This window comes from Pyrgilauda ruficollis, unplaced genomic scaffold, assembly GCF_017590135.1.
Source record: "Pyrgilauda ruficollis isolate IOZ18807 unplaced genomic scaffold, ASM1759013v1 scaffold10, whole genome shotgun sequence".
Classification (NCBI taxonomy): domain Eukaryota; kingdom Metazoa; phylum Chordata; class Aves; order Passeriformes; family Passeridae; genus Pyrgilauda; species Pyrgilauda ruficollis.
Window position 1 is genome coordinate 5,287,380 of NW_024508101.1, and position 144,179 is coordinate 5,431,558.

Consider the following 144,179-nt stretch of genomic DNA (forward strand, 5'->3'; position numbering starts at 1 on the left):
AGCATAAGGAATCCAACTGCCCACTTCGACAACATGCTAACCCAGAAAGTTGAACAGAAGTAATTTCTCCAATTCCACCTGATTGTACAGTTAAGAATTGAAGTAACAGGTCTTTGAATACAGATGTATTTTCTAAATATGTTCTTTTTTTTTTTTCATATAGACTATTTGATTGTTGCTTTCTTGCCATTCAATGACCTGACTAAAAATAAGCTGAAGACATCAAGAAGAAAAAAAAAATGAATGTCAGTATATTGCCATGAATCTTAGATTTTCATTGACAATAAAGGGTGATACGTGTGCCACCCATGGAAAGCTCATAGCTGAAAGAACCAGGAGAATTTACTGTGGACAGCTACACATTATAGACATTATTTCAAGAACAATTAAATAAAGGCTAATTGGTTGAATAATATTAGGAGATTGAACAGCAACTACTTTAAACTCACTGTCTCCAAGTAAAAAGCTCATGTTTGGAATAAACCTTAGAGAAAAGCTCTCAAACGTGGCTCTGGAGTTTTCAGGCTATTTCATCAAACCATTCCAATAGCCAAGATTTCCATCTCTCACAGATCCTCCTCAGCTCTCAGCACAGAGTTAGTCCTTCTGTTACCCTCTCTGTTATCCTGCTGAAGTCAGAGGATACTGGGGGGAAAAGAAAAAGCTTGAGGTTGCTCCCACTGCAGCATGAGCAAAGGCAGATGGGATTTGCATGCAGGCTGAGTTTGGGCAGCCCACAGAGGCTGCAGGTGTGGACACAAAGTGCTTTCTGAGCAGCTGTTGCTCCTGGGGCTGGACACTTCAGTTACCCAGCAGAGATGAACAATGTTTTTTACTGCTGTGCTGAAGCAGAGAGAGGTTTTTTCTTAGCATTCATTTCATTCAATAAAATGAATTCTCCTAATAAATTATTGCATGGGAACTGAAGTCTTACACCTCACAGGTTTAGTTTTGCTTGTTTTATGGTATGTACAAATGTCTGGGTATCATTTCTCTAACAAAATATTTTACAGGTTTCTATTATAGCTATTTTCTGAATACTTGCAAGGGCAACTGACAGGTTACATTTTCATTTCCTGAGCACACAGGAATGCTGGATATGGGAGGAGGAATCTTTGCTAGGTTTGTCTCTTAAAACTGCCACTAACCTATAGCAGTATTTTCTCACCCTCCTCTTCCCTCCCTTTGGGCAAAATGGTACCTCAAAGGCTCCTAGTTTTATGCAATGCTTTCTAAGCCTCCTCTTCCCCAACTCCACACTCCCAAAATAGAGAGCTACAGCTGCCCCTATTTTCGTCTCTTCCTAAAAAGTTTTAATTTTTTTTTTTCTTTACAGTATGTTTCAAAACTGCAGAAGGAATGACAGAAACCAATAAAAACTTTACAGCATTTCCCCTTCTCCCCCACTTTATATTCTATAATCTCTGTAATTAGAAAGAAATTGTATTGCTTTTTGTTTTTCTCAGGCTTTCCAGAATAATTCAACTTTCAGCAAAAACCATATCTGGATATACACTTATGTCCTAAACATAGAAATAAAAATGTTCTAATGAAAGTTAAGTTGCACTCTTACCTACAGCATTCCCTGCTGTGAAGGTTACTGTTTAAAAAGTCTGATTATAATGCACCATCTGCTTGGCTTCTTTACAGTCACTTTATTCTTTATTGTGTGCTGTAATTAATGAGGCTTTCTGTATTATTACCATAATAGCCAATGTTTTTCTTTATAAATGAGAAGCAATAGCTCCCTGATGAAAATTTCAGCTTACTTCAAAAATTGAGAGGAACTGCCTTAAGACTGGATGGTTGTTCAGGTGTCATTGCAGTAGCAGAAGTCTCAGCAGCCACAGTGCTTTGAAACACTGTGGCCATGAAATGATGGATGAGCTGGATGAAGTCAGGATGGTAACCTTGTCTGTAAAGGACAGTTGTCATATGTGACTACTGTACACTTTGGCAGATAAGGAAAGAAATGAGACAAAATAATTGAGTATCAAATCTCTCTGTGAGTTTTTGCTTCATCTTTGTTCCATGGCTATGAAGTATATCACGAAGATAAGGACATGCTGCTGATGCCTTTTGACTAGGAGGACAATTTCTGTGTTCTCCTACTGCCTCCTTTGTGCTTTTTTTCCTCTAAGTTGCACTCCATCTTATTTTCATGGAAAATGATGGAGTTTTTTAGATATACAAACCCAGCATTCTTTACAAAACAAATAAAATCGCATGACAAACAGGACTTCTGGTTTGGTTCCACATAGACAAGGGAGCAAAATGCCACAGAACATAAACAATCCCTGGCTTTCAGTTCCCAGATAAGCCCAATGTCCTTAAAGGTCCTTTTTGTGGCTTTTGACTTTGTCTCTTTTCTTCAGCTTTTTATAAACACCTCTCACTCTGCAGACCTCAGCTGTACATATAAGCCTTATGAACTTGCTATTAGTATTAGCTAAAGCCTAAGAGATAATCAGCTGGGGCTGAAATGACCTCTGATAGTTACCTTTCAAACACTTAACAATCTACCTTCAAAAACACATTTCTCCATCTGCTCATCAAGAAAAACGATTTCTGATGGTCTGTACTCACCGTTCATTCAGGACTGATTTTCTCATTTGGGTGGAATTTTATGGAGCTGATTTTCACTCTCTCAACCTCTCTCAGGTTATTAAGACAGACCTGCTCAGTCTGACAGCACAGATGCAACAGGGCATGACTGGGCTACATTAACAATTCTATGCAATTTGATCTGTGCTATATGCAATTAATCTGTTCATGCTGGTTAGAAATCCCTGGAATACTAGGTATACTGAAACTTCCTCACCATTTTGAATAAACTGGAGGAAGCCTGAGGAATTAGGAAGGAAAGTATTGCAGAATTCCTAATGTCACAGAAACCAGCAGAAAAATATCTTAAATAACATTTAGCATATATTTTAATATAAATCTTCTATCAGTAAAGGTTGCCACTAAATAAATATATTTATATATGCACACGCATATATATATACACACACACACATGTACTGACACAGACATATATATGTACATGTATCTTCTGTGCTTTAAATGGTGCAAGAAATATTTGACTTATCACTTCCACTGGCCTCAAAAGAATGAGACACTTCTGCAGGATATAGTGGTGACAAGTTTGCATTAGGCACAGTGCCACTGCTGAAGCCTGTGCTTCTGATGTAAGACAGCATGAACTGAACTGCTCCTTCCAATGAGAGGTTAAAATAAAAAGTCATTGCTATTCTCCAGGAACTCTGGACAAGAGATTAATCCCTTCCCAAGACTATTCATTGTCTGCTTATTGACTGGCACTCATATTTTTATGCTGTATCACAAGACCATACTTAGCATTAAAGCTAAGTGATTAATTCATAACAATTACTGCCTAATAAAGTCTTCTCTTCTTCACAGAAGACTGATGTATTTTGCAAATTCCTCAGTTATTTGTTGTTCTCAAGTAATGAATTAATTGCAATAATTTTCTGTTTTATAGGGTGGCAACAGTCGTGCTCTCAGTTGAAACATGGCATGTGTCATACCAGGCATACATTATTGTTTTTCTTCCCTTGCAATATTAGATGCAATTATTGAATGAAACATGCACAAACTCTTACATAGATATAAATTTCATTGGAATTTGGGGGAGTATTCACTGGCAATATTAAAATTCTTTTCAATTCTTTCAGTTATAAATAAGACTTCATGACTTGAGTGTTCCCACATTATGCATTCACATTAACGTCTGCAGGATGATTAGTAGTGAAGTTCTCTCCTTTGTAGAGAACTGAAACATGGGCCATAGACTCTCTAATAACTGTGCTCCCAGAAACCAGCAGAGATAAGGAAGGTTATTCTCAGCATTTATCCCTTCAAACTCTCTTATTTGTTATGAATCCTACTCTGAATTCCATCAAGTAAGCCACATGTAGCCTTGAGTAACAAAGGGATTCATTCCACTCTATAGCTCAACACTCATTACATACATTAAAAGTCCAAGGAAGCCAAATCCAAAGTGAATAAATAGTGATTTGCTCAGGATACTACACTAAAGATGCATGTTACCTCAAACATAAAGACATCACAGCCATTAAACGAGCTGTCCATTTAGATTTTCTGTTGTTTCCCTGAATTTTTATTACAGTACACAGGATTTTGATCCTAAATTACTCTCAAAACAAATCACATACCTCGTATGGCACTTGTTAATGAACTGGTCTTCGCTGGTTTTCTAAAGAAAAAATTTGGCATTTTCTGAAGCACAGATTGGTAGCTTAAAAATGCTTCTTGGGGTAGAATTTTGATTGCAAACTTGCTGGTATGCACTAAAACAATCCCAGTGTTCCTAGAGAAACAAAATCATCAAAACACATTTATTAAGGACAAACAATATACAAAGCAGAAGCTGTACCTGACAGTGCTATATTTAACAGCTTGCAAATGCTACTTTACTAAATCAGATGGATACTAGAACTTGTTGCTTAGAGAAATTTTATTCCAATTTCTTTGTGAGGCAGAATGCAAAAGAATTTTTTTAGGCTCTGCTACAGCTAAGCTGATGGCTAAAGCATTCCCATTTTGATCTTTATAACAAATGTATATTAATTAAAAATATGGTAATTCCTACATACTTCTGTAGAGGCTATTAAAGGAATAGGCTATGGGGAAGCTATTTTTGATTCCTCCTAGCTCTACTCATAGAAGAAAGCTTTATATTATGATTTTCCAAACTATGAAAAAAATGTAGTGTATATATGTGCACACACACAAGACTTGAAGGTGAGATAATCTATGTCCATTTCCAAGAGTTTATGAATATAGTTAGCTGTATGTTGTAACATTCTTCATAAGCAAGATATTTTGCAGTTATTCTGCTTACAGGCTAAAGAAAGTTTTACAGAAATGAAGTCAATAAATTATATGGGCTTCTTTTACTGGATAAAATGCATCTATATAGAAGGCAAGCATGAGTCTTTACCCTCCCTACTCATCTGTTCATATAGATACTGTCCCCTGAGGATACAGACTTTGCTCTTTGCCCATTTTCTCTTGGAATTTCCATAAATTTGTAAACACCATTCAAAGAGCAAATACTATTGCAGCTGATTTACAAATCTCTGTGTGGGGAGGTGATGCTTGCAAATGTAGTTGGAATTCTGTTAAAGTATTTAGGCTATATGGTCAGGAAACTACAGTTCACCATGGGTATGATCAGTTGTTAGTCAATTATATTTAATGTTTTCATCAGGCTCCTAAAGGCTCCCTGAATGTAATTTGAAGGGATCTCAGAAAGTCACTGTCTGTTTTTTCTACTCCATGAACTTACATTTTGACTACATATTTGAAGAATTGATACATTAGCTGGTAATTGATACATTAACTAGCAAAAGAGAGCCTGGAAGCACCCCTTGCCAGTCCCTTGTGCAGGAAGATTGCAATTTGCTGGTAGTTTATTCTAAAGGGAACAGATTACAAAACAAATCAGCACAGTCTCATCTGTGTGATTGTATTTCTAGGTTGCATTTCCTTCTTCTCACAGCTGGTCTGGGAGATGACACCATTCAACACAAGAAAAGCAGAAAAAAATTTACAAACTTTGGCACTTTTATATAGATGCACTGAGACCTCTTCAAAGCAGTGGTGATGAAGTCTGCCTGCAGTTGTGACTGGGGACAGCCTGACTCCATCAGCTGTAACTGCTCTTGCCACCAGCTAAGGTAAAAAAAAATCCTCCTTTATTTTACACACTTGTAAATGTCCAAATAAGCTGTCTAGACAACAAAGCAGTGAGCATATGCACCAAATGCCATAGTAACTGTTGTCACCCTGCTTTCTGTTTAGGCAGTTCAGTTTCCTCTGGTGGTGCATTCAGGTTTTGTTACCAGCTTTTTCACACAGTGCTGCATTTCTTTGTTAGGCTCCTCAGAAAGGTTATGGTTTTTATAAACTTCCATGATCACTGAACCACTTGCTGGTGTCCAACCAATTGTAATGAAAGTGAAACCTGCCTCCATGACAAAAGGTTTTATTGAAATAGGAAAACACAGCAAGCAATCTACAAAATCCACAGAAATAGTACCCTATGACCCCAAACTAGGTAGCATAGTAAGCTTCTTTTAGATCAATACTTCATTTGGCAGAAAAATCAATTTCCCTGCCTCTGCAATCCATAAAATTCATCAGAAAAAAATTACCCCTCACATATTAGCAGCCCTTTCACCTTACTGGTTTGGAAACTAATTACAATAGGCAATTTCAAACCCTGTAACAGGTTGAGGCACAAGGTATTTTGCAACCTGTGAATTAAAACATGGATTAGCTGTGATGGGAACACCTATAGCTTTCCTGATTTACCCTGCCTCCCTTTGGTAGGGGCAAACAATGTTTTTTTAGCTACAGCCTTCAACAGTCTCAAGCAGTAACCAGGTTTCATTCCTGGAAAATGCTCTCCTGTTTGCAGATAACTGTGCAGGACACACAGAACAGCATAAAGCACAGTTTTTTCTATCAACATCCAAGCAATTGCTCTTATAGCAGTGCCATCTTGCCTTTATTCTTCCATATGGGAATTGCAGCCCTGCTGGGGAAGAGTTAAAGAGCTTTACTGCATGGCTGACGTGGAATTCACAGATTCCTGTCAGTCAGCATGGTGGATGTGGAAGTTCCACATTTGACTGCCTCAGCAAACTCTGCACGTGGGAACTTTCCTGTACACTCCAGAGAGCTTGCTGATAGGAATGGTTCTAAATATAATGCCTTGCTGCTAAATATGTTTTTAAATACAATGTACAGAAGATTATTGATCTACTCAAGGTTTTGCTTCATATTTAATAAATCTAACCTTTTTTAGAATGTTTCTCTATATAATAAACTGTGTTGCTCAGCAGACACAACAGAGGCTGTCTTTTCATTATGTCACTGTTTTGCTGCTACTCTAACCTCTATTCCTTCCCCCAAGTAAATTTTGCTTTGTTTTTGTGTGGGTTTTTTTTTTTTTTTTTTTTTTTTTTTTTTTTTTTAAAACCTTTTAAAAATTTTTTTTTTTTTTTTAAGACACTGTTAGAAATTTCTTTCCTGAATTTAGGTTCATGGTATTTTTTAGAGAATTCAAAGTTTTTGCAAGGATAAAGTGATAAAGTGACATCTTATCAAAGAGGTCCAGTCTCTGAAAAGATGTTTTCACTGTATCCCACAGCTCAGATCTTTATACTTTTTGTATTCACAGTCCTGTATCGTCTCTGACAGAAGTTCAATAAAATCGTCTTTCTACCCTCAATATCAGGGTCCTCAGCATTGTTGGAACTGAGTGTTATAGACCTACAGTCTATCTCTGCTGAGAAACTGAACTCCCCTCTCTGCCTCGTTATCCAGCAGGCCACTGGCAAGAAGTAGTAGTAGCACTCCTGTAAACTGATGCTTCACTTCAATTGTTTTGTTTTTACACAGTCAGGTGGTTAGATATCAAAAATGCTGGAGCATAATTGTTACTACTGCTATGCCTGGTCTTGTCTCTCTTGCTATAAATCTTTTTAAAGTTGATTATTCCACTACTTTTTCTCTTCATTCCATGTTATTATTTAAATTTTTCCCAGTTTTAGACACTTATTTTCAGTTTTCAAGTCACAGCCATCACACAGTGTTAAAATGCAGCACCCTGGCTTCCCACAGCATTGAGCAGAAGATGCAAAGGCTGTCCTAAGGCTTCACTTGGTTCCTTCATTCTGAGCCACATACAAGTTCCACTAGGTAAAGCAGAGGCACAGACAATCTGAAAATGAAAAGGGCAGACTGATATTTACATACACAGCCTGGTGATGCAGCAGCACACAGAGCTCCTATGCCACTGCAGACAGAGAAACCAGGATGTTTGATCCTACCTAGCCAATTTTTTTTTTTGGTTTTTTTTTTTTTTTTTTTAAGCCACTGTTAGAAATTTCTTTCCTGAATTTAGGTTCATGGTATTTTTTAGAGAATTCAAAGTTTTTGCAAGGATAAAGTGATAAAGTGACATCTTATCAAAGAGGTCCAGTCTCTGAAAAGATGTTTTCACTGTATCCCACAGCTCAGATCTTTATACTTTTTGTATTCACAGTCCTGTATCGTCTCTGACAGAAGTTCAATAAAATCGTCTTTCTACCCTCAATATCAGGGTCCTCAGCATTGTTGGAACTGAGTGTTATAGACCTACAGTCTATCTCTGCTGAGAAACTGAACTCCCCTCTCTGCCTCGTTATCCAGCAGGCCACTGGCAAGAAGTAGTAGTAGCACTCCTGTAAACTGATGCTTCACTTCAATTGTTTTGTTTTTACACAGTCAGGTGGTTAGATATCAAAAATGCTGGAGCATAATTGTTACTACTGCTATGCCTGGTCTTGTCTCTCTTGCTATAAATCTTTTTAAAGTTGATTATTCCACTACTTTTTCTCTTCATTCCATGTTATTATTTAAATTTTTCCCAGTTTTAGACACTTATTTTCAGTTTTCAAGTCACAGCCATCACACAGTGTTAAAATGCAGCACCCTGGCTTCCCACAGCATTGAGCAGAAGATGCAAAGGCTGTCCTAAGGCTTCACTTGGTTCCTTCATTCTGAGCCACATACAAGTTCCACTAGGTAAAGCAGAGGCACAGACAATCTGAAAATGAAAAGGGCAGACTGATATTTACATACACAGCCTGGTGATGCAGCAGCACACAGAGCTCCTATGCCACTGCAGACAGAGAAACCAGGATGTTTGATCCTACCTAGCCAAAACCACACCATCCTGCTTCCTTCCAGGATACCTTCCAGTATATTTCAATAATGTTCTAATGAATGGGAATTTTGTGACTGTGTGCAATGACTGAACTCAGTGACCTAGGAGGCAATTTATAATTCTAATACACTATTTTCCATTCCTTATTTTCATCCTTCATTTTAGACCCAAACATTGTTATTTTAATCCTTTGTTATCCTTCCTCCACCCATTGGTATATTTACCATTTACATTTTTCTTTTTGGTTTAATATTTGAACAGAGAAAGGGAATGAGAAATAGTGAATGACTGGGAGAGCATCATACTCTGAGAGGTGCTTGAGCATCAGGACTCATGCTCTGCAGTGGCACTGTCAGACTTACCCTATGATCTTGTTTCCTGTCCCTCAGCCACCTACAGTGGGACTATTTTAGGGAGTCTGCTGCAGCTTTATTACCCTCACTTGTTATTCTTGAGGAAGCTGTGTGTGGAGTGTCTTTCAAATAAACTTATTTATTATAAACTTATTCCCTATGAAATCCATGTGAATGTGAAGCTCAAGTTCAATTAACATAAGAACAATTACAAGGCAATGTGCAGATGAGGAGATGCCTTTCAGCCCACTGGTTCCAGTACTCTGAAATGAAGCTACAAGCCACCAAAACCCAGCTAGAGCAACACATTATAAAATATAAAAAAACCCAGTGGTTTGGGAGGTAATCTGCACAGATAAGAAAATGAATATACAATGTCATTGCAAAAACACTTTGAATTGTGCTTTACCTGTGATAAGGTGATTTCTTTTGTCTTTAAATGTTTTCACTTGAACACTAACAACCATTTAGCCTTAAGGATAACTTCTAAAGAGGTATAAACTTTACACAATGTTCGTTTTTAAACTTAATTGCAAAACTATTACTGGTTGTTTTGCATTAAATAGACCATTAAGAAAAACTTAGCTACAATCTAGCCTTTTGTGTATCCTGGGGAAGACAGAACAGAAGCACACTCAAAGCTGCATATCCATGACAGATACAGGGAGGGATGGCTGGAACTCTAGAAGGAACGACCTTCGAAACCAGCCTCTCCCTCTATTTTATTTTATTTTGCACTTCACTTCCCTCCCCTCCTTATTTGTGAGGATGGTGTGTTGAGACTACTCCTCAGCTGCTCCCAAATTCCTGCATTTGAAGCGTGTTCCCCAACAATAATTCATAATTTGTCCCTCCTCTCATACACCAACACATCTTGTACTCCTTGATCCAAAAATTCCGGCTCTTGTTTGCTCTAATTGCTTCAGAGACCTGTTTCATCTAAATTTGCTTTGGCTCACACATACATAGAAGGAAACTGGATGTGAAGACAATGAATCTGTCTTTTCCCCTCATACCTTAAAGGTCAGGTATGTTCTGCAACAGAGATACAAAAGAAAAAATGTCTTGGTGACTACTCCACATTGTGCAGTGGTTTTCCCCTAAATCTAAACAATAAAAAAACATAGTAAAGCAGGTTCTGCATTATTTATATTAAGCAGTGAAAATGCTCCTCGTAGCATTAAATGATAGCCTTGCATGCAATTCACAGACATTATCTGAAAGCTTATATACCTGCTATATATATAAACCTAATGCAGACAGCCATAATAGTCTGTATGAATAGGGAACGCTGTGCTTACTGAACCACAGTCATGAAACTAAAAATGAAATTATAGTTCCTCCATCATAATACCTAAGTCAGTATATAATATTCTGAAAGAACAAGCACACAGTAAAACCTGGGTTAATACTGGTACCATATATTATTGCTCAATGCTATCAAAAATAGCATCTCCAGATTCTTTATTGAAACATATTACATTACTTAAATTGTCATGACAAAGACAAAAGTGTTCAATTTCAGACTTTTCTAGCAACTCAGTTTTTATGAAATTGCAGATTTTTTTCTCTATTAGACATATAATTTATTTGCTGATTAAATTCCAATAAAGGAGCTGTTCCGTCCTGATTTTTTTAAAAACATGCTTGGGACTGTAGGTTCTAAGCCCTGACAGGAGCATTTTCCTTTGTTCCCACACACATCCTGAACTGCAAGATGAGGATTTAAGTGTTTATCCAACTATTTCATCATAAACCACTGAATAAATAATGTTCAGCATAAATAATGCCTCCATATAATGCTAACTCTGCATGCTTCAATATAGGTGAATTTAATATGAACTGTTGTAAAATTGCAAGGGTATCTCAGCCACCTCTCAATTTTAGCATTTTTTTTTCAAACCACGATTGTAAATGGACAATTTGTGTGAGCTATTTGCTTAACTCTCTATTACTCATAGGTGGATTATCCAAAGTGTGCACTCAACAGAAACAGACAAGGAAATGCTCAACTGAGGCACATAGAAACTGTATCTGCAAAGACCATCCGACTGTTGGGTTTGCTTCAGACTGCAGACGTGGTACACCTGTGTCCACACCAGCCCCCAAGTCATTCCTGATGGATGGAACAATCTTCACAGATCCGGCTGCTGGGACTCACTTTCATGAAACCTCTGCTCAGACTGTGAACTCATGTCAGATTTTAAGTCCATGTGATGGACATAAAGATTTATGGGCTTTGCTCTTCTGCTCCATCCCCCAAGAGGGCCTGAGTTTGGTGTCTCAGGTTTGGCATTAACTCTCAGGTTTCACAGAATCATTCAGGAACAAACCACTGAGATATTCAAGTCCAACCTGGGATTGATCACCACCTTGTCAAACAGAGCACAGCACCAAGTGCCAAATCAGTCCTTTTTTAAAAACCTCCAGGGATGGTGACTCCACCACTACCCTGATTCTAATACCTGACAACCCTTTGTGTGAAAAAATTCCTCGTAATGTTCAACCTGACACTGACATGTTTTACCTGTGGAATAGGAACAGAGGTATTTTGTAGAGCTCAGATTAAAGTACCTATGAAGAGTCAGCTGAATCCCACGAGGCCTTATTAGGGTTTATTAGATTAGGTTAATTTGATATTTCCTAACAAAAACTGAAAGACCTTTTAGCCATGAAAAAAGAAGTCGGAACAGCCTCCAGCAGTGCAAGGCTGGCACCTCACACTTCCCAGGCACTCCACTCATTGCTGCCTTCTCCACAGAGCCCTTCCTGCTCTGGTCGCCGCACTGGGCCCCAGGCCCAAACCCGGCCATGCTGGCACACTCATCTCAAACACATTTTCACGGGTAGGGCTGGAAGAGACCACAGTGGCTCCTCTGGTGCAGCCTCCCTGCTCAAGCCGAGCCATCGCAGAGCACAGGGCACAGCATCGCGTCCACACGGCTCCGGAGCATCCCCAGCGAGGCAGACTCCACACCCTCCCCAGGCAATCCGTTCCGTGGTCTGCCAGGGCACAGCGAGGAAGTTCTTCATCTTCAGGCAGAACTTCCTGGGCATCAGTTCCTGTCCATTGCCTCTCAGTCCTATCGCTGCGCACCACCGAGCAGAGCCCGGTGAAACCTTTAGACAGTTATACACATTAAGGGAGTCCCCTCTTGGTGGTCTCTTCTCGAGGCTGAACAGGCACAGCCCCCTCGGCCTTTCCTGGTCAGAGAGATAACGCACCGTCCCTCACAGGGCCCTATACCCTCCTCCACCGCCCCGGCCTCCCGCAGCCCCTCACGGCGCTCCCGGGGCCCCGCCCGGCCCCTCTCCGCCTCCGCCGGGGCTTCCGCCCGGGGCGCGGGGCAGGGCGGGGACAGCGGGGAAGATGGCGGCGCCCTTGGCCGGGCAGGCGGGGGCCGTGCTGCGGGACCTGGCCCTGCGATCCGCCCGCCTGCGGCCCGAATTCCCGGTGAGTGAGTGAGCGAGGCCGGCCCCGCGCCCCGCCGGCTCCGCTCGCAGTCTCCCCGCGCCCGTGTGTGGCAGCGGGAGGGACCTTTGTGCTCCGCTGGCTGCGATGCTCGGGCTGGAGGATGCGCCCAGCCTGCGGGGTCGGGGCGAAGCTGTGGCGGCGGCGCTGGCTCAGGGCTGGGCAGACCAAAGCTGGGAGCTGCCGCTCCGAGCGCCCCGCTGCCCCCAGACCTCCCAGAACTGTGAATTATTTCAGTGGCAGAGCTGGGTGACGCTGTGCACGAAGCGATAGCGCCTGTCTGAGCGCGTTTCGGGTGGCAGCACCGCGCTGGTTTGGCTCAGTGCGGCTGGCTGAGGTCACGCTGGGGTGAAGATGCCTGGTTGTGCTCTCCTGGGGAATCGATCCTAGCTCAGGCTTCCCGGTGGTTCTGAGCCTCAGCAGAGCGCTGGGAAAAAGCAGATGAGCGTCCTGGAAGGGCTCGGGGCTCTCTTGAGGTGTAGCAGGAGTTCATTATTCACCTCGACAGCAGCCATGCCGAGGTAAAATGAGATACGCACATTCTAGACAGCCCTCGTGCCTTTGGCAAACAGCTCTGTTATTTTACCTTTTCATCATGAGCAGCTGCATGAGACTCTTACTTCGGTCTACACTTCTGAGCATAAATGTTTTTCCCGAAGCAAAAGCCCCTGGAGCACACAAAATGTCTGTGTCCGGTTGTCGCTGCTGGGAACGCTCCTGGCTGCAGGTGCAGGGCTCTGGGGTAAAGGGTGCTGTTGGTGCTTAGCTGGTGTTGCACAACTGCGGCTCTGTGGTTTATCTTTTAACCTGAAGGAGGTTGTAAATCTGAAACCTTTTGTGCCCAACTTTCCTATTTGAATGCTGGCTACAGTGTTTGAGAACTCAGTGCAATTGATTTGTTGATTTAGCATTCGTCCATTTCATGTATACACACACAGACAGGGAGACTGTTTATGTGTGGATATACACACACAATGATACCTATATACATACATTTATCTGGATATATACAGATTTAATCTCTTTAGTGTAGATGGGCAATACTGTCAGTCACAACAGTGTTTGGGGAATATGCATTGTATGGTTGAAGATGTGTTCCTGCCATCAAGGCTTGGCTGAGTCTGATCCCGCAATAAGGAATTTGGAGGTAACGTCCCTGTTCTTGTAGGGCTTGGAAAGGCTGGAGTATGGATCATTGTCTGAAAAGAGTCATCGTGGTGTGAACTTAGGAGGTGTTTTGGTTGAGGTGCTTTGGTTGGTTTCAAGCCCTGTCTTTATCTGGTGCTGCAGTGAGATATAGGTGGAAATTAGGAGCTCATGGTCTATTCTGTCATCTCTCAAAGCATGGAGGCAGTCTGTAAATTACCCCACTGAAATAATTGGGTATCAGTTCAGACACTCAAAGAGTATTCTTAGGATATCAAGGTGGCCAACTTAAAAAAAAAAGAAAACCCTTTTTTGTGCATTATTTTTGGACTAGAGCTGTTGAGCTTGTATTATAAATAATATTTTGTTATTCTGTTTCTGCACTCTGCCAGATACTGAGAGCATCTCCCAAGATCTGTGTTTTCCAAGTAAGCTATTTTCAAGAACCACCTCAATACTGTATAACAACAAATCAAGTTCTTAACTTTAAAGCAAACCACTTTCCTTTATAAAGGTCTTCAATTTGGCAATGTTGCATAATAGAATTCCCATCTAAACAGTCTCCTAATCTTCCACCGTCTCAGACTTTAAGCTACAAATGAGTTGATCAGCCAGAGTCTGGTTTTCTGTGCTAGAAAATAAGATAAAGGATTTGAGAGTAAGAGCCCTTCCGTTGAAGGTTTTTCTCATTTGTATCATTCATTCTGTTGCTCAGATGAGAAGTTACACTGATACTTTATTTAGCACAAACCACCAAACCTGTCCTCAAAGCCCGTCACAGTGTTTCTTTCACAAATGAGGGTCTTCCATATGGTGCGAATGTGATCAAGAAATATCAGTCTCCAACTTTGTTGTTTTGGTAACCCTGTGTGAGATTTCGAATCTTTCCTCATAGCCCTTATGACTTATTGTTGGAGTGATGTTTCTACACTTTGTTGCAAAATTTCTTATTATTTCAAAACTTTAGCAGTGAAATTTGGTTACATGCTGTCATTGTAATCTGCACACATTTTCCTGTGTAGCTTCATTTTAGGGGTGGAGTAAATGGTAGTCGATCCTATCATATGAAATTATTTTATCATCTTTTTGCTTTCCCTTTACTTTTTTGACTGTTAAACATTTTTTTACTCCTTTTGCTGTTTATATTCTTGGTAGATTTAATTCTTTGTGCTGCTGGAGTTTTAAATCTGACCAAATATTCCAAGAAGATAAAAGATAGGTTTGAGTTGTCTGCAGTGCGTGTGGACAGGAGCATTCAGGCCTGCTCTTGCTGGAGCAATATTTGTGGAGAGCTGTGACAAACGCTCCGGGGACCACTCGGCAGCAGAATTCAATCCTGTTGGCTGGCAACAAATAGGCTCCATTGAAGGCTGTCTATTTGAATGGGAGTTGGATTGGGCCCTTTGGGAGAATGCTGTGTTTTCAAAATAGCTTCAGATGCAGTGAAATTCAGCGATGAATATAAATGAAGGACAATTAAATCAGAATCATAAAAAAAAAAAGTGCTTAAGGTAACTCTCCAGTATTCTAATAGGGTGAGCAGGTTGGTTGGTGCATTGTGAGCCCTATCCCAGCCTTCAAAATGGGCCTCAGTCCTGCCAGAACACATCCAGATTCCACATGCATTGAAAATATAAAAAAAAAAAAAACAAAAGGAAGGAGGGAAAGATGAAATTAAACAAGACTTATGTTATAAAATCTGATGGAATCTATAATCTATAGATGTTACAAATAGGGAACTGCAAGGTTGCTCACTGCAGATGCCTTCAGTTCCTAGACGTGTATATGTGTAAAACCCCATTAATGTTGAAAGAGAAAGTTCTGCCTTTTCCAAGAAACTATCAGCTGTGGTAGCTGATGCTCCATGTGACCCAAAATATTACTGAAAAAAACTTTTTAATTCATGGCTTTAGAAGCTACTTTAATGTTGAATTCTTCTTTTTTATCTTAATTTTCTTTGGTGTTCTTGAAAATTTCTTTGGACTGCTTCCCTATTTGGCTTTTCCTGGTTGGCAGTTTTGCTGTATTTTCAAGGTTTTACATTTAGAGGCAGGAAATACATGAGCCTACAGAATTTCACAAGCAGCTTTTTCTACAGGCACCTCATCTAAATGACAGGAAAGCCCTCTTCAAACTCCAGACAAAACTGAAATGCCAAAGTGGAGCAGATGTTTGGCCCACTCCTCCCCGGCAGTTCCATTAAACACATGGTTATTGAATCCTATTTTGAGATGAAAAAGGAAATGAAAACATAAATATAACCTCAGACTGTGATTTTTTTTAATTTTTTTTCTCCCAGTTAGTTTTCTGCTAGTGGAACTTCTACCCTGGGAGCAATCTGGCACTGACACAGATACTCACAGCTCTGTCTTGAAGCAGAAAAGCTGCACTTTGCTGCATTGATTTACCTTCCTTTTTACCTCATGGAGTTATAATCAGGGGATGGGGCTAATTAGGTAAAGAGAGCCTTCAAGAATATGACATTAGATGGAGAATTAGCCACACCTGTGGTTTTAAACATGGCTCTGAATAAAACCTTCTTCCCGACCCTCCATCTGAACTCCCAACCAGTTTACCTGGAGACTCCTTACAGTCCTTGGGTATGTTTAGGACTGGTTGAAGTTTTTTTATATAAAAGCAAGTGGGTTTTCTTCGTTGATCTGCCTCCTGAGGAACTAGATAAAGTGTCAATAGACAAACTGTGTTTTCTTTACAGTTATCTGAGTGATTGTTTCCTCCTGTTTTTCTCTGGAAATGTCAGTGTATGTGGTAGTTTTCTTTTTTTTTTTTTTTAAAGTCACCTTTCATTTGGTCTATCTGGCTGATGACTGCCAGCAGGGATTTTATCTGAAATGTGTGAAGCTGCTGAGGTTCTTTTGGGAATACAGAGAAGTGAGATGAAGGTTTAGACACAGTTGGTGTATAGTTGTTTCTTAGAAGTAGTTAATTTCTCTGCTATTTTATCCTTTCTCTTGTTGGGAAGGTTAATTTTCACAAAAATATCCTCATTTAATGTATAGAGATGAGGTTGTCTCCCTCTCTGTTTTGGGGACTCACTCATTCCAAAGTCATTTAACTTCAACTGATAATTTTTGTTGGCCACACCTGTAGTCAGTAGCTCAGCTCATTATTGCCTTGGCCAGTCCGATTTTTCCGTGTATATTTGTGGCTGTGACTATCATCTACAGTTTTGATTGCATACTCTGAGATTTTCTCCAGAAAGGTTCCTTCTCTAATACTCTAAAGGCAGTTTCTAACCATCTGTGACTCAGCTTATTTCTTCCACTTTAATGAAACACAGGAGAGAGAAGTCACATTATCTGTCCAACTGCATATGACAGTAGCTTTGGAACTGGTTATTGAACATTGATCCATGATTAGTAGCTATTGATTTTATTTTAACTAGATACCAGCAGGAGTGGGTATGAAGCAAATAGGAGTTAAGATTGACTGTTGTGAAAAATTCCTTAATAGTGGTGTTTTGCTGTGCTGCTGAATTCTTTGTTGTATGAGTGAGACTTAAAACAGATTCTGAAATGCAAGCTGAAGCTATCCTTTAATGTGGTAATGAAAATTAAAACCCTAGATTGGTGTTGTAGTTTGTGCTATTATGCTGATGGTGATGTTTTGTATAATTGGTGGCTAAATATTAACTGTGAAGGAATTTAAAGACTTGCTGTTTTTCCACTTACTTGTTGGAACATCTTTTTTAATTCTTCAGTCAACAATTTATAATGATAGCACAAATATATTCAATACATGCAAGTTTTGTTTTGTTTAGATGATGCTGCTTTGAGCAGATTTACCCATGAGCTTTTTTCTTCCTGTCCTCTCTCTGGTCTCTAATTGTTCATGGGTGTCCCTAAACTATAAGTATTCCAAAATTGAGTTAAATTTTAGTTTGATTCTGTGATGATATGAGCCTTTAGAAACTTTGAGTCCAAAATCATAAAGCTCAAGGCACTCACAGCTCTGTTGGGCTTGAATGTGGGTTGGGATGTTTAGCTCAAAGACTGTTTCATTTAACAAAAGACTTTTAAGCATGTTTAGTGATACATTGTTGTTCATTATGATACATTTGTGTTTCCTTACCTTGCACATGGGTAGTACTTGGTGACAGATCAATTTCTGTCTGCCCTGTTTGTCTTTAATTTGTCTGGGTTGGGGTGGAGTCTGAGCAATGTAAGCTGTGAGAATCAGCCTCAGTTTGTGTCAGGAGGAGAGAGAATCACTCGTACTGTAGTGTACCTTTGATGTCTTAACTCTTGTCCACCTAAATTCTTCATGAGATGCAAAAGTTTTGTAAGAATTGTCAGGAGGAGTGAAAAATTAAGCGAGAGTTTTGATCATGTTTTGTAGGTTTGCCTGCTTGTCTAAGACTTTTGACTGAAAAATATGAAACTGCAAATTAAAAACCAGACACAGATTACTAATGGAACACTTCATCATCTTTTGATATCTTTCTCTGAAAGATCTGTGGACAAAAGGACAGTTTAATTTGACATCTGCTAATTTAATGTCAGCCGAGAAAGCAGTTGCTGCCTTGTGAAAAAAAAAAAAGAGTTGTTCATACAGAGTATTGGTATAAAAATGTCAAGGAAATTCCAATTATTGGAGGAGTTCTATGTGCCAATTGTATATAACACTGATGGGTATAGGTAAAACATAGAGCTATTCATGATAATTAAAGATGAAAGGCCTATTAAAAAGAGCCATATCCTTTTTATTGTCAAGATAGTACTTGCTAAGGTTTGAAGATGGCATAAAAATGTATTTTCCCTTAAATTTGCTATTGTCTTCAATTCTGTCACTCCAAACATGTTGGAAACAGTGAATCTATTTAATTGAATTCTTTCATGAAGAGTTTCAGTCTAGATTTGTTTTTCAGTTAAATGGCTCAGATTAAAATAGTCTAAAGTAACGCCATAAATTTTGGGAGTAGAGGAACAGATATTTAGAGCTTGCTTTAAACATGATGTGAGATGATTAAACATGAGTCCAGAGCAGCTGGAGTGCTGGAGCTCCATCTAGGGAGGGTTGATATCCCAGCTGAGAACCCAGGGGTCAGGATTTGGGGGCACACCAACCTCACTGACGGGGCTGTTGTGCATTTCTGCTGCAGGCACCTGCATCAGCAAGGACCAGATGGAGCTGCAGACCCCTGAGGAAGCCTCAGTCAGCAGGTCCTGTCCTCATGGAGGGCTTCATTCCCCCCAGGTCCTGCTGGAGGGACAGCACAGCTGGGAACGCATATCAGGAGCTGCAGGAGGTTTCTGGAGAGCTCTGATAACTTCCAAATGCAGTTGTGTGAGGAGCTGACAACAGGAGACCCTGCTGGACCTCACATGTGGGAACAAGAACGGGTCAGGGCCCTGGCAGCCCTCTCTGGGGAGAAGCTGAGGGAAGAACAGTGGCTGTTGTTTATTCTAATGTTGTTTATTTCTGGATGCAGCATGGGCTGCAATAAGACACAAGAAACAAGGCTGGGCACAATCCCAGTTTCTTTAACCATTGGAGTAATGCCGTCATCCTTTGCGCTTGGAAGTGCTGTTTCATTGGATTAAAGTTTACCTTTCTCTCCCTCCATACAGTCAGAAATGTAGAAATCTGCTTTAAGGTCAGTCTTTGAGGATGATGAGATGATGTTTCTTGTAGTGTCCTTGCTTGCTTTGAGATTTGAGAATGGCAGCAGAGTGAATTTATATAATTAGGTATAAACAATGGGAAAATATTAATAAAGAAATTACCAGCAAAGGAAGGAAAAATATTCTTAATGTTTGGCTTCATGTCAGTCTAAGTCAAATGGTCTAATTAAAACCAAGACTTATTAAAAATAAAGGGTTTCAATTCAGATGGAAGCAAAAAATGGGTACCAGTCTTTTCTTACTGCTTCCAGGAAAGAAATTGGTATAGACCATTCTGGAGTGGTTCAATAAACCAGATATGGCTCAGGCACTGAAACTGTTTCTGTAGATACTTTTCTGTATTTCTTTATTTTACTACCACGGGTATTTGCATTTTTGTTGCTTGGAAGTGTTATGTTGCTTAGTGCTCAAAGCCATATTCTGTGATGACATAGTCAGGTAGCGTGGAAATTATCATGATTTGACTTCAATATTAAAGAACTGGAACAAAAAAGCTGTGATTATGTTTCATATTTCCTTCTCTGTGATGAAAAATGGAGCTCAAACTGTCTAAATTGGCATTTTATCGGTGTTTTTCTTAAAATATCAGTGACTTCTAACACTTGAAAAAGCATTCTTCCAGGGTATGGTAGGCGTGAAACACTTCTTTGATAGATATGATTACTTGAGATGTGAATGCAGAAACATTTCTGTTAATCTTATTGAATATGCTTTGAGTTTTGTAACAATTTAGAAAGCTGAATTTGCATTTGGGAAAGAAAAAATTGGTAGTGGCTACTTTGTCGCATGTTTGGTGGTACAATAGTTTTAGAATTATTTTTTCCCTGGCTATGTTTACTATTTAGAGCATTTCTTCATAGTTGCATAAAAAAATCATTTTAATCGTGTAAAAAAATTAAGAAATTAAACATTTTAATGATCAGACCAAAAATAAAAAATTCCCTCTCACCTCAAGATACTTAAAAGAATATTTCTGATTTATGTGGAGAAGATGGCTTATTTCACTTTTTGAATGTGTTGTGCATATCACCAACAATCTTCTTTCATTTGCCAAGGCAGGGAATGTGTTACAGTATTTTCTGCAACTGATTATGCAGTTGTGTATGGTAGTGAGTTTATTTTCATCAGATACTTCAAAGCCTTACTTTTTAGGTCAGGAAAGTATGCTTCTCTTAAAGCTTTGAAGTACAAAATAAGCAAAATGAAGATAATTTGACTAAAATTAATTACTAATGCAAAGCAGAACTTCTGATGGTGAGAACTTTGACAGAAGCAGCAATTGTATCTGGGAATTCATGTTCTTCCTTTACCTAAGCAAAGGTTCTGAAAATCGATTCCAGAGGTGTGAAGCTTCTGTAGACATGCTTGCTCTTTGGGCACATGTAGATGTACAATAAGTAATTCTGTTTTATTAGGCTGAAGTTTGGTGTAAAAATGCAAGGAAATAATATTTTGCCAACAATTTCTGCAGTAAGGACAGAGGCATCGTTTGGCTCTTTGGATGGACTGGCAGCTTGGTGTTTGAGCTGCCAGCTTTGTTTTGTGACATTCTCTTTGTGAGGTGTTGCTTGAACCAGAGTTTTTATGTAATCCCACAGAATAAGGAACCTCCCTGTGTCAGGGTTTTTGGAAGCTGCTAATGGTTCACTGTTCAGGTGAAGGTTCAGGGCTAGGGGTGTGCTCAGCCCTGCTCAGGCAGCCTGTCCACACTAACCAAAATGCATCCCAGAATTCTCAGGGTTGCGAGGGTGCTGTCAGTTAATTTGCAGAAATTATATTTTGCTGATTGCATATAAATAGAGTAATGAATAATCCCCTGGGTGGGCAGCAGGATGCAGTTGTCAGGTAATGGTGATGTGCTGCTTTGTTTGGATGTCACTCTGTAGCAGCCTGACTGAAACAGCTGCTGAACAAGGTGTGGGAAATGGAGAAGAGAGGTCAGGGTCTTGTTATTCAAGAGAACACTCTTCCAGTGCACTCTTCACACCCTCTCCTCTTTTACTTTTGAGGACTCAAAAACCCATACATGCAGGCACCCAGAAGAATCATCCAGGTGGTGGCTGCTAGGGTCTGCCTTGTAGAGCAGAGGATGTGGGCTCAGATTCTGGTTTTGTGAGATAAGGAGAATAAGAATGACAGAAGGAGCTCAAGTGTGACCCCGTGCATGTTCCTGGTAGTTTACAATGGAGCTTAGTGGGTAGGAGAGTGTGTTTACAGAATAGCTGTCAAAATCCCTGAGTGTAAGCAAGCTGTAAATAAGTCTATAAAGTGTAATCGTTACTGGAGACTTTAAATCTGCAATGAGTGAAGGACTTGCTTCAAGTTCATTCTTGTGTCTGCTTCCTTGCATGAGAAGTAAACAGAAGGATAAATCAGAGAGCTGAGTTTGTACATATATAGGTACATTGGAAGATATAAAGGCACATTGGAAGAGAATTGTGTAGTTTCTTTTGTGCTTTGTGGAGCTAATGACTGACTGAGCCCTGCAGTGGAAGAACATCCCACCACACTCATCGTGTCCAGGAGAGGGCAGAGGTAAAGCCTGGGATCAATCAGTTTGCAATCAGATTCTAGAAGGACAATGAAGAGCACAAGATCAAGTCAAAAGAACAGAGTAGGGCAGGCATTCAGGAAGCCTTGAGGTAAAAGGGTTTCTTGCAGTAGACAGAGAGCAGGAACATTGAGGAGAACTGGGGAGGGAATAATTACATTTTGTTAAGAGTGCAGTCAGGATTTTCAGTCCCACTTCCACCCTGAGTACATTTACTATCCTTAACGTTTCATCTCCAGTACTGTGAAATACCCAAGACATAACTGAGATGTTTCTAAAACTTTGTGGTTTTTATGTGCATATTGCTATGGTTTTGTTTAAAGGGTTTATGAATAGATACTGTTCTGGTTTTTTAATCCAATCTATATGGTTTGGTAATCTAAATTTCAGAATTGTGAAAGAGATGGGTGCTTTCTTCTGAAATCCTCTTCTGTTTCTTTGATGAAGCACAGCAAAATTGTGCTGTTTGCTGTTAATTAAAAAAATTTACATGTGCTTTAATGAAAGAGACAAATAAAGCAAAGAAAGCCTCCCCAGCATCCAGCCCCTTCAGAACTGATGGACACACTCGTGATGTTCTTCTTTCCCAGCTGAGGGATTCTACCATTGAGAGAGGAAAGAAAGCACTGAGTGAAAAATAAAGAGGGATGTTGAAGTATCATTTTAGCTTTCCTAATAAATATTGATTAATATGTCATTGCGGTTTAATATATCTTTTAGTAAAAAGGAAAATTGTTTTAAAGGTGGAAGAGGTAAATCCTTATGAATATTTCATATATTTATTAATGAATTAATTTTGAGGTAGTAGGTAGTGAATGAAATGTTTAAATCCCCCCCCAGTAATGGTGGCATTTTAATTTTAATGTGGAAAACCTTTACTAGAGCCACATATTTTTAGATTCAATTACCTTGGAAAGTTGGCAGTTCAGCTAGTGAGCGAGTTTTGGGAAGGTTCTCCCACTTCAGTGAGCAAATCGGGGGAGAGTGAGGGAGTTTGATTCATGACTTGACTTTGGGGTCAAATCCAGTAGGCTTATTTCTTTAGTTAAATCATTCACTTTCCCAGGTTAATTTTAACATTCTGGGTAGGCTGTTCAGGTTGAGGCTGAAACTGTTCTTTTTATAATTGGTTTCTGCAGGATCTTGCTACTTTGAACTGTCTTGTATTACACAAAAATGTCAGACCTTCCTACTCTGCCTAAAAGTGTTCCCTGCTGCAGTCCCTTGTGTCTAACTTTGTATTTTCTTTTTTAAAAGTAGAAATGCGGCTTATATGGCCATCTTATGTAGAGGATATTTTATAGGTGTTTATTTGATAGAAACTTCTGTTCATTTCTGTGGTATTATGGAAATAAAACTCCTTTGGTAAAACTGAAATTTGAAGGAGAACTTAATATTGTTTCTCATTTAAATTGTGTATGAATAAATGATTGCAAATTGACAGATGCGGCTTGTAGTGATTCTTTTCTTGAGTGAAAAAACAATTTCTATTTCCTTCTTAATTTAGGAACTTAAAATTATTAGGAGAGAAGAAGAGAAACTAGATGCAGCCCCAACACAAGCAAAATGAACTATGAATTGAAAATTTAATCGCTGCTTTTGTTTCCAGGGCTGTGTTGCTTTGCAGATGAACCAGCTTTTACTTAGGATTTATTGGTAACAGAGGTACTGCAGGTGGTTGTGTGGAAAATAAAAAGTTCTCCATTGTCCCTGCTGGGGAACCTAAACACATACTGCTACTGATGCCTTGTTGGGACTACCTAAAAACAGACAAAATGAAGAGAATACAAAGCTGCTGTATTTATTGAAGGGCCTTCAGGTGCATTTCAGGTAGATGAAGCCTCTCCAGGGACCACCCAAACATGGAGAGTGGGTCATGAGTGTTCACACTTTTATGAGTTTGGTCCATCCACTTCTGAGAACTTGAGCCTTTTTCAGAGAGCTCACCCAGAGGATTCACTTGCTACCAGGCTATTTTATTATTCTATTAAATAGTGTGCATTATTTTCTGCTTTAATTTGTTTTGAAATAATTCAGCCATACTTTATAATGCCTTATGGAACTCATCAATATTGCCTGTGTATCTGTCTAATGAGAGCTCAGTAAATTAGCATATTCATTAAACAAACAAATTATTGTTCTGTTAGTAATTGGTGACTGCCTGTTTTTCAAGAGATGAGTGATGTCAGCTGGCATCAATTGATTTAGTGTGTTTTGTTACCTACAGGTAGGTAATCTGTGGTTGATAATCCTTGCTTTATTAGGTTTTATTAAAGTAATCATTGCTGCCTGGTGATGGGAGAAAAGTAGTTTCTCTTAACTAAACAGGATGAGATCCCTAAATATACCTTGTTTAGCTTTTCAGTTAAAATAGATTCCTTCTCTAAAATTGACATATTACTAGTTTAACAAAGCTCTTCTCTTTGTTTCTTTCATGTTTGTCACCATCTTATTTTTTTTTTCCTGCTGTGATGCACTCTGATTCCTCTCTCTGGTTGGCAGCAGCTCCTCTTAAAAAGAATCTTGCAAGAGAAATTGGCTTGTCCTTGAACTGTGGGAAAGTATTCTGGACAAGATTTAACTAAGCACTTGTTTTGATTGCATCGACTACAACTAAATGGTGACACAAAAACCTAATACAGTAATAAAAAACCCCCTGTGATTGTTTCAAACTAGATTTCTGAAGTTCTTCTGGAGTGTTGCTGTTCTGGACAGAGAATTGCAGTGAATGGGAGTAATTGCTTTGGAAGGAGAAATGCAGTTTTGGAGCAGGTAGTTTGGTGCTGTCTTCCCCAGGTTTGGTTTGCAGCAGTGCAGTCTCATTTTCAGGAACGAGAGCTTCTGAGCAGAGCTGGTGGCTTGTTTCACTCCTCTGAAGTTGTTCAACTTGGAATACTTAAAATTTATGTTTTTCAAGCTCTTGGCCACCCTCTCAACTGTTTGAGTCCAATTTTTTAAACAATTTAATAATAGCAATCCTAATAATTATAGTAACTATGAGCTCCTTTTATGAACAAGCCCCCATTTTTTTTTTTCTGTATTTTGTGAGTGTATGAAGTGAAACAGTTATTTAACACAGGCATCTTGTTTCAAAGATTCCTAGATGTTAGGAATAGTAGCAATTATCCACCAGAACAGGCAGTCCAGGTTTACTAAACAAAAAGGTAGAGCCATACTTCATGTGTGTTTTTGATTTTATTTAAAGTTAGGTTTCATAAACCTTTATTGCATGGACAGATCTCACTTGTTCTGAAAACTGAGTATATAGTTTATTGGTATAAAACAGTAAATTACCCTGCAGTTTATTGATCAAAATGCCTTAGCCTTTGGAAAACTGGGAAATGTGATAGGTATTTTTTTTTTTCTGTGTATTTTACTGCTCAGGATATTTTGTGTGCTATATCTTCAGGAATAAATATGGAGTTTAAAGGCCCATAGCTGTTAACTAGAGTTTGTGTGTGGGTTTTAATCAGATAAAATGAATTCCCATTTGTAGGAATAAGTAATGGAAAGATAAAAGGTTTTGAGCTGTACCTGTAGGTTTAAAACCAAATGCTCTTGTTTAAGGCCTGCTCTGCTTATGGTGCTTTAATACAGACTAAAAAATGAACAATTCCTGACTGCTGTGAACAAAAGTATGGAAACTGATTTTGTCAGGGAAATATTCAAGACTTCTTCCTAAACTCGCTCACGGAATAAATTTTATCCCTCATAAATATATCACAGAGGTCTAGATTGAGGCTTTGGTCATAAAGCTCCGTGTTGGATGAGGCTGCTGGACCTGCTGGTACCCAAGGGACCTGGCTGCCATACGGCATCCCAGCCAGAGCCGGCAGTTTGGGATGGGCATGGAGCACTGTTTCCTTTGTGGCTTTCAAACAGCATGACCTGGATGCTAGCTCCTGCTTTGGAAGATGAAAATTGCTGGTTGTGGCAGCCAACAGGACATGAGTTGGGAAGGACATTTTCTGTCCTGTTTTTTGTAATGTGCCCCCAGGTTTGCAGCGTTGGCCATCTCTGGAGAGAAGGGGATGTGTGGTGTGGCTCATGAGACAGCTTAAAACCCATCAGCCTTAACTCTTTCCAGTTTATTTTCTTCTTCAAAGACTTGCTTTCCCTACAGAGCATATTTTTGCATTTCATGACTATATTTGTGATAGACTTCTGTTTAGTGTGGTGCCATTTTGCTAAATTTTTGTTTCTTGTCGGGTTAACTTACTCATTTTGTGGGCCCTGCCAGCAAACTAAAATAAGTGCTTTAGTTTGTTTTCAGTGGCCTGTGTGGTATATTTTAAACACATGACCTAATAAAATGTGTCTATACCTGCAGTGGTTTATATGAGGGTATTCAGTTTAGTTTATTTCTGATGGTTTCTTTTTGAGAGAAACTTCTACATCTTTGTCAATTACAGAGACTGTATGTCAATAAATATAATAAAGGTTTATGCCTCACATTGATGAATGGTCTGCTCTTTCATTACTGTCATCTTTGTGTATCTGCTTTTCTTCATATGTGCTTGGAATTGTATTACAGGGCAGAGTGCACAAATTGAATAAACTGGAATGCTGTAGAATGTGTTGGCTAAGCAAATAGATTTTTTTGGTGACAGACATTTATTTTTGATCACATACACTAAATACATCTCCTTTTAATTTCAGATACAGAATACATCTCACCTCCTCAAAAACACCACAGTTTTTCTTCCCAATTGACTTATTTCCAATATAACCATTACAATAAAGTCCAAGTTTATAAAACCTGATACTTTATATATTTGACGTTTAATTTGCATTCATGCAGAGCTAATTTGTGTTGCTAGAGCTGTTTCATACTGGCACAGGATCAATGAGCACAGTTACAGCTACTTGGCTTCTGTAGAGCAACAGAGGGAGAAGAAAGAAGTGGACATTTATTTGACCAGCTTTACTGCCAGGTGCTTTTAAAAGTCCATCTTTGTTTTGTGATAGTAATACTGGCTTCCATTGATACTGTAAATGAAAAGGGAATGTTGGATGTTAGAGTGTGTCTTCCTTTTAACAGTCATGCAATAAAATGCATTAAGCTATGCTAATGAAAACAGTAGAGCTGCTCAAATTATATAGGTGTGTCAAGGGATGTTCAGTTATCCCAGAAATTTGCTTAGTGGTGGTTTTGTTTTCTTTAATAGTGTTGATTAACACTGGATTCTCTCCCCCAAGCTAGAAACATTTGGCATTTTACAAAAGTAAAATCTTACCAAGAGAAAATAAGTATTTATATTTAGGGCTTTTTTTAGGGAAATGATCTACATATCTGGACTTGATAAGGTGAAATACTTGGTTGTGGATGGTTAGCCAAGGTAGTTTTACGTGGAGTTAGGCATAAATGGCTCTAAATTTTTAAAAATTTTATATTTTTAAGACCAAGAGGCCTCAGTTGTAATAGAGGGTATAATTTGAATCTTGAGTTGTTTGTCAGGCTTGACCTTTCAGTTATTTCTTTTGACAGCTTCTTCATATTCTTGTTAAAGAACAGACTTAAGTGATTCTTTCTATTCTGTTTATTCCATTTTAAAAAGTCAGCCTTGGATGTTTTACCAGGGAGGCCAAAGAATGAGGAAACCTTATCCTGAGCTTATAGGTTCAGGTAAGAGATAAGCAGTGCCATAATCTGATGAAGTTTGGGGTTACTGATGCTGCTCCTGTTTGGTGCTTATTTGGAACATTTCGAGCAGAGTTTTGCTGAAGTAGTTAACATGCAACTTGCAAACCTCTTGATGAACGTGTTAAGACAGTTTCTTCTGGTTTTATGGGTGTGTGTTTTCTTTTTCCAAAAGCAAGCACTCAAAAGATACCTCCTGGGTCATCTGAAAGATGTTTTACATCAGAGTAGTTAATGCTGCATATATAACAACGATGTCTCTATTGCAGTGTTTTCTAAATTTGTTTTGGGGTTTTTGGGGGGGAGTTTGGTGTTTTGTTTTTGGTTTTTTGGTTTTGGGGTTTTTTTTGTTTTGTTTATATTGAAGCAAATTTCTGCTAGATGTACTTTTAGTTCCACTATGCTTGAACTAAGCTGCTAGTTTTTTAGCCCTTGTTATTTAAATGATGCAGTTTTATTCCTTGCCATGTGACAGCTAAAGAATTGGCAAATGGAACGGTGGAAGAATAATGCAAATCCAAATACGTTATTTGTGCAGAGTCTTTAGCATTTTATTTAAAAAAACCCAACAAACAAAAAGGTGGTATATAAGAGATTATGCAGGTTATATGAAGAATCAGGTTTTTTTCCTAGCAGTAGTCAATAAACCACAGATACAGTTTTGCAACACCTGACCATGTTAAGATGATCAAAAATAAATATTTGATTTCTTGATATGTGTGCCATTCATTTAGTCATGCTGTGGGACCAAATGTGGTCTCTGCTAATATAAAGAAGGAACTTTGGACAGAAAACTTGTTCAGAACAAAAGACACAATTCCCACTAATAGTGATTTTCTAAATCCTCCTCACTCTATATATTTTTGGTCTACATTAGTGTGATTCTGACTGGTAACAAAAATCTTGGAGATTGGAGAAGGGAAGGGAGGTTGGAGGTGAAACCCAACCAATGCTTTGTGCTTTTGGAAAATGCCAAATAATTCTAGCCAGCAGGAGAAAGTCTGGTTTGAAAGTTGTACTTGAATAAATAATTCTGCCTTCATCTCACTTCATGTTATTGCTGAGTTGAGGCTTTTTGTTCCACTTACTTGAGTTTTGGGATTTTTGATGTTGTTGTCAGGCTCTCAACAAATGTTATCGGTTGTAAAAGAGCTTTATTTAAGTGTTCTAATCTCTTTGATAAGCACTTTCATTAGAAATTTAATCTTAAGAAATATCTTATTAGGATGAATTTAATTCCTCTTTAAAGCTTTATTATTTTGAATAACAACATTTTATTTTCTATGTGCTGCTACTAATGTTTTCTTAGTTTCACAGATTTATTCTTAAACCTTATTTATGTTTTGAAAATAAACAACACCTTTTGATTTAACAGGCAGATCTGAATCTCAAATAAGATCCACTCTGCATCTTCAATGTGTACATCAATACAGAACAAAAAGTTCCCATATGAAAGGATAACAGAAAAATGCCTCCAGTGGAAAATTTTTTGGTTCTTTGTCTCTTATCTTATGAAGATGAAAGATGAGATGTCACACAGGGAGTCAGGGTTTACTAAAATCCACACACAATTTCCAGTCTCTCCTTCACAGGCTGGTGGGACTGGATCTAGTCCTTGTACTCCAGTCCAACCTTGCAATAAAGAGAGAGATGAAACCCAGATACAGCTTGAACTTGTGGAACATACTGGGTGTCAGCTGGGACAGAGCTTCATGGAAAGATCTGAGACTTCTCTGGTGTTTTCTGATATGTTTTCTGACCAATGTGTGGAGAGATAAAAATATTCAAGGAGGGATATGCTGGGAATGGAAGGTGATGAGGATAATTAACAGAAATTACTAAAAGCTAGACTCTGCTTTCCTGTGCTGTTGTTTCTCTTTCAGATGCTCCCCCCATTTCCTCTTTCACATTGAGATTGTTTTTCTGATGCTGATTTGTCATCTAATTCTTTAGTCTGTCTTTGCTGAGAGCTGGAACTGAACTGGCAAATCTAACAGTGCTGTTTGATGCTGCTGCAAGCAATGGAACAGCTCTAAAACAGGAAAATGGGTAAAAAAAAATGTGATGGCAGAGTTGTGTTCTGTGCCAGATTAAAGTCTCCTTCTAACACTTTTCAGGGGGAAGGGTTGGATTAAGGCTGCCTGTAGAAGACTGTCTGTGGGAAATAGCTTTCTTTCAAATACTTGTAGGTTTTTCTCTAGAGTTTTGAGGCTGTACCTTTGTGCATTAGCATCTTGCTGTCAGTCTCACGTGTGGATTTATTCTGTAGAATGCATAAAAGTTTATGATGCCCAAGAATTTAGGCCATTTGAAGCCCATCTGAGATTTTTGAGAATGCTTGGTATAACTGTATTTGGAGGGTAGGGATTCAAGATTCTTCTATAAATTCAGATACAGATTTATTGCAACCAAAATGCCTTGGACTGGAAATTGGTTCAAAGCAGAATCTGTTTACTCATGTTTCTGAGATTTCGTGGTCACTTTTTTTGTCTTTACCCTAAAATGCATGTCCACAGCTGTTTTGATTTTTCAAGATAGTCTTGAAAGAGCAATCACCTTTACAGATTCAAAGCTTGTGCTTTATTTCATCTCTTGTAACTGCTTTAGTTTTCCTGCTGTCCTCATGACATATGGTGGGTATCCTGCAAGTGCTTTAAAGCAAGTTTTTCATGTTCCTTGCTCTTCAGAGCTTCTGGTACAGACTTCAGATACTTATTAATTTTATCAAGCAGTTCATTCACAACCAGGAGTTTGTCTTTTGTGCAAAGACTTGATTGAAAGTCCTCAGCTGGCACTTAGTAAGATGGTCTCTCTTAGAATCATGTAATATAGGAGGGGGGAAAAGTGTGCTCACTAACCTGGAGTTTGTAGGCTTTGCTCTTCTGTGCCAGCAGTTGTTGAGCAGACCTCATCACCCTTAGAACTGCTTTGACCCTTTTCAGAGGAATTATTCTTTTATTTCCTTTCTGTGTTCCTCAGACTGGGCTGGTTCATAATTTAGGAAATAAATATTTTCATAATTTGCTAATATTGTCCAATTTTTATAAGAGATGTGTCCCTGTGCTTATGTATGTCTGCACTTTATGCATATGTAATAAGATTTTTAGCATCTCATCAGTGGAGTATCTCTGTGGGACATTTTGAGTTATATTTTAAGTTGTAAAGCTGTTGGATCCCAAAAGCAACTGTGAGGGGCTGAGGGTGCTTGGGAGCAGAGGTCACTGCAGTTCCCATCAAGCAACAGCCACAAAAATCTTCCACAAAAAATTTTTAAAGATATTTTCCTTCTTATTTATTTGATGTAGATAAGCTTAGTAATACCTCTATGTGAAACTGATTTATTTTGCTAAGTTATAATATGGAATAAAAGCTGTTTTGAAGACTTTGTCTTAAATTATAAAGCCAGTGACCAAAATTTTATTAGCAGTATAACTGACCTGTAGAAATTTTTAGATAAACCAAAAGGGTCCCTCCTGGCCCCTAGTGTTAATCCCTTTGTGGAAATGATCCTGAAGTGATAATTGTTAGAGCCTAGCAGAGAATTTATAATGGGAAAACAAATTAAATGTCAACAATTATGAAAGGCACTTTAAATTTTGACCCTACATTTGAAGTATTGCAAAACTATAATAGCATATCATCCGTGAATAGCATGGAGGAATAGAAATCATATGAGGTGTCTGTATGATGTGTAGAATTAGAGATAGCCATAGAGCAAACTGACAATGCCATTTTGTTCCTCTAAAATATGCTAATCAGGTTATGCATAAAAGGATTTAAAATGTCATCCTGAGCTATTTGTAACTGTTTAAGTTCAGTGGGAGCCACTTCTACAGAAAACATGCAGTTATATACTGTAGAAGATGGGTTTGTGTTTTCTTTATGCATCAATCTTTTGTGTGTGTTTCAAAGAGAATAGAACAGATGGGAGTTTGCTTTTGAGACAACTCAGCCTGTAAACCTTGAGTGTTGTGAGAGAGTGTGTTATTGAAAGACTTCAGCATAGAGGGGTTTTGTTTTCAGGATAAAGTTGCATTAGGTTGATAATTTTTTTATCATGCTGCTAGAGATGAAAGTATAGTAAATAATCCTCTTTGTCCAACATTTCTAAATACGTAGCACTGGCTTGCGTGCTGTGTTCCTTACTTTAGGAGAAACCAAGAACTGATTGTGGCTGGCTGCCAGGGGGACAGCACTTTGTCTCTCCATGTGGGAAAAGCATCTTTGGCTGGCACAAAATGGAATTATACCATTGCCAGGAGCCAGCTCCACCTTTGCCATTATAGCATTGCCAGGAGTCAGCTCCAGCTCCTTAATTATTGCTTTTGTGTGAATCAGTTTATCCTGTGTGGAGAATGTGTCCTTTCTTAAAACCATTCAGTAAAGATCCTGTGACTTCTGTAGTGTCTCAAGGTTTCCTGCCAGGACAAGTGAATGTGGTGTCTTTGTGTGTGTAAGATCTTTGTACCCATAGGGTGTAGATGTGTTTGTATTCCCACAGGGCATCTAAACTGGCATGTTGGGAATGAGGAGGGAATTATTCTCATTATTCTCATTATTCTAATTATTATAACTAGCTGTTGTTGGGCTGGCATAGCTGATGTGGCTGTGCTGGTGTCCTGCTGCTTAGAAGCACAATGAACAAACCAGAGATAGCAGACTACTGAAATACATGTATTAGTGTATAGTTTCTTACAGAATAATGCTAATTCCATGTCACTTGTTTTTCTTCTCAGATATGCTTCACCAAACACCTAGAATCAGTTGAAATAATTTTATGGGGAGAGATTAGATGAAATGTTCTACAATGAGGATATTTAACATGAAAGTGAATTTGTTTTAATGTCTGTTACTACTTTTATAGCAGAGGAAAACATTGAAACATAAATAGACTTTGGAGTTCAAGCCAAATTTGCCTTGATATTAAATGCAAGACATTTTGTCTGGCCAAGTGAGCCTTGTGTAGCTTTTAAAAAATATCTGTAGCTTTCAGAGTACTTGGGATGCACAAATGTTAAGAAAAGGCACTTAGGTAAATCAATAAGTATTTTACCTTTTCTCTGGGTGTTGTTTAACTGCTGGTTTGAGATAACCATGAGGTGGAAGAGCTCAGTGGGCTGTCTCATGAACTCTTCTTAATGAGCATTATGTTATTTTCCCCTCTTGTTTTTTCTAGGCTGTTCAATTAACCCCCAGACGATGGCTCAACCTGCAGGAGTACCAAAGCAAAAAAATAATGGCAGACCATGGGGTTACAGTTCAGAGATTCTTTGTAGCTGATTCTGCAAATGATGCCCTGGAGGCTGCTCAGAGACTGAGTAAGTGGACTGATAATGGGAGAACTCTGCTTCACTGGGTAGCAATCTGGAAAATAAATTGTTTTCTAATAAGTTTAAACAGTCTTTAAATTCATGCCTACTGAAAAGCTTTGATATTTCATCCAGAGCATAAATATATGCTCAGTTTTATATATGAACAAGTTTATAGTGGCAATACTTAGAACTTTATTTCTCAAATGTTTTGCATGCAGCATGTAATGTGAATTCTTTAATTAACATTATAATAATTCAGAATGTCATGAATAGTTGTGGAGGATTTTTTTTTTTTTGTATGGTTGATATAACTTAAGGATCTGAAATAAATGAACTTGTGTAAAAACCTGTTTTCAAACAAAAATTCGCTCTATTAAAAAGCAAAGGAAGGAGAAGGTTGTGGCCTCTCCATTTTAAAAGATACTTAGATGTTTGTTAATGTGTGTGTCCAAATGAAGAAATAGAAAAGGTGAGTTGAGTTACCCTCGCAAAAGGACGTGACAGTGGCTCCAAGAGAAGACCCTGCCTCTGGAGCTTTATTTTGTTTCTCTGACAGCATTCTCATCGTGGTGTGGTGAACAAAAGATGATAATGTGGGTCAGAAATGGATTCATTTTCTCTCAAAAAGAAGGTGTTAAAGTACTTTGTCAATCTCTTCTAACTGAAATAATTTTTCTACTTTTTAAAGTTGCACAGTTTTCCTCTTTTCATTCAGCTTTTCTTAATATATCAAATATCAAAATGCCAGAGGCCAGACATTATTGTAGTCTAATTGTGTAGTAACAGAAAGGTTTTTTGGTTTATGCTTTATATAATGCACAGGCCACTTAGTTAAATGCATTTCAATTTTGCACACTGGAAAGTAAATTAACACAACTTACTCATAGCCAAGATCTCATCAGAGCTCAAGTAGCTGAGTAGCATTAGCATAATGGCTTGTTCAATCTCTAGAACTTCATTAAGGTGATACACTTTTTAGTGATCAAAACCTTCTTATGACAATCAGTATATTTGAAAATATATCTGAAACAAAAAATTAAATGCAAGTGTTATGGGCATTTAGCAGTACAAAATGGCTAAGTCAGACATAAAGCAAAGCACGTGAAATTGGAGTGTTTCTTCATGTCTGTATATCTGAGAAAATCAAGGAATGCTAACTGAAGCTGTGGCAGGTTTATCGCCAGTCTTACAGCACTTAAACTCTCCTCTTCCTGATTGAACTCATAAATGGATTGGCCTGTCCAATAACTATTGCTGTTCTTGATCTCTATGACTATTTGGAGGTATAAATTACTCCATTAAAGGCAGTGAACCTCCTCTGGTTTATGATGCTAGGTTTATTCTAAATAACCTCTGTAGCTTGCCTGCTTTGCAAATCACAGAAATATCCATCTGTTAAAAGCAAACAAACAGTGTTTAAATAACCAAAAGTAAAACCCAGAACCAAAAAATGTTTGCTCATGCAACTTTATCAGGTAAATTTTATTTTAATTGTGTGGGCTTGCTAGCACTTCAGAAAGTGGAAGTTAGTGATACCTTTCTTCATTTGATGTAGTTGCATTCAGCCATGGTGCACTACTGGGCATGAGAGAATTGTGGTTTATGGTGTGGAATCTATTTCATGTTGAAATGACTGACATCCATTGATCCACTTAATAATTAACAACATCCTTGTTATCATTCTGGTGCTGTGCTGTCCTTGTGTTTCTAACATGCATTTTGAAAACTAAGAATCAAGAACATCAGTTTTGCTGCTGTGGTCATTGTTGTTCCAAGATTTTGCCACGTTTATGTTCTTTATGATCCCTCAGATTAATATTGGCTCTGTCACTCAGGGTTATCTCCACAATTTGCAACTGAATATGCAACCACACAAAGTAAAAATATATGGGAAAACAGGAAACTTCAGCCTGCAGGAGGCATGAAATATTATGAAATAAAATAACCAGTGAAGGCAGTTTGGGGATGTTGTTGATGGACAGGCATTCTGCAGTGAAGTATGGGGAGAGGCCAACCTCCCCTGCCAAGTCCTGCTCAAAAATCTCATGTTTTAGGTGCTGTGTGCACGTTGCAGCTGTCCTTCACTTTGGCTTCTTCAAACTGGAAAAGGTACTTGTCAACGTGCTTTAAAGATAAAAATAGGATAAAGTTCTCAAAACTTGAAAGTTAAAGGTTCAGTATTTTTCTTGTGAAAGGAAATTCTTTCTATAGCCCTCAGGAATAGAGGAGAAACAAGAATTTTCCTTTACAATCTTACAGCATTACATCACTCGTGTCTCTGTGTGTGATAAAGGGGTACAGGTAAGGAGGTAGGAATTTCTGTCATGGAAGTCTGCATAGAGTCTGGAGTTCACAATTTAATTTCACAATTTCACCAACTGTTTTGTGCTTGACAGAGCTGTCTTTACTGCTGCGGGGCCTGTGCTCACCAGTTTTGCTATTGTTGGATTTCCTGTTGATGCAATGGATGATTTTTTGCTGCTGTCTTCACTTGTCAGGAAGGTGTTAATGCATGTCTTCTTGAAAGGGTTTGCCTTTATCCAGTATCAGCAGTTTTGTTACACTTTGCTCATTTCCTCTGTTTCTCTCTATTTTTATTAATATATACACTGAATGTTAATTTTTCTCAGATACTTTCAAAACTTACCAACTGCACAAAAGACAGTCTGCAAGGAATTTTAAATGGAACTAAAGGATTGGGTTTTATTTTTTTTTTTTCCTTCTAAGATAAGAATGGCAGATGTAAGAAAAATTAACATGACATCACTAATATAGACTTCAAAAGAAGTTGTACACAACAAAGAATACAGAATTAAGCCCCAAGGAATTCATTGCCTTCTATGTGCTAAGCAATTTCCCAGTGTAACTTTTGTAGAGAAGGCAATATTTACAGAGTTCCAAGAAATTCAGTCACAATAGTTTTCTGGTTTGTGTTAAAATTCCTTGGTTTTCAAGAGAGGAAAGAAAGATGTTGTCCTGTTTTGCTGCACAGTATGGTGTTGCTTGATCTGCTCTCTGAAGAAACTTAATTTGTAAACAAGTTCTTACAATTCCAGTGCAACTATTTAATAGGAAAAAAACCCAACAAACTTGGGAGCCAAGTTTTTGTCTGAAGTATAAGCTCATGTGGCTGTTTTTCTATTAACTCACAAGTCTTCTGATCTAATTCTCACTTCATTTAGGGCTTGTTTAGCCAGAGAAGGCATTTCCTTACTTGCTGTTTCTTTTCCTTGTACTGTAGCACCAATACCTAAGGAAATAATCCTTATATGTGCTGTGTGTGCATTGCCACTGCCTTCACTGTGCATCATTTGTGAAAGGGAAATCTGTGCACTGTGCATCATCTCAGGGCATCTTTTGCTCTGGGCTCCTCCAGCAGAAACCCTTGAGTCTCGTGTTCTGCTCTTTGTGCTCTGCCTGGTGGAGAAGTTATTAAGGGACCCATCATTTCCAGCTAGGAGGTGGGCAGAGCTGAGAGGGGCTGTAATTATGCTGGAGGGGGCTGCTGTCATTTGGCTCTTTGAATCAGTAGAGAACGTAGAGGTGGCTGGCACTGCTGACAGTCCTAAATTGAGGCCAGGAACTTGGCATGTGTTTCTTTTTCTGAATTTTAACAAAAGCAATAGAATGCTGCCTGTTGCCACTTAGAGTGTTTCATTACATTTAGGAATCAGTCAGGTGCAGTGTTCAGACTCTATCACAGAGAAATGCAGTTCAATTGAGTGCAAGGTTTTTATTCACTGTTCTTAAAAAAAAATAATAAAACAAAATATAGCCTCTGCATGTCCTATTTCTATTGCTTATGCATGAGGGAACTCATAAAATTCGGCTTTGGACTGAAGGTGTGCTTTTTCTATCAGGCTGGAGAGGTAAACATGTATTATATAAAGAACAGAAAAGGTTTATTGAAGCATCTTTTCATGAGGTCATTTACCTGTCACCTATTATTCACCATTTTTTAGAGTATTGAAAGAGTTCTTGGTCATGTGAGCACCAGTCTGCTTCCACTCTCAGCTCTTGAAGTGTTTTTCTTCCCATGCCTTTTTAATTTAAAGGGAAGGCTGCATTTTTAGATGCTGTTTTAGATACCTTATCTGAAAATTCACCTCTCTAGTACTAGTTGTGAAAACCACTTGAAAGCAATTTGCGTTTAGAAGGGATCAAAAATTGACCTTTAGGCTGGTAGTGTCCTTTTTGTGTAGATCATGAAGAATTTGTTGGTGATAATGCTGTCTGCATTTAATTTAAGCTTTTATGCTGGAAAAATTAAAAACATCCTTGAACCTGATGTTTCTGAGGATATTTGAAATAAGAATTCAGGTCCTTTTTTGTTGTACCAGGAAGAGCTTTTCTATGAGTATCCTGTACAGAGTTGCCCTCTATATAAAATTTTATTTGAAAAACTTGGCTACTTAGCTGATCTTTTTTTACTGTCATCATGGGGTTGCTTATGTGATTTAATTTCCTCTCTGTTTCTGTCCATCAGGATAGATAGCAGAATTGCTTCTTTCAGCATTTCTGTGATTTCCATATTTCTTTCCATTCTATGCTTCACTGTGAAGTAATAATTTTTCACCTGTGCATAATGAGTTATTTCTCAAAAACCCTCCTGTACTTCGTGGTTATAACTAGTTATTTTTAAAAGCCACTCGGGTTATCCTTTTCTGCATATGTTGAAAAAATCATGTTGTTGCTGCAATAGCATTCCAGGGAATTGTACACAGAACTTTGCTTGCTGGTGAGGAACAGCTCTCCCACAAGTCCTCTTATTTTCTCTGACAGCTTTTATTAAAGTTCCTTAGACTTAAATTATAGCTTTCTGAAACTGTTCTTTCAGGCAAAATAATGCTGTAAGTTATTGACTAATATGATCCTATTCTCAGATGGGTAAGTATTTAGAAAACAATCTTTTAAATTTAATAGAAAACTGGTGGTGGATGAGCTGCATTGGACCACGTTCAGTGTTACTGAACATGAGTATTTCTCTGTTCCACTTAATGGATTTTGCCTTGTCAGAGCAATGAAATCTAAAATTAGAGTGAATCTGCATTTTCCAGCCACTTCTCAATGGTAGAAAATACCTGTTAATATTCCATTATTTGCAGCATTCATAGGCATCCCTTGAATGCATCAATTCAAAACTCCACAAAATTTGTCAGTGTCTGTGGTTTTACTCTCTTTCTGTCCCTTGTTCAGTTCCCTGTTGTTTCTCAGAGCCTTCTCCTCCCTGTGCCCATTTGCTCTTTTCTTCTCACCCTTCTCCCACCTTATGAGTTCTGTTTGGGAAAATCCTCTTACTTTTTTTTTTCCCTCTTTCTTTGTGCTAAACAGTCAGTTGTTACCCTATTTAGCATAGTTAGAGCACACGTTTAGCAGTTGTGTACTGCTAAAAGCCATTTGTGTGCATACTGATTTTTTGCTTGCTGAAGTGCTTTGCTCAGACCCACATTTGCTTGGCTTGGCAATCATAGAAGGTAATGTTTCTGTGTATGATCAGAAGGCAAACAACTGATTGCTAACCATGGTCTAAATGATATTTAAATATTATCAAATAATATTACAAATAATACTCTTTTTCCTATGGTTGTCCATGTTGCAATGATTTGATTTTTTGGGGAAAAAATCCGCAAGTATCAGAGTTGTGCAAACAACTTTAAGATTCTCACTTGTGTCTGAAAATCATGAAAATAATGAAGTAGAGTAAAAATTATGAAGGCAACATGTTTTTTGCTGCAGTTAAAGTAATCTTTTGTAAGAGGTTTGCTAATCAATATATCAGTGACCCAATATATTTACCTCATCTACTGGATTAAAAAGATCAGTCCTGGAAAATCAGAGGAGCCAGGAAAGGTCTTACAGGGTTTTTTCACCAAATGTGCTGTGCTAGGGAGTTTGGTAGAAGGTCCTGGGGATTTTGCTGTGATACAGCTTCAGAACAAACCAGGAATAAAACACCTCTGCATAGTAGTTATTTTTATGGGCATTCTTCATTTCCTCATGCGTTGCTTTTTGGAGCTGTAGTTTTAATCTGTCTTGGAAGCTGAACTGCACAAGGCACAGTCAAGGTGGAATTAAGATTTCATTTGAGGGTTTCACACTCAGTGAATGTTGGTGCTACAGGACCTTTCCCCTGGACAGGAGCCCTAAAGTTGTTCTGTTTTCTCCTCTGTGTGTGTGGGTTGGTTGGGTTTGAATCTTGTAATCCTGCCTGTGCTCCCTCCCCTTTGCTTCCCTCCTCTCTCTGTGTCTGGTGCTGAGAAACTGCTTCACAGAGGTGGTAGAGAATTGGAAAACTTTTATGTGCAGCAGTGTTTAAGCAGTGCAACACCCTTGGTGCACCCTGGGAGGGCTCTCTGCCTTTGCTTTCCTGCTTGTCTCATTCCACCAGTGTTTTTCCACATAAAGCCTTGGCACCTCTGTGTTTTCTGTGGAATCCAGGCAGCTGTGGAACCACACATGCATTTGTTGCTAATGGCCACATGTGTTGCATCCTGCGTGCCAGAAAAAAAAAAAACAGGTAGAGAAACTTCCAGCTTCTCTAACTGGGAGTTTGAGTTTTATTCATTTCCAAAGAAAGTTAATAATAGATTTTGTCAAAGCTCACCACTGGGTATTGTTTTGTTTCAAGTTGAATCTTTTTGTTTCAAGTTAACTTAAAAATTGTGGGTTTTTTAATATTTTAGAAATGAAAATACTTTGCAGGACTCTCTGCCTCCAGAGGAATTACAGAAATAGATATTTTGAAATGCATTGTTGTGAAAAACAAATTGTTTTGTTTTTCTTATTTCTTCCCTTCGTTAGAGAATTACATGCTGAATGTGAGTCAGTAAATGCAAGCTTGAGACTGCTTACATTAGTTGGATATTTTATAACCATTCTTTGTCACCAAACGTCTTCATATTCAATAGATTTATAGTAATATGAGTAATGGCTTGGGGGCTAACAAATCAAAATCTCATTTCAGATGTTTGACACTAATGTTGAGCTGACTTATTGTTCTCTGTGTTTGATTTCTGATCAAATTACCAAAATAGCTGCTTGAAAGTAAAACACAAAGTCAAACATATTCTAGAAATGGGGTACTGAATTCAAAACATAATATGTGCCACAGAGTGCGGGCTTTTGGAAATTTCAGTTGTGCTAAGTACACTACTGGATTTTGGTTCATAAAAGAAGGAGGCAACAGAAGTTATAGTTCTTGATTCAGGAATTTTATCAGGTGGTAAAAAATGCAAAGTTTTACAAGGAGGGTACAAGATGACTGCTGATATTTATTCCACTCTTGTCACACCATATTTTATGGTTCTTCAAGGTACTTTTGCAGCTGCAGAACAATAACCAGATGTGTAATTGAGAAGCAGCTGCATGAAATTTTCTTTTTTTTATGCATAAAATCAGAACCGTTAGACACATTTTATGTATAAGGTACAAAATACTAAACAAAAATGTTTTCTCTGTAGTACTAGCAGCTGTGTAAAGGAGAGAAATCACTTCTTCTACTCTCTCTAGATGCCCATCAGCTTCTAAATGTTCAGGGCCTGATTACTGAAAGCAAGATTTATTCTTCTGTGGCTGTGTTTCTTCTTTTCTTTGTTTGTTACTCTGTGCTGTGTGGTGCTGCATCTTCTATGTGATCAGTCCCAGGGGATAATCCCATGTATAGGGCTCTCAAAAGCAAAACTGATGCTTATGCCTGTTTTTCATTAAACTTTTCAGTAGAAGGACTAGTAGCACAATCATGTTGAATAAAATCTTAGAAGGAATGATGGCAGTCCTAAGATAAGATAGCTTATGATTGATATTGCCATGATTTCCCTGCTCTCCTGTAGTGTCCCCCAAGTGACACAGGGTACAGCAGGAAGATACTGTTGCTGGTTTTCTACTTGCTCTATATAGTTTATTTGGGAAAATTGTTTTGTTTTTTAATTTGTCAATTGTTTCTGTTAAATTTATTACACCTTTTGTCTTTATGGACCGGGTGCTGGTTTAGGATGGGCTGGATTGACAAGTAAGGATATTAACTTGTACATTTGCTATCAAAGCACATGGTTTGGAGCCAAGCCAGGAATCTCTCACAACTGACTTTTCAAATCTTGTGAAGCTCAGAGAACACCAAGCATCCAGTCCCCATACCATGATTCCCATCCCCTCTTTAAGTCAATGAGGTAATATTAACTGGTATTTTACAAAGGTTAGGATGACTTGCAAGAGCTTTTTTTATCTTTAAAGATGGGAGTAATTTACAAGTTGAATATATCAGCAGTTGAGAAGTATGATCATAAGAGGCTATGATTATTATTTTTTTTTTTGGTAGATAATCTCTACCTAAAATGGTAGAGCAGTTTTTGAAGCTAAGGATGTTCTGACATTTTGTTAATCTGCTACTTCATATTTGAGAAAGTGCTGTGAATTTAAAATTTGTTTATCTACATTTCTTCAAATATTTGCAGTTCAAGAAAAGTAAAATATTTCAACACATTTATGAATACAAAATGTGTCTTTGTAACCCTGCTGGATTCAGCTGGGAGATATTATCTGACTCTGCATCACTGTATATTTTAAATGATGCTCTAACCCTTGAGAATGTCACCACAAAAAACCTTTTAGTCAGAATCATGTTCAGGGTAGTTCCAGAAGTTAGCTATGCTCTTATTTTAAGTGATTTTTGTTTTATTAAGAAAAATCTGAAGTTGACAATTTTACCTCTGTGTGGCATACTCTCCCTGGTCCTACAGTTAAAGTCAGCTTTTGTTCCGTGCATCATTACGAAAGGGAACATTTTTCTTGCACCTCCCCTGGGCTTAGCTGGACTGCTCACCTGAGTAAGATGAATATGGCTAAACTTCAGGCTATAAATCTTAAATTTTTTTATTGTTCTAAATACTTAAGAACAGCCCTGGGGCTTTTGGAGAAAGAGAAGAGAAAAGCAGCCAAGAAGAGTTTGCTGTATGAATAGTTAACAATATAAAGTCACTGGGAAGATTCACTGCTGGTGCACTGCACTTCCCTCTCCTCCTGCCAAGTCTTTGGCCCCTCTGTACAGTCACTCACCTGTACAGTTTAGCAGGAGCTTTCCTGATCTTGGATTGTTGTGCTTTGTCCCCACTAAAGATTATTCAGAACAGTCCTGATGCCATATCAGCGCGCCCAACACCCCCTCATGTTCTTGTTCCCACAGATAAATCTTGTACCCAGGTTTTTGGTTTAGCTCATTAGATGTTCAGTGTGCTTGATTTTCTTACTGGCCTTTCCACATCTGGCCTTCACTATAATTCAGCTGTGCTTGGGTATTTTGGAGTAGAAGTGGAAAAAGAGAGACTTAAGGCTGAGTACTGCAAATCTGACTATCTTAGGAAAAATTATTCTTATGCAATCTTCCCCCCCACAATTAAATACAGGCTTATGTCTCATGCCATAAAGTAATCTGCCATTTAAATATGATGATTAATGTATACTATAAATAACTTGCTTATTTTATCTTCTGAGTGACATTCCTATTTGAAGTGCATATACAGTATAGTATTTATTTAGTTGGTTTTTTGATCCATAAGAAGCCAAGTTAGGTGCTTAAGGATGTTTGTGTGGAAAAGTTATTTTACAATTTTAAGATGAAAAAAAATTAATGTATATTCATATTTTATGTTGTTGCTTTACAAGATGAAACTCCTGAGTTGCTGAGCTTATGCAGCTTTGTGACTATTTTCACAATTTTGATTTATGGGTTCTGATTTATGGCTGGCTTTTACACTGAGTTTCTGGCGTTTAGTGTCCTGTAAGTAGTGGAGAGGTCTGGACTTCTCAGACTGGAGTAAGCATACCTTCAGAAATCTCTCTGCTGCTGAAGAAAAAAATAAACCTCTCAAATGAAATACTAGAGAGAGACTTTTAAGGGCCAAGGTTCAGGGGTAATTGAACATGAGTTCCATAGCACTGAAGATGGCTCGAAGTCAGAATTTTCAGTTGAGCAGAAAGGATGCAATTAGTGCAGTTAACAGCAGGTAGGGCATGATAATTGTATGTTCTTTTGTCTCTATTAATTGCTTTAGCTATTTAGAGTCTTCTTCTTTTGCATACTATTAAGTAAGTTATACTGCAAGAGGCTTTCTGAGAGTAAACTGTGACCACAATTTATACAAATGTGATTTATACTGCCTTAGATACCAGTTCTGAACTTGATCTTGAAGTGAGATGGTTGGACTGTAAGAAATGGCAGAAGCATGAACAAAACATCATGCAAAAGTGTTGCCTTTAAGGAAAGATTGCCCTATTGTATATCTGACACTTCAATAAAATCTGGAACTCTTTCCAGCAGCACAGGGAGGAGGAGGAATCTACTGTAGGTTTATTTTCAGCTGTTACCTCATGTGATTTGTAAAGCAGGCAGACACGATTCCATGACTCTGCAGAAGCTGAGAAGTGGGCTTTCTGATGTGGCAAAGCAGCCTGCTGACCTTAAGTTAATGAAATATTAACCAGTGCTTAACAGCCAGGATGACACAGAGCATCTGTTTTTGAGGATTCCTAGGAGGGGCCATTGGGATGGTCACATCCTTGTCATTTAAATGGCAGACTGGCTGAACCCACACACTCAGCTGCCCAGGGTTATAGAGCTGCTGTACAGAGGTGGTCACATCTGCAGCTGGCAAGTTTGACACACATTTGATCCGTGGTCCTGCTCGTCTGAGGCTGAGAAGGTGCTGAACAGCACCGTGCATGAAGAGTGACCATTTGAGAGGCACTCACTCACCTGTAGTGTCAGTCCCTTTATAGGTTCAAGGCACTTAAATCAGCTGCACATTCTTTTTGCAATTAAACGTGGTGTTTATTCCAATTTTACATTTTTACCCAGGAAAGTCCGTTTATATGTGAGTAATTGGGAGAGCTCCCAATTCCACTGTTTGATGTGACTGTTCACTCATTGTGGTGTTTAGACTGTGCAATTTCATTAAAATATGTAGAGTTCAATTTCCAAGCATAATATCTGCCTTCAAAATCCCCACAGAGCTCAGCTTGAAGGAAGCCTAAATGAAACAGCTTTGCTGGTTTCCACATCACGTTGAGATACATCCTTTCCTGCAAATGCTGATTGCCAAATCGAAAGCTCTCTTTTGCTTTTATATTCATTTTTCTAGGCTAATTTAATGTTACGAAACCTGTGAAACATGAAATTTAATGTATATAGTTACATCATTGCTGCTGAGGTGGTGTTTGGAGCTTGAGAGACAAATGCCAAGCTGTCAGAATGGGGGGGGTAGCATGTTTGTATTCCCTCAAAGGACTGGGAAAGGGCTGGCATGTGAGAAAGGCATGGAGGCTTCTAATTAAGCAGGACAGTGCTATCAATAATTGAATGTATGTACTGCTCTCTGTCTTTAAATAACTGCAGAGTGCCCTGTTAAATACTAGAAGTTGTCTTATGTACCCTTCCTGCTCTTTGCAAGCTCTAAAAGCTGATCATGTATCTTAAGGAGAATCACAGATTACATTCCTTGGGTTTCAGTTTAGCAGTGGTTGGCCTCAGTGCAGCCTGTTGGGTGATAATTACACAGAATTTGCTGTGCTGTCCACAAAACTGCTCTGAACTGCCCTGTGTGACAAGTCAGGTGCTGCATTGATTCAAATGAAACACTTGGGCAAAGCTGTGTGAACCCTTCCAAGTGCACAGGAAAAAAGAGATTAAAAAGACTGGAGTAGTCAAGGGAAGCACTGGGAAACCTGGAGCTGACAGGAGGTTCTTGTGCTTCTCAGTGGGCATTTGTGTGTCCTCAGCTTTCCTGTGAGGTTCAAGAGCAGGTCAGCAGTTTGTAAGCTCAGATTTCTTCAAGGACTTAATAAGAATTTGTTTAAATAACTCTGGAAATTTGTGGTCCAGGAGTACCTGGTGCTAGGGAATGTTGGTTTCTGCCAATATCAACACATTATTCTGTAATACAAGTTGTGACAACAATCAAAGAAATTAATTACTAAATGCAATAATTTTCTCCCAGTCTCCCAGTGGGTTAAAATGTGTTTCTGGTGTCTAATGTCCCTAGTACTCACTGTATACAGTAAATGCAGTGGGAAGAAAGAGCCCATTTTAAAACAGTGAGGAAGAAGGAGCCATCAAAACAAATATCATATTCCTCCCAACAACGAACTCCAATGAAGAACAGCCCTAGACCAGAATGAAACTGTCCACCTTTGCACCCAGAAGTGCAGTGGAAGGATGAGCATAACACCAGGAAAAGAGGTCGCAATTAGGAAACAGTTGTGTAACAATTTTAACTGCTTTATTGTAGAGTTTTTTCCCCTACATATAAGCATTTATTCCTGTTCTGTAACAAGTAAATCTGGAATTTAAAAAAAGCAACTACATTGGTGAGATCATGGGTATATTTACAATATATTCTTGGCTTTCTATGTGTCTAAATATGTAAATTGTGCTTTCTCTTTGCCCGTAAACAAGGTTTTGAGTGTAACATTGCTTGTGGCTTAGGTTTCTGCAGACACCTAACAAGTGTGACCTGTTTCCCTGAAGCTTCTGTGCCTCTGGAAGGTTCCTGAGATGTGTGGCTTCTCTGCAGGAGGCCAGTATTTGGGTTTTTAAGCACCTTCCCTCCTTTTTTGTTATGAATCCAAAGTCAGTACACTGAGACCGTTCCCCACTTGGAAATATTTTTTTACAAGAACAAAAAGACAGTTTCTTTTGTATATAAAGAAAGAAATAGGCTTATGTGCAGGCGTGAAGGATCTTAAATAAAACATTGTCCTTTTTCTACCTTAGTTCAGCTGGGAAAATCAATTTTTGGTTCCTCAACTGCAAAGAAAGATCAAAAGGAAAAACTGACAATCCAAACAAAGGGCAAGGTGATGTGGGCTGCTTGCACTCCTGTTCCCTGGTGTGCTTCATACAGGCACTTTTCCAAGCAGAATATATTTACAGAAGAATCAAGGGTGGGTTTTTTTTGTATCTCCAAATCAACGATGCTGTGACTAAAAGTGACCTGAATATAAAACCCCCCTACTTGATATTACACTTTGTGGAGCTCTTTGGTGCTAATTTAGGCAACAGTTCTCAGATGTGTCATGTTCTTCATTGCAGAATACTTGTGTTTTAAAGAATTGTCATTGATTTTACTTCACTAGAACTGGCCAAAGCCAGTACTTTTTTCTTTTATTTTTTTTAGCATGTTATGTAATGCAAGAGAGAAAATATCTTCATTCTTGCTTAAATGCCAACCAGATGCATATTTAAATCTTCATATGAAAACTAATTTCAGTCAGTGTGGAGGGGAACTTTATGGAGATTGGCTTTCCTGCTTTGTATTGATTCCTGTTTATATCTTTAATAAATAAAACACGATTTATTGTTATAAGCTTGTATTTACAAGAGGAGGAGATTAAAGTGTCAGCAGGAAAAACAGAAAGGAGGAGTGTGAAAACTTTAAAACACACAAACTGAAAAAAAGCTTGAATAGCTTTTATGAAGTGTATTAATTATCTTTTGCATAAATGTAAAAAGTTGAAAATAGTTACAAAAGTATTTGATTTTAATGTATTTTCACTTCTTTGAGAGAATTATTGTGTGGACATTTTGTAACCATATTAAATGTTAATTCAATGGATATTGTAAGTACAAAATAAACAGGCTGCATCTGACTCAAGGCACGCCCTTTGCAGGAAAATATTTTTGTCTGTATGTTGTGCATCAGTGTGTTGGGTCTTTATCCATGCAGGGAGAATGCATTTACATTTGGGAATCTGTGTTTGGCATGATAGGGATGCAAATAACTACGTACAGAATGCTCTTTTCAAATACAGATGGTCCCAAGTTTCAAAAGCAGCAACTGTAGCTGGCAGCTCTGGGACTTCTGGGAGAGTTTGCAGGGAGAGGCACTCTGCACTGTAGCATTTGAAAAGCAGAACCTTTAGACAGCTGATTGGTACAAATGACCAGTGATTTATAAAGTTTAGGCCTATGATTTTCTTTTCCTCGAGCACTGATTAGCTCCAAGACCTCCTCATTCTCATCAGGTGTCCAAGGAAAGTTTTGAAAGCAAATCCATTGATTTAAGGCATTAAATTTGTGTGTCTGATGTCAATATTGCATAATCAATAAAAATAGGTCTGTATGTTTGACCTGTGTAGATTTTGAGGCACTTCAAACTGCTGCATTGTGTTTATTGTGCAGTTAAATCTTGATTTGTGATGACAAAGTGCTCTGATTTAGGTGAGTGGTAAGAAGCCATGTCGGAGAATTATTATGCTAGTAATGAAATGTGCCTGATTTTGTAACTGTGCTCATTTGCAAGATTTTTCTTTCTTTGTCTATTCATTAATTGATTGTGTAACAGGAGAGGAGTTCCTGGGAGATGTCGACAGAAAACTGGCAGCTCCACCTGCTCAGTCTGCAGTGCCATGGAAGTGTCATTGTGGTGCTTTGTCACTTCACTTCTTAGACAGGAGAGCAGAGGTTGGTTTCAGCTCTGCTGAAAGTAATGCACTCTTCATTTTCATTTTTATTTCTTGTCCTGCTTCTTCTTTCACTGCTCTAGGGCAGCTGAGAGCTTTATGAAAAGCTTATTGCATGGAGCACACGTGACTGGCCAGGGTGGCCAAGGTCAGAGCCTTGGATGTCTTTTCTCTCTACCAACACCTCTCCTGCCCTGCTGGCTGGAGCTTCCTCCAGGGCTGCCCTGGACAGAGCTGTGCAACAGCCCACTCCTGGGGGAAATTACTTTATTTCACACCAGCATCCCTGATGTTCCTCTCCTGCTGCCAGGTCCCTTGTCCCCCTGCAGTTTTGTTTTTTGGGTTACAAGCACAGTGACAGTGCTTTGCCCTGAGGGTGGGGGACCTTCATGCCTTGTTTTGTCTTCTGGCTTGGCCCTGGGAGTTCCACACAGGCTGCCCTGGAGGGTGGAGAATTTCATTTTACTCAGGCCATTGTTCTGTAACATACTGGGGTTTTGTTTCAATCTCTACGCCTCCTAATGTTTCCTATGCTGAAAACCCAGGAAATTGTTGCTATTTCAACCTTTCTACAGGCTGCAGGTGAGTAGGACCTACTCTCAATTCCCGATGTTTCAAAATTCCTTTAACAAATGCAGACTTGGTTCTGCAGAACTCAGCCAAGGTGATGTCAGAAAATCACTTTGGTGTTAGTCAATTGAAAGAAAAGATGTGATGGTAGATGTTCCATTTCAGATCAGTGGTAATAAAGCAAAAGAAAATTATTACGTGCATTATCAGATTTCATTTCTCATATATCCAGAATACTTAGCTTTAAAACTGTAGTCCAGAGGCTTTGCATCTGATTTACTTGGAGTGGGTAAAAGTGAAGAGTATCAGTCATAACACAAGTTGTGCTACACAATTCATACAAGCTGCTGTTGTGAAGTTCCACTTCTAGAAAAAAAAAAATCTTAATTGTGATCTTTGAGGCATGCACTGTGATTAATTGTAACCTCCAGTGGCTGGCATGGACCAGAAGTGTGTGAATGGGAAAAAGGCTGAGGAAGTGTTTGGAGCATCTTAGACATATGCAGACATTCCAAAGCATAATTTCCTTTATATCATTCCAAGCATATGTATTTTTATGGGCTTTTTTTTAGTGCCTAAAAATTAGCAAATAACTTTTAATTGTTGTTTATGAAGCACCATATGGCTGTCTGAAATTTTGGCTTCTTGTGGAATGAGGAAAATGAAATTAATAGGAAATCACACTCAGAAATCTATTATTAAGTTAATGGAGCTAACAGCTTGTCCAGTGTCCTCATACAGATCATGTTGTAGCTGCATATAATAAAAAGCAAATCCTTATAAAACCACTGAGAAAATGAAGTGGCAGAGAGAGGCCAAGCCAAAAAGCTGCATGTGTTGATACTGGGCATGATCATGAATGGCTCAGCTAATGAGCTACTGGTGAAAATCAAGAATACAACTTGTATTTTCACAGTTGCTTTACCATGTGTTTGAAATAATTAATATTTTCTTCTAGATGGTTTATGAATTAAAGACTTATCTCAGGATAAAATCTCTTGTCTCATTTTTTATTTTCATCTTTCAAGTAGAAACTTGTTTCATCCACCCAGCTAAGTTGTTCAAAGTTCTGTGCTTTTTTTTTTGACTTAATGTTCAATAAGTACTGGGAATACTTTAAACCTAATTTTTTTCTCTCTGAACCTGTCCTAATAGGCAGTGAGTTTTCAGAGCTGAAACTGTAAAGTTTGCATTATTTTGCTTCCACCAAATATTCAGAATTGAAGGCTCTTAATACCATTGCGTGAAAAAAGAATACATCACAAGATGAACACCTATAAAAATTACCAAACTAGGAAATGCCCAGCGGGACTTTTTTTCTGTCCTTTTCTGGAACATTCCCTAAATTGCCTTTCTTCAGCATTTTTGAAAAGTGTCTGCAGATGATGTGACACTAAAAAAAAAGTATCACAGGACAAAAAAGAAATCTAGAAAAAATAACCGAAATAAATTTTCTTTTTCTTAGAAGGCTAATTAATATTGGCAGGGATGCACTGTTAGTGATGTGTTCTGGATGGGTTCATGTTGAATGTCTTGGCTGTATGTGTGAGAAGGAACTGTATAGTTTGGGTAATTTCATAAAGCTGTAAAAAGAACTTTATTCAGGTAATACAGATTTGAGACTATGTTCTAAACAATTTTTTTTTTGGCATTTAATCTAAATTAACCAGTGCATCATTGGTCAGTGAGATGGCCTTTTTATGGAGTAATTAAGTCTGAAATATTGAATTAGATATTAAATATTCTTCTAATAGGTCTGCTCTTAACCTTTTTCCAGTATTAGATTATTTTGGCAATTGCTTCTATTTCACATATGTGATGAGTAAACAAAAACAGGAGGAGATTTTGGGGAGGTGAAAGTCAGGTATTTTGGGTTAGTTTTGGCAGGGGGTGGCAAGTCAGTCTCTTTCTTTAAGCTTTGGCTTCCATTTCAATGCTTATTTTTAAGGATCCTGCTGGGCATAGCAGGCTTGTGTGGAAAGACTGTTTTTGGCAAAGGGCTGATTATCAAGTCTCTGCTTGAACAGGGTTCACCTGTCACAATCTCACTTCTAAATGAGGGCAAGGGGTCGAGGGCATATGTAGAATAACAGCTCCAAAGTAATACTTTTCAACTTTCTGTCTTTAGCACTACTGAGGCAGACATAAATTCTTCAATGTGATAATTTTCCCATCCAGATGTTTCCCAGATAATGGCCAGTCTGGCAAGATTCTCTTCAGAGGCTCAATAAATTATTTCAATGTATAGCAATAAATTGAAAACTTTGTACTTAATTCCACTGTATAAGTTGGATAATGAATCAGGCTACTGGAGGACATTTCAGTCCTGCTGGGCTTGGCTCAGATCAAAATACTGCCAGATTTGATATTCTTTTGTATGTTTCTAGTTTTGGATGTGGATTGATTTATTTATGGTCTAAACAGCAAAATGTGTGGTATCTAATGTAGCCCTACACAATGAAACAAAAGCTAAGGGATACAAGGCTAAGAGCTAGAGCAGAATTGTATAACAAGAACTGTCTCTGGGAGAGAAATGTTAATTTTGCTAAAAATGTAAATTTTCAGCTGAGAGCTGTTCAGTATTTTCATTGCTTTGGGTAAAAATTGCAAACTGTAAAAGAGATTAGGTTTGGAGTTTCATTAAGAAGTTCTTCATGGCATGTGTCAAAGTCCCACTGAGGGAAATATTTATGCAGGCACCCAAATGCCAAGCTGGCATCAGTGTGTGCTTAGAATTAAGCAGATAACTACCTGTTAGATGAAAGCATCTGTAAATTGTTGTAAAGAGGAGAAATGACCACTGTGGTGGTGAGTAAAGAGGTGAGGTGCCTGGAAGTGGAGCAGTGCATGCACATGTACACCTGTCAGGTCACTTTGTCCCAGCTTTTACAAGGCAGCAAGAGATGATGAAACCCTTTGAAGGAATTTAGTCTTGGCCCAGTATTGTCAGCCTTGCAGAAACTGGGCTGGGTCTAAAGTTGATTTCTCCCTTTGAGCCTGTGGCCTGTTCCTCTCACTTCCCAAGGCTGTTGGTTTTCCAGCCTCCACAGTGTGATGTCCTCCACATTTCTTTAAGCTTTGGCTTCCATTTCAATGCTTATTTTTAAGGATCCTGCTGGGCATAGCAGGCTTGTGTGGAAAGACTGTTTTTGGCAAAGGGCTGATTATCAAGTCTCTGCTTGAACAGGGTTCACCTGTCACATTATGGATTTGTTAACACTTCTGAAGTAGTGGTGGTAACATTGCAGTTGTCTTTACTCCCTGCATATTTTCAGATAGGAAAGAGAGAAAGTTTAGATTTGGTGTCAGGAAAGAATTCCTTACCATCAGGGAGGTGATGCACTGGAACAAGTGGCTGCCCCATCCCTGGAAGTGTCCAAAGCCAGGGTGGACAGGGCTTGGAGCAACCTGGGATGGTGGAAGGTGTCCCTGCCATGGAGGGGTTGGAATGAGATGGACTTTAAGGTCCATTCCAAGCCAAACCATTTGTGATCCTATAATTCATGTTAACAATTCATACTAAATTGCTTTTTTACCATGTGAACTTCCTGGTGTCTTGCTTAGCTTTTTTATTTCATGCTCCATTTTTGAGAATATCTCCAACTACAACAACTCCTTTATGACTGAAAGTGAAGTGTGAGAAAAACTAATATGTGTGCCTTGGTTTTTATATATTCTATACTACAAACAATTTTTTCAAAATCATCTCTGTAGTTCAATATTGGATAAAAGAATTAGAATCAGTCAGAGAAGGCTTTGTGTCTTTTTTTTTGCCTTACATATAATCAGAAAGAATGAAATTTTGAACACGTTCCAGGAAAGCAGGTGTGTGTATTGTTGCAGCAAGGGGTGAGAACAGTGTTTGTTCCTAATGGCTGCTTGACTTCAACACTACAGATTGCATAGAGCCTGTTCCCTGAAGTGTATTAAAACAAATTTTGTTATGCTATTCAGTCAAGAATTTAGGGCACAGTTGATCTGCCTGAGTCTGCTAACTTTAAAATATATTTTACTGTGGGGAGGAGCAAAAAAAGGTTTGCATGTTATTTTGGCAAGGAAAACTTCCAATCCTTGTAAGCTTTAAAAGGTATTTTTTTTTTTTTTTTTTGTAATTTAGAGAAGTGGGAAGGATAGAGAGAAATGTCTTGATAAGAATCTGTTAAAATTGACAAATTTTTGAATGATGATTTTACAAATCAAGTATTGCAATTTATTCATGTATTTAATACTTCAAAGGAAAGCAGGTCTACTAAAGCACATGATTTTGCATGCCCAGGTTTCTCAGTGCTTAACAGAGTATCCTGAGAAGCTTCTGTGGTGGTATTGTCAGGTCACAGGGATTGTGACTAATACAGAAGCAAAAGTCTTCTTTGGTTGCTTTTGCTGCCTCTTAAAATGAAATCATCTGAAGAGGAGAAGAATAATATTGGCTTGGGCATAATATAAAGGATATTTTGAAGTCTAAAAGTAGGAAGAATGGACCTGTTGGGTATAATGATGGAAGAACCCTGGATCCCTTTGCATGGATTTTTCTATTTTTGTTCAGTATTTACTATTTATATGCTGCAGGATGCCAGGGTGGCTGCAGGTTACAGAAATTGCCTTTCTGTTTTGCCCATAGAATAATGGATGTTGCTTTAGAGCTGGCAGAAAGCTTTTTCTCTCTTGTCAGTGAACTTCAGTGCTCTTTCACAAAAGAACAAAGTTGTTCCTTTCCTGATTGAGTTTCAAACCACGTCTGCTCTCAAGTTTGTAAGCAAATGTGAAAATAGCCATTTTTCTAAGCCCTTTGTCTATTACAGAGGAAATTTATGTAAAAAATAATGAGAAGTTAGGTTGAAAAAAGAAGCTGTTAAAGGCTGAAAAGTATCAGGAATAAGATATCCCATGGAGTTTGAATCGAGCACATACAATGAACAGTTTCAATATGAGAACTGTTTCTTTTGGATCCCTGTCTTAATGTGCATATTTTTTCATGCATTATAGTGGTGCTGCTGGATCTAGTGAGGCTCCATTTGCTGTATAAGTAATTTATCAGGTTTAACTTACATGTAGGATGTGTGAATACTTGATTACTTTCACTCTGAGAAGGTTTAAGATGCAATATTGAGAGTGAGCTTTAGCTTAGCTGATTTTATCTAGCCTTAAAATTTTTATCACCGGTGAAGTGTGTAGTAATGGCTATGAAAGCAATTAATAATAGTAGTGACAGAATCAAGAGACTGACTAATTTATCATTATAGATTTTAATGAGGCTTATAATCTAGCGATAAATATACAGTATATTCAAAGGTATGGAATTATAAAAAGGATGATTTATTTAACTTTAATTCTAAACTAGTCTGCAAACCAAAGGTTGTAGAAAGTGGGCTTGTAAGAGCATAATTATTTTTGGTGTTATGGTGCAGAAGGATGAAAATAACAGAGGAAGAGAGTTTAAATTAAAATTAAAAGAGGGGAAAATTGTTATCTTCATTCAAAAGGCCTTTAAGCACAATAGTTTTGTAGATGTGGGAGGTACCTTGTGGACAGCTTCTTTTTCATCTCAATCTGCTCACTTGGCAGAGCTGGAAAGTGCCTGGGATGCTGCATCCCTGCAGTTCTCAGAAGATGGGCAGCAGTGGAAGTGACAGCAATACTTGGGAAAAGCTGTCTCAGATTTCAGATCAAGTTGGTGTAAAGAGAGCAAAATGTGAAAAGTTACTTTAGCAACTTTAGGAGTCAATGTTCAGTTTGGAAACTAAGCTTTACTACAGGTTTTCTATTATTGTATTTTGTTTGTTATGTTCTTCCATATTGCTTTTATTCTCCCTTCTTTCCTTGCTGGAGTAATCTACAGAATGTCTCTATCCTGGACTGTTGCTAAAAGGTAATAAGCACCTGACAGGATCTTGCCTGAGCAGTGTAAGACTGTGGCTGAAATTTGGAAAATTAATTATAGCCAGTCCTGCCCAAAGGAAAGTTGGAAACTCAGGTGGTAGGGGTACCATTAAAACAAGAAAGAAGCAACAGTAATAAAAGAGGACAGATGAGACCCCAAAAAGTAGGTTTCCCTACTGCTCGATCAGCTAGACATGAATAGCAAAACCCAAAACCAATCCAAACTGGCCCCTTTTAAAACTTGTAAGGGTTTTGGAAGAAAGGCTCTGAGCTGCAGAGATGCAGTTTGGGAGAGATTATTTAGAACCCTTACAGGACATTCAAGCTTTTGTGGGTTTGCATCAACATTGGTGAGGAAACAAGTAGGAATGGCATGTAGGTGTTCTGGGGTTTGTTGGTGTCTTTATAGTTCTTGTGTTATTCAAAATAAGGAGTAATTGTTGCCAGAAAATGTCTGTAATGTCTGCCTTGTTTTCCTCAAATCTCACGTTATGAAAGCAAAACTTTAAAGCAGAGTGGGGAAAAATCCTTGCTTTGGAAAAGGAAGCCTTGAATTTACTTTTGTTTTTGGGAGAAATGTTAAGCAGAAATGCTTGGGAGATGGAATTGGTCATCCAGTGGGATTCCCAGTCAGTCCTTCATGGAGTAATATTCTAGTCAACCATGAAAGAGATGTGGACTAAAGTCTGGATGGTGAAAGCAAAGCTTGAAGTTACACATGTCCAAACAGAGCAGTTTTACCAGGTAAATGCGCCTTTAGGTTGCCCTCTGCCTCTTTGTAGGGGTGGAGAGTTTGGAGCTGGTTGCAGGTTCCTGTACCTCATCTGGCTGTTTTGGGATTCGGAGAGGAGGAAGAACTCCACAAGTTCTGCTCATCAGGCACAACTTAATGACTTTACCTAGAGAGGGGTGACCAGCAAAGTTCTTGAAACCGGTGACTCTGCCTGGCTGCAGTGGGCTGGGGTTCTCCCGTGCATCCTGGCATCCCAGCTGCCTTCATGGACACGGCTCCAGTGTTTGGTCAGTGAGGAGACAGGCCTTCTGTAAAACCTGGATTTGCATGTCCTTGTTGGAATCCTGGATGCTGAGAATTTTAAACTTTCTGTGCTGAAAGAAAATGCTGTATTTGCCCTGAGGCTGTGGAGAAGGCTTCCAAAATTGATGGATAGTACTGGGATTACAGGTGTGTAGTTTGATTAGAACTGTCCAATATCACAGGGTGGAAAATTTAGAGTTTAAGGTTTTAGAATATAGCAATATATGTGGGGCAAGATGGAGGTTTTAGAGTGGTGGCTGGTTGTTCTTCACCTTCTTCATGGGTTTGGGTGATGTTTTATAATTGGACAGAAAAGTCTGCATTGCAGACTTCAAGGGATTAGTTACTGGGTTAAAAGTGAAAATAATTTAGGTGTCATTTCTTAATTGGATAGTTTAACCTTAGAAGACCTTGTATAGGAAGATAGTTAGCCATTTAGTAGCTTGTTAGTAGAATGCTGTGAACTTGAGACTGTCCTGGCTTTTTCTGCATTGTGCAGCTCCTGTGACAGTGTGTTGCTCTCATCTGCTTTGCAGTGTGTGCTAAGCTCATTCTGAGAGATCAGGGCACATTCCAGGGACACTTCACTGCTGCTGCAGTGCTTACATTGGATCAGGGGTTTGCAGTGAACCCTTCTGCACTCAGCTGCCTTACACTGGGGTAAAAATACACTGCTGTAATGGTGGAATGGGTTCTGCATTTTTAAAGAAGGCACAGACAGTAATTAATTTATACAGAGCCCCTGCAGATAGAGAAGCCAGGCCACAGAGAGTCTCATGGTGAGACAGAAATTTGATTAGGAATTCATGTGAGACCTCCTCCCTTTGTCCCAAGCTCTAATTCTCTAGTGTGGGAGGTCTTGTTGAAGTAGTCCTGAGTTCTCTCTGGTAGAAAGCTTTTTGTTCATGAACAGGGGAGCTGTTCCCATACATCTCGTGTTCTTTACAGCAGTTTATTTTTGATAAGCTACAGCACATTTTAATGTAATTGTTAACATGCCTAATTTGCAGCCACACAGTCGTATCAATAATAATGGAAAGTTGTTCACAGGTAATAAATTAGCATAGCATATAACTAGCAGAACTCTGCTTCTCAGTATATTGTTTCATGATCAAGAATTCAGTAGTTAAATATACACAGCAGTGGGCTGAGAACAAGCTGTTCATTTTTGCTGCAAGCAGTACCAGTGGACCAGAGTAATCATAGCTCCCAAAAGCAGGACTGATTTTATTGATTTTAAATAGGCTTTCATTACAGCACTGAGCTGATTCCAATTGCAAGGAGTATCTCTGCTGTTTGTATTCACAGTGCTGGCTGAGGGAAGGAGAGGTTTTGTTGGATGCCATGTAGAGGCTCTTTGTCCCTCAGTGTTCTTTTCTGTCATGCTGAAACATCTGAATTTATTATAGAAAAATACCTACCTAAGGCTTTTTTCCTGTGGTTATTTTTTTTAGATACATAGAGCCAGACCCACTTCCAAAATTTTGAATTCTGAGTGTTCTTCTGAGGAGTAAAGGTCTTGCTTATTTATTGACATATGACTTACAGACCAGCTGTATTTTGGTTCCATTTTTTTAAAGGATTCTTTAGAAATCATGGAATCACTTTGCTTTGAAATGATGCTAAGATCACCAAATCCAGCCATTTAACCCAATACTGCCCAGTCCAGCCCTTAAACCTATCTCTAACACCACACCTGCACCTCTCTCTTTTTCCACAGATTAATGTAAAAAAGGCAAATAAGAGAGCTGCTCAGTCTGAGATATTAATGTATTCAGGTTATAATTAGTGAAGAACACATGCTGTTACCAGCAATGTGTCATTAATCTGCATGGAGCAGTTTGCAGCTATTTGTTGCTAAATTAGTGACACTTCGAAGCTGTCGGGTTTTTGTTTTGTTTGTAATGATAAAGAAAATTATAAACCTGTGACTAAAAATCCACATACGCATGCTTAAGAAGCAGGCTGGTTTGTTATTTGGTTTTCTTTGGAGTTATTGTGTTTGTTTTTGTGTTTTAATTTGCACAAGGCTGGTCAGTCAATGGCCATACACAGAAGTTGGTTGAAACCTTAGTGCTGTTGAAAATGTTGTGCTGTACTTTATGGTGGTGTAAAGACATGTTGTTTGGGATAGGTTTTCTTCAAATCCTTTACATGTAACTACACAGTTCTGCTTAAACATTTTTTCCAGTGTTACTAGAACAGTTTGGAAGGATATTAATAGAAATTAGTTACACCTTTCTGGTTTTAATGGGCTTAATACTGACTTTAGGTACCTTTTTTATATATTATTTTTTCTTTAAACCTACAGGTGAAGGTGAATTACTTCAAACATTTTAGCTAATCCCACATTTTTGTTTTGGCATAGTCTTTCATAATTTGGGAATTCAGGCAGGAACAAACAAAAACTTTGTGAGAGCATTTCTAGAAATCAGCTCTTTAAATAAGATGGTGACATGAAGTAGTGAATCAACTTGGTAAGTACTGAATGATCAAGCCTAGTAAAATAACATCTGGATGGTTGATTTCATTTTAGAGAGTTTGGGCAAATAATTATGGAATTAAATAGCTTCCTGTTGGTGTCCTGCAGGGCATGAAGATCCTGCTGTACTGTGCTCTGCTGAGCTGCTGCATTGATTAGGTCTTCAGGTCTAATCTTTACGTGGCTGTGCTCACGTTTGTGTCTGTTTGTTTATGGGTTTGATAGTTGTTTTTCTGGAGTTACTCTGTTGCCTTGATAGTCCTCTGGTGGATTTTAAAAACGTACACATTAATTCCTTTCTCTGAGTTTGTTTGTTGGAGCCCAGTGGAGATAATTGGTGCTCATGGAAGGTGGTGGTTGGGAGTGAGGGTGATGATCACTCCCAGAACTCATACCACCCATCACTGACAATCAAAGCTCACATTGCCAGGATGGTTGGAAGCTAAAATTGATTTAATTAAATGCTTACAGCATCTATTAACAATTCCCTATTAGATTCTTTTTCGCAGCAGCTGCTGTGATTTTTAGAGTTTGCTTCTGCAAGTTGAAAAGTGATTTATAGTTTTAATTCATCTTAATTTGTGTGCTTAGGAAACATTTGAGATAAAACTTTTTGTTGCATTTAAATTTCCTTGTTATCTGCCCTGCAGTGGCATGAATAATAGGGAATCCAGAACATGAATATATTGGAATGCATGAAATATTTTCAAGGAGAATGCTTTTAAAGTTCAGAGTGATATATGTCAAATGTTACTGAACGGATAAGCACATGGAGAGAGTTTTGCCTCAAAAAGCTTAGAAATTAAGCATTTCTTTGTACAGTATCTGTGTTAAAAATAGTTATTAATAATAATAGTAATAGTAACTACTACTGTGTTGAAGTATAATACCTGTGTTAAATAATAAATAATATTTATCCTATTCTAAGGTTCAACTTTTTTTTGTAGCTGCTGAAATTTATTATACAGGCACTTTGAAATGATGCTGTGTTAGAGCTTGCCTGCACCAAAAATTGCTGCACCTCAAAACTTATATTTAATAATCTTTAAAATGTTTTTACAGCCTAGAAAGCCCGTATGTGTTTGATTGAAAGTATCTGTATCCCCTGTGCCAATTAAGCAGTAAATATGTCAATTTAACAACAAATTCTCATGTTTTCTTGATACTTAGATAAAATATTATTGTCCAAGGTGTGACCTAATCCAAACAGCACTGAAATCAAATTTCCCCAGACTGCAGGAGAGGGTAACAATGAGCCTTTTCTAGGCACACTTAGTGATCTGATCATATTAGGGTCTCAGATTTTGCAGCACCCAGCAGTATTATGAGAACTGTGCAAAGTGGCAGTAGTTGGTGTTAATAAACATCTTAAGGGCACCTGGGAGGTGTTCATGGCTCAGGAGTTTTGCTGTGATCTGGAGCTGCCGAGATGATGAGTGATGGTTTGGTTTGGTTGGTTGTTTTCTTTTCCCTTTTCCCCACTGTTTGACTCTGTAAGAATGTCAGGATTGCTTTTGTTTAGAATGTAGGACGTGGTGCAATTGCTTTTGTCACTGTCTTGCTGCACTTTGGTGTTACTGAGACTGTTACACTCAAATTGCCAAAGATCCAGGTGACGCCTCACAGACAGATGAAATGTTTTCATTTCACAGCTCCTGCCCTTGCTCTGCACTCACCTGCCCTTTGGACGTTGGGATTTCTTCTTTAAGAACCACATCCATGCACTTCCTTCCACGTGCTCAGAGCAAGGAATGAAATTTTTTTCCATTGATGAGCATTGTTTTGTTGTGCATTCAAGACAAAATATGATCTGGTTTATGTTTAAAAACCGTGTCAGTGTGTGAGCCATGGAGCTGGGCTGGTTGTGTGGTTTCTTGTGCAGGCCATGGAGCATTAAAGCATGGTTCTGATCTCCACGATGACTTACTCATCCTTCTGATAAGCTGTGTATCCCTTAATTTCCTTAAGCAATTCTTTTTTGGTAGGGTTGCTTTACAGAAGTGATGAATTTACTCTTGTTTTATTGCTCACTGGTTATAAACAACGTCTTGTTGGTTTAAGAGTCCAATCTGGAAATGCTTTTTGATCTCATACTAACAAGCTCAATAATTGACAAACCGCAGAAGTGCAGTGTGTGTTTCTTTTACAGAGGCAAAGGAAATTGTTCTGAAGGCACAGATTCTGGCTGGAGGGAGAGGGAAAGGTATTTTCAATAGTGGATTGAAAGGAGGAGTTCATCTAACTAAAGAGTAAGTACTTTCAACTGAAAAAAACCCATAAATAAATTGCTCCTTGTATAATATTTAGGCTGTTTACAATAGCTATGGACTGTTTCTTTTAATATTTTTCAGTAAACTAACATTTTTCCTTTGTTTATAGCCCTAAGACTGTTGAACAGCTTGCTAAACAGATGATTGGGTACAATCTGTCAACCAAGCAAACTCCAAAGGATGGTGTGACAGTTAAAAAGGTAAGAATTTGGCCTCTTGAAAGTTGAAAACTATGTTCAGCTGCAATTTTGCATTAATAAGCTGGGATATACAACACAGATTTTTTTCCAATTCTTATCCAATTCCTGATTGATCACATCTAATTGATTTTAAAAAACACAAAATGTTACTTCTTCAGTTTGTGTAAATATTTTGTTTATCAATTTTGGCATACCCACGGATAGAAAAATAAATTGATTTCTCAATGTATATTGAAAGGAATCCTTTGTCACAGGCTTATCTTCCATCAAATACATACTAAATGGTGATAGAACTGCACTATAGCATTAGCTGTACATGCTTATTGACATTCTGCTTACAGAAACAGTGGATGCATGGTTCCCTGTAGTAATAATATTATCGGTATTTCAGTCACCCTCAAGTTTGGGCAAGTCTTAACAGAGTGACAGATTAATCACAGAATGGTTTGAGTTGAAAGGAATCTTTAAAATTCCTCAGTCCAACCCCCTGCAATGAGCAGGAGCATCTTCAACCAGGTCAGGCTGTTCAGAGCCCCATCCAGCCCGGCCTGGAATTTTTCCAGGGATGGGGCATCCACCACTGCTCTGGGCAACCTGTGCCAGTGCCTCACTGCCCTCATTGTAAAAAAATCTTTCTTATATGTAGTCAAAACCTGTCTTTAGTTTAGAACCACCTTGGCTTATTGCAACAGGCCCTACTAAAAAGTTTGTCCCCATCTTTATTGTGTGGCCCCTTTAAGTATTGAAAGGTTTGCATGAGATTTTTTCTCAATTGAAAAAAAGTGTCTCAACAGTAGATTTTTTTCTACTTGTTGCAGATACACACTAAAATATGTTCATGGTAGTGGTTGAGGTACCAGATGAACATGGGAGTTAATTTTCCAAGGATGGTGCTTTCTGCAGTGCACCAAGATTCACTTCAGCATAAATTATTTGCTCTGTATTGGTCTAAATAAGAGAAGCAAAGAATCTCCTTCAAATTAGTAAAATTCTGAGTCAGGAAATCCTGGCAATTACCTATCTGCTGTATTTGTTTTTATCTCTTGCTTTGTTTGACTGAGCAAGAATCCTCATACAGGTAAGTAGTCAAGAGCCACACTTTGTCTGATGCCAGGAATTAATTTGGCATGAGCTGAAGGAGCTGCAGTTCACATTTAATATCCTGTGAACAGCTTGGTGTATTAGCATAGAAGGGGAAGGAACACCTGTCTGGAAAGATCCTGTCTAATGAGGGTGGAGGAAGGTGTTCAGGCAGTTCTTCTCTTGGGGAGCAAGGAGAGCAGATTTCCATCCACTCCTCAGAGCTGTTCTTAAAAAAAAATACTACATATTAAAATAGGAGACTCAGTATTACCATTAAGGCATGTCTGTCAGAAATCCTGATAATACTAAGGATATAAGACAGGATATACCTTTTCCATATTAAGGCACTCTGCTTGGGAAAATTAGTATTGTAAAAGCAGCTTTCTTTTATAAGTTCTTTGTTTTTATTCTTTTTGCCCTAGTTGGCCTGCCTTGAATACATCCATACAGAAATTCCACTTTTTTGTCAGAGTGCAAGCCTGTTCATCATTGACAGATTCAGTTATGGAACAGAACTTCAAATTTTCTTTGAAATTGATAGAAGTGGAAGAAGGGTACGGTTGTTGGGGGGGTTTTGACATGGATTATTCAAAGGATTTATATTTGGATGACTTTTGTGCCATGTAGCTATAGAATATTTGACTTGAGGTTCCTTTCTCCTCCTCCACATATTGTTTGTGTGAATGAACAGTGGGCAGGACCAAGCAGCTGGTGCAGAGGTGAAGTTTAAGGTGAAGTTTGCACTACTGAACTTCAGATATTTATTTTGGTGGTACAGGATTGTGCACAGCCTTGAGAGACTGTATTTTTCCTTTGCTATAGAGTTCCAGGGAGACTGGTATTTTAATGCTGATCCATGGTAAACAAGTTTGATGCTTTTCACTGGGAGAAGCTGATGATTTGCTCATAGACTTTCATCCTGATTACAGAGTTGGCTTTTAAAAGTATGTGAGCTTTTAACTAGTTTTTATATTTTTTGGAATTGAGTTCTTGATTCTTAGTAATTAATGGTAAGAGCATACACCCTGCTTTAAATTAATTCAGTTTGCCCAATGTTATGCTTATTTGATAGTGAAGAAAGCATGTTTAAAATTATGCACTACTTCATCAGAAAACTGTTTCCCAGCAGAATGATGTCTGTTTTAAAAGAATTTCTCATTTACAAAGTTAGCTCATGTTGGGGTATTAAAGATAGTTAAAGGAGCTGAGGCACTCAGGTTTGTGGTGTCAGGACTACAAAATCAAACACTGACATTTTAATCTAGGGGCAAACTACAGTAATATTATTAAACATATAAATTTAGTTTATAAACACTAAGTCTGAGATATCATTTAGTGCAGTGGGAATGTAATGCACTGAAAATGCCAGGCAGACTCTTTGGGCTTGCTAAGGGCAGTGGGGAAGGTGAGAACAAATCACTGGCATTTTTCTATTTCAAGGCACGTTTCTCTCTGCATGTATGGAAGAGTTTGTGTTCTACATGTACTTAAGGAAATTGCATTTCAGAAAGAAAAGGATTTGTGCTTTTTAAACTTTTTGGTGTTCTGGAAAGTTTGAGTGGTTTAAAATACTCCTATGTTTTAAAAAAATTATTTTTGGAAGGAAAATATTTATTATATCACTTTCTGTGAGGCAATCAATGATCTAGTGTCAAGTCAGGGAGTGGAAGTCACGTACCTTCTACATCTATTTGTAAGGAAGGTGTAAAAGGTAGACATTTTCTACAATTAGACTAATTATGAAACAGAAAATGATGGTTTCAGCTTTCTTTCTCAGCTTGTGCACCTGCTGCAGAATTTAAAGTGTGTTTGTGCCTGTTCAGATTGATGTTTCTCAAATTAATAGCAATCTCTTCAATTCCCTCATAACTTGGAACCTGTTTTGTGAGTTTACATAAAATCCTCTTATGGCATTTGGAATTTGGAGAGCCTGGCTATCTGTGATGACAGTCTTCTCTTATCATGACAACCTGAGAATTCACTACCTGTGTTTTTCTCTCCAAGCAATAACAGAATGAACACTTTGCATATTTGATTCTGTTTAAGAAAAGCTGTTAAGGTTAACCTCGTGACATTAGATGTGTGACTTAAACTTTTAGGTAACGATTTGTTCCAGAGAAGGAGAGCTTACAGTTGTCAGAAAGTTTTAATGAAAACTGATTTTAAATATAAATAAAAGATATTTTAAATATAAATATGGTAAACAGATAATGATGTGTCATATTCTTTATCAAAAGCAAAACAGACTAAATGTGAGAAGAGTCAACAGTCTGTAGATTCGATTTCGCTGTTCTTAACTGTTCATCAGTGTGTTTGCATTAGTTCTGTCGTGTGAGTGATAGGCAGATTTAAATGATATTTAAAGACCTGGAACACCAATTTCCCTGGCTTTGCCCTGCATCAAACGGGGAGGATGGTGAAGGAAAGTTATTTTGTTGGGAGGAATTAGAGATATTTCACAATCTGACAGTTTTTACTCTAAGGTTGCCTACTGCAAAGTAGACTCTCAGTAGTTTTGTGAATTAAGACAGAAAAGTATCTGATGATGTTGACATTGTTAATTAGCAACAGTGAGGACAGTCACTCTGGTTGGAAGTCTCAGTTGAAGATACTTGATTTAATAATGTTAGTTCCACCTGCTGTGCCTGCAAATGTATTCCTCAAAACTTGTTGAGTGTATTCCCATCCTAAGTCTGGCCCTGACCCTGAGCCTGTGGAAACTGAACAGCTCTGACAAGATCCAGAAGGACCAGTTGGTTTTATCTGACTTACGTCTAAAGCAACTGACTCACATTTTTCAGATACATTGATGCAGGATATGTAAGAAGGTGGAAACATGGATGCAGGTAAAAATAGTAGCAAATCAAGGATGCTTTCCCTGCCCTTGCTTGTTAATTTGACAAATCTTGGCAGGTAGCCAAGCTATGTCTCTGAAGTTGTCTTTTAGCATCCCTCTGTAGTAGACTAAAATAGGCAGATGCTTTTAAGTAGTACAGTAGTTTTCTGCATTCTTGGTTCTCTCCTTCACCCTGCTTTCTTTAATTTCCTTTTGAACAGTCGCTTATTTGAACTATTCCTTTACATCCCCCTATGCTGTGTGAATAAAGTGAAGTAGAAGGAAACAAAATTACTACAAAGCAAATTTCTTCCAAGACAAACACACCATAAAGAAATTTCATATTTCCTTCAATTCTGAACACTGCTGGCTTTATTTGATTCCTTGTTTCTTACCTTTTTCCCTCCCTCTTCTCTAATACCTACTGCCTGGCAGAAAGTCCCTACATTCTTTCTTATGTACTGTGGAACAGACTGTCAAAAATGTGACTTGGTGAAAGTATAGTGCATCTTTCTTGTTTATAGCCCTTGAACTATGAAAACCCCAGGAATACTTGTTTGATGGAGCACCTTGTGCCAGGTAGGCAGAGTTTTAAGGCTGCAGGTATGAAAATGCCTCTTGGATCTGCTGACTGAGAGAAGGAATTTCTCCTTGTGGTGTATTCATTGTCTGCAGTCATTGTTCAAAACTGTCACTTCAGAAAGAGACCTTGTTAGAATGATGTTGCCACTTAATCCTACTTAATTATATTGATATTTGGGAAATGATTGTCCTGATTTCTACCTCTTCCATTGAAAGGTGGGAAATAGTAGCTCTCTTAAGAAAGAATGTCATGCTAATTAAATTGCAGAGGTGGCTGCTTCACTTTCAAATTAAAAAGCAAAACTGTAGTGCAGAGCAGAACTACAGTCTTTGCAACTTTGATTATGGCATCTGTTATGATCGCAGGAAACAATTATTAATCATCATGTGCAGATTTTTTCCTAAAATTAAGAATGTTTTGGGAAATTTAGTGTTCTTATAGCAAAACAGTTTTGTGAGTCCTTTGCAAGTGTAAAACTACTCAGTCTCTGAAATTGCTGCAATAGTTATGTTATTGTTATTGCAAAAACAGTTCAGATGAGGAGGAAGGTACAGTTATTGTAATACTAAAATGGAAAGGACCTTGTCTTGTTTTTGGGAGGAGGGAAAAAATTGTAGCAAAGACTTTATATGGCCAATTTCTAACACTCTTAATGTGGTGCTTGTAGATTCCAAACATGGGATTTGAATCATCTTTCTGTTTTGTGCTGTGGTGTCTGTCAGATACTGGTACAAAATGGCTCTGTAGCTTATAGTAATAAATACAAAAACAGATATCTGTGTTTCTAGATTGTGCCAGTATCTGAAGTACACACATCTGCTCGACTCTCTAAATTGAAAGCAAAAAGCTGGATGGCAGAATTACCTGTAAACCCATTTTGTTAGGAAATACTTGGGCGGGGCAGGAATTCAGTGCAGGGATTATAAGGGTTGGGTGGCCTTTGGTCAGAATAAGAGAGAGAAATTAAGCCTGAGGATTTTCTGGTGAGGAGCAGCACTGCTGGTGAGATGCAGCCAAAAACCAACATGCCAGTCCTTCTGTCTGTATGATCTGCACACCGAGTCCTTTGGGACTCAAGTCTTTCTGGGCACAAGAATTACTGTCCTGATACTCAAGAATTATCTCAAATTATTGGGATAAAAAGGTAATATAGAGGTCTGCAGTGTAGACAGGACAGCAACTCTTGGAAAAACCCCAGCACTGAGATGTTCCTGGTTTACTTTGCTCACTGAATGCCCCGGTGAGAAGAGCAGCATTAGAGGAATCTCTTTCATAAGGAGAGAGCATTTCTTGGGAAAAAGGTCACAGAGTTGTAGTACTGCAGTAAAAGCAGTGAAACCAATGCTTCTCTTCAGGGTAGCAAGTAACAAAGTGCTGCATTTTAAGGCAAAGCAGAAGAGCCAGTCAGAAGCACTGGTGTTTTCTTTTCTTCCCTCTATCCATTTTTAGGTGATGGTTGCAGAAGCACTGGACATTTCCAGGGAAACATACTTTGCAATTCTGATGGACAGAGCCTGCAATGGACCTGTCATGGTTGGCAGTCCACAAGGTGGTGTGGACATAGAAGAAGTTGCAGTAACTAGCCCAGAACTTATATTTAAGGTATTGGAATAATGTTCTACAATAACAATTTTCTCTGTCACTTATCCAAAATAATATTTCCTCCCCTTTCTCCTCCCATTTTTCCTTCTTCTGTGTAAAAAGGAGACAGGAAGATCCATAAAAATAGTGTTTCATCAAATACAGGATCATATCTGTCATCTAGTAAATTAAGCATATTTAACATCTGATTTTACTTGAATTTTCCAATTAAAAAAGATCTTAAATCTGGCTGTTATATGATATGTTAAACTTCATATCTGAAATGTTTTATGAGTAAGTTTCACTTTCAGGAAGGTACACCGTTTTTTCACAGGTGGGTTGATGCCAATATTCTTATTGTTTCTGTGGCTGTTTTTCTCTAATTGACAGAGTTGTTAATTATTTTTTGTACCTGCAAGACTTTTGCATCTGAAATACAGCTGTTGTAATTACTTTCTTAATGATGACTACACTGAAGTATTTTTTAAGTTACTGTGGCAAGATAACAAGTAGACAAGCTATTCCCCTGAGAAAATAATTGATACTATCAAGTATAATTATTCAAAAAATTGTAAAAATATTTAATGTGCACTTAAAAAACATATAAACTTCACAGTGTTACTGGGCAGTGACACTCATTGCCTTGAAAATATTCCAGAATGTGTCATAAAAATTAGCAGACTAAATATTCGTCAATGCCATCTGTACAGTAATTAAAAGTGAAAACTGATGTCACGTTGTCTTGTCAGCGTGCCACCCTGAAGAATTCTATATTTTTTGGAAGGACTGTTTCATAGTCAGTGTGGTAATTATAACATCCCCTTTAGGCAGCTGCTATAGCCTCAGTCTCAGGGAGCCTTGGCAAACAGCCAGGCTTTAATTACTAATTTGCACATGTACACTAAGTGTTTTCCTTTTGAAGCCATAAACCTCCATTCTGATTGAATATTTAGTTATGTTCATGCATGTTACTGTTGCAGGAGGAAATAGATATTTTTGAAGGCATAAAAGATCATCAGGCGTTGCAGATGGCAAAAAATTTGGGATTCCAAGGACCTTTGCAGCAGCAGGTAACTTGACTTCACTCCCTGGCTTTAGGCTGAGAACTTTTTAGCCCAGCTCTATGTTAAATGTTTCCCAATAGGAAAGGCCAAGTGTCCATTAAATCAGGATCATTTTGACATTCTAAATACTAAATTGCACCTATGTAATTGTCATTAGGCTTTAGCATTTTGAATAAGTTCCTTCTAGTTTTGAAGTGTGAGTCCCCTGTTGTTGAAGCAGTTGATGGCAACGTGCTGTTCCACCATGTGGGATTCCTTTGTTTTCACTGGAATTCCACTGGAGCTCTGTGAATGGCATGGGTAGAGCCGGTTTTGAAAATTGGCCATTAAGATAAGGAGAAATAAAAGTGTACCTGGCTTTGTGATTGAAACCTTTTAAAATTTTCTTATTCTTCAACTCAAAAAACAAAAGGCTGACAGCATGTTGTATTTTCAGTATCTCTTTTCTGTACATATATGTTTTGAATATATATATTTGCCTATGTGCATAATTTTGGACAGAAGAGAATAGAGCTCATTTAAGCTGGCCTGTTTTTTTTCTGTAGTAGAAACTCATTTTTGTAGAACTCCTTTATTTTTAATTCAGCAGTTTTAATTCTTTTCTATCCTAACATGCAATTAACAAATGCATAATGATTAAGTTGATTAACACACATTTGAAGATTTAGCTGTATATATAATGAGGAGGAATGATTATGTAGAACCTTTCAACCCTTGAAGAGTTCTGGTACTTAATAATTAACAGCAAATATGTATGGACTTTTAAACAACATATTTAAATAATGCTGCAGGAATGCATTTCTTTCCTTGTGCAGTCGACTAAAAGGAATTTACTGAAGCACAGGGACATAGTTTTTATCCAGACAAATCCTGGTATTTACTTATACATTCTCTAGTTCTAGGCTGGGATTTTCTGCTTGAAGAGGCTCAGTTCTTATAGACCCTGAGAAAGGGAAGTGTTGACATTAAGCTGCCTGATTCAGAGAGGTGCTGAAAGATGGAGCAGCCCTTAATAAAAGTGAAGTGATTCTGGTGTTCTGGTGCAATTGCAGCAGAGCACTGTGCCAGCAGCAGCTTTCCAGGTGGCCCTGAGCCAATGTGGGGTTCATGGTGGGGCTGCCTCCACAGTGTCCCTGCTGAGAGCCTCCCCCTGTGCTCTTGGGGTGCTCTGTCACCCTGAGGGTTTGTGCCAAGGAAGCTGCTGCACATTTACAGCTGATGGGGTTTTTTTAAAGTCAAACCAGTGAGAATGCTTTAACTGAGAACTCTTGAGGAGGGCAGGCTTCCCAAGGAATTTGTGCTGCTTCCCAGCTGTGACTCTTTAAAGAATCTTATCACAGAATGTGAGAGTGGTTTGGGTTGGAAGGCACCTTAAAGAACATCCAATTTCAACCACCCTGCCCTGGGCAGGGGCACCTTCCCCTAGATCAGGTCGCTCAAAGCCCCATCCAGCCTAGCCTGGAACACTCCAGGAGTGGGGACTCCACAACCTCTCTGGGCAGAATTGGCATTGGGGTTAAATCTTTCCACTTGTAATGTTTTCTTTTGCATGATAGACCTTGTAGGGGAAAGCCTGACTTATGCTTTCCTTATTCTAATTCATTTTACTTATCAGGAGAGGTCCCAAGTATTTTTGGGTTGTGTACTTCAGTTAGCTGATCAGTAATGAGAGGAAAAAAATCGAGTGGTTCTTTATTAGTGCACTTCATCTGCAAACTTATTTCAAATAATAGGTTCACAGTGTGCAATGAACCAAAGGGATTTTTTAATACACGTTCATGTTGCTGTTTTTAAGTAGTTCTATTAGTGGAAAAATATTAAAAGAACAAAAGACTTGGAAATTAGTAGTTAGTGGTGATACTTTCAGCCACAGAATCAGGCATGGGGATAGATGGTGAGGAGTAGTAGGGAACAAGCAAGAGTATCTTGTAATGAGTGAACAGGCATGCTTCAGATGTAAGTTCTTCAAGAAAAATTTCCAGACTGATGTAGGAAGGAGAAATAGGTATTTTTTCTGAAGTCACCAGAGTGCACAAGCTACTTGGTGGTTTCTAACTTTAGACTGATTAATGTGAATGCAACTCGGATCTCGGTGTATCAGAGAACACTTCATTATGCTGGTGCCTTCAGTCACTTCCCAAATTAAACTTGTCATAGTAATTACACTGTCTCTTTTGTAGAAAATCTCCAGTTTGTGTATATTTAAATGCATATTTACTAAATCTTACCCAGTATCATAATACTGCATTATAACAGTGTAAGAGACTATATGAATATGGTTAAGAAAACAGAAATAAAAGCAGTAATTATCTAAAATTACTGTGCAATGTAATACTTAAAAATAATCTATAATGGTCTACCTTTGCCTTGAAAACATGAAGTTTTATTTTTCTGTGTGGTAATTGTAAATCATTTGATCACATTTAGGCAGCAGATCAAATTAAGAAGCTGTATAATCTTTTCTTGAAAATTGATGCTACTCAGGTTGAAGTCAATCCCTTTGGTGAAACTCCAGAAGGGCAAGGTAAGAAATTGAAGGAAACAAATGAATGCATTATAATTCTTTATTTATGCAAACTATAAATTAAATTGCATAGAAGTATGTAGCAGCAGCTTTGCATTAATTTAATTTTGTAATGTAATTTAAACAATATTCATAAATATTCCCTTGGCAGATTTTATATTTCAATACCTTTTGTTGTTTCATCCAAATACTGGAAGTATTGACTTCTACTACATGTTCTGCTTGGTGAGAGACAGGAACATTTTCTGCTCTTCTGCTCATGTTCAAAGTTGGGGTTTTCTTGATTTTGTTTTGTGGAGGTTCTTTGGGGGGTTTTTGTGTGTGTGTGTGTGTGTTGATGCTGCTAGAATTACTGAGATTGTGTGGAAAGAAACTTGTTCTTTTGTGTTTGCATTCATAGGGATAATTAAAATTAAAGTGCATGACACTGCAGTCTACTAGAGCACAGGATAAATTTCAGCTGAAACAAACACTTGGCCACATCCTTTGGGAAGAAAAAGGGTCATTGATCTTCCTGCACCATGACTACAGGGCTGAGAAGGGGCAGGGTAAAACTGAGGGGCTGAATTAGCTGTCACCTCATTATAATAGTTGGTATTCCAGCTGAAACCTTTCCTTCCATTTGGTATTTTTGTCCAAGTAACTTGGACAAAGGTGAAGAGCAGAGGAACTGAAGGTGCCTGTGGGATATTGAAATATGGTAGGGCTGATCCAGGGGGATCACAGTTACCTCCTCACTCTTCCATGTCACTGAGGTGCTGAAGGCTTATTTGATGTGTGCCAAGAGGGGAAATTGGTGTGCAAGAAGAGGCAAGTGAGGGAGAGGACAGAAAGTAATGAGAGGAAATAAAATGTGGTCCTTGAAGATTGGAAAGAGCCGTGGTGGGACTCACCTTGCTGGATCCTTGCTGGAGTTCTGCAAGGTGGCTCTGTGGAAATAAAGGTTTGGATAAGTTACCAAGTTAGCTCTCCTGGACTGGCTGTGCATATTTAGTGAGAAGGGCTTAATCTGAGGCATGGTAGGAGTTTTTGTGCTGTTTTCTCCGAGGTTTTTCCCCATGTGGTTTGCATCCAGGAAGCTGAGGAGCAGAAACAGGGTGGGTTTCAAGCTGTGAAAAGCTTCTTGCACACAGAAATGCACAGGAGTCTTCCTGTGCTTATTCCTTTTTTGCTAGCAGTTTCTCCATCTGAAATGTCTTTAAAGAAGAATAAAGATAAAGCAAATGGAAGAGCATTTGAGTAGCTTAATGTAGCTCTTCCTAATGATAAAATATAAGTCTCTGTATGAAGCTCATGATTCTTGTCAAAGTAATGGATAAGATGGATTTACTTCTTGCTGTGTTTTGTGTTTTGGAAATCCCTTTTGTGGATTTCCATCAGATTGTATGTATTTCCTTATTTAATTTCCTAGCAAATTATTTGTTAACACTAATGGGTCAGAAGCCTAAAACTTCCCTTTTTTGTTGTTTGCTTGTTTGTTTTTGTTTGCTCTCAGTGTAAACTGTTGAATTGGCAGATGACAAAAATCCTACACTGCTAACAAAAACAACAGCAGTACTTCATGAATATAAGTGTTGGAGCATTCTTTGATATTTGTTTGGAAGAAAAATCCATTTGTATAATCTATCATACATGTAACAATGTGCTTTTGATACTGAAAATGGTTTGATGAATATTAATACATGTTTTTGCTGCTACTTTGTACAGCATGGCTTTTGTTAAAGATGAATGTTCTGTAGAAATGAGTTTCTATTAATGTGACATGGAGGATGTTTGTGTGTAAGGTAAACAACTCTGAAACTGCAGTTGTACTCTAGCTTTGAGTGGGTTTAGCAATTTAAGCCCCTGAAAGCTTGAAGAAGAAAAATTATCTTATTTAATTGCTAAAAAAATAATTAAAGCAGCTCTAGTGCATTAGAAGCATGTTAGGAGCTGCAGATATTTCTGCTTTTGACACATTCCCACATTATGATTGACCAGGTAAGATCTGAACTCTTCCAAGAGATTTATTATACACACTCATGAACAATTTTCTGAAACTGCACTCACTGAAGTGAAATTTGATAGCTTTAATTTAATCTGTTATCAGTTACAAGTCAAATGTTAAAAAAAAAATCAACATCAAAAAACCAAAACAAGAAAACCCAATGCAAATCAAGATATACAGCTGAGACTCTCCTACTTGTGTAAATGTTTTATTTGCTGTTTCCTTAGCTATTTTTTCCTAAGTTAAGAAACTGTATATTGAACAGAGTTATATTTCCATCAGACTAAAATTCTCCTAATTGCCATTGACCTCCAGATGTGTGCAATGCTCATGAACACGTGCCCAGGTACCATGGACATGTCCCAGTGGCAATGTGAATAAAAAACACCAGCAGATAGAAAAACTATTAGATTTTTGTGGGCACAGCATTTAAAGCACTTAGATTTGATTGGTTTGTCTTGAGAAATCAATTATGCTTAAGTCAGTAATTATAATCTGAACATAGTACAAGGGAAATTACTTGCATAGTAATATGATAAGTATATAGTCTTACATTTACTTAGAATATTTTAATCTAATGAGGCATTTGCCTATGCAAACCCTTAGAAATAATGAGTCAGAAAATAGGCAAATAACACTCTACAGGCATTTCTGTTGCTGCTGTGTTTATGTGAATATTGGGGCTTCTAGACAGTCCTTTGTATCTTTTATTTCATGTAGTCAGATTTAGCAACTTCTTAATTTGTTTTTATAAACATAGTGGATGTTGATATCAGTGAGAAGGTTTGTATTTACTTTCTTAATTTTCTTTATTTGAAAGTAATCTTTTGGTCATTTTTAACATATTCGGCATCAGGTTTTTTAAGGTCTTTAATGAAATAATGCATGTATAGTTAATAATATCAGAAATTCAAAATATGGCTAAGGAGAGCATTTTGTGTTGCTCAGCTCTGAATGACTGCATGGAATTGGGTTGGTGTTACCTGTTATATCTGTTATTCTTTCAAAATATGGAAGGCAAATTCTCCTGTGTCATTGCTACAGCTCACCTGTCCAAATCACAAAAACTGCCCTCATAACACACAGGAACTTTGTTTGTAGCAAACACAGAAGATCTTCCTGTGTGCTGTGGAGATCTTGCTGTGCCTTTTCTCAGTGGAGGATTTATGGAAAAACCTGTCCTTTCCTGCTGGACTCAGTGCTGGAACTTCAGCTGCTCCTGTGTTGGATTCCCAAATTCCCAAAGCAGCCTCCCCCTCGCTGCTGGAGGAGCTGCAATATTTCAGAAGCTCTGGTTGACTGTAAACTCTAAATTCCTGGGTGTTGTTTTATTTTCTCCTCCAGTTGTTTGCTTCGATGCCAAGATAAACTTTGATGACAACGCAGAATTTAGGCAAAAAGAAATATTTGCCATGGATGACAAGTCTGAAAATGAGCCCATAGAGAATGAAGCTGCCAAATATGACTTAAAATATATAGGACTGGATGGAAACATTGCTTGCTTTGGTAAGAACAAATTCATCCAGAAGACATTCGAAAACAAATTTACACTTGTTCAGTGTATAGACTTTGTTTACATCTGACATTCAGGTCACCCTTTACAGAATTTCAGTCTGTTTTACTGAGAGTTTCTGCTGTTTTGTCTGTCCTTCCACAAGTTTTGAAGGAATGAAACTAAAATTGTGTGCAAACCGTGCTGATGGCCACAACACACAAGCAGTGGTGTCAGAGGGAGGGCAGGCTAAGCCTTAAAAACTCCATTTCTGACTTTTTAACCTGATGTAATTGGTTTTTCCAGTAATTAAAACAAAAGAAAAGTCATCAGAACATAATAATTAATTTTTAAAAATAAGAGTGTTTTACTTAAAAGGCACTTGAAAACTAAGTTTGTATAAATGTGCCATTCCCAGTTGCAATTGAATATTAAACTCCATTTCCCTTTAAGGAAAGCTGCTAAAGGATCTGCTTGGAAATGGCAGGATTTTATTTTCCTGAAGTTTCTGTAGAACAGAAATTACTCTGCTGTTTAGAAGAGATAAGTAGAGAAATCAGCCGTGCTCTAAATAATTTTCATTTTGTACAAATTCTTTTAGCCAATACAACATTTTATTATTAATCTAATTGAATTAGGTAGTTTTTTTTGACTTGGTGAGAAAATGCCCAGCATTTATATTGGCTGAGATATATTGGAAAATCTAGAAGATTCTGATAATGTGTTGCAGTTGATTCAGGAATTGACAGTGAAACTTCAATCTCAATTATAAAAAAACAACCAAAAGATCCCAGAACCCAAATAATAATTGCCAACATTATGCTATTTTTTAGTGGTCTGTATTCTGGGTGACACAGGAGCAATTGTCCAATAGGAGCAACATAAAGGGGACACATTATTCTCATCACTTTTCCCAGTTTAGATCTTCCTGTCCATGGAAATGCTTCTAGACTAGTGCAAATCTGAAATAAGATCTACCAGGAACATCTGAGGTCTGTCCCCAAAATGAGTTATCTGTGATGCAGTAATACAAAGCATCCACTGCTATCAGAGTGATGGGAGAGGAGCTTAAAAGGTCAATTTGTCCTTCACATCACTATTCCCAAAAGTTTTTATGTCTCTTTATTTTTAATAAAATCAGAAGGTTCTGCATTGCCACAATTATTATTCCAGTGCTCGTACATACTTAAAGGAAAGTGCACATCTAAGCCCTTAAATAACCTAAATTTTGGTGTGTTTGCACCAGATTTTGAATTATTTGTTCATTGGATGTCCTTGAATAGCTACTAGTATTTAGAACTAGCTGTGTAACATTTTGAGCCATGTTCTGGGCTTGTGCTGATACATTTGAAGCCTTTTCACAAATCTCATCTACGTGAATTATGAACACTTTGATGTTTGCAATTACAGTCAATGGAGCTGGACTTGCAATGGCAACATGTGATATAATATCCCTGAATGGTGGAAAGCCAGCCAACTTCTTGGATCTGGGTGGAGGTGTGAAGGAAGCACAAGTCTATCAAGCATTCAAACTGCTGACTGCTGATCCAAAGGTAAAAATGTTGGGTTTGGACTGGGAACTTCCCTGTGCAGCAATAGGGCTGAGAAGGACCATGAACAGTGCACAGAAAAACCCAGATCATGGTGAGAACACTGAGGGTGAGTCCCTAAAGGGCTGGGAGGGGAAGAAAATTAATTCAATATGAACCACTATGGACAGACTTTTCAGTTCCTGATCCATACTCAGGTTTGCTGGTGAGTTGTGAGTGGGAACTTTGTCAAGGCAGTTCAACACAGAAGTGCAGGTGTGCTAATGCTGGGCATTGCGGTGCTGAACTCAAAGCATCTCACTCCTAAAATGGAATTTGTGAGACTTAGATGTTTAAAATATCATTCCTAATAGTGTAGTACCACAGTAGACTGAGGAGAAAAATGGGAAAATTAAGCAAATAGCTAATTCTAAGGGCTGATTTGTACTCTTTTAAACTCAAGGTTTCTAAAATATCTGACTCTGCACTGCAGAATAATCTGTATTTAATTAACATTCCCAGGCTGGAATCATAGCCTGAAACGTTCTGACACTTCCTTTTGCAGATGGAGCTGCAGTTGCTCTTTTCTTTTTTGAACAAGAGAAGACATTAGTCTGTGTGTACTGAGTAGAAGTTATTTCTAGAGATGTGTGTTGAGGTCACTGGTCCCCTCTGCAGACAGAACTGGAGAATCTGCTGAGAGAATATTGATCAGGCGTGGGCTCTGGAGCAGTGCCAGCTGCCCATCCTGCCAACATGGAGTTCTGCTTTTGTGTGCAGCCAGAGCTTCCTTGCTGCTGATATTTTTACTAATGGGAATCTGTTGGAGGGCTTTGATCATCTTTCCCATCTCCTGCACCTAAACATCACAGCTGAAGTCCCTATTTCAACATATTGCTTCTTTTTGTGGATCTGGCTTCGTCCCTTTTATCTCATGTTTGCTGTGATTCCAGTCATTTTCCTCATGTTCATTGTGATGTGATACTGGCTTCTAAATGCCACCTTCCTGTGACAATTACATTGCTCTAATTGTGTGCTCTGTGCAGCAGAAAGTGACAAAATTCTGTGGCTTTTCAAATAGAGGTGGATGTTGTTTGCAGCAACATTTCAAGGCAAAATTAGGAAGCAAATTTACAGTACAAAATAAGCACAGGTCAACTTCGTACTGTAAGCTCTTTGCAGTTGCAACTCTCCCTGCATATTTTATAAGTACCTGGTACCTTGATGTCTCAAGTGTTTGTTGTTTGAGTTGTTTGAGTTGCTCTGCAGTGTTTGCTTCGTGTGATGATCTGGGTTTGCCTGAGATGTAATTTAGTTCTGAAACTTGTGTTAGTGGTAGAGAAACAGGTGCAGTAAGGTCTCAGACACTCAACTGAGCTGGTGATTATCACTGTGCTAAGTAGTTTGCATTGTCTGCTGCAGCACAAACAGCAGGTATTAATTTTGGTGATGAAGCTTACTGAGTTTAAACAATTTTAAAACAAAAAGGCATTATAAAGTAGCTCTCAGCTATAGAACATCTGCGTGCCCAACATTTGACTTGTAGTTATATCCTTATATTACACATTCTGCTTATATGTTACTGCTTAACTATTTCCAACTGCATGCACCAGGGCTAGGGAAGCTCTGCTACTGAGAGAAAGCAAAAGGGAGCTTGGAAAGAACCTGGATTAGGCATTTATGCTGGGGCTGTGCCATTCCTGGCATTGACTGGCTGAAGATGCAGAAGGCAAAACATTTCATGGTTTGTTTCATTCTGTTCAGAAAGTACAGCAAATGCCTGTTATTTCCTCTCCTGACACACCATGTCCATTAGCTCACTAATATATAATCAGAAAATTGGATGAATCCTCTCTCTTCTTAACTAATGGTAGGGTTTCAGTCCCAAGAATCTTTGTGGCTAATGCAGCATTCACAGGTTGTATCTGGTCAGTCATTTCCCTGTGGCCTTTAACTTGATTCCCACCTGGTTTGAAAAGATAAAAATTTGTTCTTGGAAACTTCAGATTCAGTTAATTTTTGTAAATATCCAAATGTCTGGAGACTAAAGAAATAAACAAAAAAAATGTTTTCAGTAAAAGATAAAAATTTGTTCTTGGAAACTTCAGATTCAGTTAATTTTTGTAAATATCCAAATGTCTGGAGGCTAAAGAAATAAACAAAAGTTTTCAGGGCTGTAATGTGGAAAATTGCTGGTTTTTAGTTGTGCTGGCAGAGTTAAGGACATTGCAGGAGATTAAAACTTCCAGAAGGAAAGGTTTAACTGCACTCTGAAAAAGATCTCTTTCTCCCTCTTTAGTTGTCTTTAAAATGTCTATTTGTATTAAAGCAAAAAAAAACCCCAAACCCGAAAAACAACCCCAAACAAACCAAAAAAACCACACAACCCCTCCTCCCCCCTGGACAAAGAAAATAAACAAATCAAGGTAAGCCATGATTTGATTTAGTGAAACAGAGGATATTGTTTTTGGGAAAAGTGAAGATCTGAGCTGGTTTGCTGCTAGTTTAATCTGTCAGCTGTCAGTGTCTATAATTCTTGGGGAAAAAGAAAAAAGTGTGAGGGTTTTTGTTGCAAAAGGTGATCCACTGGCTTTTGGATGGAAATGCTGCCCCTGGAGCCAGTGACCCTTTTTACACTCTGCTGGTCTTGTTTGCTGTCTGCCATATCCAATACTTCCTAGGTTAGACAGGTCATTGCAATGCTTCTGAATTCCTTTCTATTCACTGTCCAAATTCCAATTGCTTTTTTTCTTTCTTTCTTCTTTCCTTTTCCTTCTTCCTGCCTGTCTTATTTCTATAAGTTTGTGCTGTACACCTGCTCTGGCAGGAAGTGTACAGTCTTCCCTGTTTTTAGATACTAGCAGGAAAGAGAAAGATGGCTCAATTCTGGCAGTTCAAGCTGCTGGGAGACGCTGCAGGAGCTTCATTTATCCCCCTTTGTTCCACAGTGCAGTAGGAGTGGTTGTTGCCTTTGGTGTTTCCGAGGTTCTGGGTGGTGCCTGGCTCTCCCTGGTGTGAATTCCTGCTTCAGGCATCTCCACAAAGTCCTCATCTGTGAGCACTCTCACATCCTTGTCAAGCTCCACAGGTGCTTGATTTTATTCATGCTGAAGACCTGGTTACCATATGATGACTCTTTGTAGGATTCAGCAACAGTTTTTGGAAAGACTAAAGCTGAAAAAATACCTGCTCCTTCCTGGATCTCCATGGGCTGCAGGGGAATCTTGGCCCTGGCACCCGGGGCAGTTCCTGCTCCTCTTCCTTCACTGACCCTGCTGTCTGCAGGGCTGTTCCTCTCCTATTCTCACTCCTCTTTCTAGCTGCTGTTTGCAGTTTTCTGTGCCCTTCTTAACTCTGTTATCCCAGAGGTGATGCCACTGTCCCTGGTGGGCTCAGGCTCCATTGCAGAGCTGATGGCATTGTCTCCATCAGACATGGGGAAGCTCCTGGCAGCTCCTCACAGAAGCCACCTTTTATCCCCTGACATCAGAACCTGGCCTCACAAACTCACACAAAAGCCACTTTAGCTGTAAGCAGGTTTGTTTTACCATCAGCACACTCCAGCCCTGATCTTAGCAGTGGACTCCTATTAGAAAGTTCCACTGAAACACAGGCAGTTAAAGGCCAACATGGTTTGTTGTTCTTTTTCTCCTTTTCCCACTAAAGTTCCTTTGAAAACCTTTTTTGAAGCTTGTCATTGATGATATGACTAAAGACTCACCAAAGCAATTGATGTTAACAACTGTTGGCTTGTTATTTAAGCAAAATACTATTGACAGAAAGGCAAATGTTTTTCAGGAAAAAATATTCCATATTTATATCTATTAGCTCATATCCAGGGAATAATTTATATCAAACCCACACAAGAACTTATTTTTGTCTTAGGCAATTATCTTGTCCAAATTCAGATTATTGCCTTAATTATGTGGAATAGACAATCATTCCTGTCACCTTGCTTTGCCTGTTCATGTTCAGATGTATCTCCGTGCCCACCACATAATTGGCACTGATGTGTTTCACTCTTGTGTGTCAAGCAGAGGTTTTGGGGCTTTTGTTTTCCAGGCATCTGAGAGAGTGACCAGAATTCTGAAAGAGGATATCATTAAACCATAACTTTGCAATTCACTTCTTTTCCAGCTGTGTTTGGTGTGAAAATAATGCAGTTTATACATCCTTATTATACACGACATTTTTATCACCAGCTTATCCTTTTGGCTTCAGGGATTTTTAGTATTGGCTTTCTTAACATTTGCAGTCTGTTATGTGGCAACAGAAGGGATAACATTATACTAAGAGGAAAAATTTGGGATGTTCTTTTCTTAGATTTCAGAAATAAAAATAAAGTTGCCATGTATAATGTATTTGGTCTTTACTTTGGGTAATTAATTTAAAATTGAGTGAGCTAGTTCAGTTCAGACCATTCAAAACATCCCAAATCATTCAGGCAGACTGGGGTGTAGTAACTATATTTGTGTGGTTCTGGACTGTTTGCTCTCACTCTGCAACTTTGAACAATGACCTGCTCAAGGGGGAATGTTTTAAAAATACAAGAATTCCAAATGCCACATCTCTGTGAAAGGGAACTTCCTCATGTTAGAGGAAGTTAGAGCACAGGCTGGCTGTGGACAGTTCACTGCATTTCACTGATTGTCAGCAGTGGATTTCTCAGTGTTACAATAATGCAAACCCATGAATCAGTAGGAACAGATAACCTCCCCTGTCACAGATGCAGCCTATGTCAGTGTGCCTATAATTGTGGAGAAAAAAGGAAAATGTAAATAAGATTCAGTTGCAGACATAAAATAGAGTGTTAGCAGTGAAGTTGTTTAAATTGTCAGATTTTGTGTCATTTCAGATAATGTAGAGGAACCCTGTTCTTCCAGCCTCATAAGGAATCTCTTTTCTTTCTCATTCACATACCACACACCCTTTACACACTTCATAGCCAGCTCTTCTTTACACAGCATGGAAATTCTTTACATCTTGTGTAAAGAAGAGGGTGAAGCATCATACTCTGCTTTGAGTACTCCAAGCTCTGTAGCTGAGGAGCTGCTCCAGTGCAGAATACCTGTGTGCTGCACTGCTCTGCACTGCTCTGCACTGTTCCCCAGGTGTTAACTTCCAGTGCAGTGACTGCACTCTGCATGGCCCTCACTGCTCCAGCTGGGGTGTCTCAAAATGGTAACTCTTGAAGTGAGTGATGAATTTTCATAGTTGAGGTTCTGACTGCAGTTTTTACCCCTTGATGTGAGCTTATGGGTTATAATACTCATCTGCCATCTACAAACATTGATCAAAAATTAAATAGTTTGTTAAAGAAGTGCTATGAAAATCATAGACGTTATCACTGTTCCTCACTGATTATTACAGAGCCCCCTCCTCCTGGCAGTTTAGTGCTCAGCACTGGTTTTGTAGAGTGCAATATTAAATTTTTAAAAAGAAAATCATAATAATAAATAAACCTGTTCTATTGTTTGCTAGAAATTTTGACATTTCTGTAGGGTGTTGTCTAATCAGTCATTGAAAAATTCCACATAGTTTTTGGAATCTGGATCTTGCTGCATCATCTTAGTATTATCTCCTGTTAGCGCAACAGAGGGGTCTTTTAGTCTTGAGGGGGAGTAAACAGGTAGGTAGAGACCAACCTGTTCTCTGATTTCAAATATCCAAATGATTCAAGGGTTGGAAGAGGAATCAGACACAGAAAGGTGGAGGAGCCTTCAGTTAACCTGAGCAATCTGCCTGGTGGTGCAGGTCAGTGACTGCCTCAGGCAGGAAATAAGGGTTAAGAGCAGCAAAGAAATGTAGCTGTACAAGGTTCAGAAAACCCTGTTCTGAAAATACTGCAGCCAAAAAAGGTAGTTGAGTCCTGCAGCGGTTTATTTTAGGAATTTATACACTATCCAGCACCACGAGGTTTTAAAGGCTAGCTAAACAAGCAATTATCCAGGAAATTTCAGGGAGAGTTGATCGTGCCTTGGAGCCAGTGAATGGTCTGGGGCTTCCTTTCTGTGTTTCAGGGAGGAAACATAAACATAAAGCTGTGTAAAGCTGTGATTGGTAACTTTGTAAGAGCAATAATGTCTTGACTCTGGAAGTTTAAGATTATTCTCATAAAATGACAGTTTGTGGAGGTAGAAAATACCTATTAGGGCACAGAAAAGCTGGCTTAAGTTCACAAAGGCATATTGTGGTTTTTGTCTCAGAAATTTTTGCAAGTATTTTGCCTTTAGACAATGGAGCAGGTCATGGTTCTTTTAAAGATACTGTAGGTTTTGAGTTTATAGGAGTAATTTAGGAATTTCCCCACATTTTTAATTAGCTCTGCATTGATGAGAAAATAGAGACTAATAGAACTATAGCAAGCATTCTTTTCCAATGTGCCTTTGCAGTTTTGCAGAATTAATATGAAATGACTATTCATCCTTTAAAACACTTAAAATATTGAAAAGTCATTCTTTCATTTCACTGAGGCACTTTTACAGACTGATAGCATATTGACAGGATTTATGAAAATGAGAGGACAATTATGCATTTAAAATGCATAATTGAATTGTCTTGATTTATAACCAAAAGTAAAATATTTTTCAAGAGCATGTGTAGTATTGAGTCCTAAGTAATTGATATGTAAATATACTTGAACATGAATCTGTCATTATTTATGGGCACTGACAAGTTGAATGCCTTTTGGCATTTTATAGTAGGCTATAATGAATCCTAAAAACTGGATATGAAAATAAAATTCCTAAGCAAGAGGAAAACTTGCAGTGATTTTTTAATTGCTTCCTTTGTGGCAGGAATGTTTTCATAGATGGTAAATGCTGGCAAATTAGTGGAAGAACCACAACACAAACTGAGCTGGTAGGTTTGGCTGGAACTTGAAATTTTGTGTGCTAATTATCCTCTCTGTAGTGTAGTATCCTTCCCTTCTAAAGCAGGGAGAGAAGAGCAGGCATTTCCAGTTCCTTGGAGCAGAAATGGCATCACCCTCCTGAGAGAGCTGCTCTGTGGGCAAGGCTTGCTGCATTTCCTGCTTGCTTGGAGGTGTGCTGGATTAGTGATCAAAGTGAGAGAGGATTTTGTTAATGGTTTTGGTTTTAGTGCTCGGGGTTGGAGAATGGGGACTTTTCTGAGGTCTCCACTGGTGAGCTGGGATCCACGGGCTGAGCCTGTGCTGGGAAGTGTTTGGGAAGGACATGGGAAGTGTTTGGGAAGGACATGGGACCTGCTTCTTGTAATGCCATAGCCTGGTGTCACCATCTCACTCCAAACCAGGGCCTCAGCTGGAAGGTGATGGATCCAGGCAGTAAATCTCCATCCTGAGCACCTTCCCAGCCCCTCTGACTGCCAAGGGCCCGATGGCATGTCCAGGGTGTGCAATGGAATCTGCATGGCTTGGGATTGCCCAGTAAAATACATCAGAAACATGTTTAATCCTTCGCTGGGATTTCCAAATTGATTAAATTTTGAAAATTTGTATGACTCATTTCACAATTAGCGAGGATAAAAAGAGAAGATATTTTGGGAAAGTCAATTTGGTAATTCATCTTGGTGAGATGAGTAATTTATTATGAATCTACTTTTAGATCTTCCATCTAGCACAGATACAGGAGAATGAAAGACAAATAATCTGATAATACAGGTAGGAAATAGTATATTAAAAGAAAAGTTGTGGGTGTCCTTACTTAAACTCTTTTGTAGAGAAAATCACAATTTAATTCTCATTATTTTTAAGTGGGTGTTATGGCAGTCTAGGAATGTGTTTGTTCTTTCAATCAACATGAAGAAATTTAATCACCTTGCCTCCATCTGTTCCTGACAAGCTGGCCCAGATGATGAAATGTGTATCTCAGGTAGGTGCTTTCTGCCATTTGTGCACACTCTTGTGATAGTGAAATAAATAACAACTGGTTTTACTTATCATTGCAGGAGCACCCTGGATGGATGGAGCACAGGTAGATAGGACTTATTTTCCTTATTGATAAGACTCAATTTGGGGAAAAAATGGTAAACCATGACAAAATTAGCAAGTATTTTCTCATCATTAAATTATCTTTTAATGACAGAAGGGCCTGACATTGCTAAGATTTTTAAAGTAAAGATACTTTTCTTTCTTTCTTTTTTTTTTAAGGGTATCATAGGGTGATGGAAAAGTTTTGGAAAAGACAAAAATTGTTTAAATACAGCTTAATTAAAGAGGACTAAAGCTATTTCTCTTGAATCTTTATTTTGCTTCAGGTAGGATTGAATTATTTCACAGCTTCATATTCATGCTCAAATTCAACAAGAATTCCAACCTGTTTCAAGTCTTAATATTTTATTATCTATTATTCTGAGTGGATTGATAAAGCTGAAATAAATGAGTCGATTCACTTTTAAAGCTTATCATGTGCTTAAGTGGTTGGCAAATCAAGTCCACATCTACCACAAATGAGTAGCTCTTAGTCTTTTTGCTCCAGGTTTAGTTTCGTCTTCTAATAAAAAACTACCCTCTCATAGGAAGATAAACTTAGTCCTGTTTCTCAAAAGATGTTGCATTTTTTGGACCTGTCACACTCAGCAGTCTCTCAAGTCAGGTGTTCTCTTTAGAGTGGTGTGAAAAGTAAACAGTTTATTTCTTTTGGTGTTCCTACCTCTGACAGCAATCTGCAGACAGCAGAAGTTCTTCCATTTCCATCTGCCAGTGGCCAAATTTTCTTGTTTGTAGTCTGGGGTGTGTGTAGGTGATGTCTTGTGAAGGCTGACCTGGAACCGAGGCTAGACAGAGTTAAAAAACAAAGTAGGGATTTATTTTCCAGCAGAAAAATACCAAACATTTTGAAGATTTTTTTTTTTTCCCCAAGCAATTAGAGGAGCTGATTAGGAATAAGTTAGCCTTACTTGTTTCAAATAGCCATATAATTTCTTCTTTCTGGCTGGGATGGAGCAGGTATTGCACTATTGCAGCTATTCCAAATGAATTTAAAAGACATTTGACTGCTTTTGCAAAACCCTTTGCGCCTTGAATCTTCTACTATGCCTGTCATATTCTTTTTCATTTGCATACATATTTTACTCATCAAATAAATAGAGGGAAAAGAGAACTTCCATTTGAATTTTTGCATGCAGCTTGCTGTGGTGAGGTTGAGTAAATCTGCAGATCTCCACCTGACTGCTGCTCTGACACAACTTGTGTGCACATTTCCACAGCCTGTTTTGTATGCAGTGCTGGCTGCTGCTGTACTTTAGAAACCATTTCTAATTATTTAAGGGTAAGCCTGAGTAACCAAAGAGCTGCAGAGCACCAGATGTTCATTCCCTGGGAACGTGGGGGAGAAGGAACCTCCCTTGCTGCAAAAAATCTGCTCAGGGCAGAGGAGCTGGAGCTGTTGTGGCTCCCACCATCCTCTGCCATCCTCCCCCAAATAACTCTGCAGTGCTTCAGTGCAGGAAACACAGCAATCCTGCTATCAGTGCCAGAAAATTGGATTTTTGGGTGGCTGACAGGTGAGCTGACCATGGGAGTCAGTATTCACTTCACCAGAAAAGGGAATGAAATCTGCACCTTCAGACAGGGCCCTGCTGAGAAGGTTGTTCAGCAAAAGTGTGCATAAAACTCTGTCCTGTGACAGTGATGTCAACCCTGTGATTAAAGCAGGAACCTCTGTATAAACTGTGGATGGCAGTTTTGAATGGTGGATTTGGAATTAATAGTGATAACATGGGAAAAGAGGAAAAACATCTCATTAAGAAAATAGATTACATATACATGCTTATGTGGTGCAAGTTTTAATCTAGACAAGATTAAAACTTGAAAACGCTGAGGATTTCTTTTTTTCTTAACTAAATCTTGATTAAGTCAACCTCCCAGAATACTGTTATGGGCCTGTAACAGGCAAAAAAAGAAGAATCAGTTATTGGGTAGGAATGAATGAATGTGCAGAGTCAATATTTTATAGGGGGTGTTGAAAGTTGAATGCCTGATGCTCAGCAAATCATTTGATTTAAAGGTTTGGGACTGCAATGCTCGACTTCTCATTGAAGAAATATAAAGGAGCAAATTACTATTTGCTGAAAAGTCACAGAAACCTTATCAGAATTGTTTAGTTCCTGCTGCTCCCTGGAGGTTTTCCTCTTCAACCATTGATTGAGTATGTGCTCTCTGAATTGTGAAGGATTTGCCTTTAATCAAACCTTCCATGGGGCTCTGCACAGTTGTTCTGGGATTTTTGTGTGTTTTACTTTGAGGGAATCTCAAATACATTTTTGTTTTCACTTAGTCGTACAGACTGTGGAAGTAATTGAACTGAAAAGATAAAAACAATTAGAGCAAGGGTGGTGTCTACATATCGGCAACATTCCTTCAACTCTCTTAATAATGCTGAACGTCTGTTGAACTTCCCTAAGAAAAACAGATGGGTTCAGCCTTGCCCCTGACCAGTGGAAGAGCTTCCACCTTACTGACCACTGCAGTGTGAGGCTTTTCATCAAAAATCTTCCTTCTGCCACTTGGTCAGCTCTGTCGTTCCCTTCTCTCAAGATCTATTGGGATTTTTTTTTTTCAAATCCAAGGAAATAAAAAAGAATTTTTTGTGTGAATATGTTTTCATATTTAATGTCCTCAAAAAAAGAAGATTAAATATAGAGGGAGATTTTCTGCAGCTCACTCTTATTAGGGATAAAATGTGCTGCCCTCTTCCACCCTTTGTTTGACACCTGATTTGGTATTTCATTTATTTTTCTGTCTTTCTGAGTTCAGTGTATTTTACCACACAGCACTTCAGAGCGCTCACCATAAAAAGCTGGCCACCAAACTTCCATTATTCATAATTTACCATTTCAGAGCAAAGGAGAAAATCTGGCACAAGTTTGATTTCAGCAGAAACTATTATTAGCATTTTGCTGGTATTGGTGTTGCAGTTCTGTACAGTGAGAGAGCTTCCCTTTGTGTGAAGTTGAGCAACATCAACACAAGATTGTCCCAGCAAGCCAAGAGCAACTCCACTATTGAATTCTCAGGTGCAGCATCCTGGCATATAAATCAAACCCTGTGTAATTCTAGAGCCAAATTCTTGGTCAAAATCTCAGCCCTGGTATTGAATTTAATTACACGGTGGATAAAGAGCATGAAGCACTTTTGTGTTATTTAGGGAAATGTGGTCATGACTACTAAATAGCTTTTACTATTCCCTGAACTTGGTACAGGGATAATTGTTTGTCACTCACCAAGTCCCTCATTTTGTCACATCTTACAGTCAGAAGTGCTGTAAGGTCCCAGAGTCACCACCCTCAGCAGAGGAAGATGATGTTTATCAGAAATCAGGGGAGCTTGGAATCAAGCTAAAAGTGCTTCAAAGGTGGGGCTCTTTTCCCTCTCTTAAGAGTAGAGAAAGAAAACTTCAGTGAAAATTACTGTGCTGTCTCAATTCCTTCTCTGTTTTTGATGTACTTTCATCAGCTGTTTGCTCCACAATAAAATGCCACAAATGAATTATTATAATATAAAAGAAAATACTGTTTTGGTCAGCTCTTCCTTCTCTGGAGGTACATTTTATATGCTAATACAATTTTTTGGTTACTTTGGGGAATTGTATTTGCAGAAAGTGGGAATTCGTTTTGGAAGTCAAATATTCCTCTCTGTTTTCACACTGGGGAGGAGGGGTTGGTTGGTTTTGTTGTTTTTTTTGTTTTTTTTTTTTAAAGCATTTGTCAGGCCAGAACAGCTCTGGGGCTTTAAGTAAAGTGCTGATTGCCCTGTCAATCAGGGTGCTGAGGAACTGGGAACTTCACAGATTGATGCTTGACAGAATAATTAGAAAACTGTCACTTGAAGTAACCACTCTGGTGTTCCCTAAAGAAATGTGCTGGTGCCAAATGTGTGCTGTCCAGATCTGGAGGTTAAATGTTCAGTAAGACAAAACATAGCATGTCACCAGAGAAAATTACTTCCAACATGCTGGGGAAGTGATGCTGCTCAAGTCCCTAAACAGGGACTACACAGTTTATTGAGCTTACCTGCTTTGATCTTGCTCATGTATTCAAGAGCTTTTTAGCCCTGAACGAGGGGGTTTAGCTTGGTAACCCACTGAGGCATTATCTAACATTTTAGATAGCAGAGGGTCTGGAAGGGTTGGAGGCAAAAGCACTTAAAGCTGTAGCAGTATTTTCCAGTTCTGGAAATGTTTTAAGAAAATTCTTTAAGTATTTTTGAGTACTTCTCACTTAAAATAAATGGAGGCAGGTTATATGAAATTTCTTTCTTACTCCCTAGCTTTTAAGGAAACTTGGATTTTTTTTCTGATTTGGGTTAGTTTGGAGACTGCTCTGAGGAGCACAGAACAGGGGCTGTGACATTTGTGTGCTTTGGTTCTCACTTGTGTTAGTGCTGCAGGGTCTGTGGGGGCTGGCATGTCAAGGCTTCCAGGAATCAGCTGTGGAATCTCAGATTGGAAAGATCCAAGAAATGTCTGTCCCAGGAAGACTTTCTGTGGTAGAAATCTGTTCTCCAGAATGAACAAAGTGAATTTATGTATTGCAACAACACTTGCATAGCCATTGAGTTGATGTTTGCCCAATTTTCAGCTTGAAGTTTATTTTGAAGTGTAAGGGGCTTTTTCAGTATAAGTATTTTACCTGAATTGCTTATGGATTCTCCAGGTAGTAAATACAAAGGATAATTCAAGATTTTAATTGAAAGCTGGCACTTTCCTGTTGAGATGGAGTTTTATAGGAAGATTTGCTTTATTTTGTCACTCTAATGCTTAAGATCACTTCCTACATGAAAGTGGTTTCCTGATTGCTGTTATCTGTAGGGCTGAATCTTGAATTGTGCAATTCCCCTGACAAGGAAAAGCTGCTTCAATAAGTTAGAACGAGCAAGCTGTGGATGCTCAGGTTGCATTTCTCAGCACTCACACTGGAGCTGCTGAGACTGTGTTTGCAATGGATCTGTCAATCAGAAGTGCAAGTGTCTTTTCCTTTGAACATTACAGATATTGAAGGTCAATGCTTCTATGGATTTAACTGAGAATAATTTTGAAATTCCTATTTTCAAAGTTGGAGACGAAATTTCAAAACTGCCATAGGGAGAGAAAAAGTTTTATTTCCACGAGCAGTCAAGGTCTGATTCTCTCCTCAGTGAGATATTTCTATTATTTATAAATCTCCTGGTACTGGAGTGTTAGTGCTGGTTTGCATTAATCTACTAAAATCATATTAGATCCTTAATACCTATTTAGTTCTTTTCTGTGCAGTGTGTATTGAACTGGGTTTTTTTTTTTTTTTTTTCCTGGTTAATGCACCTATGCAGTTATGCACATGCACAGAGCCTGAAGCAGGGTTCACTGTGTGCACACTGAAGCCAAGTGTCCAAGGCCAGGCTGGATGGGGCTTGGAGCCCCCTGGGATAGTGGAAGGTGTCTCTGCCCATGGTAGGAGGGGGAATGAGATGAGTTTTAGGGTTCCTTCCAGCCCATTCTGCGATTCATTCTAACACAACACAGTTCCTCTGGTCACAACAGCTCTGTAGCAGCATTTCTTGGAAAATCATTCTAGGAAGACAGGAGGAGCTGTCTCAGCTTTCAAAAAACACTGGAGTAGTTTCAATCCAGCTAGCATTCTAGATTCTAGCTTAGAAAAACCATCAGGAATAGGCGAGACAGGGATGATCTGTGTTTTGAGACTGAGGATCAAGGCAAAGAATTGTTGAAGGCAGGATTCCTCTCTTGCATAATGTGGGATGCTAAGACAGAATCCTTCCCTTGGGACTGTCCCTGAAAGGTCCAAATTCTGCTGGAGTTGGAAGTTTTTGAGTTACTGTTCTTCTTCAGCTGCTGGCTGCCTTCAGAGTGAAGGGAACAGGTTTCTCCATTGTTGGATGCAATGCAGTGAAGCACTGATTGTCCACTGTGCAGTCACAGATGAAACACACATTTCAGTACAGTTTAGGTTGGTTTTTTTACCCAACCACCTTGCAGATTTCAAAATGATGCAAAAACTAACTTTTCACTGACACAACTTTTCACCTGCTGCATCAGTGACAAAATTGTTTCCAGAGAAACTGATTTCCCCTAAAGACCAACATCAAAAAGCCAAAATCAAATAAATGGCAGGAAATAGAATGTGATGGTGCAGATGCTCTATCTTTATGATTATTGTCACTCATGGGGGGAAAATCCATGTAGGACATTCCTATCTCTGGCACCTGTTAGAGATGTTGTCATTTCAAGCTCACAGCAGTGAAACCTTTAGAGGCTCCCACACCATCTATTAATTTTTATTCCCTTTTTTCCCTATCACACATACCAGTTTTCCATGCATGCTTCATACGCATTTTTATCATAACAGTTTCAAGCAAACTTCCCTTATCTTGCTGCTATTCTCCAGTCCAGAGTTTTTAAAGCTCTAGTGTACCTTTCCTATCCTGGGCTACAATAAAAGTGTTCTCTCTTATTTTCCTTTGTAATATTTTTAAAGTATTTCTTAAATTTTGATTGCATTTTGTAAACATGTGAAAAGGGAAAACTTTTATTTCCTGTCTTTTGAAATCATTCTTGTGTAGATTTTGATAAATTGGACCGGGCATAAATGCCTTCATTTTGTTCCTCTGTCAAACTTCTGTGTCTGAATAAATCAAAGAAAACATCAAAAATAATGGAGGCAGGAGGTGAAAGGGTTATAGGGAAGTGGTAAAAAATTATACTCCCTGGGAGGAAGAACATGCTGAGCATTTTGAAGTGCATAAAAGGTGTAAACATAAAGGAGAGAGTATAATTATTTTATCTTAGTAGAACTGGAGCTAATCACTTTTAAAAACAAAGAGAACTGAAGATCCTCCAAAAAAAAAGAAAAAAAAAAAACCAAACCAAAAAAACCCAACTCCTATCAGCAGGAGCTATAGGGTGAGACTTTGATCCTGAAATTAGCTCGGTGTGTGCCCTTCCTGATGAGGCAAGGAGTCTGCTGAGTCGGTTCTTCCCTGACTCAATCTGCATTTCTGTTTGCAGAGTCCTGCCAAAAATCACTTCATATTTGAAATAAAGTACAAGCCATCTCTCTGGAAAACTTTAAAAGTAAGTAGGCTGAAAAAGGAAAGATATTTCATGGTCTGTCAAGTGAGTAACTGGAACTCCTTGCAGGTATTTTTGGGAGTTGAATTAGTGATCTGGCTGCATGCACAGAAGATGGCAGGTGGTAAATGCTGTTTCCATAGGCTGTGGTATAATTCCAGATGTGCATCTGGAAAGAGGATCTGGCCTCAAATGTGTTCTCTCAGTATGCCCAAACTTCTGCAGGAGATACTTGTACCCTTGCTTCCTCTTCTTCTGAGTTTTCATCCTTTCCCATGTGGGAATTTGTATTCCTAACATCTTTCCATTCCTCATTTGTGGATTGTCCTTCCATCCCCTGTGCCCTGGTTTGCAGTGGCCCTTCTGAGCACGGAGCCAAATCCACCTCTCTGGTTGGAAGTGGCAACCAAGTACATCTCTGTTCAACCCCTGGCTGGCAGAGGAAGCTGAGAGTCTGGAAAGATTAGTAAGGACATGGGAATGGTGTCATTTAGTGCCAATATCAGGGGTTCAATCCATTCACTTGGGTTGGGTCCCAAAACGCTCAGAATATTCTGGTTTGTCTGGTTTGTCAGGTTTGGGTAGTGGTTTTTTTATGCTGTTTTGTCTTAAAAGATTGTTAAAAACTCCCCAGGTTTTCTTGATGTATTCAATACGTGGGGGAAAAGTCAGTGTCAAAGCATAAGTGTCCAAGGCTGATCCCAAGACTGGGATCCCAAAGTAGCTTGGAGGAGATCAGAGCTTGTCATTCTCTGGGACAGAGCCATGACAGAGACTTGCCCACACTGTTTTCCTTGGATTTGTGTTGGATATTACCTTTTTTAGAGTTAATCTCTTTGTTTGTAGCTTTTATAGCAGAAAGGAAGTGATACATTTCTGTCTATGCCTGTTAATTTTCTATCTTTATTTCCCGGTCAACACACACCACATTTCTGCCTTATCTTAAAAGCAAGGCTTTGCTGGTGCTGGAGTAAATATTCTAATTGAATCCCTCCAGTTGGCACTCTAATAGCTTGTCAATTTGCTCACATTTGACAGCCAACCCTGCTGCCTTCACAACTAATGCTCGTTGAGTGCCAATATAAATGAGCATGATAATAGTCTGATATTATGTCTAGTCTTTTTCTAAATTTAGTGTCAACGTTTTTCTGACTCTGTTCTGTTGTGGTGTTTTCCTCAAAGAAAATGACTGAGGAATAATGAAATCTTGCTGTGTCTGTCATATGACACTGAATCCAACAAAGAATTTTTCATTTTCTTGCGAACATCAGAGTTGTGAGCACTTTGTAAAACACATCTTATTAGCTAGAGCATTACAATAAGGAAAGAATGTAACACTTGATGTCCATTTAAAAGAATAAGAGAAAGAGGAAGAAAAGAGTGAAGAAAGGCGACCCTTTAGATGATTGATGGGCTGCCTAGATCAAATGTGTCTACATTAGATACTTTTGTATAATTGATTCTGAATGGATATAGATTGTGTGATTGATGATATCACTATTTAAAGGAAGACTCGATTTTCTTTGCCATTTTTGATGACTTATTCTGTTGACATCCAGGAACAATAAAGCAAATAATTTGTCATGACATTTTAAAAGACTAATAAATTGTGTGGAAGAAAGGTGATGAGTTGTGATGCTTGTGAGGGTGCTGAGGCCCTGGTACAGGTTGCCCAGAGAAGCTGTGGCTGCCCCTGGATCCCTGGAAGTGCCCAAGGCCAGGCTGGACAGGGCTTGGAGCACCCTGGGATAGGGGAAGGTGTCCCTGCCCTTGGTTCACTAGGTGAGCTTTCAAGTCCCTCCAGCCCAAAGCATTCTGTGATTCAATGATTTTTACATGCTGTGCCACTTCAGTGTACAAAATTATGTACAGGAGAATGCTGAGTTTAACAGGCTCTTGGGAGAGTTTTGTTGTGATTGCTTATGTTGAAATATGGAGTAGAAACCTGGGCTGAAACTGAGGTCTCTCCATCCTCCTCCTACAGTAGAACTCTCCCTTTCCTTATGCAGTTTAACCGAAACAGGTAAAGAATGAAAGGGAGAAGTTCTCTGGAGGTGGCAATACTCTCCCAAATTACCCAACAGCCAGAGGCAAAGTGGGATTTTTGTGTTAGAAACCAGGTTGTGTGACCTGAGTGGTGCAATGCCAAATCCTCCACTGTGGTCTCTGCTGGGCTGAGCTGAGGGAGAACACTTGTTTATGGAGGTGTCAGAGACATGCTGGCTGAAGAAGGTTTGGTATCCATATTTTGAAAGGAAGGGAGATGTTATATATCAGTGCCCAAAGCAAATAGATGCAAATAAACACAAATAAATGCTCTTCTTTGCCGAAGTTGAGAGAATCCCTGTAAAACAAAGTCACTTTCATCTCATCTGTCTGCTTTGTTGAAATAGAGGTCTGTGAAGAGAAAAAGGTTACTTTTGGAGATTTAATGCCCTGAAAATTTACAGGCTTGATGCTTAAGCAGTAATAAGTGAAGCATTAAGGCATTTCTTGTGGATTAATGACTGGCTGGGAGGAGTTGATGGTTTGAAGAATAGCTGAGGACCATTAACCTCCACTGGTCATTAATCTTCAAAGGCTGCCTTGAATACTGAGGTCATTATTGTATGGAAAATAAATATTTGAGGAGTGGGAGAGAGGAAGGATTACACAGACTTCTAAAATATATGGTTTGAATGGTTTATAGCTCTCCTTCTATCATATGGCATTGTAGGTGGACAGCTGTTCGTCTACAGGATTGATAATAGTTTTGAATTTTTACTGCTGAGGTTGCTTTTGTTTTATTCACTAATTCAACTGTAAAATTCATAACATCAGGATAAATACAGTTGTAGAAATGTGACTGTAGGGTGTGTACAGCTGCGTGGTCAGAGAACTGGCCATGTAATGGAGCTTCTAACATTGTTTTCACATTTAAAGGAATTGTTGTGGCTTCCATTAAAACCCTTTCTGCAGCCCCTTCTCCTGTTCAGGCACATGGTAGGTACATGCCTGTGTCTTGTTTCCCTGCCAAAGGATGCACCTTTCCTTGATTTAAGTGCTCAGCAGTGTTATTCTCAGCAGTTCTTCACAGAATAACTTGATGTAACATTTCATTTGCTGCAAGTCACCTTTGCTGTGTGGATAAAAAGGGCTCAAAGTGGCCTGTGTGCCTCAAATACAAGTGAAAATCAAGCTGGCAGTCCTGCTGCTGTTCACAATTCCTTGCCTCCAGCTGCAGGACAGAGAACAGTGACACCTGGAAGAGTGGATGCACATTTGCAGTCTAACCTGGAAGTGATTCTTTCCATCAACCTCCCAAATGCACTGATTGATGTGCTCTTTGTCCCAGATTCTGCACATGAGGAGTGTTTGTGCTATTAAAGGGGAAATGTCAGATGAAAATCAGCTCATCTTTATCTTTGTTAGGGTTATAAAACTGAGCAAATTCAAGAGCAAAACGTTTGGGGCAGGGGGTTCTTCCTCTCTTTACTCATTCAGCTTTCAGCACAGCTTTCCATATATTCTTAATTTCTTTTCCCTGCTCTTATCTTGTGTCCTGCCATCAAAATGAGCTGTCAAGGGAGCAGCTGATGGATATTCTGATGATCAACTGCCCTGTTACTCTAGAGTTAAAACAAATTCATGTCAGTAATATGCAAAAATGTTGTACATGGAGGTTATACAACCCCAAATCTGTTATGTGCTCCTTGAGACAGATTGGAAGATTAGAAAAGACCTTTAAGATCATTTAGTCTGGCTTCCCACAAACATTTGACCAAAAATCCCTGCCTTGAGGTCAGAAGACTGTGATTGAATTAGCATATATCTTTTTTAGAAGAAAATTGTCAGTCTTCATCATTAGTTTAGGCAGATACCACATATATTCCTGAAGCTTTTCCATAGTTAACCTACTGTAGTGTGTTGTTGCCTTCTGAAGTATTAGCTGTCTCTTGTCAAAAGTTATTCTGTGGTGTTCCACTCAGTGGTGCAATAGAATGAGTTTCTTAAGTGAGTTTTTGATACCCGGAGTAGCTTCTCTGACTCCATTTTCTTGCCAAAAATCTGAGAATGTGAGACTTAAATTGAATTCTAAGAGGAGAAAAGACTGAGACAGCCGCTGCTTTGTAGCCCTCATATTTTGCACAGGAAGGAGTATCTGGAAAGCAGAAACTTCTTGTAGATAGCAACAGCAAAATAAAGGTAAAGACTTCCTTAACAGCTGTGCATAATATCAAATTTGGAAGTGTGACAAAGATGCTGAAAGTCCTTTTTCAGGTTCAGTTTGTAAAATCTGCCTTTTCCTACTAAAACATTTTAAATGGGGGACTTTACCTCAAGTGAAAGATGAATTAATCAATTTAAGCCTAAGGCAAGACAAGGTATATGTCAAGTTACAAGTTTTTGGTGAAAAGCTGTCTGCTGCTGGAGTTGATGTGTGCAAGTTGCATAGCAAGCTATGCAATGGAATTGAAAACTTAGGAATAAATGCGTGTCTGGTGTTGAAAAGTGAATGAAACAGACTTGCACTGACACTTAGTGCTCCCAGGAAAGACTTTTTCTTGTAGGAATGAAAAATTAATGAGAAACAGGCGACAACTGCAGCATCACATTATACTGAAAACTGCTACCTGTAGCTTTTTCATGATTGGGAAACCAAAATAGCTATCCAGAAATCAATACAATGTTTCTTTGAGGGTTTGTACGCATTTAAGTCTTTACCATTTGCAGCTGTGTGCAATGTTGAACAGTGTCCATGCATTTTTTTTGACTTTTTATTTGAATGGACCAACATGCTTTTAGAAGAGTGCTTACAAGTGCTTCCCATATATGGGAAGGCCTGAAAATAACCAGTGAGTGAAATAAAAACCCAAACATCCTGGTGGCATCCACATTCAGCAATATACAGTCTGAGCTATTTCATTACTCTGTGCTTTCAAACAGTTTGTCCTGCCTACCAATGGCTGTAGCTAAATGTAGATCCTGACTGAGGATTTAACAATAAGTAAGTCTTGTTTGTTTGGCTGTAAAATGTTTGAAATATTTCCATTTGGTTCCTGACATGAAGCAGTATTAACTGTGAGCTTTCACAGCTCTGCCATTACATGGGTTTTTGGAGTTCATTTCTCAAATAAAAAGTGTGGGGCACGAAGTGGGGTTGTAATTCCTGAGTGTTGGCTGGGGTGGAAGGCTTTGGGCAGACACAAGAAGACTTGCTGGGTTTTGATTTCAAAGCCTGAAGAGTGGGCAATTATTTCAAGCTTTGTAACTTGTGTGTGAATTTTATACCAGAGGGGGAGCAGCAAGCTCTCCGTGTAGAACCGCTTTGGCATTTTCTGCCATTTCCAGTGTTCTCCAGAAGTCATTTTCACAGCTGCAGCCATAAGAGAAAATCAGGGATATTGGATTTGCTCAAGTCCTGGCAATCAAAGCCTAGCAGGTAATAATAGAGGCTGGCTATGATGGTGATTAACTGAACCATAGTTGTTTTGCAGAGAGGGAGATTTTATGGAAACTTGAAGTCCAGGCCAGAAAATAACTGAGGTCATGACACTGAATGAGGTCTCTTTGTGAGTCAGTGTAAAAAACAATGGCCAGTTTTGGTGTAAGTATTTAGACCAGAATCCAAACATGCTGGTGACAGTCAACTGTCATTGACATTAACTGTCATTGTCCTTGGGCTTGCCTTGGCACTTTGCATTAAAGGGTGATGTTGGCTAAGCCTCCTTTGAAACACCAGTACTGTGAGTTTGCTGTACTTCAAGTGCCTGTCCTTGAAGGAAAAGAATACAGAATCAATAAACACAGGACATGAGCAAAAGTATTGCCAATTTGGATCAGAATTGTCCTCTCTACTAGTTATTATATCTATGATAACCTTTAACAGATGGCTAATTAAAAGAGAAGGGTTAAAGAAACCCCTGAAGAGGCAATTACGAACCAAAAATAAAACATCTTATTCAGATTTCCTGAATTTTTTTTTTAAATTTACTAAAATGTTGTGTTGACTTTTCAAGTATAAAATCCATATATTTGGAGTGGTTAAACATATTTGTAAAGATGGATGTAAGATTGTAATTTAATAGCAATGGGGTATTTTAAATTGTTTAATATATTTCTGTACTTTTGCTACTGGTGGCTATAAAAGAATGTTCTCTTTATGTGAATGAGTGAATATATTCATTGGATAAGGATTAATGAAATGCAAGTATATTTATGTTGTCGCCATAATTTGCTAACAGTTCATTCTTTAATTCTGAATTCTAAGCCCTCTTGATATATTGTTAATCAAATATTTGGTGGTTTGTAATCTGGCTGAAAAATCAAGAAGTAATGACTTTAAAGTATGTGAGTATTTCTGAGAGATGTACTTACTGTTTCAACAAGGACCCATCACATTTTTCCAGTGCTTCTCATTTCTGATTTACATCAATTTTGTCTGTAGCCATGTGTTGCCTGGAGTTGTGACTGGTAATCATTTTGTTTCTGAGATAGCTTTGATCATGTGCTCACAGAGGATCTTGTAAACAATCTATTTACTTCCATATGATCAGAATAGTCCCAAATGAAAGGAGCAAGGCAGTAATCACTGTACCGTTTACCTTGGCTTTAATTTGTTGATTTTTTTTTTCTGTTTAAGTATAAATTATTCTTTATGCAGTTTCAGTAGTGTTTCATACTTAGTTTTGTAACAAAACTGAGGAGAACATTTTTCTTCATTGATATGAACAGCAGTTTTCACTCTGTTTAAAGTGTTTCTAGTGAATTGCATATAGTAGTGCAGATTTAAACACACACAATTTTTTTGGACCACCTAAGGAAAGTCCTTGGAGGTTTAGATATGCTTCTAATTTGGATCAAAATTGGAACTAGTCAGAAGTTTTTAGGGCAAAGATATTTTCTTGATACATTACTTTTGATACTTCTTAAATTTTTCATCCAGGTTATGTTTAATTCTGAACAGAACCATCATTCCAGGAAATGCCAAGGAACAGCCTGTTGGTTTTTTCTGTTAGGTACAGTATAGGACTTTTTGGATGTCTTGAAGCAAAGTCTTGAAACATTGCCCAGTTGTTTGTGGAAACAATTAATTTGTAGGCTCAAGTCAAGGGACTAATTCAAAAGCGTTTGCCAGTTTGCAACTGGCAGAGAATTATAAATGAGTGTATCTGTCAGCTGCAGACACTGAAGACAAACAACAAAGTGAAACTTTGATAATGAATGTTTTATTTTCTGTTGTTATTCAAGAATCATTCTTGTTGACTTCATGGATTATAAAGTTAAATTGTTTCTCCGCCTTTCCCACTTCTCTTCCCATCACGCCAAGGCATTACTTGATGTACATGAGTTACAGGTATCTAAACAAAATCATTGATTCTTAAGTCACTTTTTTAAATTTCTGGAGCAATCTCACATTAAGTCTGTAAGAAATCTGGTGTTTTGTTAGTTCCAGGTTCACTATAATGAAAAAGATCTTTCAGAAGTAGGTGGCATCTTGCTGTTCTAGTCTAGGTCTTGGCACATCTTCCATGTCCTGCACTCTGTGTGTTGTAGCTTTTTGTTTTTTATTTTACCTGCAGTTTTTTGTCTGTCAAATATGTCACTTGGTCACTATGACTGCATATTACTTTTATTCTATTTGAATGTACTGAGCTTGTAAAGATATTGTACATTTATTTTACCTATTAAAATGGAGAAAAAAGCATACAAATGCTGCCTTTATATTCAGGACTGTATTCAAGTAGCAGATTACATTTCTGATCTATTTTGGATTAATATAATATTCCCACAAAGAATTTAGTCTTTTCCCATGAGCAATATGGTTTCCTCTGTCTTCATATTGACTGCTAATTGTTGGCATTTCAGAAGATTAAAATCAGGTCTTACAGGGAGTGCAATCATACAGCCTTTCAGATGTAAACATCTTGTTGCTATAGAAAACAAAATATTCTTGCAAATTATTTAAGCCTGAAATTAAATAAGTTCTACTGAGTATTTTTTTAATATCTGAGACTCAGCCTCTCAAAGTAAGACAGGATTTCAAGCAGTTAATTCCAGTGACAACTTTTCACAGCCTAAGAGTTACCTTATTTTTCAGAATTAGTCTAAGCCCGTGGCCTTTAACATTTAACCCACTCAGGCAGGCATTTTTCAGTTTATAAGAGGCGTGGCATCTTAGCAGTGAATATAGACGGGGAGCCTGCAATTAATAGATAACCTGAAACAATAGCTTTAATAGCCCATGATTGAGCGTATTTAATAAGTAAGGAGATTTTCTCACTTTAAACAAAGAATAAGAGAATGTGTGTGGGATTAGCAGTTTGCATCAGGGGAATGCCATTGTCTGGGCTGAAAAGAGCTGCACATCTGTAGATAGTTGATAATTCAGATAATTATTCATTTATGTGTAGCTGACTATTTCATAATAAGAGGGGGTACAAGTTTGGGGGTTTATATTTTCTGACTTAGATAGGGAAATGATTAATTACAGAGCTGTATTTCGTGTCAAGTGAATAAATATGTTTAGCATTCATATGGTTGTTTACAAACAGGAAACCCACACCGCTTGCCAACAGTTTGATTAAAAAAAAATCATTCAATTCATCACCAATTCTCTGTAGGAAAGATCTTTGCATTTGTGTAGTTTGGCATTTTATAATTAAATTCTTTTAAAACATTTTAATTAGGCAGAAGTAAACCAGAGTCCTTTTGTTTGCTCTGTGTAAACACTCGAAGGTGTCACTGAGGTGAGAGCTGTCGAGAGTGCTGCAGGGTATCTTGGCTTTGAAGAGTGCTCAGCTTGAGGTTTGTAGTGTGTCCTCACTTCATTGGGAGATGGCTTTATCAAATCAAATAACAAATTCAGGAAATGCTTTTTCAGTTCAAGTTCCTTGACTATGTGTTGGTTCCCCAAAGCGTGGTAGAACTCTTTGGGCTGACATCTCACACAAATGCATTTGTGATGTGTTCCATGCAAAAAGGGACATCTGGAGCAGGGACTCGTAGGAAAAGCAGTTCAGTCATCATCTGGCCGGTCAGAATCTAGGCAGGAATCTGTGCTGTTGGTGCTTGAAAAAACAAAACGTGGGAAAGTCCAGAGAAGGGCCACAAAGAGGATCTGAGTGCTGGAGCATCCCTGCTATGCAAACAGACTGAGAGAGCTGGGGTTGTTCAACCTGGAGAGGAGGAGACTCCAGAGAGATCTTAGAGCACCTTCCAGTGCCCAAAGGGGCTCCAAGAGAGCTGGAGAGGGATTTGGGACAAGGGATGGAGGGACAGAACTCAGGGAATGGCTTTAACCTGAGAGGTGGTGCTTTGAGATCAGATACAAGAAATAACTTGTTCCCAGTGAGGGTGGCAAGACCCTGGCACAGGGTGTCCAGAGGAGCTGTGGCTGCCCCTGGATCCCTGGAAGTGTCCAAGGCCAGGCTGGACAGGGCTTGGAGCAGCCTGGGACAGTGGCAGGTGTCCCTGCCCATGGCAGAGGGGCTGGAATGAGATCCCCTCCAAGTTCCCTTCCAACCCAAGCCATTCTGTGAATGAGATTATGGTGGGCCATTAAAGGCCCTGGAAGGGAAGCCAAGGCTGTCCTGGTTAATCAGCACTGCTGTTGCAGACTGTGGCTCAGCATGAAACACCCACTTGGAAATGTTTTTATGTAATCTCCCTTTTATGTAATTCCTCTTTAGCCACTACTGCGTAAGTGCTTAAAAAGTAATTAACAAAAAGTACATGCAATGCATGCATTAAGCTGTTTCTGTCTTCAATAATTTCCTTGGTTATAACCATTTGCATTGTTTTCTTTTGAAACATGAATTTTCAGTTCCCTTCTATAGCTTAGCCCAGATCACGAGTTTGTCTTGGTACTGTGTGTATTGGAAAACAAGGCGTGTTTCTCAGGAAATATATTCTAATAATGGGAATTTTTCTTTTTTGTGTGTGGATCATCCAGGAGGAAATGAAAAAAAAAAAAGTCACCATGTGAAGATATAAATGTGCAACTTTACTTTTATGCTCTCAAATTGTTGAATAAGTAATCTGCTTTGGACATGCTTGCTTATCTGATTTTGAGATTAAAAGGTGTGCGACACTGCTGGACTTGTGTGCTTAGCATTAAATATTGCCATTGAGTTTTACACTATATTAAGGTTCTGAATTAATTTTTATTTGTAAGTTGCCTCTTTGTTTCTTTGGAATCCTGCACCAAGGAACTGTGTTTAAGTTGCTGATACCCAGTAGAAAATCTGAATTTAGAAAAAGTGCTACTGAAGCCAAGTGACAGCTCTTGGCTGTGTGAAATGTGGTTGGTTGTGTAACTGAGTATGTGCTGGCTATTTGTTTGTTTTCATCATGCTTAGTTTCAAGTGTTATGAGAGCATGCATTTGAGGCTTGTTGTGACATTTTTTTTTGCAATTTAATGTGGGAGTTTTAAATCCTCATCAGCTTTTTCCAATTCTCATTGAAGTTAACAAGTCTAGGAGAGCCATTTTTTGAGGTAGACATTTTCCTTGACCATCGTGCAAAATCACTTGTAAAGCAAGGGAATATGGTTAACAGGGACACCTACAATTCCATGTGTTGTTCTGTACAGAACTGGGGTGATTTACATGTGTCTCCTGTTAATTTTAATGTACCTGACTCCCCATGGTTGCCTTGAGCATCTCAACCTTGATTAATCTAAAGTTAAGTTCCTTTCTGCTGGCTTATCTGTGATTGTTTTAGGCTCACTCCATCTGTTTCTTAATGTAGCTCTATAACTTATTTCACAGTTCAGATTTGCTGATTATATCACTTCGGGTTTATGGCTAAAACATTCAGTTCTGGTTTTATTACAAGATACTTTGATAAACTTGTGAAAAGTGGATGGGAGATTATTATCGAATAATTATTTCTCTGAAGGTGATTCCCTTCTTAATACAGGAAATAAGTGAAAAAAGGTTAGTAAAGATGAAGATGATAGGTTATATTATTAGGAAGACTGAAGTGACATCACTGATTTTTTACTTGTCAAAGATTCAGGCCAATATTTCCCCCCCCCTTGCTGTAAGGAAAAAATGTTAATTTGCATTTTATGATTTTGCAAGTAGAAAGACAGTCCAAAAAAGTATGTGGAACTCCTTTGTCAACTCCTGAGTCATCCCATTTTGCAATAATCCAGTTCTTAGCTTAGCATCCTATTTGTGGGGATGTTATTAATGGTCATTAATTTTTAATCTGGCACTATTTTTTTTTTTTTTTTGTTTAAATTCCTTTATATAAACCTTGTGGAAGATAAAGATCATTCTCTGTCTTTCAGCAGTCCTGTCCAGAACTGAATGTCTTTAATATATAATATCAGCCTTTGGAAGAGGCATTTCTGGAACAAAAATTCTCACTGATGTTGAGGTGGCAGCGAGTCCTGCTGGTGACCACTGGGAAAAGCCTGAGCTGCTGGGTGATCAGGGCATGTTGCAGGCTGAGTTTAGCAAGGTGGGAGGAGAGTTTCCTAATTCTGCTTGGGCTGTGTTCATCTGGAGCTTGGTATGTCCCAGGAACAAGCTCTTCCCCCTCTGGCTGAGCACCAGAGGCTGGATGAAGCAAGAGGAAGAGGACACATAAGCTCTTCTTAAGCTTGTTCCACATGTGGACAAGATCATAGGCATTAATTTATTTTCCTACCATCTGATTGGGATTTGATCCTCAAAAGGATAGGAAAGAGCAAGGGATTAAATGTGTTAAAATCAAAGGAGAAGTAATCAAAATCACAAATCACTTGTCCAGTGCCACGATGCTATGTGGTAACTGCTGAGATCAGACAGTTTTGTAATCAGTGAAACTGATAAAGGAACATATAACTCAGACAACAACTATTTTGTGATTTAATTTAGAAAAGGGTTGCATAGATACATTAAAGAAATGTAAACTGTGCTTTACTGGAAGAATGTAACTGCACTGAGTAAGATTTGGACCTGTGTTGATCTGATCTGTTTTCTCCAGCACATCCAGAGGCAGGTAAAGAGGAACTCAAGAAGAGGACAAGTGTCTGAGGATGCTTCCTGGTGATCTTCAATACTCTTGTACTAACAAGTCTTTGGTTGTTTTCTTCCAGGAATTTGTTGCTGTATATCCTCAACTCATATAAGCTCTTGACATAAGCAATATCCTGTGGCAGCATTTCTAGCTGTAGCTGTATGCTGTATCTGAAAGTAACAGTAAAAGGACCCCTTTTGTATTTTCACTGTCTCATTTAGAGAATTAAGGACTAAGAAATAAAACTACCTGGAGGCAGGTACAAAATGATTGCACCTGGTTGCCTTTTTCCCTTGCTAGTTGCAGTCTTGGCTCTGAATCCTCTTTCTGTTTCCTCTGCTAAGATGGAAAGTTGTGGTTTATTTAGAATATTCTGAATACAAAGCTTGTCCAGTGTCCTTATCACTCTTCTAAGTACCTTTCTGAGTTTTACTAGTTCTGCTTTGGTTTAGTACGTGTTAAAAGTGAGCTGATTTTTTATGTGGTAGCAGTTTGGAACCTAATGAGGACAGCAATTCACGTTTTTGATGACTACAATGTTACTGTAAAAGAACGTGTTTTAATTATTTGGAGATTTCAGATGTGTATATGCAGTTCAGTACCCATGACAATGCATTTTTGTACTTTAATTAAGCTTCTTGAAGTACAGAATTCCTTTTTAAAACTCACCATTGTCTCACTAAGAAATGCAGCCTGACCTAGATAGTAGCTTCTATAGCATTTCATTCTCTTCTGCATGGGGAGTAGAAGTCAAGGATGTTTCTCAGGTGATGAAAAGGAAGATCCCAAGTCTTTCTAGAGCACAAGGATAGCTCTTCTTCATCTCTCTTCTCCCATGTGATGGGTACTTTTACTTAGTACTTTGATACTCCAAATAAACACAGTATTTGTATTTCTAAGGCTATTTCTAAAGAGGAAATAAAGATAGGTTCTGGTGACTTTCTGTTTCAGGAAATAAATTTCACTAGTGGACCTCAAATATTATTCACATCAAGATTTCAGATCTTAGTGGGGCTTTGGTTTTTGGTGGTTTGGTTTTGGTGTTTTCCTTACCTGAATTATGAAGTAACTCTGCTTGGAGCAAGGCACATTCTAGCTGGACTTAGGAGAAAGTCAAACCAGAAGGAAGAGAGAAGGCACACCTTGAGATGTCTCCAAACTGATAATACATACATTTTTAACTGGCTGTTGAATTAAACAGAAAGTCTTGTACAGAAAGTGATCAAATCAGCAGTTCTGTTTAGTCAGGCCTCGTTGTGGATATTTGTGATTGTGCCATTTAACAGCACTGGCTTTGGTAATTTGCCAGGTGTCTGCCACACACCGCACACACCATCCAGTGTGACTTACTCTTTGAACAACTCACCTGGCAGCAGCCCACGCTGTGGACTGTGTCCTGCACCAGCTCCATTTCATCATATATCCATCATATATCCATCATATATATCCATATATCCACTCTCCAGGTGCTCCCTCTTTTGAAGAATATTGCAGTTAGTTCAAATCATTTAAACTTGTCTGACCTTTTTACCTTTTAACACCCCATAAAAGATGATGAAACTGTGCAGAGGCACCCCAGGGCAGTAGATGTTGGAATAACAGGGGCACGTTGCTACCTCCTGTGTCACATGCTTCAATAATGATGACACTGCTGCATTATTTTTCAGAAAGCTGATTATAGCTTAGCAAAAATCTAATTGAAACTTCAGACAGCAAAAACATTAGAGAAAGTGTATGATGTGCCTCTGAGAAATTAATCTGAAGTGCAGAGGCAAAATTCAGCAAATATTGGATCAATTTTTATAGACTTTGCTGTTGTGGAGGAACTACTTGCAGTCATGCTGCTGTATAAACTGCCTTGGATGAGTGGGTTTGGAGGGTGTCTATAACTTACCATGCTAATATGGAGCAGTCAATAGGAATTCCCTGAGTGTTTAGTGTGCACTGCTTGTGCCTGAAGAGGGGTTGTGTGTGTGCCTCTTGGTTCTGCTGGATTAATATCCCCCAAATCAGGCCCAAATGTGCAGCTGCCCTTAGTTCTGGGTGCACAGAGAGGAATTTAAAGGCAATCTGAAATACTGTGCTCTCATCTGACACAGTGTGGTTATGTGTGGTTTTTTCAGTCTTGCAATACGTGGTTGTGTAGGTAGTTGTCTTCCCTGGGTTGTTCTGAAGTCTGCTCTGCCCATCCAGGGGTTCATCACATTGAAGCTCATATAGTTAAAAGAGGGTCAGGACAAATTTATTCCAAATACCCATGACCTGGTAGAAAAGTTATCCTGCCATATTTGCACCAAAAGTACAATTTTTCTATCAACTACCTACTGCATTGTGTCCCCAAAACAGTTCTAAAGGCTATTGTCCTTCTTCTCAAATATACTTCAGAATGGTACTTTTTGGTCTCAACCTTTTATTTTCCTTCTCTTTATTCTTTTCCCTTATTATCATAAATAAGGATTATATTAGGAGCTGGTTGTGCTTCCTATCAGTGAAAGAACATGCCTGCATGGCCGCTCTGCCTGGATCATGGAGTGGGATTAATTAACTCTGCTCTTCATTAACCTGGGGGGCTGTGGCTTCTGGGCAGGACCTGACTGAGGCCTGGCCAGGTGGGAGCACAGGCACAGGAAGCAGGGGATGGTTTGCAGCTTCCTAAACACATCTGAAGTTGATCCCATTGTGATGGATGTGATTGTGCCAGGGCTCGGTGGGGGCAGAGTGTGTGTCCTGCAGGTGAGGAAACCTCCCCAAAACAGGCTTGGTGTGAGACTTCTCACTGAAATTCACTGAAATGGAAGTTCCTGAGATCACACTGCTGCCTGCCATGATATTGTGGAATTTGAAGGAGGCTGTGTGTATGGAATTGGAATATTTCTGTTCCCAAAACATGCACTACTTGGAGCTGGGCAAAGGAATGAAGGAGAGTCTCTGGGGACTGCTTCCACTGTGGTACTCTGATGTGTAATTCGCCACTCATCGTTTCATCTCATTCCATTAATGAGCTCTGATCCCTTAACTTTTATTTTTGTGTCAGTGCTACAGAGAATTAAGACAAAATCCCACAGCAGGAATGTTCCTGGTGGTCCATTCTGGGAGGTATCTTTGGTATTGGAGAGCACCAGAGCTCTCCCTGCTCCAGACCCTTCCTGGTCTGCCTGGTTTTCGTACCCCAAGGAAGGGCCACACCCTGGAATCTGGTCAGGTAGCAGAGGATTGTTGCTGAATTGTTTTCAAGCCAGCAAAAGCCAATAAATTCCTGTCCTGTTCTAGATCCTGAATTTGCTGTAAGCAGGGAGGACTGAAAACTGTAGGTGGCTGTTTCAGCACACCAGAAACTGGATCTACAAAGCTTTGACTTTGCAAAAATGTGGTATTTGGGACTCTTAGCATGCCCTAAAGGAGATGCATTTCCAAAATGCTTCTCTCCAGTGCCAGCCAGGTACTGCCTTCTCACCTGCCATCCAAGAATGGGACTCCACAAACAACAGAGGGATGTGGCAGACCCTGGTGTTTGCTCTCACTGAGATTTGCCTTGCTCAGGACCCTCTTGAGTGCACACCAAAAATTAGCTTTGGGCAAAATCCTTAATCTGCTTTTCCTGCCTAGCAGTTGGGATGCCCCAGACAGAAAAATCTGAATTATGTTTTGGAGGTTCATCAGAGTTGCTTTCCTGCCAGGGCAACAGGTACATTCCCAGTGAAATTTAAACCTTCACCTGTTTTAGAATAGTGCAAGACATTCAAAATTGCATTGTGTCAGTATTTCTTCACCTGACTGCAAGCTTTCCTGCTTTGCTATTTGTAGACTCAACCTCTTTACACTTATCGCTCTCAGACTTTCAAAGTTCCATCCCAAAGAGGCAGAATGATATTCTGCATAATTTTTATAAAGTTAAATCATATCGTTTGGCTTTAAGCAGAAAAAATAACCCTGCTCTCCTCTCCAAAGATATTTTTATATCCCTTTTCCACACTGAATTGCACTGTCCTCTAGTGGGTGTTTTAAGCAAATGTTTTTGTGTTTGTAAATCTTTCATACTGCTCAGATACAGAAAGCTTAATCTTTTTTTTTTCAAATGAACCATAAATATTCTCTGATATAAAAAGATAGAGGATTAGAGTAATATTTCAAAACCAAATAAGAAAAAGTTACATTTGACCTGTGGTCCAAGCTGTAATAATACAGTGATATATAAAAATGTTTGCATCTGGCTTATCTGTTGGAGCAGAAGGATAAAGAGTGAAGACACAACTGTGAGCATTTTATTACTTTGTATTGAGAATTGGATATAATCTGCTTCTTTTGCATTGAAACAAGTTTGGTAAACTATGAATGAATGAATATTAAACACCAGTGGACTGGTAGGAAGGATTAAATGCACTACATTAGACTCAAACTGAAGAACTATGTATCCCATTTTACCCAGTGGTTTGTTTTTTTTTCCTTAATGTTGCTATTTACCTCTTAAAAGGCAATGCCCTTCTTTTAACTGGGATTCCCTGGGATTTGAGGTATAAAAAATCTCTGAAAATCAGAATATGAAAGTCTTACAAGACAGTGATTGTCAGGCTTCTGGATATTTGCAGTACTGGATGTCTGGCTCCAGCTGTAGGTGATTCAAGTTTATTCTCCCTCCCTGGGCTGGGAATACATCTGGATCTTCATTGCTCGTGTCCCAGCACCCAGCAGTGTGAGCACCCCCAGTCTGGGGCACGTTTGAGTGATGTGAGGTATCATCCTTCCACTGGTGCTTGTTCTGCTGAAGGGGTGAGGGAAGAAACAATAGGAGGATCCAATACAATTCTAGCAGTAATCTCCTAACACCTTTACTTTGATTAGCACACAGTTACATTTATTTGCAGTGTGGGGCTTTTGTTGGTGCCAAACATTCAAAACAGAATTGCAGGCTTTGTCAAGGCTGACTTTACCAAAAAGTGACTGGAAATTAAAACTATTAGTTTTAGTAATAAAGTGACATGGATTTGACATAGATATAGCTATCCATAAATATATCCACTTTCATCTATAGAGAAAATACTCTCAGAGTCTGCATAGCTGTTCACACAGCACTTAGAGCTGTGGGATTAATGGCTATTCCAGTATTTGCCAAGATTTAACACCAAATCTAACGTGGGGACAGTGATAGTGCAGCTCTCAGCTTCCATTCCTTTGGCTTCCCAGCACTGGTGCTGAGGCCTGGGAGACTCTGGGGTTTACCAGCACTGGTGCTGATGTTTCCATGCCATTGTGGGTTCCCTTATTTCTCCAGAGGAATCCATAATCAGTGGCAAGTACATTTTGTGGGGATTTCACATCTGTCAGTTGTTTTGCTGCATTAAAAAGGCTTGACCCATGAATATGCTACTACCTTTTGTTTCCTTAGCAATGTTGCTGAAATACCTAAAACATTTATAAGGCATTCTGGTAGGTAAAAATGGTTATTAGAATAATGATGCTATTTAGTAACCTGTCTTGTATGCAGGCAGTTTGTCCTCTCCTTGGTATGTTTAATAGTCCATAGGCATTAGATGCTGAGCATGTGGATGTAGAATGGTTCTGATATGCTGCAGGAGGTTTATTTTTCTAACAGACTTAAATAATACAGAGACAGTGCATTCTCTGTGCACATGAAACACTGAAAACCTCTTCATCCATCCACTGTGTCTGAATGCTGAAGTTCTTTCAGCTGGAAATGCAGGATCTAGTCTGGCTACAGAAGCATATATAAACAATGTTCACAGATTTCAGCAGAGTTAAAGTGAATCTCAGCATCGTTTGAACTGATCTTCTTGCTTATTTGGAAGATTACGATAAAACCCAAGATCGAATTCCCTACCTGATTCAGTTTCTTATTGATTGAATCCTTTTAGACTCCTCTCTAATTTAACAGTGTATTTTTATTAAAGCCAAGCACACAAACATCAATTATCCAAGCTGCATCTAATTTCCTTCATTTTTTTTTCCTCTTGCTGCCAATGGATTAGAAGACATGATTAGAATTCAGCTTGAAAGCTGAAAAGCAGATCCCTAAATGAAAAAGTCTGTGCTAGGAATTAAAATATCTGTAGTGGGGCATAAAATCCTCCTCCTTATCTCTACTAATGTAAACACACTTGGTTAAGTTGATCTGTCACATGTCTGCTGCAATGTCCCTGAATTAGGAGGATGCATTAGGAAGGGTGGAGTGCTGTCTGTAGCATGTCCCACTGTTAGAATCCATCACCAGAATGTTTTAACACCAAAGTCTTCTGCATGGAAAAATCTCTGCCATAAGGGTTAATGGGATAAGAGTTGGAAGGGCTCTGTTTTTCCTCTTAGGTTTTACTTGCTAACACCAGGAATGTTTGTACACAAGCAATGGGAACAAAGCAGAGAAGGGGTCTTCTATGGTTTTACTCTTGGTAGCTTCTGCAGAGTTAAGGATTTGTAACAAAAAGGTGAAATAAATTACTGCAATGACATCACCAACTGAAAATCTAGAAAACCCTTAACTGGTTAATGGCTAACTGCATGTATTTAATATGAGTATAAGGAAGAGTTATAAAATCAATTAAATTGTATGTTCTTGTTTGACTGGGTTATAAATTTCCTCCTGGTGCCTGTGCTCTGCCTGGATGAGGAAGCCATGCCTTGAGCCATACACAGGTTCCATGAACTCAAAATGCACTGGATCATCTTTTGAGCAACACGGTCTAGTGAAAGGTGTCCCTGTCTTATAGGAAGTAAGCATTTGTTGGGATGTTGTGTTTCCCTTTTGTACTGTGGATGGCAGTATTACTACCAGTGCTGAACTGTGTGTGAGAGCACATCACAGGAGTGAATTGTCACATTTTGTCTGTGGAGAGATGTAAAACCTGATTGTGCAGAGCTATAAACGTGGGTGGCCTCAGGGAATTTTCCTGGTGCTGGTGTGAGCCTGGCTGGCTGGAGCTGGGCAGAGTGGATCCCTTCCTGTGGTGCAGTGAGTTGAGCATAATTGCAGCTGACATCCTGCACCAGTGCAGTGCAGTGATATTTCATTCCTTCACACCTAATCCCGTCTCTATCCTCTCGGCTTTTGAGTCAACACAATTGTGGCAAAGCTTGTTTGTGACACCCAGTGAAGCTTCTTGTGGAGCACCCCAAATGTTGTGTGTTAACCCCAGGGGGGAATGAGGAGCAGCAGGGCTGCATCCCTCAAGGTGGTGTCCTCAAGGTGATAAGGCATGTTTGGGAGCCTGGAATATGGGCTTGGGTTAATGTTCTGCTGCCTTACCAAGTGGAAAGAAATCATATTAATATCTTTTGTGTATTAATGTCTTGCATGTTGTGAAGGGCAATTTAACTGTGAATCGAGTGGAGAAATTGCAGTTTCCAGAAACTGATGAATAGCAGTTTTTTGAGGTTATCAGTTAACCTGTTGTAATAAATGCTCTTCATTACATGCCTCTCCTTGTTAATTAGAAGGGATTTTTGCTCCTCTTTATCAAGTCAGGGCAAGTTTATTACCTTTTCCTCTGTCATGCTTGTGATAAAGTGAAGATCCAGATTGTTTTGTGAAGTGTCCACATGAATATTTCATTGCATGTGTATCACACATTCATGCCCTGTGTTTTCTGAGCTCAAACCTCTGATGATTATTCAATACATTTAAAAAATAATCAAACTATAGATTGTTTAAGGTCTTTTTATTTATATTTATAGGTAGAAATTCCCTTTTTTTTTTTTGTAAATACTTTAATTATGACATTAATTACCATGCCCAAGTTTAGACCAAGACAATTAATCACTGCTATACACTGAAGCAATAATAGACTCAGACTCAGGTTCTCTGAGTGCAGAGGTGAAGCTTGTACCTTCCATAAATCAGAATCTGCCTGACGGAGAGGAATTGGTATCCTGGTTTGCATCTTTTACCTGTGTTTATTTTAAAAACAAAGGCAAAACATAAACACTCCTCCACTCAATTCCTCCTTGGTTTCTTTCCTACAGGTTGAAGCAATCCTTGTGAACATTTTTGGTGGGATTGTGAACTGTGCCATCATAGCCAATGGTATCACCAAAGCCTGCCAAGAGCTCGAGCTGAAAGTACCTCTGGTGGTCAGGCTGGAAGGTGAGTGCTGCTGGAATCAGACAAAATCATCCCTCAGGTTCTCAGTAATTCACTCAGAATTTCTTCTCCTCCTGAGCATATAACTCCCACACAATAAGAAAATGTCCAATTCTTCAGCCATAGCACAACCTGAAGTCAATAAACTCATATTTCTGCATTTATGGACCCTGATGGTACTGGAAGCAATGAAATTTTGCAATGGAAGCGTTATGAGTTTGCCTGTAAGATTTGCAATGCAAATAGGAATTATTTTGATGCAAGTTTATGTTTACTGGGAGATATTTCTTTTTAGAATACAATTCCATTATTGCTAAACCTGCAGCAAAATACAGGGGGTTTTTTGTTTTTTTTTTTTCAATTTACACCAGTGTCAATTAAAAGGAAGATGTTAGAAACAGTATTTTCGAGAGAGAAATTACTGTAACATGTTCCTCTGCCCAAACCCCCAGTCCAGCTGAAATCCAATAAAAACCAGAAGATTTGGTAATGGTAAGGAATATTTTTTTCTTTAGTGCATCCAGCATTGTTTCACAAGAGATAAAAAAGCCATAGAGAGGGGGGGACAAGCACTCTTTGGCACTTAGAGACTTTAATGGCAGTGGGTGTGGAGTTCTGCCTGTAATTTCTGAGAAGTGCCCTGAAGGAGGGAGAATCTTCTGCCACTGAGTGAAAAGTGCCTTGATTGCAATCAGCACACAGCCCTGGTAAGCTGAAAATATTTCCTTCTGGCCAAGTAGGTTGGGAAAACAGAGGGATTTCTGGGTGGGTTTTAAGGCCTCTTACTGAAAACCATCCATATTCATGTCTGTGTGTGTGTAAAGAGCAGAAAATGTCCTGTCACTCTGCAGCGGTGATGGGAGGAGGAAATGCATCCCTTTATGGACATGAGATGCAATACTGAGGTGGTTTTCACACTGTGATACAAGGCAGAGGAAAACATGTTCTGAGTACATCAGGCTTTTTATTTTTTCAAAAATTACCCTCCCTGGGATTCCTGAGGATGCAGAGTGCCCAGGGAGCCCTTTGCTTAGGGGGATGCTCCTTTTGTGTTTCAGGAGAAAGCAGAGCCTTCCCCTCCCTCATTCTCATGCTGCACTGCAGGTGCTGGCATGGATTCTGCTGGAAGTTTAAATACCCTAAAATGGATTTTAGAAACAAATTGTGAAAATTTTCTTTGGATGGTGCAGCACCAGTCAACACCTTTAGAGACTGAGTAAAAAGTTTAATATGGATGAAGGGGAGACTGATGGATGTTGCTTAGAAGCAGAAATGTTTCATTATATAAAATCTCATTGTTTGTCAGCTCTAGGCAATGCTGTTTCACTTTTTGTCATAGCAAAGAAACTTTTCCTGTCTTTCACAGCTGAAAAAAAGTTTATCTGTCAGATCTGTGAGACTTCTCAACTGCTGTAGCTGCTGCTTTTTAAGTGAAGATATTGCAAAAGCCATTAGTTTTCCCTGTGAACAAGATGTTTCTGTTGTGATATTTGAAACTGTTATAAAAGAAACAAGAAGAGCAATTGGTCATTTTAAACTGCACTCTGCTGGGTCTGCCACTGTGCTTGGCCTTTCTGCTGTAATTTTGATAATTCCATGATTGTACAGAAGTAAGAGTGAAAGTCCTGCAGAGGTGCTTGAGCCTGTGGCCTTTGAGTCATTTTCTGCTCCACCCACAGAGATTGAAGCTGAATCTTCAGAGTGTCAAATACAGACTTAAATGCAAACATCTTTGGGTCACCATCTTCCCAGCACTGCTCACTCTTCACTAGAGCTGTGACAATGTTTCTCCTAGACTGTTTGCTGACTCTGGAAGTGGCAGTATCACATTTTCTTTAGGAAGCTCTCTCCCAGAATAATACAGCAAGCTTCTACTTTTGCATAATCTTTATCTCAATTTTTTTTAATTCCTCCTCTTATGCCTCATGTTCATCCTAAACAAAGAGCTGTGATGTTTACAACCTTCAGATGTTGTATTTCGGAACTGTTAGCAAGTCACTGCTGTTTTCTCTGCCTCCTTGATCTCCTAACCAAGCAATACATGTATGTTTGGTCCTTTTAATCTTTCCTCAGAAATCAATCCCTCTGGATCCTTTATCATCTTCATTGTTCTTTGAACTCACACCAGGTTATTTAAACTTATAAAGATGTTGAATTAATAATGAGTACTGTGGAAGTAATAAGACTACCCAAGACTTTTTAAAACATCACTGACTACATTTTACAGTTCAAAAGGAGAAAAAGGAGCAAGCACTCTTTTGGGTTTCCATTTTGAACATTTTCCCAGCAGAAGGTTTGTGATTATTCCCATAAATCTAACAGATTTGTGACCTGCACTTTAAAGACTCGTTGCCCACGTGCACTGTACTACAAGTGTCTTGATGACTAGAGTTTTAATCAGTCAAATCTGTCTTGATTTAGTAGGATTCTGTGGACAAATCTTTGTTCTCAGTTGTATAATAATTACAAGCCATTTTACCAGTGGATAAAGAAAGGATTACTCTCCTCTTTGAAAATGGTAACTTTATAATTACATATGTTTGCTTGCCTTATCAGTAGAGAACTCACCAGCTGAGACACAGGATTATTGTTCAAAAAGCTCATGGACAAATGGAGAGTCCACATATTCCAGATTTCATCTTCTACAGGTAGAAAAGTAACTGCTGCTGGGTTTATGCAGGATTTTTTCCCTTTAAAATGTAATACACTTCACTTAAGTTTTGTGAAAACTGACTAGGACTGCTGAAGGGAAGCCAAGCCTTGCTTCTTTATGGAGCTCAGAGTTAGATGAAAAGAGGGAAGAATACAAAAGAATTGTGAATTAGATACTATTTCCTATGCTGCTAATTTTACATCCTCTCTCTTTCAAAAAATGAATTCTCTCCTTCTCTGGTCATAGGGCAAGAAGGACTAGGAGGAATCATAGCTACTTAATATATTGAAATTCAGATACAAACAAGTTGCTTTTTATTCACATGTCTGAATGCAAAATTTTTTATATTTTTCATTCATGTGATCAGTGACCTTGTGTCTTCTTCAGAATCTGAAATATTCTAGTATCTTCAGAAATCTTTTACACACAAGTGAAATTTTGCTCCAGCTTGTGTATCTTGTTTGTAGGTATAGTTTAGTATGTGTGGCTGATTTTTTGATTTTTAGTATCCCAGATTTCCTGTCAAGAGAGAAAAATGTGTTGTTGCAAAGTCACACTTAGAACTTCATTCATACCAGCCATCAGGCATCTTGGGTTTAAACATTCAACACAAATTTAAATGTGCCCTTCCCTGTTAGGATGTAAACATGAGGCAGAGGGAGAGATTAGAATATTCTTTGGGGAAAGTTTAAGGTAGGAAAGGGCAAATGGAGTGGACAGAATAGAGTTTAATTGTCTTTTACAGGTACGCAGTGGAAGTTGGTTTATTCTTGACTGCAGAGCCAACAGGTGTGAGATGTGTAAGCCTCCAAAACTTAGTATGTAACTACCTAAAGGCCACTGATTAAAGCTTGGCACCAGCTAAACCTCAAATCAGATGTTGTTGAAGAAGGTTAACTAGTGATGAACTTCAAACCTGATTCTCCAGTACCTGTCTTTGGGACTGAGAAACCCCAGTTTTCCAGGCTGTGGGAAGACAGGAGAGCATGCATTGCTGGATCCCTGCTGGGGGAGATGTGGCTCAGTGCACTCAGCAGTGCAGCATGGCCAAGCTGGACCCCTGCTAGGGATCCTGTAACGTGGGCACAACCTGGGATCCTGTAACATGGGCACAATTATTAATAATAATTGACATTCTGCATATTGTGACATTTTTTGTCATAGCAGAATGTTTTGGGTCGATCTGAATATTTTTTATATTATCCGTCTATTTGTTAGCACATAGCAAATGTATATAACAGTGTCTTATCCCTTATAGATTATTTACCTGAAAATGGCATTGCAGAATCCTGCATCCTCTCTAAGCATCAGCATTGAGCAGTGACCATTTAGCCTCTTCCTGATGGGTTTATGGCAGGCCAAATGAGTGAGGGAACATAATCCAAATCCTACATTGGAGTATGACTGGGTGTGTTTTATTGGTTTGATTTTCATTCAGCCTCTCACAGTGTGTGCTGGTGTAACCTTACCCCTGGTAGAGACATGCTTAGACAGAATATTTATTATTAGGATTTTTTTGGTAGTGACTTGAGTACATTTGCTTTGCTACTGGTAGCAAAGAGATTTCAGGTCCACAGAAGTGTAAATTGAGATTGCATTGACACAGACTCAGAGGTTGTTCCAGAAGCCAGGTTTTCAGCAGGAGGATGTTTAGATTACAAAGCCTGAAGGTGCATGCCGATAAAATTACATCTTTCCAGGCTTTCTGTGGAGTGTCGTTGACAGTGATACATGTCAGAAGACAAAAACTTCTAATTAGAAAGCCATTCTCTTCATAGAATCCAGTTTAAAAAAAACGAAACAAAACAAAACAAACACACAGACACAAAACCCCCAAACAATAAAACCCAGCAACAACAAAAGCCCCACATCCTCCAGCCCTGTGAATTTTCACCTTTTCTCAGTTGGCTGCAGGGCAGGGGAAGGGCAGATTATTCTGATAGCCTGGATATGGGATTCTGTTCACAGTTCTCTGACACCATCCAGTGGCAGGAGGTTAATGCTGGAAGAGTGGGATTCTTTATTTGTTTATTTTAACATCTGTTACAACAAGATGGTGTTCTTTGTAGATTCCTAAATGTTTCCAGTGTTTTTGGAATGTTTAATTTGAAATCTTTTACCTCTGCTTTTAGCTGGCTCATTATAATTTCCATATTCTCCACATAGCTAAAATACTTAATCACAATGATAAACGGCTATCACAAAAAAAAAAAATAATAAGGAGAATTATAGCAAAGGAAGTGCTTGCTGAAAAGTGTGGTTATTGTATGGCCTGCCTATGAAAGTGTTTTATTTAAGAAATACAAAATGTACTCGTACACTTTTGGCTGCAGTGAGATTTTTTTTTTTTTCCCCAGCTTTCATCATTTCATTTCCCTGCATAAACTCCCTCTCCCTTCTCAGGGGCCTGTGTTTTGTATTGATTTTGTAATGCATGTTAGACAAGCGGTGTGGAGAGCAATCAATGCAGTGCAGAACAGATCCAATGTATTGTTCCCTCTCTGACCTGTTAGTAAATTAATATTGGCCACTTAGTGAAGAACAAAAGTTAGTTTTAAATACATGGCTATCACAAACAGCACAATATTTTTTTTGTGGGGGAAAATTTCCAGGAAAATTTCCCTCTTTCCATTGTTTTTCCTCCTCATAACGCTTTGTCTTGTAGAATCCTGTTTGAGAGATCAGTACAGTCTTGACTGTTTTAAATGTTTTTCACACTGGTATCTAAATAAAAGGCAAAGCCTTTAAGGTATGTTGGGAATCACTGTACAAGTGTGAGGGACTCCAAAGAGAACAGAACCTTGGGAATGGCTCCTGCCTCCCCTGTGCAGTGCTGGGCTGACAAGTAGCAGCTTCCACATTACATTAGATAGGATACTTGAACAAAAATCAAATATTATGCTCTTTTTTTTGCCCATAATATTTTTTTTTTTTCTGTAGAAAAACTTCTGTACAGTTCTGGGTGTTACTAAGCAACCAAATCCCCCTTCTGTCAAAGATTTCAGATGCCTTTGACCTTCCTACACAAACCCTGCAGCGTGTCCTCTGCACAGCCATGGGAAGCGTGACCTGTTCTGCCAGTGCCTTTGCAGAGGGAGCAGATGGGTCCCTCATTCCTCTTCCTGATCCTGCCTCTCCCATCACTGAGTGCTGTGACAGGGATGGCTTTGGTCCCTTTCAGCTCCAGGAGTGGCAATCCTGACTCGAGCACGCTGATGAAACAGGCTTTTGAAATGCTCGGCTTCTCTGGTACCATTTCAGGTGTTTTATGAAGTCTGCAAAAAAAGAAAAAAATTGAAAAATCATCCTTTCAAATGAGCATTCTGGAAGTTGCACAGTAAAGAGTATGCTTCTTGCTTGATTAATAATTAAGGGTATAATTAGTGTGTAGCTCCAAATAGAATTAAAATTCATTTTGCTAGGTCGAGGAATTACAAAGTAATTAAGCATTTTGGCGTGGCAAATGAACAAGGAACCTGACATGGAAGAGGATAGAAATGATTCTAAAGAGGCCCAGCTCAGGGTGCTTGTGCTTGTGACTGGTGTGTGACCCCAAAGTGTGGATTCTGCTTCCTCAGTAGGATGTCTGACTCCAGGTTCTTCTGTGGTGCAGAGCATAGCAGTGATCACAAGTGTCACTTGGCTTTGCTGCAGAGAGCTCTGGAGAATTCAGATTTTCTGTTAGTCTCAGTTTTCCAAAAAGAATGAGATAGAGTAAATGGGAAGGTGGTGCTCTTGTGTTTTAGACAATGGAAGTGGGGAAAATGTATTTTCCTGAAATATCTTTTTCAGCTTTGGACTTTTTCCTTTCCTTTGCATTAGTCTATTGACTGAAGTTGAGCTTTTTCCATACAAACAGGAGCCCTTGTGCTGTGTAATCATATTTTTTCCTTGGGGTGAGGTGGACATGGCACTCAGGGACATGGTTTATTGGTGAACTTGGCAGTGCTGGGTTTCCAGTCATACTCAAAGATCTTAAGGGTCTTTTCCAATCTAAATGTTTCTGTGATTATAATAATTTAGTGCAGCAGCAGAGGAGGGATTGGTGTCATGCTGAATTACTTCAGGGACCTTTGTATTCCCTGTTTTTAGTAAAAATGCAACAGCACATTCAGGAGCAGCTTAAACCTGGTTAAATATTCAGGATTACCCAAATCTTTGCCTGTCAACAGCTCATTTGGCAGCTTTCAGTTATCACAGGTGAATTTTAGTTACTGTTGACTCACTGATTAGCTGTAGCTGATTGTGGCTAATAAATGCCTCAAAAAGAGCCTGGCACGTGGTCCATTACCCAGAGCTCTTGCTGGATGTCCCTGCTGGCTCTGGGGGATGCTGCACTGACCCTCTGATCTTCACCCAGCCCCTGTTGTGCACACAAGTGCCATTTTCAGATTGCTTTGTCTGTCACAATTGTCACTGGAATTAAGAGCTCCTTCTTCTCAGCTCAGTCTAAGGCACTCCTTTAATCTGTTGCTAAACTGAAATGTTGTGTAGTTTGATGCATTACCTGATTTTTCAGAGACATGCTAGGAGATGTTAATTTATTCATGAGTATTAATTACTAATTATAGTTAGTGTTCTTTTTTTAGGAACAAATGTCAACGAAGCCCAGCGGATCCTGAGTGAAAGTGGACTCCCCATCACCTCTGCCAATGACCTTGAGGATGCAGCAAAGAAGGCAGTGGCAAGTGTGGCCAAAAAATAACACCTTGAAGGTTATTCTCACGAAAAACTTGTGTTTCACAAGGTATCATTCCTGCTGTTGTTCCAGAGGATTTATGGAGTTTTCCCAAGCAGAGATCAGGCTTGGTGGACTGAACTGGAGAGACCTGGCCAACCCAGGCCATGGCTTGCAAGTTGGGCTTCAGAAATTTTGCAGCTACAATCTTCAAAATTTGTATGTCTTTGTCTGATTTTGGTAATTTTGTTGGTCACAACTGTAATAAGTAATACTTCACTCCCTAAAGTTCTTTTTTGTCTCTCCTTCCCAAATTGTCACTGATTAACTCATGATAAGACAAAATAAGTAATAATTTACTTCTGTCAACAGAATTGTTCTTTAATCAAACACTTTTAGGTTGCCTATTTCACAATATTTTTATTTGTGTTTTTATATTGTAAAGAGTGAACTAACAGTGGGTTTATATTTTTTATGGGCTCTTGCAATAATGTAAAAAGCTGTGCTTACAATCATATTTTTTATTCAAATGAATGATGTTTATTTTCTTTTTCTGGAAATCACTGGTTTTGCCTTAAGATGATTCTCTTTTGTTGATGCCAATGGATACCTCACAATAGGAAAAGGAACTCCCACTCTTACCGTGCCTATAAACCACTGAAATGTGTTTCGTTTCTTTTCTGGTCTTTGGAAATGCCCTGCTGTATTTCCAGCTGTAGCAATGCCATCCAGGGGACTCCAGGAGGATGTTTGTGCCACTAAGGCAATGGCTGCTAACTTTTTAAAATAACCTCTTTTGTGAGAATGTCACTGCTGTGAGGTTTTAAAGTAAGCTGAGAAGCTGAAGCAGTTACCTCTCAGGAGCATGGAGAAATCTTCATCTGATTTAACTTCCAACAACCATTTCTAATTTATTGGGAATAAAACACAAATGAACTTTTCAATTTTTAAAATATTTGACTTCTCAGGCATCAGTAAAAGTATGTATAAGAAAAAAAAAACCCTAAGTTTCGGGACTGAGATATTGACCAAGATTCATTTTGATTATATTCTCTTTTGTAGCAGTCAAAATTCAAGCTGTTAGTTACACAAATCATTCATTCAGGGAACAGAAGGCAATACTAAAGATCTTGTGTAACTAAAGAACTTCGTACAAATCTCACTCTGCCCAGGAATTATGTGCTGAAAATCATCAATAAACAGTGAACAAGTGAGGGGATATTATGATCTGGTCTTGTAAATGGGCAGAGATATAAAAATTTCTGAAATAAATTCCTAATTGTGATTTTTTTTGAGCAGCTCTAATCAATACCATGTTCTGCTTAGAAAAATGTAAATAAATTTTTCTTGACATTTCCATTAAAACTGTTACATTCAAAATAAATTATCTGCACTAATCTTTGGCTCTTGACACAAATAGTGCAGATAGGTTGCTCTCATCAATTCCTGCAGGTTTTTCCTTCTCCATTCCTTTCTCTACATATTGCTCAAGGAAAAAATGTGTGACCATTAGAACAGCAATAAATATGCCTCTAGCTCTGTAGTTATTGACAGAATGAAGGAGAAGGGTATCCTTAGCAGCTTTCTTGGAGGTGCATAAAAGCCACACTGCTCTGAAGGAAGAAATGTTTACCTCACCACAATAAATAAGATTCGCACTCTATTTTATATATTTTAATACTGGAAAGTTAAGATTCTGTGGAAGAACTGTTTGTGCAATGTTGTCACACACTGTGTCCCTAACTCTGGTCTCAAAACCATCCACTGTGCATACACAATTATCATTTTGCAAAGATTAATACTGTGTACACCATTTTGTCAAATAAATGTAAAAATGAACATGTTTATTGACCTTGTCCTTTCTGTAAAGCAGAAGAATGTTTAATTTGCCTGTGCTCTTCCATTCAGCATTTTGTGGCAGGTGGGTGAAATCAAATGCATTGGAATTTAGTTTCAATTGGGTGATACTGCTATACTCCAGCATATTTACCTTTTATGTAAAAATGTAGATAATTTTATCTCTATATATCTTTTCTTATGTGTAGGCCAGTGACAGTACATGCTTTATTCCTCTTAAGCCATATAAAGAATGGAACAGTATAATTTTAATTTTTCAGATGAAAAATGGAGATTTCCCTAAGCTCTGCTTTGGTGTCTTTGAAGGTTTGGTGTTTCACAGGCACAGTGCACTGGCTGTAACCAGAGGCTCACTGTGGTGGTGTGGAATGGTTTGTTTCATTTGTATGGATCATTCCTCTCCTTGTGCAAACGTGCAAAGTTGGGTTTGGTGGGAAAGCTGGGAAAGGTGTTTTTAGTTGTATTTTCCCCACACAAACCAAACAGCAGCATAAGCAGTGGGTAAGTTCCAGCTAATCCCTTCTGTGAAAGCTTTAAGTGGGATTTAATTAACCTTTAAATCTGGAAATTTCAGCCTGTATTAATAAAACTCCGTAGGATGGGACACTTTGGAAGGCAAAACAGGAGGAAACTGTTAATGCTGAGATTGTGTTACATCTTTAACAAGATACCTTTAAATTCTGCCAGCAAAAGTGTAACAGCTGGGAGTGCTGCAGGAATGTCCTTAAGGAGCACTTAGTGTCCTGTTTGTCAGGGCTGTGCCTGCCTCCATGGGGCAGAGCAGCTGGTGTCGTGCAGAATTGCTGTGATTGGAACAGCATGGCAGTGCAAATCACTCACCAGAGGAGAGGAGATGCCAGGCAGGGCTGCCTGCCCTGCCCTGCCCTCTGAGCTGAGCCCTGCCTGGGGTTTCAGGCACCTGCAGGAGCATCCTCTGCTTCTTGTGGCTCAGGGAGGCTTCCCTGCTGCTGGGAGCTGAGCCCAGGGCTGGCTGGGTGCACGAAGGGTGCCTCAAAACCCAGGACTGAGCAGCCTTGCTGGGCTAGAAGAGCCAGGAAATCTGAGCACAGAGCCAGGCAGTGGCCAGACTGTATCCTAGAGCAAGAACTGTCACCTTTCAGAAATCCCCAAGCCTCCAAGGCTTAGGGCTTTGTTACATGACATGTGGAATGCCAGTTCTCAGTGCTGCTGTAAGCCTCAGCTGATTGTGAGATTTCATTCCTTGTTTTTCTTCTTGCTGCCTTTCAGGAAATTGGAGTCTTTTGCAGTCAAGGTCAGCTCTAGCACAGCCAAAGTGGGGCAAAGAAGGTCATTGCACATTTCAATTTATCACCCGCCTTCTTTCCCCTTCCTCTTCTAAACTTCCTTGGGGTTTTCCCCCACTTCTCCCCACACCCTTCCTGTGTTTCCTCACTGCTCTGGTGCTGTCCTCAGAGCTGGCTGAGCCCAGCACTGGGTTTTGCTGGGTTGCTGTGGCTGGGCTGGGTGTCCTGGGGCTGCAGGATCTGTGTGAGCATCCAGCTGCCCGCTGGGAGCTGGGAATGCTCTGCTCAGCCTGGCTGGCACCAGTGGCAGGGTGCAGCTGGTGCCCACCAGCCTGAAAGCCAGTCTGGAATCCTCTCAGTGCCTGCCCACTGCTGTCCCAGGAGGCAAAGACCTCGAGCTCCTGTGCTCTCCACTCACATCTGTGGGACAGGAATTGCAGCAGGAGCAGGAATGGGCTGGGGAGTGTTTGACTTGTCTGTTCTGGAGTGCTGGGCTCTGGACCAGGGCTGAGCTTTGAGGCTCTAGACAGACATTTGGAAAAAATGAGAGGAGTGAGAAGCCTGGGGAAGCTTGGCACCCACGTTAAGGTCTGTTCCAAAGTGAGAAGTACTCTTCTGCAAGGAGAAATAATCTCCCCAAGTTCAGTGGGGAGAGGACAAGCACTGAGGAGTTTTGGCTGTTGTAGGGACATTGAGGTCACACCTGTAGGCATGAGGTAAGCCAAGGGATGTGCTGTGAAATCATCAATGGATGTTTTTTAGAGTTAGGTGAGCATCTGTCAGGGATGGCTTAAGGAGAGTTGATTTTTGCCTCAGGGCAGAGGGATGGATGAGGTGACCTTCCAGCCTGTTTGATAGGATTTAATGCTTGTTGGGAAGGCTTTGTTTTCTTTTTTTCTCTCTAACTTGTAGGTACAGGGAGGACAGATCTGGTGGATTCTTGAAAGAAACTGTTTTTAATTTACTCACCAAGAATGATCTGCAGCTGCCAGGGAAATGAAAAGCAGATTATGCAAACTCAAGACTTTCCCTAACAATGGGAGCAGTGTTATTGCAACACATAAAAGGCTGAGCAGAGAATTAGGGGTATCTATCAACTTTAATATGTTTAATTTAAAAAGGAACAGGTTGCACCAACAATTTTTTTTTCCTACTTAATGAGGCCCATTCATAAGTAGAATAACAGGATTTGCCTGTCACCCAGAGGAAATCATGCCATGTGTATTTGTACTTTGGTGCAAAACTTGTGTTGATCGCAGTGATTTAAAACTTTTTCCATCCCAGCTGCAGTCAGTTTGATGTCAGGATCCTTTCATCTGGAGACAGATGCACCCTTGGTAGAATCCTCAACACGTCTGTGTCTTTGTTCAGACTCACAGAGTACCAGCTAAAGATTAAAAATAAAAGCATACATGGATTATTGCATGTTACACCTCAGAGATAACTGCTGTGAGGTAAGATTTGACTTATCCAAGACCTGGTAGCAGATTGCAGAAGAATCTCTAGTGCATAATGTTGGCCTTTTGCACTTCTGTTCTGGCCGTGTTGGTGGGTGCTGGGCAGTGACAGTGAGCATGTGGTGCTCCCCATGTCCTGAGCCATTCCTCTGCTGTAGGACTGAGGCACTGAAGAGGGAAAAGAGTTTCTGTGTGTCTTGGGTGAGCGTCAGGCTGGAGACAGGACCTGTGTCCAGTCTGCTGTGTGTTAGACAGCAGCACAACTCTGCTGCCACGTTTCCTTTCATAAGCACAAAATGGCCTTGATGGGCAGGCAGAGGGCAGAAAGCTCCCAGGGAGCCCCCAGGGCTGGCTGGGGATGGCAGGAGGATCCTCTCTGGGCCTTGAGAAGGGCTCTGCTTCCTGTGTCTGCTGTACCTCACTCTGCCTGCAAGGAAAATCCTCCACACTGGAATTGTGATGGTTTCCCACATCTGCCCTCCTTGTGTCCTTGGAGTCCTCATGCATTATCAAGAAGGAGAAAGTAAGAGCAATGCCATGAGGATAATATTCCCTGGTACAGAAGATGCCTCATTCTGGACCTCCTTGCATTTTCAAAGATGGGAATATCTTTAAAATATGGAATATCTTTGAATGGGCTGAGGAGTATCCTGGCCCTCAATTCACAATTAAATCCATGTACAGAGATAGTCAAGCCTGGACAGAAGGAAGCAACTGACAGAAATAGGTTGCTCCATGAATTAAATGCTGTTGGGAGGTACAGATTTGGAAACTGGGACTTTTGTATTTACCAGAGCAACTCTTCTGAATGCATGGATGAATACAAGCAAGTCATCATCAAGGAGGTGACAGTGACAAAGTATTGGTAAGCAAATCTGGGAAAGGAGGGCTCAGAGAGATCAAGTGAAAGAAATTTTGCATTTCTCTAGATACAGAGGTGAGAAAATGAGAAATTCGATCTTTCTATTATAATCGACATAAAGAATTACAGGGCAGCCAAAGGGCACAGAGCTAAACAAAGCTGTTCCCTTTAAGTTTATTTCAAATGTCTCTCTGCTTCAGCACTGTGTCCTTCAAGACCTTCTCTCTGTAATTGCATGTGGCAGCCTCTTTAGAGCTAGGTGCCAACTGCTGCTCCAAAACAGACACAAAAATCAACAGGCAAGAAAGGGCATTGCAGCAAGTCCTTAGGAGGGATGTTGCTCCTTTGCTTCACAGACAGGTCAGTAAAGGGGGTTAGGAAAACCCACTTAGTTCAGGGGCACTGCTCTGCTTGGCTCTGTGACAGAACATGGCCAGCATTCAGCAGCTCCATCCCTGAAACAGCTCTCCTTCCCTGAGCTTCCATTAAAGACTGACCCTGGAGGGAGCACAAATGGCATTTTCTGCCCTGCCCCACCTGGCTGCCTGCTTAGCAAAACTGACCTTGTGGCTGAGCAGTGTGGGACCAGTGGCCTCATCCAAAGGGGATGGGCAGCAGCGTGGGCTGAACCCCACTGCTGTAATATCCTGGACTGGGGGGAGCCAGAACTGAGCAGAGAGCCCCCAGCAGCTGTGGGGGGACTGCTGCCCTTCATAGGAGCCCTGCAGTGCTGGCACTGAGCATCAAAGGCTCGTCCTCCCTCTGCCACCAGCTCTGGGGGAGATGGGCTTCGCACGGCGAATGCAGAGCAGCACTGTCCTGCCCCTCTGTGCTGCACAGACAAGCTCAGACTGCACTAGGAAGGTGGAAATATTTTCTTTGTCAGGCCTACAATCCTCTGACCCTGCATAGGTCGTTAGGGTGTCCTGATTTGCCCCTGAATGGGTGCCAGGGAAGTGATGTGGTGTTGGCAGCTCTGTGCGAGGAGCTCCTGGAGATGTTTGGGCTTGTCCCTCCCTTTTTTCCTTACAGTGAAAGGAAAAGTTGGTGGGGTGATTTTCTCTCTGCCCCTTTTGGTTTTTTTTTTCCATTTTTTGAGGCAGACAAGGGAAAAGGGGCCTTTTAGGAATTCTGGTTGCAGCATTCCTTTCTGATGTCAGCAGAAATAATTAGGGCTTGCCCAAAGAATCCAGTATTAATACAAAGTCAGACAAACTCCCATTATTTCTCTTGGACTTTCTTAATCCTGTCCATTCACTGAAGTTCAGCTTCATTGATTAGCACTGCTCAGCCTAGATCTTGTATTCCTGAAGTGCTGGAAAGGCCTCAGTGCCAGAGGCTTTTTCTGCTGTTTTCCCAAGTGATTTTCCCATATTGTGCAGCAGGAGGAATGTCATATGAAGATGTTAATCCCTTTTGAGATGTGCTCTAAACAAGTATGTGCAAAACACGGGGAAAATGAAGCAATCCATTATTTTGCATTTAATTTTCCATCCCTATTGTCTTGTAGTCCTGGTGGAACGCTTGACATAACACACCTCCACAGCTTGTCCACTGAACATCTGTCAGTCAGTCCTTACATTCGCTTCAGAGACTACTCAGAGCAGAAAGAAAATGTTTTCAGACATGCAGAATGTCACTGGAAAAGAATGAATCTTTTTTCCATGTTTGCCATGGTGGGAGCAGGACACTGCTGTTCTCATTCCATTGTTCAGAATGCTGAGTGCTTCCCCATCAGGACAAAACTGCTGAGGGCAACAGCAGAGCAGTGGGACTGTCAGCTCTCCATGTGCCCAACTCAGCCCTGGAGCTTCAATCCTATTGATTTCCTTAACAGAAGACATCTTGATTTTTATTTTTTTTTTTTTTCATCCACTATCGTCTGGATTATATTCATTGCAGAAATTTCTGCCCTCAAACCTGAAGGTTTCTCACTGTCATGCTCCATCTGCTGAACCTGGCTTGTTCTGCACGACAGCTGCATTGGATTTTCATGTTGGGAAATTCCCATCTCCATATCATGAGGCTGCCCTTTGAGATGGGCTCCCTTTGAAAGGACACAGAGTGGTCTGCCAGAGCACTGCCTCCTCTAATAATTGATTTCCAGGTTTCACCCTTCAGCTTGAGCTTTTTCACAGCTTAAGTTCTTCCCTAGTTGTTTCCAGATCTTTCAAAGGTCTGAAAATGCAGCAACAGCAGGAGAGCCCACGTTTGCAGGACTTGTATGTAGGGTTCCTTTTGTTCGGCTGTTACTGGAGTACCAGAACCACACACTCTCTGTGTTAAGATGGGTATTAAAAGCAGGTGGTTCAGAAAGTGCCTGTATCACTTCCAGCCTTCAGGACAGAGCCTCTATGATGTCCCAGGATTCCCATCCCTAGCTCAGGATATGTGAATCACAATGAAACTTTCATTTGACAATTCAAGAGCAGGTGCTGCTTTAGCGGTTTGCAATAATTCCCATTCACAGAATCACAAAATTATTTGGCTTGGAAAGGACCTTCAAGGATCATCCAGCCAAACCTTCCCTGCCAACTGCCTTCCACTGTCCCAGGCTGCTCAAAGCATCATCCACCCTGGCCTTGGACACTTCCAGGGATCAGGCAGCCACAGCTTCTCTGGACAGCCAGTGCCAGGGCCTCACCACCCTATAGGGAAGAATTTCTTCCCACTATCTGATGTGAATTTACCATCTTTCTGTTTAAAATCTACACTTCCTGATGAGTAGTCCCACTTATTTCCTGTAGCCTCCTTCAGACACTGGTAGGGGCTTTTTCTTGTAGTGTTCATAAATGCCACAGCATGATGAAAGCTTCACTGGGTAGGATTTTTCTACAGACTTCACCCCTTCAATCTTCATTAATTTCTGTCTTTACCCAGAAAGAGTGAAAAAAAAAACCCAAAAAACCAGATTGGTAAAAACAGAATAGTGAATAGGTCCATAATAGAGTAATGTTTCATTTTTCAGGCCTAAAACACAAATAGGAGTGCAGGGTGCAGGTTGTCCTTGCAGCCCTGGAGGTTCTGGTCTGCTGGTACTGGGGGAACTCTGGGCTGGGAGCAACTGCTGTGGCCCCTTGGTTCCCCTCCCTTCCCTGCAGCTCCAGACTGGCTGGATGTCAGCAATTAGAAACTAATTGAGAAGCTTTCAAAATGCATTTCTTCCCCATTCCTTCTGCTCTGTTTAATCCTCTCAGAATCCCAGCAGAATTCCTCACAGGGGATTTTGCGCCGTGTTTGTGTTTGCTCAGTGTCTGCAGCTAAAGCAGGTGTCTCAGCAGAGTGAGGCTCTTTGGGGACCTGGGAGGGACTCATTTTCTTGCTTTATTCCCTGCTGCTCTGTCCTCCTGGGCACTCTCTGTTTTGGCACAAACTGGGGTGGCACCTGCCTGCACAAGCGTGTCCAGATCCAGCACCTGCACTGATCTTGGTGGTGTGCAGGTCAGGGCATGGGTCTGTAACACTGGCAGGTGTTTCTGTGCTTTTCCCTTACCTCACTTTAATATTGAATTCTGTTGCTATTGATCGCCTGGGAATTTCCCAGAAGCAGGGAGAAGGTGCCTTCATCTCCTCACTGTGTCCTGGCCATTTCTGGATGCACAGTACCTGCATTGTTGCATCCTTTGCCTGAGGAGCCCTGAACAGTGGCCACTATTGTACCCAGCAATAGCCAAAAATGCAACACTAGAGCCAGGCAGTGCCTTGGGGAGCCAGAGATCCCCTTCTGCTTTGTAAGTCTTCCCCCTGAGCTGCAAACTATTCCTTGCTGTTATGATCATTCCTCAGTTACAGATGTTTATTCCCTGCATCCAGCAGGGAGTGCAGGCAGTCATCTACCCCTCTCCCCTGGCTCTGCATCTCCTCCCTGCCCACCCCATCCTCCTGCTGCTTTTGTCCAGGCATTCCAGATTGCCAAGGGAGGGTCAGGAGTGTGTGGAGCCATCGTTTCCATCCTCAGCCCTCTGCCAATTCCATGGAGTGTGGGTCAGACCCCACGTTATTGCTGTCACAACTCTTGTGGGTGGTGGGAGTTTCAGCCCAATGGAGAACTTTTTAAGCACAAGCACTTAAATGCCTGGTAAGTGGAAAACAAGAAAGTGTTTTGCTATTTAGACCAAGATGCTCCTTAGCAAGGGGGAAGATGTCTGGAGCAGGTTTTGAGAGCACAGAACAGGCATGGCCACCCTCAGCCTTCCTCCTCCTGCAGGGTGGCTGCTCAGGAGTGCCTGGCACTGTGAGGAAGCAGCTTTGGGTCACTTTGCTTTTTCCTCTGTTTGTTCCAGTTCCCCAGCCCATTTACCAGTGGGAAACCTGTTTGTATGGGTTTAGTGCTCACCTCTGATAAAGCTCATCAGGAGATTTATTAAAGTAATGTGTTTACATCACGGTCTGTCAGGTGTCAATAAGCAGAATAAAGCACTCAGACACTGCAGTTATAGAGATCCAGCAATTAAAGCATTTGATGAAAGTATTTTATGGGGGTATATATTACCATTTGGTTCAATTATTCTGCCATTAAACATTAAGAATAATTGAACCAAATGGTGCCTGATGGAAGGAATACATCTGCTCTGATGAATTCCTGCCAAAAGGCACTTGGAATCTTAGCACAAGCATTTTGTCACCAAAGATAACAGTATTTTTCTATCCAGCTGATAAAGCAGGGCTTTTGAATCTTATTTATGACGTATAAATTGGCTAATTTGTTACTAATATCAAACAGCCCATAAGAATCAGGCAGTGTAATAGCTAACAAAATACTGACAGCTTCATCACTTGCTGACTGCATGGAGTACAATGTATGCTCAATTAATAGAGAGTGCAATTATCACAGAAACTGTGAGCAAGAGCTAATTATACAGAAGCCAATCAAAACCAGCCCAAAGCAAGGCAGAATATATTTCAAGAAACCTGAGATTTTTTTTTCTCTTTTTACTTTTTTGGCTTTTTTTTTTTCCTGATCTCTGTATTTTCTCCACCTCCACAAGAGAAAAGGGGAGGTGGCACAGGAAGAAAAAGTCAGCCAAATTCCTGTTCATAATGCTGTGGTTCCAATTTCCAATAGCAGAGGTTCCAACTTCCATGTGAAACAGAAAATCACAGTGTTTTTCTGTTTAAACACATTGCAATTTTGGTGTAGCAAGGGATAACCAAAACATAGCTACATCCTTTCCCCAGGGTGTGAGAGACTTGCACACAGGGACATTTTAAAGGAGATTTAAGAGAAAATAACATCTTGATATGTATTTTGAAAAAAATTATATGTTCAGGGGAGTGGGAAGGGCAGCTTCCCTGCTTCCCTCTGGGAAGGGCAGCTTTTAATTATGGGATAAATAAAGCACTTGGCTTGTTAAATTCCTGATGGTCTCTTAAATACTCAGTGGTTGCTAAAGTGAGAGGTCAATCTGCTGCTTTCACTGAAGCTGAAGGAAGAAAAATCTATATGAAAACATGGATTTAATGGATTTTCCTTGGCCTTGATTTCCTGTAGCTCTCATACTCTGGGAAATGTTTGCCAGTCTTGGAAATATCCAAAAATATGAAAATCTGGAGAAATAAAAAAAAAAAAAAAAAAGAAACAAACAACAAAAAACACTAGAAGCAAATCCTGTGAAGGGCCAAGAATTCTCCATTGTTTCAGAAACTGAGAATATTTTGAATGATCCTGGCTATGTTCAGCAAATTAGTAGTCATTCCTGACCCTGGAATTATTTAATATTCCATTAATGGGTATTTTAATTAGAAATGTTGATATTTTACATACCACCACATTTAGAGACCACAAAATTAAATGTAACACCAAAAAAAAAAAAAAACCGAAAAAACCCAAAACCCAACAAACCAACCAACCAAAAAATACCAACCAAAACCAAAAAACCCAGCCTTAAACCACCTGAAATCCATGATCTGGCAGCCACAGGTAGCTTTCTGCTCAGAAAAAACCAAAAAAACCCCAAAAAACCAACGAAACAAAAAATACTAACCAAAACCAAAAAAAACAGCCTTAAACCACCTGAAATCCATGATCTGGCAGCCACAGGTAGCTTTCTGCTCAGTAGAGTCCTTTCTAGAATTAGGAAGAAAATTGCTTTACTCACAGATGACTGGAAAAGGGACTTGTATTTTTCCCCTCTGAAGACACTAATCTGCACTTGAAGTACTGCAGTTGAAGACTTATTTTTGTTCTTGAAGATAAACGACCATCTGGAATGGAAGTTATTCACTGAAAGTTAGGAAATAGCAGTTTATACTGAAACCAAAGGAATATTGTCCTGGTTTGATTGATTCATATGACCAAACCTGAGTTTTCCTGTGGTAGAGCCAATGCCTGTTTTTTCCCTGGAATTTTTGCTGTTGTTGTTCTCTTTCTATAAAAAGACTTTGGATGCATGAATTGTACTCAACATGTGGTGTTACATTTTGGAAACTGCTCTGTGTCCTTGATTGGACAAGGAGCTGTTGGGTTCCAAGGGATTTCAGAGAGAGGCGGAGTCAACATTTTTCTTTCCATATTTATTTTTTTTCTTTTCTTTTTAATTTTAAATAATTTAATTAATTTTTTTTTCTTTTTAACTTTATACCGAAGTTATCCCCTGAATTTGCTGGCTGCAAAACCCTCTAGCTCCCAGCTTGCATCTCTGCATCCATGCATTCTGTGCCTGGTGAAAAACAAGGTTGTTTACCCATGGAAGTGATCGATGTCTCCTGCGGGCCCGGCTCTGCAAACACATCCCACAGCAGGAAACCACTTCAGCATGTGCTCTGCTGTAAGCACAGATGGAAGGGAGAAGTTGTGCTCCCTGAGCAGCCATGGATAGGTGCTGGTGGGGTCTCTTAGTTCATTTTTACCTCTGAGAGGTTTATTTGACTTTCACCTACTTCCAGCTGTACTGTAGCCGGGACCTGCAGAGTTTATTGCTCACACCAGCCTGGGAGAGCTCCTTGTCCCCCTGGACCCGGCTCTCAGAGCTGTCACCCAGCTCTGCTGCTTTAGAATTAGACCCTGGTGCTATTTTTGCTGGAGAGCTGATTTTGGTAAGCTGCACCCCTGGCTTAGAGCTGGCTGGCCTGGCCTGCTGGGATTCCCCTTCACAGTTCAGGCTGCGCCCACCCCGTGTGCCCTGGCACCCCTCAAAGCACATCCACAGGCTCAGTCACCCTCCCAGTGAGCTGAACATCTGCTCCAGGTGCTGAGAGGGCTGGGATTTGGGAGATAAAGTTCGTGCTGCCCTGTGGCTGGGTTAGCCAGTGTCAGCCCTTGTGTCCTGATCCTGCAGGCCGGCTCTGAGGAGGGAGAGCTTCCCCTGGAGTGGGCCCAGAGCTGGGGGCTCACCCCATGCCATGGGGCTCACCCCTTCCAAGCCTCAGCCCCTTCAGTCCCGAGCTCTGCTGTGCTCCTGAGCACCAGCAGCAGCCACAAAGCTGTGTGGGTGGGCAGTGCTGCTCATGAGAAAGGCACTGGGGTGCTGTCCACACCTGCCTTTTGTTCCTGGCTCCCAGCTGGTCTCCTGGGGTACCAGGACAAAACCCCTTTTTATTTCTTTGTACCTCAGTTTGCTATCTGCCAAATGGCATTGGTTTCTTTTGTAGCTGAAGAGTGATATTCCTATTTACTGTTGTATGAAATTCACCATTGTTAGCTTATTCAATGTCATTTTTCCATTATTTAAAAAATACCCTTAGTGGTTGCATTTATTTTCTTCAGACCTTTAGAGCTGTGAAGCCTTTTCATTTTCTCTGACAGCTATTTAAATCTAGCTTTTTTCAGTTGCTGGTATAAACTTCCAAAGCAGAATAACGTTGGCACACTAGGTTAAATAGTTATTGGATGCTCAACATCGTTGCACTTGCAAGTTCTCCAACAGAACTCCTCTAAACTCCAAAATGAGTTTTTCTCGGTCCATTTATGACTAATCACATGAATCCTCTTCTCTGGCTCTGATGCTGATAATGCAGCATTTCTGTGCTCTTGGTGAGACCCAGATTGTCAGAGCAGCAGAGACTGGAATGGGTAATGATGCTCTAAGCACAGAGCCCCCTCTTCAACCTCTGCCAACAGAAACTCCAGGGTTGTTACAATTTGCATGGAGGTTTGCAGTGTTGGAAGGATTGGGAAATCCTTCAGCAAAAGCAAAACCAGCTTTTTTCAAATGTTTCTTGCCTTGCCTGGTGCCTGGACACAGCTGTCCAGCAGACAGGAGAGGCAGGGCTGGCTCCAGGCTCCTCTGCAGGCAAAACCAGGGAGGTGAGAGCATGGCTGGGCTCCTGGGCACAGACAGGGAAGAAGTGCTGCGAGCAGGTAAGAAAAGTCTGTAAGTGTTGTGAGGGGCTGCTGTGACAGTTCTTTTACTCCTGGTGCAGCTCAGAGCTGGTCTCTGCCGTGTTTCATGGCTGAGAATTGCAAAGTAGGGACTGAATTTCATTTCCTCTTTGAAAATAATGTTCCACTGGCACTGGGCGCTTCCCCAGATGGGAAGAACCAGACAGGGCATTTTCCTGCCCAAATGAACCCAGTTCATTTATCTACCTGCACGTGAGCCTCACTCTAAGCAGGTGCTAAAGCTTTGCTGGGTCAGAGCTAATAAAGCTCTGAGGGCTTTCCAACAAAAAGGGAACAGAATTGTTTAGTCCAGGCACTCATTAGCACTGCCACCATTTGTCAAGAACATCTGGCAGCTCTCTCTGCTCTATGCATGTTTGATATTCATATTTCCACAAACATCTTTTGTCCTGTGGTCAAGCCTCTCCCAAGGTTCAGCCTTGGCTGTGGGCAGCTGATTCTTTGGGTTGTCTTCTCCTGTCGGGCCATGAAGATGTATGAGTGACCCAGCCAAGTACTAATCAAGGCTTGAATGACTCCCAGTATCCCTCCTGTTCCTTTTGAGTTGGGAATATATCAACCACAGAGCAAAACCGTGTTCCTCAGCAGTGTGTCACAATGATTGGTTGTATGGGTGTCACAATTCTGCAAGAAATACAGTAAGTTCTGCTCTATTGTCAGGAGTGCTGCCTCATGGGGAGGCATTTGTAACTAAAACTGTTGCTCATTTGCAGAATCTGTAAGAAGAATGAAACCTTGACTGGAAATATGCTGGAAAGCTGTCGTAATAAATTTGACATAATATGCATGACATGGATGGATAGATCATTGTTTGCCAGGCCTGGCAAATAAAACTGGTGTTGTGGAGTCAGAATTACAGAGGGAGAGAAACATTGTTCTACAAGGCATGTTTGAGAGAGGAACCAAATCTGAAACAGCTATATATTTTACTTGGGCTTAAATTGAATAATAAAAAAGGCTTGCTCAGAAATCTTACTGTGCCTTGGAACACACATTGCTTTTTTTGTTCTTGTGAACTTCTAAGAAAGTTTCTTACTCATAAATAGAACCACCTGCATTCTTTTTAATGTTATTAAAAGTTATTGAAGAAGCTGGAGTGAGATACCTAAGAAAGAAAGCAGAAAATCAGCAGTGTAATGTTGTACCAGGACAAGCATTTTAAATTTCACTTCAGATATCTTGCTCCCATTCGTGGTGCTCCTGCAAATTCCCTGTGTGTCTTTGGCAAATTGCTCATTCTCTTTGGCCTGTGTTCTCAAAAGTCATCTCCAGGTTTGATGTTTGCATTTCCAGCTGGACAGCTCCTGGAGGACCTGTGTGAAATAAATTAAATGTATGCAGCATTTCCACTTTGGAGTTTTGTACCCTACCATTTGTCTGTCTGCATCTCTCAAACCAGGATTATGTCTTATTATGTGCACATGTAATTTCTAGCCCAAAACAAATCTGAACAGTTGGATGATATGCAGCATTTACAAGAACACACACTCTCAGTAAAATACTGCAATGATGGGTAAAAGAAATGAATTTGAATAGCTGGGAATTGCAACTTGCAAAAACAGGCTAGGATTTTGAATTTTATAGTAGAAAACAGCGATTTCCCGCTCTGGAGATTTTAGCAAAATATCCCTGGAATGCAGTACCACTTCTGGCATGTACAGGGCTTGATTCTGAAGTGTGCTGTGGTATTTACACTTGGCTTTACAAAGCAGCTGTGGGTCCATCCCAGCCACATCCAGACTCCAGCTGTGACACTTAGGGCAGCAGTTTTCCAAAGTTCTTAAGTGAACTAGGCTTCAAAAATGTCTTTAAACTGTCTGTGTCTTTTCTGGGAACAGTTGCATCTCACCAGGGTAAGATGGGCATTCAGCAGGCAGCTCTGTGTGAGCAGGGACAGCTGGAGGACAGAAAGTATTCTTCCCAGAGGAAGCACAGGAGGTATTCTTCCCAAAGGAAGGGCAGATTAATTTTGGCCCCAACAGTAAGAGATGCAAAATCTAAGCAAGCATGGAAATTGCCCTCATTAAGCAGCAAAGCAATTTGCTGAGAGCAAACTGCAGCTGATGACATTCGGGGAGAGGTGAGGTCACTCTTGGAGTGTTGGAAGCAGGAAAACACCTATGGAAATTCTCAGTGAGCAGAGGCAGGCACAGGCTCACTCTCTCTTCCCTCCTGGTGCTGATGGGGGCTCTGGGGCTCTCAGTGCTGTCCAGCCCACACAGGACATCATTAATATTCCTGACTGGTGGCTCTGTGCTGCTTTGACACCAAGGAAAATGAATCAGTAAAAGAGAAGCTTGTTTTTACTGTTGGTTTTTTCCTGTTGATTTCCACATTAGGAGCATGGTGTGAAAAGCTCTTTTTTACCTTGGAGCAAAATTCTGTGGAAATATCCAAATGCTCAGACAGGAAGACTCTGTGTGCTGCCCCAGCCTGTGCCAGGTGTCCACCCAGCTGGGTCAACTCAGAGCTCTTGGCCTCCCTCAGCCTCATCCCAAGGGATGAGATCACCTTTCCTGCCACAGAACAAGGTCTAAGGGTGGTTGTTGGGCACTGTCCTCTCCTGCCAGCATGAGATTGAGCCTGACCTGGGCACAGGGACACCAGGAGTGACTGTGAGAGGAGGCAGCTGAGGAATCAGCAGGGCAAATTCAGCAGGAGTGACTGGGATGTGGAAACAGCCAGTGCCACGTTCCTCAGGACATGCCCAAGGCTGCTCTCCCAGCTGCGGGGCTGTCACCGTGGCTGTTCAAGCTCCCTGGAGGGTTCTCCTGGAGCAGGGAGAGGTGCTGAGGTGGCAGCCAGCCCTCCAGTGACAACAGGGACTGAGCCTCTGCTGGCTGTCCAGGAGGATGGAGTCCTGCAGGCAAGAGAGAGCTGGGGATCCTTCCCTCCCCCTGGAGACAAGGTGATGGTTTTGGGATCATTGGGCTGCCAGCTCTGCCTGGAGTGTTTGGCAGAGTGGTGCTGGCACAGGGCAGACAGGGAAGATGTGTCTCCTGAGCAGACAAATGACATTATGGAATTAGGGAGATCCAGTTTCCACTTCCATGCCTTTTCCAGAGTGTTTCCTCAGCCCTGCGGACAGGCAGGACAGGGAATGGAGCCCTTGGTGGTGATTGATGTGTGTGTGTGTCTGCCAGGGCAGAGGCTGAGCCTCCAGCTCAGCACACAGGCACTGAGAGCTTTCATGTCATCAATGCCCTGCCTCACCTCGAGGTTAATTACAACCAGCTCTTGGTGCAATTCAGGACTCAGCTGGGGAAATCACACCTCTGAAAGGAGATGCACTCAGGAGTGGGGCTGTGCAGGGTGTGAGGAGCAGGATCCACCTCTCACAGCCTCCTTCCCTGTTTGTTTGAGGAAAGGGGATCTGTGCTGGCCATCAGCACCTGCTTGTCAGTGCCCAGATCCCACACACCTGCCTGACACAAGGACAAGGCTGGCAGGAGAGCTGAATTTACACCTCTGGAAGGTTTCATGCTGCAGGTCTCTCTCCTTACAAACCAAATTTTTGGTCTTACCAAGGGGACTAGAAACTAGCAGACAGTAACTGTTTGGGAAGCCAGAGGACAGCTCCCTTTGTGCCTGGATAAAGGCCACCATCTCACCCACCTGTACAGCAGGCACAGGGTCAGAGATGTTTTTTTAGCAGCACAGGCTGTTTTTGATGTGCCCATGGAAAATTGGGAGAGATAAATGTTTTTGCACTATCACCAACAAGCTGTCTGTGTGGGGATGAAGGTCACCTTGCAACAACTCAGCAATTATCTGAAGGAGGTTAGATCTCTGTCCTCTGCCTTTATATTATTCTCATAAACTGCATTTTTGGCATCACTTAGAAGCCAGGAACATATCAAGCCCGCATATGTCAAATGCAATTGACATCAAATACCTTTCATCAAGCCCCAAGCCTCTTGGCGTCTTTTGAGCTCTGCACCCAGGAAAGTGGCTTGTCAGAGATGATTTTTCCAACTGAGGAAGCAAGTAGCATAATGAGACACTGTAGCTTCAGCATACACCTTCCAACAAGTTTCCCAACTGCTCAGAAACCAAAACATGAGCCCGAATAGTAATTAGCCCATGAAGGAAGCTGGGGATGCAAGGAATGCATGAACTTGTGTTTATGGCCCCTCATTACCATTCTCCAAAAGCATTTCTGTCTGCATTTCCCATTTTCAACAGCCAAGATCATAGAATTATAGAACAGAAACACAAAACAAAAATCCAGCTGTGCCAAGTGGCCCAAGCATGATCACTGCAGGAAATTACCAGATGTGCCGGGTGCTGTGCAGATGTGCTCAGCACTCAGAAAAGCCCTCGAGCTGCTCACAGAGCTGTTGCTTCTGGGTTTCACAGCAATCAGGGGGTATTTTTTCTCCATCCAGGTTGCCTTTCCCAGGCTGGGGCAGCACGTGTGGTCAGAGGGGAATGCCCACCAGTTTCTGCACAATGTTGATTTGCTCACAAGTAACTTTGTTGGGTTTTTTTACATTTCTTCTCCAGAGCAGTAGAGGGTGAGCACTGACCTGGGAACACACAGTCACCAGACACAAAGATATTGCCAAAGGTGTAAGAGGCTTGGTAACGAGGCCCCTTTGCTGATGTCAGCTCTGAGGTCCCCAGGTGATGGAACTCAGCTGTACTGAGTTTTCATGGGTTGCCTGTTATAAAAGCTGAACTCCAGAAATGCAGCCTGAAGAGCTGTATGTGCTTTAAGGGGTTCTCTGGGCTGACTGAAATAAGTCAGCCTTGCTCTGGATAGTCATAGGTCTCACAATGCCTGAACAACAAATATTACAGGTATTTTCCTTTTTTCTTTTTATTCTCCCATTTATTTTCTTTTTTCTTTTTATTTTCCTAATTTTTTTCCCTCTGAATTCACATAGTTTTAATATTCCACACTTTAGTTTTATCCCTTCTCTTCACACATGCTCAGATGAAGTATCAGGGAAGAGTCTTTATCTTTCTTTCATGGTTGTTTTTGAGGTTCTTTATATGGGTTTATTTTCTTATTTAAGACTTGACTCAATTCTCCAAGAAGGATAAAATGCTTTCAGGACTCACCTTCCTTGTCTGATGTTATGAGGAATCAATCCTTGCATTATATTCTCTAATTATCTATTATCTTTATTAACTTTTATTTTCCAAGATAAAAAATATGTATGTTTAGAAAAGCTCTTGGCAATGCTGGAAGACAAAGTTGGGAAAGTGAATGAGAATTGACACAGTTTTCTGGACAATCATTTCTGAAAACATTCATTTATATGTGTCTCCAGAAGAACTTGGAAGAGTTTTTAGTAAGAGACAAATATTGAAAAAAACTCTATTACTTTTTAGTAATGGCACATTAGAAGCTGGGCTTCCCCCAAAAGAGTACATTTACCAATTAGCACAGAAATTTGTGGATAGATTGTCTTTGAAACTGCCCAAGCCTCAGGCAAAGTCCAAACTGGCTCTGGCCTGCTCCCACCTTGCAGTTGCTCACAGAAACACCCTTTTCATCAGCCAGCACAGAAACCCTGGTTTCCCCCTGCTGCTGTGACCTCTTCATCCATCAAGCCACTAGAAGGCACTTTGCCCTTGCCTTTCCCCACTCATCAAAGGTTCTTTCTTCTCTGCCCTCCTCAAAGCCTAAAACCAGAAAGAAATTATGCATTCTCCCTAATTAATGTGGTAACTTTTACAGGAATAATTTATGTCTGCATGTCCTTCACTGCTGTGAGGCTTCTGTGCTCATTATGTTACTGCTTCCCTGTGTGAAATGTTTGGCTGCTGGTTCCAGGGGTGGCTGGAACTGTTCTCTGCACTCCCAAGGGCGAGATGCTGAATTTCTAGAATTGGTGGAGTCTGAGCTTCTGCTGGAGCTTGATTGCACTGCTGAGAGGAAAGGAACACGGAAGCAAAAATCCCAGTCCTGATGCATGCCCAGGGTCAGCCAGCACCTCAAACACCACCAGCAACAACTGGGGTGCCTCCCAAGTCCCTGCTGATTGTTTAAAAGGTTGTTTTTGTATAAAAATAACTTGCAGGATCTGTCTCAAGCTGAGAGCTGCTAATAAGATGCTGAATGAGCAATTGTTTAATGGTCTGACACAGTAGAAATTATTGTTGTTAGCACTGATTCATCAAGGTTTGAGGTGGTGGAGCTGCAGGTCCTTTTCAGATGTGCTCAGTTTCTTTTTCTGAGGGGATGACAGGTGTGTGCCCTGACCTGATCCAAAATTTACAGTAAAAACCACAAATTTCCTGTATCAGCCATTAAATGAGCAGTGCTGTTTAAGCAGCAGTTGTGTTCTGAAATGCTCCTTCAAGGACTTGTTGGATCAGTTATGTTAAAATTGCACAGCAATAGTGTCTGTAATAGACTTGTGCTGGGAGAGTAACTTGCCCTACTTAATGTATTCATAGAAAGCTACAGCTGTAGGTTTTGCTTTTATACAGGTCAAGCAGGGGGAATCACTGCTGAATCAATGCACCTAACTCCTCCAACGCCCAAATTTACAAAGAATACATTCCTTCTAAAATTTCTATCTGCTTTTTTTTTTTTTTTTATTCAGTCTCACCAGGGCAAATTCACATAAGGTGAACCTCTAAAAAGACTGATTTTCTGCTCCCCTTGACTGCACAAGATATTCAAAAATTAATGAAAAAGTGACACCCGTCTAGCTTCCAGGGCATCACATTTATGACTGCATAAATTCTCCCAGGTCAGCTCAAAACCAGTTCAGGGTTAAAATCTCATCTAGTCACCTAGATTAAAAACTAATTTCTCTAAAGTATATCCTATATTAGAGCCTTTTCATGCAAATAAATAGCCAAGGGCCTCATTCTCTCCTTCTCTATTAGTTGTGCATGTCATGAATTTGAACAGAACATTTTGTCCTGTACTCTAATTACATGCATTATAAAGAAAAATCTATTCCTTGCATACATATTATTAGGAACAGTGTGGAGGCACCATTCCATCAGGGTGGCCGTCATGGTGGCTCATCCTGATATTGACAGTTTAATCATTTTCTTTCATAGGAGATTAAAAGTCATATGATGGCTGTTCCTCTGTGGAGCAGCCAGTGAAGCCAATTGGAGTCAATCTGTGCCTAAGTGCCTTTTCTGCTCTGAAAACAGACTTGCAGTTTACAAAATATATTAGGTAATTATCAGTGGCTATGGAAGAATGATAAAAAAATACTGGCCTGATGGCAGAGTAAATAGTGTTTCTGTAAAAAAAAAAAAAAAAAAAAAAAAAAAGCTCATTTTGCTCACAGCTGTGCTGCAGCACATGAGGACTAACTTAGTTGTTTCCTAATGTATTCATGTGTATGATCATTAGCAGCTTCAATTCCCTTCACTTTATCTCACTGGAGAAGGATGGAGCAATTGATACACCAGGCAGCCACCTAACACCTATTGCAATTACAGTTGCCTTTTATCAAAGGAGAGCATCATCTCCTTGGAAAGATGCTGAGAATTTCAATAAACACAGCAAAATATTAGACCTCTATCCTTGTTTATTTTGGTTTACAACAGCCTGAATTAGCTTCCCAAGGCAAGATGTGATTTAGCCTCTGTCTTTCAGGATGCAGCCAGGGAATAAGGAGTGCTGAGCTCTGGCCATTCTTGGCTTCTCAGTGTGAGACACGACACAAAGGGGTTTTAGAGGGCTGGATAATGCTCTCTAAAGATCAAAACCATCACACGTGGGGCACCATAGATCTCCTGCTGCCTGAAGAAACGTTGATTAGAATAAAATCCCAAAGGATCCTTCACTTCCCAAAGGACAGGATTGGATTCCTAAGAAGGCAGCATCTGAAATTCAGTGTGGGTCTTGTGTGAATGCAGCTCCAGGGTGAATGTGAATAACTCTGTACCTCCACCAGGTGATATGGGAGGGCTGCCAGTGTGTGTGATATATAACCTGACTGTCTCCACAGCTGTTGATTCAATTTATTTCTAGTCTGGGACAGCACAAGAACCTGTTTTTTTAAATTCTTTTTTAAAATCGCTCAATTTAGTCTTTTTCTCTAGTATGTTTCAGACATGATAAATACATAGTATCTTTCAATGATGACCTTAAAAGTTGAAAAAGATCAATAACTATCCACCAAGAAATTTGTAACTTGACTCCCGTGAGTGCTTTTCCTTCGATGGAGCATCTTGAAAAGTGTAAACCAGTGTTCAGTAACTGCCTTGTTACTGTGAGAGTGCTGTATTTGAGGCCACAGACTAAAAAAATCCCCAAACCAATAATTGATAAAATATCTTGTCTCTGGCTGAAATTCCTCTTGGAGTGGATAAAACATAATTATTTTTATCTTAGATCCCTCTTGGTGCAGTGCCAGGAAGGCACATTTCAGCACAGAAAGGGGAATCAGAACTGTTCAAGATTTTTCACAGGTTTGTGGGGATTTTTTTGTGCAATCCCAGGTATGGATGATCCAGGGAGGCTCCAGTCCCTGTGTGCCAGCTCTTGCTGCCTCTCTGAAGCCATGTTTAGCCAAGCCCTGGCACAAGGGCTCAACAGGAGCTGGGGAGAAAGTTTTATTGCACACTGAATGTCTTCCTGCTGGAAGAAATATTCTGGCTGCAGCTCCCAAGCATTAACCTTTCACTTGGCTAAATCAGCCAGAATTGCCTCTGTGCTGTCAGTGTTTGCACACAGGAGCAGTAATTATGAGAGCAGGATCATTCCTACTCTCTAGCAGAGTGCAGTCCTTGAGTAAATGAATTGTGATTGGGAAACAATTGGATGGTGGAGATGTTTCTAAGGAGAGCACCTTATTGACGTTATTTTCAAACTAACAGGACACATCCTTGCAGTGCAAATATTGCTTTCTTTTGCAAATGTGAAAGAGTTATTACTTACTGCTCTGTGAGAGGACAGACCTGCCACTGAGATAATGGCAACTTAGTGTTTTATTGTGAATCTTTCCACACAGACTCGGTGACGTTTATGATAGCAATTGCATAGACAACCCATTCTTCATTTCCAGCATAACTAAATTACAAGTGACAGCAATATAAAGCATGATATTTAATTGCCTCAATGAGCATTGACTTCCCTAAGCACGTGTGATGCACTCCCTGGCTGACAACTCCAGGGGAATATGTCATTCCGAGGGGCTGTGTTTTGGGGTTCCCAGCTTGAGTCACTGGCAAGAGTTCTGACCTTCTGGAAATGCCTGTTGTGAAAGAGTTTATAAAATTGAGTCTTTTGTGGAAGGTTTTGGATTCTGCTCTCCATCCCCCTGTCCCTCAGTGTGACCTTGGCAGGCACCAGCAGAGGGGAGGAGGCAGCGTCCCTCAAGCAGGGTTCTGGGAGCTGTTCTCCAGTGCTGCACATCCTTGTGGTGATTCCCAGGGTAGCCTGCAAATCAGGAACGTGGGGAAAGCAAAACCAGCTTAGATGAGATGAGAAACTCTGTTGTGGGAGGTTTGCAGGAGCAAATTAGCCAAGCAGCTGCACTGGTCCTGTGAGAGGATCAGAGGTTCCCTTCCCAGAGCCATTGATTTGGGCTCTGTGGAAGACCACACTGCTCCTTCAAGGATTCCCTTCCCTGACAGCAGTAGCTAAGAGCATGCATGAGTGCTAAGAAATACATCTGGAAATTTAGAAATACATTTGCCCTTCTTAACCTGGAGGCCTGGGGATGCCTCTGACAATAATAATCTGACATATCTGCAATCAGTGCAGCCAACTCTATTCTACAGATACTTCTGTAAGTCAATAAATCAGACATATCTCTTATTCACCCCAGACCCTTTAAGTCCTTCTGCAAGGAGAAATTCTTAGTATTTGGGAGCCCAAAGCAAAATAAAGCCTTCAGCTGTTTTTTTATTAATTGGAAATTACTGGAGCTATAACTTTTGAGAGAGCATTGAAGTTTTAGCTGATGTCCTAAATTATTTAAAATCATATAAAGTGTAGTACCAGTAATTATTATCAAATTTAAAATGACACTTTTAGAGAACTTCTTGATGATGTCTTATGTTCAGGCTGTCCATGGCATGTTCATAACACTGTGCAGTTATAAAACTTTTAGTGGGAACATTTAATAAATTCAAGTGTGTTTTTCTCTGTAACTACACCTGATATAAATATCTGATGTATGTTTATCTATATCAGATAAAGACACACCTAAACATCTTAATTGGAAAATATTCCTGTGCCAGCTTGTCTACCAAGACCTCATTAAATGTGGATACATGGTGGCCCATTTTGGCATGTGGATATATAAGATGATTTTATTTCAAGAGCACAGAGTTCCATAAACGTCCTCTAAGATTTATCTGCCCTAGAGACTGAGTTAGTTTTTGATTGATTTCTAGAATTCCTGAGTTAAAAATGCTTTAAACTGATAAGCCCCGTTTGTACAAACACTGGGGATCCTATTAGACACAGAAGTAAAACACAAATAGTTTTAAACTGACTGATTTGGGTTCATTGTTTACAGATTTCTACATGGAAGGGATTTGTCCTTCCCTGCTGCATACGTGCTCATTTCAGAGAGAACAATTTCCTTCTGGCAGAATTGCTATGGCCCTTTCTGTGTTCCTGGTGTGAAGTCCAATGTGAGGACAGGTGAAGTGGCCAGCACTCATTACTGCAGTCACTGAGTTCACCAGTGCATTGTGAAAACACTGGATGCCACTAGGATTGCACATTTTTTTTGTCATGAAAATGGAGCATCAAAAATCTCCTGTGTCACAGGCAACGTCCTGTTCTGACTGATGCTTTGCAGTTTTCTGACTTATTTCACTATTTTGTAATTCGATTCTCTGACTACTGTGTTCTCTTCTTGATTCAAAACAGGAAAGGTTAGAAAGTGGGTAGCAATTGCCAGCAGTCTGTGGGAAGAAAGATGTAGAATTTTTTATCAGTTGGATGTAGATCCACTGATTTTTTTGGATTCCTTTGGTTTAGTCAAGGTTGGACATATCTGCTGAGGACATGTTGCTAGAATGCAAACCAAATTCACACCACAGAGATTATTATCCAGAGAGATGTAGGCTGAGTGTGTCTGTGACAAATGTTGTCATGAGGAAGAGAAACAGAAGGAATTCACTGTGTCTGAATCCCATGAGTCTTCAGAGAATGTTTTGACCCCAATGCTGTTTGCTTCTTTTTTGATGCTTAAGAAAGCTTCACCTTTCTGCAAGAAATAATCTTAAAGAGATGAATGGATTCAACCTTCTACTGGGTTTTTCATCCCCAGGTTCTACAGGGCAAAGAGATCATCCAGCTACTACTCAGCAAATTTTATTTGATGTAAAAACTACCTGGCTAAACCTCCAAACCTGCATTTGGAACACTGTTGCAGGTTTCAGCATTTCCCCCACTCTTAAGGTGGGGCTGCCTTAGTTGGTTCGTGGAATTAATTAAAATTAATTGTTTTGGCAGCTGTGGTGCTTCATGCCTCACTTGGCTGAGCTGCAGTGTGCATGTCAGAGGCATGGCGAGGGGGAAAGCCTGCCAGAGAGACTGGAGGATTCACTCTTCCTTCAAATCCACCAGGTTGTAAAAGATCCACCTTTTTTATGACTATCATTGGTGTGAATCTTCACATCAATAACACATTAATATTGGATGTAAGCCATGCACTGTAGGCCAGAGGTGCAGGCAGGTGATTTTTCACAGCAAAGCAATCTTGCCTCTGGTTAAGTGACTGTCTGGGCTGGGTTTGAGCATCCCTAGAACAGCACAGAGCAGCAGTTTGCTGGCACAGTCTGATCCTGTGCATTCACAGCCTTGGTTCCACAGTCTCAATCCTAGCAGCTCCCAGTAATTCTGAGTCTGGGAAACCTCTCCCATTTTTCTTCAAGATACCAGTACCTTCAAGCAGAGAAATACAGTCAGGTTGAAAAATGCTCCTCATGTGAGGAACCTGCACTATACATTATCTTCTTATTGAGGAGAAAGGCCTTTATTTGGTGCTGGCTAAACCTTCTTTAAATGGACAGCAAAGGTTTCTCTTTCTTTTATAGTCATTGCCATGGCTCTGTTTACCATGGCTCATTTCCTTCAAGTTTTATAAAGCCTTAGCTCTAGACAAGACACTCAACCCTGGCTGTAGCTGCAATGGCTGATGTCATTTGGCATTTATTTCTCAACATCTTCATCTGGTTGAGGACTTAAAAGACTAAAATGATTTGTTCTTTGAAGCACTGACAGACTCGGTCATGAAATCATGGCACATGCCATAAATCCCCTGTGCGTGCCATTGTCAGAGCAGTTCTGCTGGTTATATTTTCTATTTCTGCAGATTATATTTTTTAAAGGTGCATCTTGGGAATGTGTCAATGCCATCATCAGAACTCTTTAATAATTGGATGGGGGTTTTGGGGGGGGGGGATTTGGTAGTTTTTAGGACCCTCTGCCAGGAGCAGTGACACATGGAAAGGCTCAGACCTGCAGGCTCCTGTCCCAAAGGCCGAGCAAACAGGAGAGCAGAGCATGGGCACAAGGAGCCCTGGGGGTCTTAATCCAATGCAAGCAGCTGGGCAGCAGCAGAGCTGCAATAAAACTCCTCTTCTTGTCCACTGTCCTGCCAAACCCAGCCTTTATTTCTGTGTCCCTGCACCCCAAGCTCTTTTGATATATCAATCAGAAAAAAGCTGCTTCTTATCACCCCAATTTTCTGTTAGCCTTAGTGAGAAATCACATCACACTGTTACTCATTTTATTCATCCCCACTTTCATTTGCAGAAGAGGTAATCTTTCATCCTTAATGGAATTAATATTTTTGCTGATGTGTTTTGTGGCAAGAGCCCTGACAAAACTCATTTCTTCATGTAGACCATGAGTGCGTGGTGCTCAGTGCTTTATGTGCATTGTAGGAGTGGCAATAGGTTTGATTAGCCATGACCACTTCTCTGGGGAGCCTGCTCAGTGCTCCAGCACCCTCTGGGGTGAAAAACCTTTTCCTAATATCCAGCCTAAACCTGCCCTGACACAGCTTCCTGCGATTCCCTTGGGTCCTGTCCTGGTCACCAGATCAGCCCCTGAGCCTCCACTTCTCCTCTGAGGAAGCTGTGGACTGATCAGGTCCTCAGGCCTGGGTCTGTGAAGCTTTAGGTGTGGGTATGGAAGCTGGGGGTGTGGAAGTTCCAGTGCAAAGGCTGGAAAGAGAAGGGGAACTTCATCAGAGTAAGAGCAGTGGTATGACCTGAAATCCTGGCGAGTAAGACCAATGGTAGCATACTCCATTGGACAGGCTGCTAGAAATGAAAAGACTAAAAATTCTTACTTCTTATTTATGGTTTTTTTCTCACTGCTTTTAGTTAAGCCAGCAGGAATTGTTCTGGGTAACAGTGAGCAGCCCCAGTCCTGCTGCTGTCTCCTTGGCACTGCATCCTTGTCTCAGTCCTGGGGGCTCTCAGAGGGTGCAGGTTTTGCAGCCCACTTGGTCATTTTGATTTGTTACCCCTCAGCTGGGATCTCAGTTTCAGCTCACAGAACTGAGAAAATATTTTTAAAGGTGGTATG

General features: G+C 39.7%; 1 protein-coding gene across 1 annotated transcript; it reads left to right on the forward strand.

Moving 5' to 3' along the window:
* The first annotated feature begins 12,475 nt into the window (after positions 1–12,475).
* On the forward strand, positions 12,476–118,750 carry SUCLG2 (succinate-CoA ligase GDP-forming subunit beta). The gene is made up of 11 exons (XM_041464432.1): positions 12,476–12,571; positions 32,749–32,890; positions 59,453–59,552; positions 59,683–59,773; positions 65,725–65,877; positions 66,837–66,926; positions 69,348–69,444; positions 72,776–72,937; positions 74,334–74,476; positions 109,463–109,583; positions 116,823–118,750. Exons 1-11 carry the CDS (start codon positions 12,488–12,490, stop codon positions 116,936–116,938), a joined length of 1,299 nt encoding a protein of 432 aa, XP_041320366.1. The 5' UTR covers positions 12,476–12,487; the 3' UTR covers positions 116,939–118,750.
* Positions 118,751–144,179: the final 25,429 nt, after the last annotated feature.

Coding starts and splice junctions, on each gene's coding strand:
- SUCLG2 (XM_041464432.1), top strand. CDS start 12,488: ATGGCGGCGCCCTTGGCCGGGCAGGCGGGGGCCGTGCTGCGGGACCTG. Junction 72,938..74,333: donor TGGAAACATTGCTTGCTTTG/GTAAGAACAAAT, acceptor TTGCAATTACAG/TCAATGGAGCTGGACTTGCA. Junction 74,477..109,462: donor TGCTGACTGCTGATCCAAAG/GTAAAAATGTTG, acceptor TCTTTCCTACAG/GTTGAAGCAATCCTTGTGAA.